The sequence below is a fragment of the Pollicipes pollicipes genome, unplaced genomic scaffold (genome assembly GCF_011947565.3).
Source record: "Pollicipes pollicipes isolate AB1234 unplaced genomic scaffold, Ppol_2.1 Scaffold_56;HRSCAF=61_pilon_pilon_pilon, whole genome shotgun sequence".
NCBI lineage: Eukaryota > Metazoa > Arthropoda > Thecostraca > Pollicipedomorpha > Pollicipedidae > Pollicipes > Pollicipes pollicipes.
Genome location: NW_023596737.1, coordinates 30,530 through 163,961, shown reverse-complemented (window position 1 = coordinate 163,961; position 133,432 = coordinate 30,530). Strand labels below are relative to the sequence as shown.

The following is a 133,432-nucleotide window of genomic DNA, read 5'->3' as shown; positions in this document are numbered from 1 at the left end:
CAGCCACGACAGCGCAGCCGGCACCGACATACTCGGCGGCGCGGGCTCAGTTTCTCTATCACTGGAAGCGACGGCCGAGCGGGCGAAGAAAAGGACCTGACCCACCCGTCCTGTCGGCCTTCAGGACGGGGAGGCCTTATCATCTTATCCTGTCCTGTCGGTGCCATGGACGGGGAGGCTTATCATCTTATCCTGTCCTGTCGGTGCCATGGACGGGGAGGCTTACCATCCTATCTCATCCTGTTGGCGCCATGGACGGGGACGGCTTACCATCCTATCTCATACTGTCGGCGCCATGGACGGGGACGGCTTATCATCCTATCTCATCCTGTCGGCGCCATGGACGGGGAGGCTTATCATCCTATCTCATCCTGTCGGCGCCATGGACGGGGAGGCTTATCATCCTTATATCATCCTGTCGGTGCCATGACGGGGACGGCTTATCCTATCTCATCCGCTGTCGGCGCCATGGACGGGGAGGCTTATCATCCTATCTCATCCTGTCGGCGCCATGGACGGGGAGGCTTATCATTCTATCTCATCCTGTCGGCGCCATGGACGGGGAGGCTTATCATCCTACGCTATCCTGTCGGCGCCATAGAGGGGGGGGGGGGGGAGCTTACCATCCTATCCCGTTCTGTCAGCGCCAGTGACGGGAGGCGACCGATTCTCATCTTCTGTCCCATCGATGTCAGACGGGGAAGCGCGGGTCCAGCCCTCCTCAGTCACCTGTCCTGCACCTCACCTGTCCTGCCTCCTGTCCTCTGTCAACTGTCGCGCACCGACAGGAGTCAGGAAAACGGCACGGGGGAGCGCGGGTCCAGCCCTCCTGAGTCACCTGTCTCGCACCGACAGGAGTCAGGAAAGCGGCGCATCCAGCTCATCAGATGGTCTCGCCCGGCACATCACATATCGTGCATTTAAGGGGAAAGTTATGATGTAGAGATGCCGGCAGCACCCACGCCAACTTAAATCTAACGTTTGCAGGATGTTTGTCCCAGGAGCTTTACCGCACCATTTTTTGTGTGCTTATTTTCGGGCTCGCACCGCATTGGCTGTACTGAAGGAGCTCGGCCTTTTGACCCAGATGGGATATCGCGTGGCACCGGTTCACGTGCCGTCCTATAGACGGAAGGCGTTGCAGTCGCAGTCCTCATCAGCGTCCGCTAGCCAGCGGGGTGTCACGTTCTACCAAGCAACAGCGCATGACGGTGCCGAAACGGTGCTGTCTTTCCCGTGATGTAGGCGCGTATTGGCCTCGATGCCGATAAGTATGTAAAGCTGCGGAACTGACAGAACATGGGCATGCGTGTCGGTGGCAGCCGCCAATCCTGAATGGTGGGGCAGATTAATGACGTAGGCAACCGCGTTCAAGTGAATGCGCATACCCTACCAGTTGAGTTGTCATAGCACGGACGTCTCGTAGAACATCTGGCGTGCAGTTCGTATAGGTCCTATCGGCACGGCCCGGAGTGAGTTGAAATAATGCAGAGCTATACATGGGCGTATGTGTCAGCTGAAAAGAGAAGTGTACCGCGGGCAGCTGCATTGCATTTCGCACGATACAGCCCTTGATTAATCATGTTGTATTGGCGGCTCAGCATCTCCCGGCCTGACACGAAAAGTGAGATTCTACTAACGTTTAGCCCCTCACATTCGAAGACATCGCGGGAACATTTGGGGCGAGGAGCGCCTGCCCGGATGACGCGCCACGTCTGACGGAACAACCCCAGGCGGGTGCGGTCCACAACTGTCGCATTATGCTCCCATGAATTCCACCCCACAGTCGCCGGGCGAGATCATGCCATGCTGTCTTCAGTGCGTCTCCGAGACCGTTCAGCCCCTGTGAAGAGCTCTTCTGAGGCAAGTCGCAAAAAGCAGCCTCTCTCCAGTTGTTCATGCAAAAATCGAGCGCACTGGTCTTTTCAGCGCGGCATTGCGCCCAACTGAAAGCGGAACTGAAGGAAAGTGATTTGATTATTTCCGGCTTCCTAAGCACTAGGATTTCAGCATTCGTGGCCGCTGCGGTAGAGCAGCGTGGAAACTCGCTCGCAGGGGCCGGCCGGGTCGACTGGTCTTCCTCAACTAACTATTGCTGTAATGAAACGAGGAACAGCATGTGATGAAAGGAAATGAAATCAGATTTAGTTCTTTAGCTCTTATTAGTTCAATATTATCTTTAGTTCAATATTATATCAATATTTGCTAAAAAGCCAATGTTATTTATGCACATATGGTTTTTATGCTGATGGATGAATGCCATCAGTCCTTTTTAAAAGCCCGGCCCTTCTCAACCTTGCAGGAAGAGCTGCACGCTAATGAGTCTGCCAACGGTGATTCCCGGCCAGCGCTCGCCACCCGACGGCCAGTGCACGGCGAAAGTCGTCACGATGCATGGAAACAGTGACAGGAAGAGAACAAGCCGCTATCGGGGCGTACCGCGACGGACGCTCCGTGCAAGCCGTGAGATAGCGTCCCAGTCGGCGTCTCGCCCCGCGCCTGAACCGGATGTTGGACATTCAGGCCAGCCGCCAATGTGCTGCATAGATAACGCCTGGTCAACGGCCGGCAACGGAAAACTGTGGCAGATGCTGCAACAGTCCAGTGAGAACGGCAGCAGGTACTGCATCAGTCCAGTGAGAACCGCGGCAGATACTGCAACAATCAAGTTCTGCTCCCAGCCTGTCTGCGCCTAATGGTGCATATGCGCGTTTTTAGTTAATTGACTTGCGCGTCTCCGAGAGTCCTCTGATTCGAAAGGCCCTCTTGGTTTAACTCGCGCCCGGGTGGCCGGTTGGAAAACCTTTCGCTCGGGTAGGGTTCAGTTTGTCCCCCCCCCCCTGAGGTTTCAGGAACTATTAGAGCCAGAGCCACCAAATTCCCAGGGTGTCTTAGCCTGAACGTAAACTCACTAAAATCAAAGTTTGAGGCTCTTAGGTCATGAATTTCAGGGCAAATAAAGTCAAAGAAGGTCAGACTCCAGGTTGGTCTCCCAATTGCTACCAGAACCTAAATAACGGTTGCAAGCAAGAGGTCTTATGCTCATCTAAGTTCGGTGACCTTGTTTGACCTTTTGAAGGTCATGGTGACAAAACTATGCGAGACTGCTTTGAGTTTTGCATTTCAATAAGCAGCGACAAAGAATACGCTAGGCAGTATGTTCCCAAAAACAAAATGTTGACCTGGGTTACTCTACGTCAGTAACCTGTCTTGACCTTTAAGAAGTCCATGGAATATGTATAATGCGGTTCCTATTATCAAGTTATTCGAAATGAGGGCCAGAAACTACCCCATACACCAAGCCTCAGAGTAATAAAACAGGTTGGTTTTGATCTTGGTCTGACTTCCATACCTGACCTTAGGTCAATGGATTTACCTATTCAATTGCTGTGTTGCTAAAGAAAGTATCTCAGATATCCATGGCTTTGTCTAACACTCCGTTGTTGCATCAGATTGAACGATTCCCAAGAAATTGACTTGTCTGAGTCCATGGCCTAACTTTGACGTGCCGTAGGTCAACTATCTTTCAAGGTATATCTAAATTTGTATGCCAAAGATGCGCCATGTAATCGCTTACATCTCTGCAAAATTTGGCGTGGCTGCGCTGCGCCATTCGGAAGTCATTCTAGAAAAAAACCTTCGGGGAGGGGGGGGGGAGCAATTTGACCCCACCAGCGCGTGTTAACCGGCTGAAATATTCGTGAGTGGTATGATAATCTGAAAATATACTTATCATCGCAGCCACGTTTTCGTTGTCGTGTTGATATTCTTCTTCCAGTGACAACTTGACCTTTCCGACCATCGAGACCAACAGAAACCATAATTGTGGGGTAAAGTCGCAACTCATCGGTCTCCTTATTTGAACCAAGTAATGGACAGCACGAATGGGGCGGCCCGTTTCCCTCCAATCAAAGTTGAAACAAGCAAAAAAGTGATGCGATGAAGTTGTAGAAAACCTCTAAGTACATGGCATATAACTGAAAAAGTAACTCATTCCAAAATTTCTGTCGCACTGTTTGCAGCAAAAGCCGAACGCAGAGTTTCATGACCAGCAAGTTCTGCAGTAAATGCGTAGTTATTTGACTGGGCTAAGAAAAAGATAACTTAGCTACGGCCTACTAATCGGCATTTCAACGTAGGCCATCGCTGCTAGCACTCATCTCGACACAAATAATGAAACGTGAGCGCGCCGAACGAGAAACATGGGATTTGTCTGCACAACAGTGATTTACGCACGCGATTGTCTGTGATCTGGATCGATTCATGGCGGGGGTGAATTACGATCAGCAGGGAGCACATAACTGAAACGCCAGCCTCCTTTACCTCAATCATTACGCGTAATGGGCACCTTTCAAATTTATCGCTATTTACCTCGAAAACCAAGCGTAAACGCGCCGGCAGCAAAACAAACAGCACTCGCACTCAATGACAGTGCATTTTTTTCACAATGCTCGCGAGTCACAGACCGACAATGGAGAACCGACCGACATTTTTTTTTGCCGATGGCTCTTCCCCTTCCGAGCGGCAGTGGCCGGCGGCCGCCCTTGACCTCCGGTCGGTGACCGGCGCTCCCTCGCCAGCGAGGCGCCGCTCGGGGGCGGGGTCCGTTTCACCGGCGAGCCACGCTGTCTGGCGCGGTTTCGCGGCGTCTCGCGGCGCGCGCCGAAAGTTTCACGACTCCCATCTCGACATCCGGGAGTGTGTAGCCCTTGCGTCATCCGCCGGCAGAGCCGGGCGGCTCGTCTGGCCGGTGCACACTTTCACTGGCGGCTGGGGTGCCATGGCGAGCCCTTGAGGGTCGGCCGAGCCTGGCTGACCACTGGAGCTGCTGGACGGCGGGAGTAGGGCCTGGGATGACCACCGGAGCCGCTGACAACAGTGGCCGGGCTTGGCTGACCACTGGGGCCGCTGGACGGCGGGAGCAGGGCCTGGGATGACCACCGGAGCCGCTGACAACGGCGGCCGGGCTTGGCTGACCACTGGAGCCGCTGACAACAGCGGCAGGACCTGGGATGGCTACCGGAGCTGTGGACGGTGGGAGCAGGGTCTAAACTGTCCGGCGCAGTTGCTTCATGGGGCAGACTCGGACACACCAGAGCTGCTTCATGGGACATACCTTGACCCAACGAGGTTGCTTCATCCGACAGACTCGAACCCACTGGGGCTGCTTCATTAGGCGGACCCGAGCCCGCTGGAACTGCTTCATGGGACAGGCACGGACCCACTGCGGCTGCTTCATAGGGAATATCGTGACCCACCGGAGCCGCTTCATATGAAATATATTGACCCATTGGAGCCGCTCCATTTAATATATCTTCGTCCATAGGAGCTGTTTCATGGGGCAGGCCCGAATCCATTGAAGCTGCTTCGTGAGACAGACCCAAACCCAGCGGAGCTGCTGCATCGGACAGACCTGTGCAGACCAGAGCTGCTTCATGGGACACCGGACCCACCGGAGCTGCTTCATGGGACACCAGACCCATCGGAGCTGCTTTTTCGGACAGACCCGGACCCACCGGAGGTACCGGTGCCTGAGCCCGAAGCTTGGCTACCGGGGAGCAGCAATAGGCACTGGAGCAGGGCGTTACACACCAGAAGAGACACTAACCAGGTCCCTAGCATCCGCAGCTCACTGGAATACAGTTGCCGATGTACCGTACCAGCGGGTTGCACGCGATGCCACATTTGAGCCTGAGCTACAGACACCGCAAGACGAGCTACATACATCGAGAGCCAAGCCTCGGTAACGTCACGTTCGCTGTCTTCACGCACGAAGATGATAGCGATGCGCTGTGAAAATTATGATAACACGGGAACGCGTGATTCTTCAAACTTTGTTCGATAGACACGGATTTTTAATGACTCTTGCCGTAACGTCACAGCTCTGTCTGTATCTGTCAGACCGATCGATGCCGGTGGCCCGATCGAAATACACAGGAATGGATCTTGTTAGCGGCGAAGTCTCCGAGTAATGTCACGAGCAAGGGCTGTAAAACAAGCCGCACAAGACGCCACCTTTTACTTATGCGAAAAATATGTCGCTCCAATATCAGTCTAAAAGAACTTGCACCGACGTTCCCATGTTTTCACGCAATAATTCGGAGGCCTGAGAGCCTAGGTGTTAACTTCGCGGACACATGTCCCGTCTGCTTTGCGTGTGCCCGTCCCGCACTGGCCTCCCCACAAGCGCGGCCCACGGTAAGTAAACCAGGCTAGGCGCCCGAGCGTTCACTTTATTTGTATCCTGTTTAGCTGCGTGTCTCGGTCGTCCTGGGGCAGGTCTGCGGCAGTTGCGTCAGGTTCCGGCTTTCACTTTTGTCGGGCTGTGAGCAAGTGCGCCTGCTGGCGGCGAGGGGAGAGGAAACGCACAGTGCGTCCGCATACCAGCCGGATGAGTACGCGCTGGCCCCGGCCCCGCAGGGCCCTCCGCGTGGCGGCGACCAATCCCAAGCCGCCGCGAAACGGCAGGCGTCCACGACACGGATGACTGGGGATATTGGTGCATGTCACTGAAACGCGATGATGTAGGACATGGGAAAACGTGTTCCCGTTTGGTGAATGCTACGCTCGCTGGTCAGCTATCAACACTTACTTGATCTGATACTTAGACTCATTCCACGCACTGAAAAAGGTCAGAACAACGGACGTTGCAACAAGAGGAGTGGGAGAACAGCCGTTGAGACTATTTTGTAGCCTCATCGTATTGAATTTTCTCTAAAGTTTATTTTCTGATCTCTTGTAATGAATAGCAGAAATAAAAGTTGAATTACCTTAATTCAAGCTTCTTTTCTTGCGACGCGGAAGCTTCCGGCTTTCCCTCGCTAAGTACCCGAGCAATGCTTTGCTCCGAAATATAGCCGCACGTATTATTGCTCAAAGGCAGACACTCAATAACGGCCTGCGCCTTATTTACTCATTATCAATTTACTAAAATAGTGAAGTGACTTCCGGAAATCTTTGAGGAATTTTGCATCTTAGTTTGTCAATTCTGGCCCTCTCTTTACAAATCGGCCATCAAAACCGCTTACAACGCATCGGAACTGGCTCCGATCGGTTCACAAAGCGGCATCCGGCTGAAGCGGCTTATGATTGGTCTGACGTCACGAAGGCTCCAGCCGCCGGCCGGCGCCAACGAGAGTCCGCGACCTCACATAGGAAGAGTGTTCTGGGGCTGCCTGTAGAGACAGGCTGCCTGCCCGTCTCTGCCTGATGTTGCTGAACGGTTTGAGATTGGGTCTTGAAACTTTGAGGCTGCTTGTTCTTCTCAAAGATGCTTGTACAAACGCAGGCTCCGATGTGATCATGGGTGGCTTCAGTGAGTGATAAAGGGAAGATGCTGCCTCTTCCGCGCTGCCGCAGTGGCCATTTTCAGACATCGCCGGCGAGCCGCTCACCCGTGTGGGGGCCGAGGAACTAGTACGGGCCGGCACTGAACGCGTAAAGGAGAGCTGGTTGAGAGAGGATGTCAGGTTCCTTCTCATGCGAAGGCCACCTGATCCTTATCCTCATGATATTTTTCCAATGCCGGGACTGGTGGACTGGCGACCCCGGTCATCTGCCTACCCTGCAGACCGCCGGCTTTAGGCTCCCCAATGGCGACAACAGGTCGCTTCTTTTTATTGGCTACAAGGGCATGAGCCCTTGGCCCGTCAGAACCTTGAGATTAAAGATCATCGTAACCTTGGATGTGTAGCTCATCATAACTTTGAGCCCATTGAAATTGTAGCCATCATATCAAGCTGCGTCGGTCATCCTAACCAGCATACCAAACTGTACGGATAATCGTAACCATCGTATTAAGCTGCACATGGTCATCAAACTATGATTTCAAACTGCATTGACCATCCTGACCAGCATGCCGATCTGCGTGAGTAATCATAACCATCATACTAAGCTGAATGGGTCATCGTAACCTTCCGGCTAAGCCGTCTGTGTTTGGCGCAGCCCCTAGTATACTACAGTGAATCGGATGTCAGGATGTGAGAGCTCGAATGATTGATTGTATTGCTATCTTTTAAGTGGCAGTGCCCGCAGAGGGATATATTTCTAGCATTTCCTGTATTCACTGTTAATCAATAGCAGACCTTCCCTGGGATTACGCATCTTCATAATTACTATACCATACACTCTTGCCTGCAGTCTCACACTCGAAGAAATGCAAGGAACAAACCGCAAAGTTCACCGTCTTTCGACAGACATGCCCTCTTCAGGCGGGTTTTGAAAAAAAGGCTTACGGAACCCAGCCCGAGCGGCCAGGCATGCTGCTGAGCGGGGCGCCAGTTAATTGATGACCAGAAAACTGAAAACTGCATGAAAGGAAAACCACTAGCAAGCGTCTCCGACCGCTCAGTCACTTTAAATAATTAGGCACGTATAAGAGCTATGATCGATAAACCACCGCTGACCGTTTACAACTTACGGCAAAGCGATGCAATGGGCATTCATGGCTTGGAGCCAAAATCTAGACCATGATCGTACCGCCACCGATCTCCAGATGGCGACTAAGAATACACCTGCGTCACCGCATGTGTGCCTTTGGTGATTCATAAGTGAAATAGGTAATGATGGGATGCACAAATGGGATGATGATGACGATGGGATGGTTCATGTACAAATGTCCCTGTTCACAAAGTTTGAAATTTCAGGGTCATAGATGGCTTCCGTGAACCACAAGACCCCAAATCCAACATTTTGCACTCGCACGCAGGTCTTATCTTGACCTGATCACCTTATTATTGGTATGTACCAGAAGCTTCCTTGTCAGATAGCTGCTTTTAGAGATTTGGTTCAAACCTTTTGATTAGACGCATTTCTGGGATCACCGCCGACGCTAAGCAGCGGTCGTTATCGCTGCATTAGCCCTGACCCTCACCATCGATTGTGAAATTCCTGGCAAACGGCAACAACTTTGCGTGGGTGCCTTACGAACCACAATGCTTGGCACAGTGCGTTCATTTCTCTGACGTCACCTGACCTTAAGCGCGGTCGGTACAACAGACCACAAGCCACCACAATCAAGCGGAAATAGTGAGCGTCTGGAGCGACTCGGGCCCGTCCTCGCATAGTGAGGCGAATCGAAAGGAAGGCGCTTTAATCAACCAATATTCATAAATCAATCAACAGGAATTATGAAGTATTGAGCGTGTAGTTAAATACCACCATTTCAGAGGCCTCCAAGGGAGGTAGCGCAACACAACACTAGCGTCCTTTACATCGTAGCTTGAAGTTGTAGGGTCACAAAACAAAGCTGTTTTGTTTTGTGTTTTGAGTCAATGAGCAGCGCTATTAATTGGCTGGCATGTGTAAGAATCCCGCCTGCAATGTAGGTTAATGACAACAGACGGTTGTCAATATTTGGCCACGTGTCATCGTAAAATACATCATTTTTGCTGAAGTCCACATCCCTGTTCAGCGTCATTTTTTACATCAGGGACGGGGGTTTGAACAAGAACAGGGAATTTCTCTGAAACTCAACACAAAAAGTAACTCTAAAAATCTCATATACATTTCCATCATAAAGACTTTTACAAACCGGCTTTTCGTTGCTTAGTCGCCCAGTTTTAGAGATATCTCTAAGTTTGACAATGATCAGACAGAGCACGAGACAGTCCTTGTGCGTGCTATATTCATGTTTGTAAATATGTTCTTCCCTCTCACATTTTCGATTAAACGTCTCAGTTCGGCAACATTTTTGTTTTCCTTCTCCTTACATGGTTTTTGAGGCATGGTTCGGCTCCCTTCCGCCAATTTTATAAATTCAAACACTAAAGGACGCCCCTTGCTATGCCACAGAGCATGGATTTCTTTGTAATCATTTCATTATCATAGTTAGTTTGTAATAACCAAATAAGATAGTGCCCAAAAACATTTGTTAAGCTCATTTGAGCTAACTTGAAGCCTTTATAACTTTCTTAGGAATGAAACGGAACTGACCGCTGTTTGGTCACTCAATTGACCAAGCTGGTAAGCTTGGTATATAATAAAAACATGCGCGTCCTATTCGTGAGCAATATGATTTGCGAGGGCATTCACAGTACCTGTACGACAAGACAACATGCCGTCAATATCAGCCATGATGCGATACCTCTTAGATCCTGCGACTTTTTGGTGCTCGTATTAACCTGGACAACACAGATTCAACGTAGTCACTTAAAAGCTTTGCCGGACACGCAGAATCTTTATCCGTTAGCTGATCGTGGTAAGATAGAAACGTCGCGACGGGCTCAATTCTAAAAAGCCGCTTTGCGTGCGCAGAGCCGACTGCGGGGGTGAAAAGATGTGCTATCGTTACAAACGGAGTGTTGCAGTTTCCAACGCTAGAGGCACGCGTAGTACGTACAAACGTAAATGCTAGTGTCTCGCTCGCGTAGCTACTGTCACGAAAGTTGCAAATATGTGAACAGAAAACGTGTGGCGCTGCGAGCACGTCCAGCAACTATTCCATGTGACGTCAAGTAGAATACAGCATTCTTGGTGCGCCGCGAATACAGCCATGGTCCCTCGATTTAGAAATATGACAAAATAAGCTCCGTGCCAGACATTCAGACATGCGACCAAAAAATCTTTGGGTTCCCCTCTCCAAAAAAATATCCAGCGTGGTCATACGGGGAGTGGGAAAAGAACGCAGATCATGTATGCAGAGGCAATAGATCCCTGATAGCATGATGCTTTTAGACACACTGCATTCAGCAAGAATGTGATGGACCCGATGTGCAGTTTTATAGCCTGAGCGTGAGTATAAAACACCCATGTGAACAGACCGGAAAATTCCATGTCAAATCACGCCTCAGCTCTGGTGTGCATTTCAAATGGCGTGGGACGAGCAAGCTCGTGCGACCGTTTAATTGCGCCGCTCACTAAATGCACCATAAAATGACCGAAATGTGTGATTGCATTAACCATGCCCTGTAATTATCATGTGTTCAAAGAACTCAAACGTGCGCGAAAAACGACCCTGCTTTGTGTTGGCCGCATAAATAGGGACTACAATAAGTGCTTACGTTGGTATCTACGTTCCAATATTGTTCATCAAAATGCGTCACTTTTACAAAGCGCGGCATAAGTCGAACACTTTTGCGTTACTAAAACAGCTAACAGTCATTAAAAAGCTTATATCAGCTTAAGCTTAAAAATCTTAAGTTATCCCCCACTCCCTGTACATTGGAGCATTCGCATAAGCAGTTGGGTAATAACTCGAACTCGATTTTATTGCTTAAAAACACAGTAAATCAAACGAGAGCAACTGGTCCATAAGACCACCTAACACAGGGATTCAGGCTCAGCGTGTGCGGCGCGATAACACGACGTCGTTGCTGGCCCACCCATTCCCTAAACAAACGCGCACAGCGCTCGATTTGCTAAAAGAGGCAAGTGGTAATTACACTGAGCATGTTTAGAATATTGTCCATACAAGGATCGGAACTGGCTGCATAGGTTGGCAGAAGTGGGTTTTTATCCTCAATCACTGTTTTTTTCTCGATTCGATTGCAAATCACGTCGCAAATTTGACTTTATCACACCTGAATTGACGCCAGCAACCAAGTGCAAAGAGGACGCTGAAGAATTCCGTCGGTCTGAATTGAGCGGTATGCTTAATGCCATAGGGAAAAAGTCAAAGAGATACCATGATAATTCGTTGACCTTGAGTGATATTAGCCTCATATGTGTACACTTTCTACTGAGGTACTGTTTCAAGCCCTCATAGCATTAACTGCCGAACATTTTAACCAATTAACACATCACAAACATTGCATACCACTGAAGTTGGGCAAGCAAAGAAAATGACAGGTGTTACTTCCTTGGTGGTCGACAGGAACTCCAATGACATTTCTCCCGTCGGAGCGCAAACTTCAGACTGGATTTCTGAGGCCTTGGTAAGAATTAAAAAAAAAACTGGCATTACTGGCCAAACCGGACTTGTCTGATCTAAGTATTGGCGAAAACCACAAAACGGGATACTCTACTCAAATCGCGCACTGTGTGTGGTGCGTGGCACCGCCGTCTTGTTGTCAATAACTTAATTCCTTAACACGCGCCCGGGTGGCCGGTTGAACATCCTGCGCTCGGGCGGGGAGTCAGTTTGACCCCTGAAATCTAAAAACTAAGATAGGCAGGGACATTGAAGCCGTAGGGTGGGTTGGGCTGTTTGTGAACTCATTCATGTTAAAACAATATTTTCCTAGGTTATGGCCTTGGGGTAAAAAAGTTCAAAAAGGTCAAACTTAAGATAAGAATCTTAAGTATCCCAGACCTCCACATGTATCCACCGTGAACCTGGATATCTGTGTTAATCAAAAGGTCAATGATATTCGCTCAATGTAAGTGACCTTGCTTGATTTTTGGAAGGTCAAGAAGACCAAAACCTACGAGATTGCTGCTATTTTTTCATTCAAACAATTGTTGGGGATTACGCTTGACGGTATGTTCATAAAAATAATATATTGACCTGAGCCATTCAAGGTAATGGACTGCTCTGACTCTCAAAAAGGCAACGGAGCATGTCTGTTGCGGTTGCAGTTATTATTACATTCGAAATAAGCACCAGAAACTACCCTTCAGAGCAGGCTCTCGAGTAAAAAGCAGGTTAGTTGGGGCCTAGGCCCGACATTCATACCCGACCCGAGGGCACTGGAATTGTTGTAATTCTAAATTAAATTGGTGTATTGTCTACAAAACAACCTCAGACATATGTGGCTTCGTCCAACACTCAGCTGTCTCATCAGATTGAGCGATTCCCTAGAAATGACCTTCGCTGACAGCTGTGGCCTGACTGACCTTCCATAGGTCAGTGAACTTACAAGTTACATTTTGTATAGCAAAAGATCCGCTCTTTATTTGCCTACGGCTTTGAAAAATTTGAGACGGCTACGTTGCGCCGTTAGGGAACCAACTCAGGACAAAAATCAGGGGATCAGCCTGACCCCCACCCGAGCGCGTGTTGCATGGGGACAAGCGGGAAAATGCATCGTGAGGGCTCTGAACTTCATGTTCATTCTGTTCAGTGCATTAGCGATTTTGCGCGCAAGCAATTTTGAAATCACTTTGTTATTGTTTCGATAATGGCATGTTGCCGAAATACCAACCCAACTATATTTTCATTCTCCTGGTTTTTCTCAGAGGAATAAGGCTAATACTTCTGTCTTGTCCTTGTCGAAATATCGACCATGCTGAGTGGCATGTCTTGCAATAGAAACACGTGCCAATTTAGTACATATCTTTATTTCGGGAACCCACTGCTCCCAGTTACCACCCTCCTTTGTTTCATTGCCTGCCTGGAGGTGGTGAAATGCCTGGAGAAGCAATGGCAAAGCCAGACGGGAGCATGGATCGCATTCAACGACACTGTACAACGTGAATACTCAATGGTAACCCTTTTTGCTTGATTTCAATCTTTTTAAGCTTAAGATGTTCAAAGTTATTATCTTTTATACGCATATTTTTATGGATTGAAACTCTTTGGTTCCTTCGATTTCTGGGATCAGCGCTCTCGCTAAGCGGTACTTGTTGCGTGAGCGCCGACCTCACCATCCAGTCTTGAATTCCAGGTCAACGGCAGAATTAAGCAGCGAAAGCTTGACGTGCCGCAATGCTTGGCACGGTTCGTCCTGCCCTCTAACGTCCTCTGACCGTTACCGTGGCCGCTGCCACTAGCCGCAGGCCATCCTCGTCAGAGCAAATAGCGAACAACTTAAGTGGTTGAAACCCACCTCACCACGAGTAGATGAATCGGAAACCAGGCACTCCAAGCAACTGAGCTATAAGTGAGCGCTGGTATGTGGTTTTAATGACTTTGTTCGGTTTTGACATTGCAATGGTCTTTTACTTTCTTATGCTGCTAATAAAAACCGTCTAGGGTTATCATACGCAATGCTGTCAATTATAACAGAGCAGAGCTGTCTGCTGAGCTCGGCAAGTAACAGCTGCATGCATTGTTTTCGCCACGCATTATTTTCGGTGGATTAATTTGTAACCAGCCAAAAATTGGTATTTGGTTATAAAATTGTGAAACTCTGGCGTAAAACGCCTACATCAGCCGTTAAGTTCCACGAACAAGGGTTGCAAAAGAAAGCCTTGTTGCTACATTGGGGTAAGCAATTCTGGGAAGATATATAAAGAAAAACGAGCGACATTATAACGGTTCTGAGCCGTGGTAAGTGTGGCATTTGTTGTATTTATTTTTGGGTTCTGTCCGGCTGGGTTGCATATTCGTGCTGTAAATTCCCTATCACAACAGCTTGCAAGAAATACCTTATCCATGTGGGGGGAAATGGAGCGACAGCCAGAACAGTAAGATATTAAGATTAGTTTAGTTGGGTCATGCATCTTCACATCGGTGTACGTAGGGTTCTGGCAACTGTGCGCTGTTCCGGCGAGAGTTGAGGGCGTGCCAACATCACCCAGCGTATAATCCCTTCCCTCCAAAATTTTTGATGTACGCAGTGGACACTAACAGGCGGAGCTGCTCGACTCAGTAGTGAGAAAAACGTGGTGTGCTAGGTTCTGAACCGATTAAGTAAATTCATACTTAGTTGATACAAAGTGCATTGATTGGATATGTCAGGTGTTTTTAGCCACCCCGATGTGTTTGTACACGCAGTGTAATTTGAGGGCAGGAACAACGGCACACCGCGAGCATTGCTCCCCATTCGTGCGGTCGAATGGAAGAATGCCGGGCCCACAATTCAAAGGTGCTGGGCGTTAACCCCGCAATAGGCGCACTGTTCTCTCCGACTGTATTACATATGTATATATATATATATATATATATATATATATATATATATATATATACATATGTATATATATATACATATATATCCCTTCTGAATCTATTCTAATATATACGTATATGTATATATATATATATATATATATATATAATAAAGGGAACGGCATTTGCACAACGGCATGATGGCAGCGGCACCATCAAAAACCTTAAAAAAACACTTTATCCGTAACATCTTATGCCGTAAATCTATGAATTCAAGTTAAAAATCGACGAGAAGGCATTGCAAACTTAAGTGCCCAAAACTGAGACAGTGGTAGACGGGAACATGCTTCGGTCGCAGATATTTTACAGAATCGTAAAACTAGAGATCCTTTATTAAAAAAAACAACAAAGACAGAGATGTTGAAGGGCACCAAGGTAGTTCTTGCCCCAACGAAGATTACAGGCTTCGTTCCGCATCCTTCATTAGTGAAGCAACAATATCTCAGTCCCAACGCCTCGAAATGCACCTCACGGAAGGGGCACCAAGAGATCACACGCAGTACGACCGCAGTACTCGTCCCACGCGCCAAATGCTCACACACAAAACACTGAAATTTCAGCACCCGCAAACGACAAAAGAAAGCCCAACATTCTAGATCTCACTCATTCATGACCACACGCCAGTCCTACGTAGACAAATTCATCAGACTTTTGATTTATCTCCTTGGAGCAGCGTCCCAATAAATCACACAGACCAGAAACATGACGCCGATAAACCACGAGGGCATTGAGCCATCGGCATGCGGTATTGTGAGTTGTTATGTTGGTTGTGTAGATCACAGTGAGGGATGTTAATGGTGCCTTCTGCACGGCTGGTGAATGGTCTGTTTTTGCCCGGCCAAAACGGCAATGAGGGCTATTCCATGAGACGTTCATGGTAGTCTGACTGCTCATGTTTTCTGTCCTGATTTGAAACGTGTCAGTTGCCAACACGAGATGAAAAGCTCAAGCTGGCTGCGAAAGCTCAAGGCTATATAAATAGCACCTAACTATTGAGCATTGGGCAGCTTTACACCAATGAGTATTGCTTTCCAGCATTGATAGAGCATATGTCAGAAACGTTGGGCACGGATGGTGTCATAAGATGACACATGTATTTAGGTGAGCTACCTTTTAATCTAATCGACAATATTAAAGCAACGCTTGAAAGATCAAAAATATTAACCGGAAGCTATCCAGAGCACAAGATATCATTCTTCTCAAAGGTCTAATATATATATATATATATATATATATATATATATATATATGAAACGAATGCTGGCAGTCGACCAAACGGGGCCAGCTTGGTGCGCTCTGTCGTGCTGGGGTTTTGACTGACTAACGGAGGAAAGTGTGCAGACAGCTGAACAAACTGGGTCAACCTGATACGTGCGGCCTTTTTGGAATATACTATACAGCACATACAGCTCTCCGCAGTCCTGTCCGGCAGCAAGAGCGCAGGAAAACTATTTGATAGGCCGGATCGACTTGCCAAAGGTAGTAGGCACCAACAAACGCGCGACAAGCTCTGCATAGCAAGTGCAATGAGCAGGAAACCATCCATGCATAGTATCAAATACCACACATATATTTTGTAATCTGGGAGGGTGGACCAGCGGGGGGGGGGGAGGAGGCGCGGGCCGTCCTACGGGTCATGGGCAGCCAGCGCCCTCTGGCAAGTTCACTACAGAATCATCCAATCACAGCGTGCTACGCCGTAGTCTGGTGGGCTGGCAGCACTTTTTCTCGGTGCACTTAAGCGTCGGTTCTCCAAAAGTGATGTTGTTTTTGTAATCGGTATTAACAAAGTCTGGAAATCAATTTAAAAAAGCTCCGAGATGACCATCTTATGCACAAAAGCCTCCCCCAAAAACAGGAGCATTCCTTCATTCATGCTGTTACTCTTGCAACACAAAGTTGTAACCGAAATCAATGATGTCGGTATCAACAAGGAAGTACTGAAGTACCTACGTTGTGATTCCAGAACAGACACGATTTTTACATTTCCTACAATCGAATAAAGATAAACTGGGTCTGGTCATGGTCATGACCACAATGCTTGGCGAATTGTTCAAAACCGTACCATCAGGGTTGCCTAGAAAACACAAAAGCAGGCTATAATCATAGCCAACTGGCTAGTTCAATCACAATTGATGTGTTCTGTGTGTCAGTAAAACATTCAGAGGGCAAAACAGGCTTCCATATCGTCGTCCTCTCGCTCAGAAAGTGCGAGATCGGAAGGAATCCACAGGAAGCGTCGTCGAACGTCGCGATGGTTTTTGAAGTTAAAAGCGTTGTACGATCTAGCGAGGGTTGAGGATATCTTAAGTTAATTCCACTCTCACCAGCATCCATTTGCCATGGTAGGGCTGTCGTATCGCAAAATTAATTGGAGGAGGGCGTGCTGGACAGAAAATCTGCCTCAATATTCCTCCAATATGGCCCAAAACGGGCTTATTATCTCCGGACTCAGCCCACTATTTCTCTAAATTGGGGGGGGGGGGGGACAGCTGAAATCCCGAACAAACAGGAAGCAACGCTCCTGCACTCTGCTCCTCTGACTGAAGATGGTATCCGCATCTGTACAGCGGCTTGCTAGAGCTTTGAAGAGTCGCGACATCACTTGAGGCATCACTGAAGCAAAAATTACCTCAACTGTTTTGCACAGGTTGAGATAAACCCTGTCAGAAAAACCTAGTCACGGAATCAAAGAAGTTCTCCAACCCAGACATGGATATCTAACCCGTGTACAAAGCTAGTGAGGGTAGACATCACTGTTGTCCCCACTGGTGAGTAGGTATCGCATCGGGCTGTCACTTTCGATGACTTGGCGCGTCGGAGCCGGTGTGTGGTGCTGACCTGCTGCACTGCGCCTCCTGCCCTCCGTCTGCAGGGAATTCCAGTTCCACTGCGGCTTATCTGACCTTTCCGGCTTTGAAAACAGAATAGCATTACGTAGCAGCTGGTTTTTATTGAGGCAGGCCGCAGACAGGTCCGACAGGCAGCATGCAGGTGGCATTCAACAATGGCAACCAGCTTTAGGTGATGGGCTGTTACGATATCGAAGGCCCATTTTATAAACTGTCATATTCGGACTTGATGACATGAATACGCACGCCAGCATAATGCTCCCAGAGTGGAGAATGAATGTAAAGGAGTTCTAAAATGCTGAGAGCTTAACGTCATGACGCACGCGTGAGACCGATCACGGAATAATACACTCAGCTCAGGCCACATCTTAATGTTCATAACGTTGAATACGCCAGGATTGTGATTGTTATCGCCTATGTGCAGGACTAAGTAACCACCAGAAATGAATCTGACGCACATCACCACTTCTGCCAAGTCAAAGCACATTTTCAACGAAGACGGACGGAAGCGCGCTTACATGCCAACGTGATCTCCACTGGCACTGCGCATGAACACGTTCAACTAAGAACGTGACGAAGACTGAGCCCGTGTGTCGGTGGACTCATCACCAGCCCATCACCTCACCTTCATCCACCGCCCGCGCACTGTCACCACGCTCGCCACACCCGCCTGCTCTGCGCCGTTCAGCGCCGCGGCCGCGTCGCATCTGCCGCCGCGCCGAGCCTCCGCCGGCCGGCGCGATTGTAGGTTAGCGGCGCCACCGCCGCGGCCGGCGCGCGGTGAATAGGGCCAGCCGCGCCTCTTATAAAACGGCCCGCGCCGACCGAAGAGGCAGAGTGCCGCACAAGCAGCCCTACGATACACATCCAGTAGCCTAGGCCACCCAGGTACGTGGCTGCCGGTGTGTGAGCGTGTCTGTGAGAGCGAGGAGCCGCGATCCGAGACGGAGTCGGAGTCGGAGTCGGTCCAGTGCGCGGACGTGGGACGGCGCGGCCTGCAGTGACTCGGACCAAAGCCGCACCGTCTACCACCGCGTCTGGTGTGCGCCGTGTTGACCAGTGACGCCTCAGCCAAGCTGCCTTCCCTTCCCCTCTTCATTCGCCCGGTCAAACCCCTGGTTGTGCAGATGCCTCGAAAACTGTACATTTATCGGTAGACGTTATTATTCAGACTCGCTCCGAACTATTGCTTCCTCATCTCCCCAATTTTGGTTAATTGGCTGTTGAAGCGCTCAAAGCTTATCAAATTTAATGATTTGCCATGACCTCTACGAATCGTTTGCTTGTCCGTGCAGAGTCCGAAAGAATAGAGCCTTTAGTCTTATACGCCTAAGCGACACATGCATCGAATTTCAAACGTCCAGACATTAGCATATGGGTTCCAAAAATGCTCAGGCATCTTTGCGAACGGACTCAAAGCCAAGGATACTAAATTTACAAACTCATGATGCTAGTTCCGTGGCCTTTCAGTCATAACCGGCTTTCGCAGTTGCATCATCGGTATAGCCGGACACCGGTTGAACTTGACAGTGGTTGTTACCGGTCTGAGCCTGCTGTCACTACGTGTGGCTAGTTCTTATGCCGCGACCGCTTCTCAGCACGTGCGCCCCTTCCCCCCCGCGGCAGAGGTCGTTGCGTCGCTTCGGTCCAGGACGTAACTGGCGCGGTGGTATGCGCCGCGACTCCGACCGAGCAGGCGTGGTCAGATCACTGCTGGCTCCTACCGGGCACGGTGGGACCGGGACCCCTCCAAGGGACACCGGGACCGGGACCACTCCGAGTGGGACTGGACTGGGAACACTCAGAGCGAGACCAGGATCGGGACCACTCCGAGTGAGACCAGGACTGGAACCACTCAGAGCGAGACCAGGATCGGGACCACTCCCAGTGGGACCAGGACCGGGACCGCTTCGAGTGGGACCCAGACCGGGACCAGTACCACTCCGAGCGAGACTGGGACCGGATTCCCTAGGAATGTGCCTGGGATCAGTGGAGGTTTGGGTGCTGTCCTATGAGTCTGGTGTGTGACCTGTCATATAGGAACCTTCGGCTGAATCGTAAATTGTCGTCTTTCGTGTCAAGAGTATCCTGGTCATTGTTTTTTTTTTCTGAAATCATCATTGTAGAACATGAACTGATCCGGTAATTCATAGAAAATATCACGTCACCCATGTTAAACATTGGATGTTTACTTCGGATTATTACGAGACAGTCCTTGCCACTTGAGCTGAAGTAAAAACATTTCCTTTGTTGCCGTGGATCTATTTCTAGCGTGCCGTTTTCTATGCGTGTGATGTGACCGTGCACTGCTGTACAAAGCTGTACATACACCATCACCCGGCCGGCGCGATGGCGGCTCATTTGACGGCGAGGCCCCCGGACCCGCCCGTCCCGCCCGGCTGCGTCCCTTCAGGCCAGGCGGAGTGTGCCAGTGCACTTTCGCGCTGGCGTACGGGCCCCGCCACCACCGGCCGCTCGCCTCCGCCCGGCCGCCGTGTCCTCACGACACACTGACCGGGCGGGGGCAAGGAGTCAGTGGGTGGCGGCCGCGGCCGTGGGCGAAGGTTGCGGCGGGTTCGGTGACCGGTGCGGCGCAGTCCCGTTACCGGCCGCCAGCCCACTGGCCCGGTAACGGGCTGACCCCAGCCCAATGAGCCGCCGCCGCGCCGCCTCTAACATCGGCTCGTGCGTGCGCGTGGCGCACAGACCTGCACATAGCGCCTCAACCGTATCTTGTGCACTTGCAGGACCGTTCAGAATGAACCGTACTCTGTGCGCGCTCGTGGTGTTGCTCGTTGCGGCCACCGCACACGCCAACGAGCTTAGCAATGTTTACGACGAGGCTGAGCCCGATCCCCGCTTCTTCTTTATCAACTCCAACTCCACCTCGCTGTCCGTATCCTTCACCTCGCTGATCTACGGCCTGTTCGCCCTGCTGGCCCTGGGCCTGCTGGCCGCCCTGCTGGCCTTCTTCCTGTTCGGCTCGGGCGGGGGCGCCGACACCGGCTACTCGGGCTCCTCGTACAGCTCCTACGGCTCGGCCAGGGCTGCCGCGTACGTATACACCCAGCCGCCGACCGGCGGCGTAACAGGGAGGTGGCGGGGACATGGACCGGGCGGCGGGCGGCACCGCACGCTGCTGCCCGCCCCCCTACGCCTACAGACTAAACAACACCATATCGACAGGTAAGGCGGCGAGCGAACAGCGCCCCACACTCCAACAACAGGGTGATGGCAGGACGCCCTCATGGAGATGCCGGCACCGATGGAGGGTGCGAATTCGGCTCTCGCTACGACTTGGCATGCAGTCAGCCGGAGGGTGCATCGCAATTCTCCGCGACATTACATCGGTGTAGGATCACATCGACATCGACATCGACGATCACAGCATCACATCGACATCGACTCACAGGACCATCAGCGGAAGATTGCTTTGGTCTCACGGCTTCACTCGACCCACGGTCGACAACATTTCCGCATCAAACACTATCCCGCTCAGCCCTCGGGTTAGCTCCCTCGCCTTGCCGGGAGGCAGGGACGTGCAGCCAGCACGCGCCGCCGGCAGTGCCTGTCCGGCCTCGGCGGCGGCCTCGTCCAGCTCTGGCAGCCTTCCGTCGGCCAGCCAGCAGCCCACACAACTGCTCGCTGTTCACAGGAAGCTAAGCCATGTTGCAGCACATCCTCCTCGCAGCCCTGTGCGCCTCGGCGCTGGCCCAGGGGGCCGTTGAGCCCGCCGACCAAGACCTCGCGGCCGACCCGCGCATTTTTTTCAACAACAACAACACGAACCTGACTATCGGTCTGAACTCGTTGATCGCGGGCGCGCTGGCGGTTCTGGCCGGGCTGGCCCTGCTCGCCGGCCTCGCCTACCTCGCTTACCTGTTGTTGGGCAACTCGGGGACCGGGTACAGCGACTATAGCGGGTATGCCGACTCCGGCACCAGCGGCTACAGTGCCCGCTCCTCTGACGCGTACGTACCGGCCTGACCTCTCCCGCATGTGTGCCGCTGTTGCAGATAACAGCATGTACGCTCATTTGTGGCTGTGTGCGCTTGTGGCTGCCGCCGCGGCGCAGGGTGCTACCACGCAGAGCCCGACAGGCGTCGAGCCCCGCTTTTTCTTCCTGGGCAACACGACGGGTGTGACGATTAGTCTGACGTCGCTGTACGCTTCCATCCTGGCTGGCGTGGCTGGTCTGCTGCTGCTCGCCGGCCTGGCCTACCTGGTCTTCCTCTTGAGCGGGGACACCGGGGAGACGGGCTACTCCGGCGGCGGCAGCGGCCACTCGGGCTACTCAGCCCGCTCCGCGTACGTACACGGCTGCCGCGGAGGGTGCCCCAGCCAGCGCAGTCAGCCGCCCGCCCGCCCGCAGCCCCGGGACCGGGAGGGAGGGAGGGAGAGGCGCAGCAGCAGGAGAGAGGTAAGTCGTGGCCGATCTGCATCAGCTCGGAGGCGCCTCCTGAGACCCGCTCCACCCCGCATGCCTCGGGCCGCCAGCCTGGCGTTCTCTAACATTCATCGTGTCTCACTAACAGCTGTGACGTGGCGTGCGCGTGGCGACCGACCTGCCCGAGCGCGTGACTGACCTCCAGCCGTCACATACTAACATGCTCCCGATCTCCACTCCTTACAGACTAACAACACACCATGAGGAGAGTGAATGCGCTAACCGCCGCCCTCAGCGGCCTTGCCCACACAGCGGCCGACCTCTCCGCGCCGGCCGCTGTCCTCTCGACCTCGACTGGCCGCCAGTCGACGTCAGTCCTCACTAACGTCTCCATTGACGTCCTGTCTCTGGGCTTCGCTCTGACCGGCTTGGCGACCCTGCTGCTCTTCATACCGCCCCTCATCTCCTTCCTCTCCGAGCTGTTCCGACGGATAAAAGGCGGCGGCGGCGGTGCCGGGTACGATAAGCTTGACACGTCGGGGTACTCGTATGACTACGACGACTCGGGCTACCGACAGCGCAGGTGAGTGCTCTCGCTGGTGCGGGGCGCGCTTGGCTCCCGCTGCCGTGCGGCATGTTCGGATATGTGTCGTGTGTGCTGAGGCTGACCTGAGGCTGACCTGAGGCTGACCTCCCTGTACATATCCCCTCCTTGGCGCCAGCCCGGCACCCGATTTTCACGCAGTCTTCATTTCCAGGCGTCATGTCCCAGTCGTTGACCCTCGTCCTCCTTTGCGCGGCGACCGCGAGCGCCTTCGAGGTCGCTGACCCTCTGCAGGAAGAGCTCGATCCCCGCTTCCTCTTCTTCAACTCCACCGGCGCGCTGATCCCCATCGATGCCACGGCCCTTTTGGCCGGGATCGGCTTCCTGGTGATCCTCACCCTACTCGGCATCGGCATCTGGCTGCTCGTCTCCTCCCTGGCGCCTAAACTGGCGGTCGGGGGTGGCGGCTATGGCGGCTACCACTCCGGCGGGTACGGCGCCGGACATAGCGGCGGCTCCTCCTACTCCGGATATCAGGCCAGGTACAGACCGAGCTGTACATACGCCCTCCATCTGTACATAGCGCGAGCGCGCGACAACCGCTAACGTCACGGCTGCGCACCCGTTGACGCACTGATGACGCGACCAAAAGCCCCGGCGCCGACGCGCTAATCGCCTCCTTCTTTTCGTAGCATGTACAGGCAGCTGCGCGCCGGACTCCTTGTACAGCTGCTGTGGGCAGCGTGCGCGGCGCGCGGCACGTGGTCGGCCGCCGAGCTCGGCAGCTCCGCGGTAGAGTCGGCCGTCGCCAGCCCCGTGTCGCGGGCCGACCTGTCCGCGCTCGGCCCGGCCGCCTCCGGGTCGTACGTGGCCGAGCTGCCGGCCGGCGCCGAGCAGACCGCCTTCCCTGACTACGCCGCCTACCCGCCCTACTCCGCCTTCCCGCCCTACCCGTACCCGTACCCCTACAGCGCCTACCCGGCGTCGGTCAGCGCCCCGTCGGCGTCCGACGGCGACACCTCTCGCCTGTTCGGCTCCATCGGCAGCGCGCTGAACCCCGCCAACCTGTTCTCCTGCCCCGGCGGCGACACGGGTTGCGTCGTGCAAAAGATCGCCGCCGGCGTCTTTATTCTGGCAGCCATCGGGCTGGCCGTGTACTTGGTATACGCGCTGGTAAACGGCCAGTTGGGCTCGTTCAATCTGGGCAGGTAAGCCTCAGCCTGCGTGTTGCTCGTGTCGACTGACTCAGCACGCCTGTCGAGGCCGTAGCACAGTTGTCACGGCTAACCAAACGTACGAGAAGAGCGCGCGCTGGCCGGCCAGGGGTGGGGAGGGAGGAGGGGACCGAGCGGAAAGCGCCACTAATCTAGAACCACGATGTACAGTGTACATAGCCGCTGCGTCGATACGGCCGCGTCCGCCTCGCGCCGCCTCAGGGCGTGACCCGCGTCCTCCGGCCAACCCTGTACAGCGCCACCGCCACCGGCGCGGTCCGCCTCACCTGGCCTGGTCCCGGCCGCGTCTGTACAGCCTGCCCCGCCCGTCTGCGACCAGGTCGCCTTCGGCACGGGCGACGCATATTCTAACACGCCTCTGATCTGCAGCCGGGACGGGCCCGTGCCAGCGGCAGGTAGAGTGTCCCGCTGACTGGGTGGAGGGGCGCATGGCCGCAAACTAGCAGCTGTGGTAGCGGCGCAGCCGGCGCCACGGCCGGGTACCGCTCTGTAGAATAGCGCTTTCAGTGTTGTGGCAGTAACACTGAGTAACTCGCTGCTTACTGGCTGCTTAATACTGCTTCGTGTGCGCTTTATTCTGTGTCGTTTTTTTTTGTTACTTGTCGGCATATTTTCTGCAAACTTACAGATTTTTTTGTTTGTTACATAGAGCATCGCTTTCAAGCCCAAGTTCTCCGATCCAACTTTTACACTTGTTTTCATAGTCAAATTAAGAAGACAAGCTTTTCCACTTGCACATCTGAATGTTGATTTCGAGCTTCACAGTAACGTACCTCGCTCAAGTACGACGGAGCGTGCCGTTCCTCCCAGCATTGTGACGCCACGCTGTGACCTCAGGTCTGCTGACCCGTACTCCGCCATCTGGGACAAGATGTCCGTGCTCGACTGGATCGCCATGATGGAGGAGGTGGGTTCCAGTTTTGGCGTGTCGCCCTTCGCACGCCTCCCGTTGTTCCCGCCCACTGTCAAGGTTACAATCGCTTCGTGCCGCGCCGCGCGTGCGTGACGTCCGCGCCGGAGCAGCAGGCCCGCCGGCGCCGTTTTTTGCCGCACTGAACCCGGCTCTGACGTGACGCCGCCGCACGCAGGTGTACCGGAAGTTCGACGCCACCAGCCTGGAGTGCCAGCAGCGCCTGGTGTGCGAGCTGCACCAGAACGAGAACTCCTGGGGCACCACCGCGCGCAAGATGAACGACGCCTTCAGGTGAGCCGTGCACCATGCTGCAAGGCATGCCGCTGAAAATCCTCCGCGCCTCGCGGCTCTTGCGTTCTTCGGGCGGCCCATTCCCTATTTTGCTAGCCTCAAAGAGTGGGGCGGGAAAATGCGTTCGATGTCTATCCGGCTCAGGTAGCGGCTAATTAGTCCGGAACGGGCTCACGGGTGCGGCTGGTTTACCGCCGGCGCCCGGCGGTCACGGGGCTGAACGAACGTAACGCTTTCGCGCCGGTGTGACCCGGCGCCGGTCCACTTCTGAGCCGGGGCCGGGTACGAGCCTCCATCTGGGTCAGGTGTCCAGCCGGCGCGTCACCCCGGCGCCCATCGGCGCCCCAGCTGGCCCGCTGCCGGCGACCGTTACACCGCCTCGCGAGCGACGGCGCCATCTGACGCCGGCCGACGGCGGAGCCATCTGCCGGCGGCGCGTGACACTGACCGGCACCTCCCGTCGGCAGCTACCTGCAGTACATGGAGCTGCTCAACCTGCCCTCTGAGCTGCGCATGCTGCTGGATGAGTACCTGGACGCCGCCAACAAGGGCCGGACAAGCGAGAAGAGCTGCGCCGACCACTTCGCCGGCTGCGAGTTCAGCATGAAGACCCTCATCAGCAAGTACAACGGCTCAAACGCTCTCTGAACGTCGGCTCCCCGGTCCGCTGCTTGTTAACGATCCCGTTGTTAACTTATTAATAGTTATTTATTGACGCGTGTGACGAATACGACGCCAGTGACAGAATGCCAAATGGACGAAGACAGTGTGTGCTTGTACTGACCGACTGAGACGCACGTGCACAGGCAGGACGGGTGACGCATGACATAGGGTAGTCCTCCATTCGAATCTTCATACCCATCCCGCGTGTTACGCGGTAGAGACACTAGTAGTTGCGCCACGCAGCATTCATGCATTCGTAACGAGTAGTGTCAGTAGCTACTGCGGTTAGTCGAACACATGACTACGGCCGTTGCGCGACTCAGAGACGTCGTGGGGGAGGGGGGATTCGGTGTGAGCAACCCTCGACTGGCGGCGCCGGGCCTCCGGACCCTCCCGCCACTCAACGCTAGACTGTGACTTGTTTGTTGACCAGTACTTGTTGATTCTTGCTCATGCCTCTGACAGGGATTGTTTGTTGTTACCCGCTGCCTCCCCAGACGTGACGCCTCGGATATTACTGTGTTATTTATTGCATCTGCTCGACCACAATTGACGTGATAAACCGCAATGCGACGGGAAGTATGGCAATAAAATTCCTCTTCATATATACGACGGACAATGCTTTTATTACTCTGATCGAGTATGACGCGCGAACGACTAGAAGAGCGCCGTCCGAACACCGGGGCAGAGCGCGCAGTCTTACGATAGTGATCGGTGCGAGAGGACGCGTTCGACACTGGCGAGGTTGCGCCACCCTGGCTCGACTGGAGAGAGTGTGGGGAGGGGAAGGGGGGAGGGTAGGCGTCATGGGAGCGGCGGCCGCCCACCGAGACCTTCTCCGTCATGGGCCTGGCGCTGATCGATCGGGCCAGCAGTTCCGGGTTTCTCCCCTTACCGCGTCAACTTTCGCCGCCGACTAGGGCGCGGTTTCCTCCCATCCGGGCTTGGCAGAAGAGCCTCGGAGCCTGGCTTGCCGCGGTCCCCCAGGTGCCCCCCCCCCCCCGGCGGCGGGTCTGCTGCGGTCTCTCGGGTCTCCCCGGCAGTGGCCTCCTGAGGAGGAAAACTGTCCACGACAGTCTGGGCCCTGGGGGTCCGTGCCTGTATCCAGGACGGATCTGGTGTGACGTGGTCTGGCCCGGATTGGTCCAGTGCCGGGCCCCGATGAGCCAGTGACGTCGGTCTCTGTGACGTACCTCACCATCGAGGCTTTTCTCCACGTCGGCAGCGGCCTGTGCGCTTCCCCGTAATTGCACCCAAGCTAGCCCAATTACATGACGCAACCCGAACTGGATCGCAGATCTCGGAGCTACGGGCGGGGTTCTGGCTCCTGCTCTTGGCGGCACCACGTGTTTCACTGAGGTTCACACGAGCGGGCGCGAGAGAACTTTCTAACCTATGCCAACCTGAGGCTTTTACCGTGGGCAAGTTTCGGTCCACATTATGATGCAGACAGTCGGTAGGCGTCACGCCGTTCCCCCCCCCCCCCCTCCCCCACCCGTCGGCGGTCCGCGAACCCGGCACCACCCACGCAGACGGTGGCCTGAGGTGTATGGTCAGAGTCGCAGCCAGGTGCGTCTTGCCAGAGCCAGCGGGCTCTCTGCGCCAATAGTCGGATGGCTGTGCTAAGTCGGAATATAAGTTCGGGCTCGCTGCATGCCGGTCTGGTCTGGAGCCGTCTACGCACAGTCTGACCAGTGCTGGGTGCAGCCATCGGTCTGTCTGTGCACAGCCAGGTGAGCGGATAGTTCGAACGCAGTCAGAAAGCTGCTTGGCTGTCGTTAGGGAAAGCCCACCTGAACACAGCCGGACCATCGAGGTGCAGTCGGCTATCCGGCTGGACACGGTGGAGGCTAGCTCGACATTGTATGCAGCCAGGGAGCCAACTGGAGCGCGGCTCATTACGAGCGGACGTGCCCGGATCGCCGTCAGCCGGCGCAGTCTCACGCCGCTGGCGGCGTCGGCTTTCTATTTTTGAGCCAGAGAAATGCTGACCCGAAAGCTGCCAGCCGCGGGGGCCCGGCTCCATTAGAAATTCCCGGCCGGCGACACGCTTCCACTGGTGGTCGGACGGCGGCGACCGCCGGCCGGCCGGGCCAGATGGCTGCTCCGGACCGAGACGGTGCTCCGGGGAGGCTGAGGAGCCCCGCTGGACACAGCCGCTGTCCGGGCGAGAGGCGAGGGATGACTCGGCACTCACGTCAGCGAGCTCCCTCCCCCCCCCCTCCCTTCCCCGCCCCAGACGCGGCTCAGCCGGATTTGTGAAGCGTTTGGACGTTCTCCCAGCCTGTTAGAGGATGATGCGGAGAAGAAGAAGAAGAAACTTTTGGAGATGCGGGTGAACTCAGGCCGTGCATTAAGCGCCCTTTACAAGTATTTGATTTCCCCCTCTATGTAAAGTTTTACACCCAACCTCTTATCACCGACACTCATTACCACCCAGCCCGTGGTTTCAAACACCACGGGAGGGGGGGGGGGGGGGACACTAGCTGACTCGAACCATTATCTAGTCCTCTACTCCGTCGTGACATACATGATCGGTAGCATTTACTTCCGCACGCACGTGTCTGGTGTGCTATCTGGCTCACATCAACTCCGCCGTCTTGAAGGACTCGTCGACCTGGCTGAACACTCCAAGTCCCCTGAACTACCATTATCACTCGGCCCATTCATTGGTTTCCCACCTTTAAAAGTCCCAGAACTCTGACTGCAATGATTCTCTTGCTGTTTCGATGCTCCGTTGACTGGTGGGTCTTTCCTGACGGTCTTGCAGGGTCTACCTTATCGGGTCTTGCGCTGATGGATCCTTGACTCAGGTGGTGTCTCACCGAACGCACCATGCTTGCGGCGCTCCATGGAAGGTCGGGGCTAAGTTCCCTGCTTAAAAATCCCCTTCGTTAAAGCCGTTCACACTTTATGCCGCGACATTCTGCAGAGCTTTGTCGTCGATATGGGTGTTATGAGAGGAAGATACGTGAAGTAGCATTGCGGCGCAGTATTCCTGGCACGACGTACACAATAAGCCGAAGTCATGATGGAGAAGTAATGTTGCCACAGTTCTAGGTTTGCTGGTGCAGAATATGCTTATCAAACTGCGATTTTCTGCGCGTCCCAGAAATCACAACGTTCGCGAGTTTTTTTGTGGGCCCCGATCCTTTTGGGAACCAGCCCAATTAATTCAGTCTCTCTAGGCGAAAGCCGGCCCAGCCCTGGCCGGGCCTGGTGCCGCGGTACCTCAAAGCAGTCAACTTCCTTCATCGGAACGACTAGAGCGGGATGCGCCATCTGTGATAGCCTCCCCAACTGCTCCGCGGCGCCAGCTGGGGCAACCGATCAGACCGCCACGCGCGGACCGCCACGCGCGAGCCGCCACGCTCGGGCCGCCACGCTCGGGCCGCCACGCGCGAGCCGCCACGCGCGGGCCGCCACGCGCGGGCCGGACCGGTCGGTTCACATGTCACGAATGGATTTAATGAATTAGGTTCATTGGATTGGATTGTTAGATTCGATGGATTTACGATTCGCGATGATCGACCGTTCTGAATGCCTAACCCAAGCTGCCTGACGCTGATTTTCGTAGCAGGAATCACTTCACGTTTTAAGTTCGTTTCGAATCACTTCGTTTTCAACGTCAGAATGAAAATAACACTATTCCCCAGTACCTGTATGACTTGTGCTAACTCACAATGCAATCCTGTCCAATCAGAGCAAATCAGAGGACGTCCAAGGAATTATAGCATAGTACTAATTGTGTAGCTTCAGGGACATTCAATGCCAGCATTTAATCAACTCCCGTTGATAGTTTACTCTCGGTATACAGTCGTCCTAAGCCGCTGTCCTTCTCCATCAACACTCGCATCAAGAGCAGCTATTGCGTTTGCAAACGTTGCTGCCTTGTGACGTAATTTCCAGATCTTTAATCTTCAATCTTTTGCACACCGGGTTGGATTTTTCATTAGCAGTGTACAGATTTTTCAAACGTGGGAGTGAGCGAGGGAAGTGAGTGAACGAAGGTGCTGGTGTTACAGGTGTTACAGCCATAGCTGCATGTACACTTACATTGGATCACAAAATGCAATCATTCGCGCATCGCTCACGTGTTGCGGATACACAAAGGCCTTTCACAATGAATGAATGTCGTGAGAAAGGCGAGGAACGGATACCAGTGAAAAGGAAGAGGAAGACATGCTGAATCAGAGTCTAAGTTGGGGTAAAGTTTGGGAAGGACAAGGGTGGGTAAGGATGGCGCGCTCTACTCCTAGCATCGCACCCGTCTCGCGGGTGTTCAACGGCGCTGAGTGCCGCATTAGGCGAATGGCGGAAATGATCCAGTAAATTCACCATTTTACTCCGGGAGTAACATTGTCTGCATATAAGCAAAGAGCTGTTCTTTGTGATGGCGGGAGAATGTTTCACATTTACAGATATTGAAGCAAGCATCAAATATGACGAAACAAGATCACTCACAACTATTGGTATACTTTTCAAGTGGAAAAGGATGCTTTAGACAGCACGATTCTCTGTTTAGTAAATATGCTTCTCAATACGTCATGGTTGAATTACATCATCGCACCTTGCACAAAATTGATTGAGAGCCAATTGGTGGGCGTTATATGTGGAAATCGCGCTCACGAACGCCAGATATGAATGCCACAACCATGACATATTTTGGCTTGATCCCCGCATGGCTTATGAAAGGGCAGGATTTGAATGACGTTATAATGACGTTACGAATGCCAAGGGGACTTTGAAATACTCTCCCGGTAAACCTTTTCCCGTTTTCGCGGCTGTGTAGCTCAGAAACTAGAGTGGCCTAGGTCTTAAGGAGGGAAGGATTTTGAACAGCATCGAAAGTTGCCCGAGATGACGATTTCAGTTCGAAACCCCATATAAATGTGGAACATTCGCTTCAACAGACTCTGCCTTGAGGCTCACTCGGCGTGCATCAAAAGGTGTTTTGTTGCTGGCCGACCTGCATAGCTGTCCTGGCAATTGGAAAGCTCGAGCAACTCAACGAAAGAACATCACAGAGTACAGATGCTGATCCTGATTCTAAAACATGCACAGGCCCATAGACATGAGTCACGTGACACCCCACGACTGTCGTCAGCCAGACGTCACCGGCACGGCTCGGGACAAAAGAGAGCCGGGAGCCACGACCCCCGGCTGCCCACACCACTACGAGACAGTTCCCTCCTCGGGTCCGCGACCCCTGGCTGCCCACACCACTGCGAGACGGCTGACCCATCCCCGGCTCAGCGCCCAAACCACTAGTTGCCATGGACCTCAGAGAGAACTCTCGCTTAGAATCTCTGGACCTCTAACACCACGAAATCGTGAGCCTTAACCCACCGGTCCGAATCTCCGCAGGCGAGCGTTCCGCGCTCGAGACAAAGGTACACAATCCCGTGTGTTTATTGAAAGCTTTAACGCCCAAGGCATGACGGGGATGGCATTTTGGCGAAAGCGTAAGCTTGCGCTGCTTTCCAGTTGTCGAGCAAATACACACGTGCCTAACGCAAATACCCCAGCCACTCGCCACCTCCATCTTAACGTGGCGTTTGTGGCATAATGAATCGTTGTGGACCTGTAACGTAACGGAACCGTGTACATGGTGGGGTAAAAACATGGTCTTTCATCTGGCTTATTTTTATTAAAGGCCAACTTTTGGGATCATCTCAACCCCTTCCTCAGCCTCGGTTCACTAATAACATAAACTCAAATTATAACACGCCCAGACATACACACACGCGCGCACACGCACACAAAACGACAGAGCAAAAGACCGGAATAATTTCCTCTAGAACATCATTGTGGAATGGTCTATGTGAGACAAACACGCAGAGGTTTAAAGATCCAGGAAGAAATTAGATTTAAAAGATTTGAGCGCATCGAAAGGCGCTCTAGACACGAAGCATTGCATCGCGTGCGAGGAGGAGGAAACCTCACATTATGAGGCAAACTGAACAAAAAAGGAACATTGGGGGGGCGTCTCCCTTTCTAGGACGGCCGCTAACAAGCTTTTCGATGCAAACTGGTGCGGCGATAGCGGGTGTAATTGCCATGTTGAGATCGTTAGGGCCAGAGCAGATCAAAACCGGGGTGGCCGGGTGCCCGGCGGTTAGGTGTCAACCTGGCCACGCTGGCAGGTTTGGGACTTGGCCGTATCATTACGAAACGGCCCGACGGTGGGAAGTGGCGAATTACGCGTTAACTTCAACGTTCATGCGTTACGTTTACTTTACCCCACTTCATGCGTATGTGCTTCATCTTTTTCTTTTTTCAATATGCAGTTCGTGCGTGAATGATACGGATGTGAAAGAGTGGTACAAGGCTCCACTTGTGTCACATAGATATTCACTTCAACAGTTATCAAACCGATGTCAGCAAAAGTGTAAAAAAGGAGAAATGTTGTTGCGTCATGTGCGCACCATAGATGTTCTGACGAGGGTTGTATTTCTCGCAGCTACATAACATTTTCCAGAACGGGAGTGTGTGTTTAGTAGGGCCGGTGTTTTTTACTGTCATGCAAGTGACGCGGTCAGTGACGGCACACTGTGCCAGGTCCAGTAACAGCACGTCCACGCGAATCACTTTCAAGCGTATTTCTTGGGAAAGAGGATAATTTTCTACATCCGATGTAATGTTTTGCGCAAGTAAATAACTTGGCTTAAACGACACATTATTTTGCTTCATTTTCTGTTTCATGATATTGTAGATATAATAAGTAACTACTGATTTCCGAAGCAATTTCAATTGCGTTGGTTGCCACGCTTGTTATTCGTTTGTTGCTAGACATAAAACGGAACGAAACATTTGTGCGCATGACGACCTTTTATGGAAAAATGCGAATCGAGAAGCGTCGAGTAGCACCCAATCGTCCCACTGTCCCATATCTTCCCGATCGTGCCCATCCCGGCATCAGGCTACAGGTCACAGGTCAATACGGTCGCGACCCGAGTGTTTGGGGGCATCAATTGCTCCAGATTTCAAAACCAAGTCGGACTTGTAGTTTTACTGTAATTTGATCGGCTAATGGGCATTAGGCCGAGCTGTTTAACATTAAAACTTATATGAGCCGTGAGTAGTATAACTGGGTTATGGTATTCGAAAGCATCCATAGATATAACTAGACTCTGAGCAGGACTGATAACATTACCCGTTACCACCCCGAGTTTCTAAAGGTTTTTCATGCAATCGTTGAAGCAGATTGGTCGGCGCTTCGGGTGTGATGACCCGGGGGGGGGGGGAGGGGGAGTACAGATGCTCGCTTGTCGGCGAGGGATGGGAGTGGAAGTCAGCGTCGCTGGTCTCGTGCGGAATTTGCGGAAGGGCTTCAAATGGAGTCATCTGGTGCCACTCCGGTGTCGTCGGCGGCGCGTGTAAGCGGGGTGGGTACTGAAAGAGCTTGGGGCGATCATGCTGCACCACGGCGGGTGACGGGTGTCGTCAGGGACGCGCCTGATCGGGGACTGGCTGCACCGCGGCGGGTGACGGGTGTCGTCAGGGACGCGCCTGATCGGGGACTGGCTGGACCGACGGCGGGTGACGGGTGTCGTCAGGGAAGCGCCTGATCGGGGACTGGCTGGACCGCGGCGGGTGACGGATGTCGTCAGGGACGCGCCTGATCGGGGGCTGGCTGGACCGACAGCCGGTGACGCGTGTCGTCAGGGACGCGCCTGATCGGGGGCTGGCTGGACCGACGGCCGGTGACGGGTGTCGTCAGGGACGCGCCTGATCGGGGACTGGCTGGACCGACGGCCGGTGACGGGTGTCGTCAGGGACGCGCCTGATCGGGACTGGCTGGACCGCGGCGGGTGACGGGTGTCGTCAGGGACGCGCCTGATCGGGGACTGGCTGGACCGACGGCGCGGCATCATGGGGTCGGGAGTCAGCTGAGAGGTGGGGAAGATGGCCGATGACTTGGCAGCCGGTCGGTCGGTAGATGGGAGACACGTACGGAGGCTGCAGAAGATGTCGAGGCACGGTGGAGGCTGCCGCACCGAGACGTGCTTGCGAAAGAACCGGGGGCTCCGCAGGGGTCATCCTGTCGAAGCCACCGACTCGTATCACGTATTGGTCGAATTGCCTGACCTCGATGACCGAGCCGGTTTTGTTCACTTGTTTGGAAATGCGCCAACTTGATTCCGCATGCGAACGAGATCTCCCTCTTGCAGTGGTGGTAGGCGTCGCGTATCTTCGGACCAGCGTTCCACGCTCTTCTGATGCCTGTTGCGGAGGGCATCTCCGCGAGACGCCAGTGAGCTGCGCCACGTCTCATGCGAGTGGTACCGTCAGGGGGGGGGGGGGGGGGGGGGGGGGCGACATCGGGACGAATCCCGGATGGGGCAGCCGAAGCGAGTCATTGTCGGAGACATCTTGGTAACCCGATCAGGCCTGTTTCGGTACTGAAGAACGGCACGCTGGAAGGCGTCGGTGTCGAGGCCGCCGTCCTGAGCGGTGTCGTCAGTGATGAGGCCTTTCATCGTCTTGACACCGATTTCTGTGCGACAGCTGCTGTGGGCGAACGGCACCGGCCACACTCTGTGGTGGACTCCCCAGATAGGAAAAACTGACGAGTGGTGGTCGACGCGAGTGCTAGGCCGTCATCCGAAGCCAACTCGTCGGGTATGCCGAATGTGACGAAGGTGCGGCAGAGGCAGCCGATGAGATCGATGAGACCAGTCTTGCCGAGGCTCAGCTGTTTCCACAATTGGCAGGCTGGAATACCGATCCGCGATCACCAGGCGTTGACACCCTCGATGGCGGAAGAAATCAGCGCACACGCACTGGAAGGGTTAGGCGGGAGATTCCAGAGGAAAGGGCGGTGCAGACAATTGATACTGGGGCCATCCTGTTGCGGTGGAGACACACAGCGCGTGTTGAGGCGATGTCGCCGGCAAGCCCGGGCCAGAAGTCAGAGGCTTCAGCTCGAGACATGGACGTGACGCCTCGGTGGACGGACCGTGGGGCCGATAATACGTCTAACCGGAGGGATGAAGGGATGACAACTCTGTTTGACACCGGGAATATGTATGATGTTGAAGCGGTGGCGCAGGTTTTTCTCCCGAAGGCTGTGGAGTCGCTTGCTTGGTGTGTCCTCCAGGGGCCGGTCACCGAATATTTTTATCAGCGGCATATGATTGGCAGCGATAATCAGGTTACTGTAGCCTAGAACGAAACACAGCGCCTTGGCCAGGGCGACAGCCGCCGCCACAGCGTTGTTCTTGACTGATGCGTACCGGGATCGGGTAGGGTGGGTAAACCTGCTGCTCACAAGAGTGGTTTTCCAACCGTCATGGTAGCAGAATGGAACAGGCTGAGTGCACACACATTGCTTTTGGAGGGGTCAGAAGTCCACGCCCGTCTTCGACCAGTCTGTTGCGAGGAATGTCGTCCGAGGTGAGTCGAAGATTCTCACACCCTCCTCAATCTCGCTGATGGTGACTGACAAGGAGTCTTCTGGGAGTCTTCGAAGAGGGTGTCGAGCTGGGGCTCCCAGTAGAATGAGGTCTTAGATTTCAGGAGCTCGCGGAAGGCCGCATTTTCTCTGCCATCCTGAAGGTGTAGGATACCAGGTTTACTAGGAGCGGATGTCGGTGATGTCCCTCGGCGACGGGAAGTCCCGGATGGCCTGAGTGAAGCGGTCACATGGTCGTACGCTCTCCAGGGTGACGTTGAACCCCGCGGACTCCATACCGTCTTGAGCGAGGGCGAGTTTGGTGGGGTTTAGGGCGATCCGGTTACGACCACATAAGTCTAACCACTTGACGGTCTGCCTGAAACACTCTTCTATGGAGCCTGACCGGAGAAGGACATCGCCGATGCAGTTGGTCTTCCTGGGCAGGTTGGCGACAATCTCGTCATATATCTGTGTGTATGCATTTCCAGATGCAGTGCAGCCTTGCGGGCGGCCCAATACCGATGTTGTAAACGGCCCCACGGTGTTATAAAGGTGGTGGGCTGGCGGTCTTCGCGTCGCAGGAGTGCACTTTGGTAACCGTTCCGACAGCCTAGGACTGTTTTCTTCATGCTAACGGGGACTGACCTGGCTTGGTGGAATGGTGATTGGGTGTGGTGGGCCTCCCGAGTGGCATGTTAGTTCAGGTCTTGGAGATCCACGGTCCTTCGAGGTGTGCCATCTATCTTGGCAGTAACTACCACGCAGTGACACCAGGTGGCAGGCCCACCGATTGGGACAGGCTCGAGTGCCCCTAGCTAGACGTCGCCGTCGAATCTGACCTTTCCTCTGCCTGCCAATACCGGAGCACCGGGAGGTGTGTGGTGCGCGACGGGAGTCGAGTCAGGGTCTACCATCAGTGCCAACAGAGGGGCTGGCATGGTGGCTAAGGGCTGGTGGGGATATACGTTGAAAATACTCGCTGTGTGGGTATCTTTGAGGTCCTGCTCCAGTTTTTTACGAGTGGCGTCAGTGGAAGCCATGGGTGGCGTCTGCGGAGGGGGCCGAGGGCGCTCACGGCAAGGGCAGCCGCACGGCGCGTTCGATGTTTCGCTCGTGGCGAGGATGTCCGGTGCTGTGGCGTCGCGAGATGTCGCGAGTGTGGATGAACCGCGGTGCTTCTCGCCTCAAGACTGGAAGTCCTGGGAGATGATGGCGAGGGCGGAGCACGCCTCTCTGCTGAGGAGGAACTTGTCTGATTCGTTTGTGACCTCCTGCCTGGTGCAATGGGGCGACTCTGTTGGCTCGTGTCGGACAGCCTCAGAAGGACGGCTCCCAAGAGCAGGACTGTCTTGTTGTTTACCGCGGTTAGCAGTTGACGTGGATCAGGCCTTTGTGGGTGATGCCGAATGTCCTAGAGAGCGCTGGGGCCAGTCACCGCAGCTTTGGCAGCCAGTGTCGGCGCACTGCGAGTATGCGAGACTTACTGTTGCGCGGTGTGGGGTCGACGCCAGCGCCGGTAGTCCTCACTCGCCGTCTCGGCTGCAGTGTCTGCGGTGGGTTGAGGCATGGAACGGCGAGACATACACTTTCGGCCATGTCGCCGTAAACGTGATGCCCGATAACGATCAAGTTCAGCCCTTCAAATGACTTATAGGTAGTCGAACAGGTGGCCGTTGAAGATGGCGCCAGTGTCGTTTTCCAGTCCGTTGGACTGATTGGGGTGAGGCGGGGGCGGGGGCGGCGTTTGAGTCCGCCTTTTGACCCGGCATACGCACTCGGTGTAGTGGTCCTCGCCACAGTGACGGCATGTCTGCCCGTACGCTGGACACTCCCGCTGCCGTGGCCTCAGGACGGGGGGGGGGGGGAAGGGGGCGTGTTAACCGTAGCCGAGGTTGCCGCAGTATCCACAGGGTTCTGACAGCTGGTGCTGAGGTCCTGGAGGTTTTGGTGACAGTTGGACCTTCGTCTTTCCTTCTTCTGTCTGCGGCAACTGCTAACGGACGCCAGAGTGGTGGCTTGGCAGTCGCGTAGCTGAAAGGCGGAACGTTTGCCTGATTACTCCGCCTCGGCGAGGCGGAACACGTCTCCCAGGGGCCTCCACTGATTTTCTGCGCCCAGGATGTCCCATCGCATGTCGGGATCGGCGATGCCACGAGTGAGGGTGTCTCGGATCGCATCGCCGGTGCAGTCAACGTCCGGACGGCAGTTGGAGCGCTGGACTGAAAACCGACAGACGCCTGCTTGTCCTCTCAGATGGGCGCCGAGCCCACGAACCAGCTCGCCGCGGTCCTGTCGCATGTTTGATAGGGCGACTCGGGCGACCGTTGCGTTCTCCTCCCTCACAGTCAGCTGTTTGAAAGCAGCGAGTGCTTCCCCTCGGGCTGTGAGGCCAGGCTCCCGCCAGCAGCTCGTGTGAGGTCTGCGCAGTGCGGCCTTACAGTATTGCCGAAGATAAATGGAGACGTCGGTGCACGCCAGTCCAGCAGCGTCGCGGTATTGCTCACATCGGGTGATGAAATACCTCCAGTCAGTGCAGCTGCTTCCTGCAGGGATGACAGGTCTCTGGAGCTTGCGAGTGCCTGGCTTGGGGGCGCCCGATGACTGCTGTTGTGACTGGTGAGGAACGCAGTCAAGGTCGTCGACGTATCGACACCCATCGATCGCGCTCTTGACGGCTTCCATCTCTCTCGGGAGCCTTGCAAGTTATGGACGCCAACACAGATCAGCGAACACTCTGATCAGCTTTTCATTTATTCAGCACACAATGTTGGAGCACATCTGAGAAGAGACAACCATCAGCAAGGCACTATCAAACAAGCAGCAGAGGGGGCTGAGAACATTATTCTGCAATAAAGACGTGACGTAACATGGCCTGGATGGGTCACTACCTATCTTCAAAAATGCAATATAACGGTCGGGTCAGAAACGGTCCTTTATTTAGACACGGCCATACACTCACAAGCGCATACCAAAATGCACACGGACGCACACTCATGTACACGTGCATATATGCAAACGTACGCACACGCGCAGATACACATCAATAATTGCCATCATGAAACGTCCCAACCACAAGGGCGGTGCAAGTAAGTAGCAAGGCAAGCATTCCTGCTATGCACTGGTGTTTACCCGCCAAACGCCAAACGCCGAAACGCCAAAAAGCATTAAAGTGGTTTTATTGCAGTGCTTTGAGTTCCCTGGATTTTGGCATACACTCACCAGATATACCCATGATTTTTTATGAAACGGACTAAGAGACGGAACTTACCCTTTGCTGGCCACCTGACCCAAAGAGTGTTCCTTGTAATCGCTTTACTGAGCATCCAGCGCGAAATCAGGCGCGATAACGAGCTCCAACATAATTACACACTGCTCGATAGCTAAACTGCGCTGAGCTGCGGTGCAGAAGTGAATTATTTGCGTTAGAGTACGTCAAATGAAATTTTTAAAAATTAAACTAACCCTCTTTTTAGCTGTTTCAGTAGCTGTGAAAGTGTATTGCAATTTCTAGCCGTGTATTTGACTGACATCCTATTTCACCGTATTTGATGGTCGATCACCAAATGGTCTGTCTACAATTCTGCCGCACTTTGTTTGTTTGGCTTTCCTGCATGGTGTGCGGACCTGGGTCTGCAGAACGTATGCGAGCTGAGAGTGGGTGGGAGCGAAGGTTCGAGGTAGGGGTCGTCATAGCATCCGTGTATGAGGTGTGCATAAACTTGCCAGTTGATCAGAGATGGTATGCCATGTTTCAGAAGCCTTTTGCACGAAGTATAGTTCCATGGGGTACAAGGACATTGACAAGAGTGACGATAGTCAGAATCAGTGATATACTTCCCAAACTGAAAAACTAAAATTCATGCGTAAGTTGGCATCTACTGACGTAGTTATGGAGGCCTTTGGATTTTGTTGTAAATGTGACTTAAGTCTCCCTTAGGTCAGTATTATGCAAATTACACAAACAGTGTGTAGTATGCTTTGCAAGCAATATTGCTCATTTCTTTTTGAAATTGGGCCCCAATAGGCAGCAGGCAACACCTCACCTGGCCAGTCCAGCGTCCTATTAAGCTTAAAGAGTTTTTGTGAACAGTTAAACATGTATAATTTTGTCATTTTTAATGATGAGACATTGCACCAGCTGTGATACCTCAGGTAAAATGCTAATAATATGCATCATGCAAGATGTATTGGGTGTAGCAGTGGCACTGCAGCAACAATCTCAGTGTATTTACATTGTAAATGTGAAGGTTTAGAGTTCTTTGATCTCACCAGTCTCATCACTCCAAATTGGTTGACACCAATCTCAGCACATGGTGTGATTGTGTTTCAAGTAATAGTAATCTGCTAAGCTAGCATCAGGAAAGAAACAGTCCCAAAATATTTGCAATTTAGAGATGGTGTGGGAATCCAGGGTGGCCTGGCCGGAGTTGGGTGCATATGAGTGCAAGGTTTAGTGCACTTATATAGTGTAAATATCTGGCCATGTGGACTGATTGTTGCAGGATGGCCTTGATGGTAATTAGTGTTTTAGGGCATGCTGACAAGGCAGGCTGCCTTTAAGGAGTCACTCATCTTGTTTTTTGCTGTTAATTGTGCTAAGTTCTGTATTATACCTACGGAAGAAGCATGGCAAAAGAATGATAAAGGAACAATATGCATGTGACATGTCTAGAGTGCTAAATTGCATAGGTCCCTGCCCTCTCTACCACTGATTACCTATAGAAATATTCATATACATATATTTATTAAAATGTAAAATAGGTGGTTTTGATAGAAAAGAACTCAATCTGGTTGCATCGTAAACTTGTTAGCAATTAGCAAATATCAATACAAATTCTGTTTTTTTAGAATTCCACATCATTAATTCCATTATTATTCCATTATTCCATACCAGCATTTGATACCATGCTATTCCATATATTGGTGCTGAATATTCTGCATTTTCTGTCACATTAATGGTAGTATTGCTATTGTGCACTAATGCTGATATACCTTCAGCCTAAAGTTGTGCTCTCTTTTATTTTCTATTTTATTACATGGAAACATTCCACACTCTTTCATGAAAATTGTATATTGCAGGTGCATGGAACTCCAAACACATTGCTGCACCAGCACCTGCACTAAAGATAACACCTTTTTGAAAAATATGTTGCATGTGGAGGATTTGTAAAAATTGCACATATGGTTAGGTACTTAAGAATATTTTCCAGTCATCAAACTGCAATACTTCTCATAAAAAGCAATGTTATATAACAATATTTAGATGAGGCATTAACAACTTTAGTACATAATAAATTACATTGTCACCTGTCTGTTTGGGCTAAAAAATTAGCTAAATCACCTGCTGCCTGTTTGTTTAAGAAAACACAGTTGTATCATTTCAATCTGCATGTAATGAAAGCTGACCTGATTCACAGGACTAGTATGTTCAGATACTCTGCATTCCAGCATAGTCATGAGGGATTTTGACATTCTGTTAAGATTAGAGGCATCACTTTTAAGAGCATTGTAATACATTAAGGCAGACAAGTTATCTTCCAGTTAATGATAAACTGTGACAAGCTTTCCTGATTCATTTGACATCTCATTTTGTGCCTGAACAAACCTGTCCAAATCACAGTAATGATAACAAATTGAGAAATTAGTGTGGGTGCTTTGAGAGGAGAGGATAGTCATAGTGCTTTCATTCATGACATTGTTTTGGTCTATGGTGGTGAAACATTTGGCAAGGCATGCAAGTGTCAGTATTTCACTTGTTCAAAATTGGTGATGATGGAAACATTCATTGGAATCAAAATATCCATTTGTTCTGGGACCAACATGATTTAGAGACTAGTACATCCAAGTCTTGAAAAGTTAAGCAGGTGCATTGTCATGTATGGTGTTGATAAAATTGGCATTGATTGGTTTGTGTATGTTTTGTTTTTGTTTAGTGAATTGTTGAATATGCACACAATGAAATCATTTCATTGAAATATTCTGCACTGGTTCCAGATCAGTCAGTCAACTGCAATCATGGAGAACATCATGACATTGTCGGCAGAAGACCTAGCAAATGCTAACACTTTTCAGATTAATGGTAAGTACACTTTATTTCCATCTTGCTTTCAGAATATTGCATGGTCCCAACTCCTTTTTGGAAGTGCCTACATCAGTATAAGTGCTCCAAGGATGTCAGGACCCAGAGAACCCCCTTAGACACCCTGGGTGGGGCTGGCCCCAGCATTATCTGATGTCAGTATAAGGTGTGTCATTATGCATGGTAAGTGAGCCCAAACAGTCCAAATTATTATCTGGATTTTTCAGTCATGAGGACATTGATGCCCCAGCATGATATTTTGTTAGTTTAGTATGTTCATAGACGCCCCCATGTTCTGGGTCCCCTAACTGCCTCAAGCAGATAATATCTCAGCCATTTATGACATGTTTGCCACATGCATAATGAGCATCTATGTGATTTAGATAAACATGTTTGCACCCTACTTCCAAACAGCAGTGTTTGGATGGCTGTTGGAGGGATTATATGTGTACATATATATATATATATATATATATATATATATATATATATATATATATACATATTGAAGGCTTTGGAAATATGTTGTCATATTGCTCTGTAAAAGATGGTGTAGTTCATCCTTGTAACATTATCTATGCAATTGGCAGTGAATGATGATGGAACTGCATCAGCTGTGGGAATGCCAATCAGTGTGGTGCCAGCAGAGGGCAGCTATGTCCTCAAACAGCTGGAAGATGGCTCTACAGTACTACTGGATGCCGTAAGTCACAGCTGAAAGATCCAGCAATGTTTTGAATGTGGCATGTGTTGACAGGTTGTTGCATGCCACTGGGAAGTAGGTGGCAAATAGTCCTGTGGTTATGAGTTCTCACTCCCTTTTGTGACCAGATTTGATCAGTGCCAGTGTTGTTGCACATGTCAGGTTTGTGCTGGGATATTGCTTTTTTCTTCACTTTCTGTGAATTATCACCCATGTACATAAATGTTGACCTGTTTAGATGCACAGGCATACCTGATGATATCTGGGATAATAATTGTGGAGCCTGCATGCACTCAGGGGAGCCCCCACTATGTTTCGCTCCGACAACTCTTCCAAACATGATGCTTTAATCCCTTGTTTTTGCACTCTGGTAGCAGTTAGCCAGCGGGCTGGCGAACGCCCGCCCTCACGCAGCGTTTCTCCCCGCCGCCCACAGATGGCCTTCCTGAACCAGATGGGTGGCCAGGTAGTGCTCTCCAGCGGCGGCGCGCTCGGGCCCGACATCATGGCGCACGGCATCTTCTCGGCCGACCCGGAGGCCGAGCACGATGGCCAGCCAGCGCCCATACAGGTGAGGAGGCTGCTGCCGGCGGGCGGCGGCGTCTCGTCCTCCCTCTCCCTCCTCCTGGTGATGCGGCCGGCTGGGGCGCGCTCGCGGCGGCTCCGCTCGCGTTGACGGGTCCGCGGCAGGGCTCTCACACACGCGTGATGGGGTCTGGTGCGGCACCATGTGGGTGTGGCCGAGCAGTGCGTTGCTGCTTCGCCGCGTGTTGGGGCTGGGTTGGTTCGGCGCCGATGACTGGCCAGCGCCGAAGCTGGTGTAGTCTGCTTTGCTGTAGTGTCAGACACTGAGCTGCTACTTGTATTGCTACTGGTTCGACTATTGCAGCGGGAGTTAGAGCTGGCGCTGTCACCCGGTCTGCTGTTCTGTCAGGTGCTGGAGCAGGTGCCCGAGTCGCTGGAGCCGGTGTCGGCGGCGCTGGGGCCGGTCTCGGAGGCGCTGGTGTCGGAGGCGCGGGCCGGTGTCGGCGGCACTGGAGCCGGTCTCGGAGGCGCTGCCGTCGGTGGAGTCACTGCTGGCAGACACGCCCGGCCTGGGGCAGGAGCAGAGCCCGCCGCCGCCGGCGCGCGCCCGGCGCCGCGTGCCGCGACTCTTCCCCTTCGAGCCGGACCCGGAGCCGCCTGGACCGGTACGGAGCGCCGGCCGCCTCTAGTGCCCACGGCCGGCGACGCCGCTGGGACCGCCCGCCCCGGCACGACGGGCTCGGCCAGTGTGGCGGGAACACCGCGTGGTGGGGGGGGGCCCGCACTGCAGTCCTGTAAAGTATTTGGCGTCATGGCCATGCTCCCACCCGATACGTCTCGGATACTTTTTTACGGAGTTTATGGGTATCCGTACTGCCCGTATATGTTATTCCGCGTCGGCCCCTGACTCGGGCAGTGGTAGCATCCTGCTACATTAGTTGTCCCGGCGCACGTCTGCGCTACCACATCGCCCACGGAGGCTGGGAGTCGCGCCATCTGTTGGGATGCCGAGTGGTATGTTGGTATGAGTGTGTCGAGGCCGACGGACTGGGTCAGCTGGGCAGTGTGCCTGCCGACAGCTGGAGCACACCAGCGGCTGACATCTGTGTTATCACTTGGCAACATTGTACACCAGTTAAGTGCCAAGGATGGGGATTCTGTATGGCCATCAGGTAATGCCTTGCATTTTTGAGGGTGATGGCATTTTGCATTTTTGTACCATATTGACAGTGTGTTTACTCGATTGTATGACAACGTGTGCAGCCATTTGTGGTATACTGCAGAGGTCTTGACAGCAACCCGCACCGTTTCAGGCCCCTTGGCGCTGTCAGAAGTGCGGAAAAACGCTCAATATCTGGAAACGCTACCTCAACCACATCAAGTCCCACGACTATGAGAAACCATTCAAGTGTGATAAATGTCCAGAGGCTTTCAACTTCCAGGTCAGTGCGGCCGTTCCCCCTCGTGCCACTTACACGTTTGGCTGTTCGAACCCCATCTGATGTTGTGTGCACCTGTGGATGTAATTGGGCATATTCGTGACATGCGCCTGAAGTCGACATCTTCGTAGATGAACACCAGGGTAAAGTAGGTCACCTGCCTGCGGTTTGTTCACCTAAAACGGCGAGGCCCTCCCGAAGTCTGTGACGCCGTGGTCGTCGGACGTCGCGAGCGTCGTGCCTGACACACCGCCCCGACACGCCGCCCCTGACACGCTGCCCCTGACACGCTGCCCCTGACACGCCGCCCCTGATGCGCTGCCCTGGCACGCCGTCCCTGACACGTCGCCCCTGACGCGCCGCCCCTGACACGCCGCCTTTGACGCGCCGCTGCCGCCCGGTGCCCCGCAGAAGAACTGGGAGCTGCACGCCGTGAGCCACGCGGCCGACCCAACGCCCTGCCCGGACTGCGGCCGGGCCTTCCGGCGCGTGGCCTCGCTGCGCGCCCACCTGGCCCTGCACGAGGTGGACGAGGCGATTGTCTGCCCGCAGTGCCAGCACGAGTTCCCCACTCAGGTCTGTCGGCGGCGGCGCTACCGTGTGCGGTGTTTTGACCGAAGTGGAAGCCTGCCGGTCGGCACGGGGTTGTTGGCGTCGCGTATCACTTGCCACTTCTACGAGGGGCGGGGATGGGGGTGGAGGATGTAACTAGCGTTGCGATTAGCGATTAGGTTAGCGATTGCCAGGTTGGGCTTTGAGATGGCCAGATGATTTCATTGCACTTTCGGTTTGGCCCGCTGTTCTTGGAAGAGGTTAGAAGATTGTTTGGTAGAATGGGGACGGGCTACTGGGGTAGCAGAATGACTGATGTTTTTCTTGTCGTGTCGATCAGCGCGGAGGGCACTCTGTGCCAACCTGAGAGGATCATCTGTTCGATGTTGTGGCTGCTTGTTAGCATCGCTCAACCTATCAGTTCGTGCCCGTGGGGTTTCTAAGCTTATGCCTTCAGTGAAGAGTTGAGAATCACCTGATGTCCTCCAGTTCTTCGTCGAGAGTAGTGACAACAGTTCATCCGCGGCGGCAGTAGTGATAACGGGTCAACTCTTAGGAGTGATGAGTACAGGTCATCTGTGTTGGAAGTGATGACAGTGGGTCGTCTGTGTTTGGGAGTACTGGCTACAGCTCACCTGCCTTGGGAGTGAGCTCTGCAGGACACGTGTGTTGGGCGTGATGACCCTGGGTCGCCGGTGTTGAGACTGTGACAGCGGGCCGTAGCGGTCGTGGTGGCAACAGCGGGCCCTCCATGTGGGGGGCGATGCCGGCCGTCACGCGCCGCGAGGTCGCCAGCGGCGCACAGCTGACCCGCCGGCCGGATGTCCGCCGCAGGTACTGCTGGACAAACACCTGCCAGTGCACACGGCGCCGGCCGCCGTGAACCTGGAGCTGGTCGTCACGGCGCCCCGCCGCGAGGCCGGCCACGCGGCCGAGTCGGGCCCCGGCACCGTCGCCGACGCCGACGCCGACGCCGAGCTCGGCGCCGACCCGGCCGGCGGCGACAACGTGCTGAAGCCGTCCAACATCAAGCGCACGTGCACACAGTGCAAGCTGGTGTTCGCCACGAACAGGGAGCTGCTGGACCACCACAAGGAGCATCAGACGGTCAGTGGTGGCTGCTGGCAGCCCGGTCGGGTCCGGCCGCTGACGACCGGGCGTGGCCCGCGTGACTCGGAAGGACGGTGACTGCCTCGCGGTGGCTGTGGGGTAAAGCAGACGCGGGATAGTATACGTTGTCGTATGCTTCCACGCGGCAGGCATGGCGGCGTCCGGAAACGGCGTCGGAAGTGCAGTCACTGTCGTCCCTGTGATGGACGACGTTTGTGGCGTGGGCCGGGCTGCCGCGCCCCGGCGGTGCCTGGTTTACACACGTGACATAGCTCCTGACCCCTGCCCAGCGCACGCCGTGTTTCTGTGTTCTCTGCTATGATCGGCGTGAGAGATGGTGACTATGGCTAACGACTAAAGCATGGCCTGCGTCCTGAAATCAACCGAACACGCTGCCGAAGTGAGAACTTTGACCAGCTGTCGTCCAATGCTGCCCTACATCGGTAGCGCGGTCCCGGGGGCTGTACGTGGACCGGCGGTGTGTGACGGCCGGCTGGCGCCCTCCCGCAGATCCGGTCCATACTGAAGCTGCAGCAGCAGCGGCGACGGACTAAGCCGAGCTCGCGGCCCAGCACGCGCTGCCAGATCTGCCAGAAGTCGTTCGCCAAGCCGGGCCTGCTGCGCCGCCACCAGCTGATCCACACCGGCGAGAAGCCGTTCAAGGTGAGAGACGGCTCTCTGGGCTGCGATTGGCTGGCCTCGGGTGGAAGCACTGGCGTAGCAAGGCAGCTTCGCGGAGCGCTCGAGCAGCCGGCAACGCCATCCGCACCACCTCACAAGGTCTTCATTGGTGACCAGACGTACAGCTGGCGTCCAAAACATACGTGTTTTTCGTTTGGCATCGACTGGCTTGTCCAGGCTCAGTTGCAGGGAGCGCTACTCTAGGTCCAGGCTCATTTGAAGGGCGCTACTCTAACGTGCCCCCTACACTCCCCTCCCCAGTAACACGTCCCCGCCGCACCCCCCAGTGCGAAATCTGCGACCGCGCCTTCAACCAGAAGAGTGCGCTCAAGATCCACCGCGAGTCGAAGCACGGCAAGATCCGGCCCTACCAGTGCACCATCTGCAAGATGTTCTTCGCGCAGCGCGGCAACCTGCGCAACCACGTGCGCCGCGTACACAACCTGAGCGAGGCGCGCGAGCGGATCTTCAAGTGCGAGCACTGCGGCTGCGGCTTCGCCACCAGCGGCGTGCTCGGCAGTCACATCAGCAAGATGCACGATCCGCCGAGCAACACCGGGATGAGCGCCGACGCGCTGCGCGACCTGGTCCGCCAGCTGCTCGACTACTCGGCCGGCAACGCTGCGGCGCGCGACCGCATCCAGGCGCAGATCCAGGAGATCGCGCGCTCCGGCGTCGTGCCCGACTGCGTGCTGCCGGCGGCCGAGGGTGCGGGCGAGGCGGCGGCGGCCGCGGACGGCGGCGCGCCGCCCGACAGCGCCGTGCAGGCGGCGCCAGGCCCGAAGGCGGCGGCTCCGCAGCGCACCGACCCGCCGCCGCCGCCGCCACCGCCGCCGCTGCCGCCGGTACCGCCGCCGGTGCCGCCGCCGCGCGCCGGAGAGCCCACACGCGACAAGCGACCGGCAATCATCACCGTCGTGGACAAGATGGTGCAGGGCCGCGAGCGCAAGCATCTGGTGCGTGTGCGCTACGAGGGCCGGCTGCGCTGGTTCCAGTGTCTGTTCTGCGCCAAGGAGTTCCGCAAGCCGTACGACTTGGTGCGCCACCTGCGCATCCACACCAAGGACAAGCCGTTCCGGGTGAGTGTCAGCCGACTGAGTTCTTGCTGAGGATTATGCGGCAGCTGTTGCGGTCTTTGGTGTTCTGAGTGACGTTAGATGCATCCCCGGCGGCGCCCATTGTTTGATTGGAATTTAACGCATTTAGGTCATGACCAGTAACTTGCTTCTGTTTCCCTCAACTGTGCGCGTGGACCGAGCCAAGTCCTCCCCGTGGTTGCCCGTCCCCACGTCCCCACGGGTGACCAATTGGTGACCGAGTCCCCGACGGACGGTTGTATGTGGCGCTGGCGCCGGGCCGGGCGGCGTGCCGGGCCGGCGGCGTCCCCGAGATTGACTGACGCCTCGTGGCCGGCCGGCAGTGTCCGCAGTGCTTCCGCCAGTTCACTGTCCGCTCCGGTCTGGAGTCGCACCTGCGTGCCCACCGCGGAATCAAGCTGGCCAGCTGCCCCATCTGCCACAAAAAGTTCTCCACCGCCGGCGTGCTCAAGGTCCACCTGAGGTCAGTGATAGCAGCTGCCCTGGAGTCACCCCTGGCTAGTGCTGGGTCCAGCTCCACCTCGTCATTATTGATATCTGGTCTGGTGGAGGTCGATCAAAAGGCTGTCGTGGCCGGTCCAGTTTGCTGGCAAAGGGGGCCAGAGGTCTCCCGCAGTTCAGCGGGGTTTTTGTCACTTCGGTTCGGCGGAGAGCGGGCTGTGTACCACACCACTGGGAGCGCTATTGGTGGCCATCGCAGTGAGTTGGGGTGTCGCTCTAGGCCGTCGGCCACACGGACCCAGTCATAGCGTGGCAGACGGCACGGGTCGACGTGTCAGCTGTCTGAGCAGGTGGCTCCTGACCATCAGCTGCAGTGCTTGTGTCGCCGGCCGGCCGGGTCCGTTCCGACCGCGCGGCAGCGGGCCGGCGGGCGGTGGTGTCGCGGCGCCGGCGTCTGACGGCCGGCCGTTGCAGGCTGCACACGGGCGCCAAGCCGTACCACTGCCAGTACTGTGAGAAGCAGTGCCGCACGCTGGGCCAGATTCAGGCGCACGAGGCGGCCCACCGGCGGACCCGCACCGACGCTACACGTGAGCGAGGGGGGGGGGGAAGCCGGCCGCGCCGCTGCACCGGCTGATGGTGCCTGGCTCAGGGTTACCAGACGTGCCACATCTCGCGATACGACGGCTTTGTCGGCTTAGTTGGGACAGTGGGTACACGGCAAATGTATGGGTGGCTAGCAGTTAAAATAGTACGTCGAAGCGGATAGTTAATTTTGGCTGGATGCAGCGAAAGCTTGGGCATACAACACCGTTTTTGTTCACTGTGCTGCAGTGTGTCTTTTTGAATTATTGCGATGGTACCCAGATGAAGTCTATCGGCATTGTGCCGCGCGCCGGGATGTCTTGCAGGCTTGACCCTCACAACCGTGCATTGAAAGAGGGCTACTAGAGCCTGGCTACCGGTGTGCGTAGCGTTTGGTCGCTGGCTCTGTCCATCGAGCAGCCACTCAGCGACCTATGTGACGTCACCCGCGCGAGCGGCGGCGTCGGTGCTGACGGTCCTCGTGCGGCAGGTGACGACGGTGACGACGCTGACGAGAGGAAGAGGGCGTCGCCGGACAGTGGGCCGGAGGTGCGACTACAGCCGCCCATCCTCATCACCAGCAGCGGTGAGGCAGCTGGCGCCGGCGGCTGGCGGCCGGCGGCGCGCGCCGGTCTCGGCGTCAGCTCCGGAGTCTAGCCGGCGCTCGGGGGCCGCGTAGAGAGCTTCCACACTCTCAGCCAAAACGGGACAGATGCCTGGTTTGCGTGCGGCGGTGACGCGTGTGTGCAACATACACGACACGTGGTGCGCGATACCGATACCGTTGATTTAGCCTGGTGGTGAGCCGTTCAGCAACCGTGCAACCGTTCAGCTCCATTGCCCTCCGCGGCTGCTATTGCAAGAAACGCCGTGCGTGGGCCGTGTGGTGGCTCTGCGCCGCTCCGCCTGTTCCTAACAGCCCCGTACGGTGTGTGTTGGTCAGGTATGGTGCAGGTGGACCGTCCGCGACGTATTGAGATCCCCGAGGGCGACGAGGCGCCGGACCGGCCGCACCGCTGCACCCAGTGTCGCGCCGCCTTCAAGAAGGTCTCCCACCTGAAGCAGCACATGCGCTGGCACACGGGCGAGAAACCGCACCACTGCCCCATGTGCAACAAGTCAGTGACGCTCCGACGACCCCGACCGACCCGACTCCTGTCCCCTGGGTCGTTGGCGGATCGTTAGTCAGAATCACTCCTGCTGACCCAGGGTTTCACTCGGACTGAGCTCTGTTGGTGCTCAGTGACGTCTCCCGTGAAATTGGCATTTTAATGCATATGCGGCTGCAGGTCAGCTGTTGACAACTGTTTTCTAGCTGACAGGATGTTAAGTTGCCTATACGCTGCCTTAGGCACTTAACAACTGTGGGGCGAAATGACTATCGCAGTCGGCGCAGCCTAAAATCCCAAGCATCATCATCACAGTGGGATGCCGTTTAGACGTGTATTCCGCACACAAGACGGGCGGTAAGCTGCACCTGCTACGTACACTGCTACGTAATCGCCGCGGGGCGCCTGATCTGCCCGTGCGCTTCTGACCCGACCCGTCCGCTGGCTGCCGGGCGGCGCCGTGTTGACGTGCGCCAACGGCTCTGTCGACAGGAGCTTCATGACGTCCAGCGTGCTGGCCACACATTTGCGGACGCATACTGGCGCGCGCCTCTTCAAGTGCCCCATCTGCTCGCACGCCTTCACCACCAAGAGCAGCATGACCCGACACATGACCACCCATACCCAGGTAAAGTAGGGCCGCCCCCGCCCGCGGCTCACGCCCTCTGGCCGACACAGGATATGTGTGCGCGTTGCGTAAGAGTATGTATGATTGATAGAATGACAACTACATATGCAAGGAAATCGAGGAGTAAGAGGTAGGATGCAGAGTGAGCGGAATAGTCGCTGCATATTGTTACGGGTAGGGCGAATGTAGTTGTTTGTAGTGATGACATGCATATTCGGCAGAATAGTAATTGTATGGAGTTTAGGAACCACATCGTTTTCCTTGCGGGCGTAAATTCTCAACGTATTCTTGTGCAGGTCTTGAAGACTAGAAGTTGCGGGAGTCTCGTTCAGGTTGACACCATTGGTAGCCCCACTTCGCGATCTCCCAATGCTCTCAACAGATTGTTTCACGAGTGGCCGCGTCGCAAACAGATCGCAAGTTTTGCTCTGGGGACGGTTTGAAAAATTATCGGTCATCATGACGCTTGCGAGACAAATGAGAGGCGGCTACGGATCGTATTGAGGACTTACCATACATCTAGTTGTGTGAAGGGATGCTGGGTTCACATAACCGATTCCTTCCGACCGGCTAGCACGAAAACACGCGCCCTGATCGTGTGGTCTCGTGCGCAGGAGCGGCCGTACATGTGCCCGTACTGCCAGCGCCGCTTCAAGACCCGCATGATCTGCAAGAAGCACACGCGCTGTCACAAGTTCGAGATAGCCAACAGCAACGTTCTGGTGAGCCCTCGGCGGGGGACGGCGGCAGGGCGCGGGCGCCGCGCTTCAAGGCGCCCCTGTCCGCCAGCTTTGAAGACGTGTTTCAGGGTGGCGGTCTGTGCGTGGAATATTCGGTTGTGCGGGAAAGTGAGTCTCGTAACCTGAAGGTCGTAGATCGTCGTTCGGCTGTCATTGGCTGTGATAGTTTAGTTATCAGCATCAGATAAAGTTGTTAAATGGTCAACAATAGGTAGGGGTGATTGTTCGGCATTGATATGCAAGTACGGGAGGTATTTACCCTATCACCGACATACACGGCTGTCGCTCAGCGGCCGCAGTCAGTGACTAGGCTGTCCGCGCGCCTGCACCAGGTAAAGTTACCAACGGCCATTACCTAGCGAGGAGGCCCTCTCGTCATTAGCAGCCAAGCTTCCCATCCCTCACTGACAGATCGGGTGGCTGCAACAGCGGGGCCTTGTCTGGCCATCAGCTGTGCTGGATTGCTCGACTGCGGATAGATTGTCCGTCTGTGTCGGTGGCGGCGCGCTCAGGCCGGCTCATCGCCTTTGTCTGCAGCAAAACCAGCTGTCGGGCGGCCTGTTCACGGACCTGATGACGCCTGAGGAGGAGCCGCTGCTGTCGGACGCCGCCTACACCACGCGCGCGCAGAACGTCAGCGTCATCCTGGACGAGCATGGCCAGATGGTGCAATGTGAGTGGCCGCCGCCGCCGGCGCCGCGCGCCACGCCTGGTGGGCCGGCAGCCATCGGCCTGCGGCGGGCGTGCCGTACACCCTCCTTCCGCCGCGCCGTGCTCGCCGCCTCCCGCTGCTGTGTGTGTGTGTTGTGTGTGTGTCTCATGAATGTCGTGAGGTACTGCGAGCTATCCCGACAAGCCATGTCGCCGTGCTGTCGGCTGTTTGGGCGTCCCCGTGAGTGACGCGCGGCCCTGTGACCGGCGATCTCCTCACCGGTCCGGCGCCGCTGCGTACGCCACCTGCGTTGTCGCGCTGTCCCTGTGGTGACGCGTCGGCGCGCGGCCGCAGGCGAGCTGGCGGCTCCGGAGCTGCCCCCGCTGACGGCGGACGCCTCGGGCACCGTCACCATCGGCGGCGACCACGGCACCCGGCCCGTCTCACAGGTCTGGACTGGGACTGTGACTGGGACTGGAACTGAGACTGGACTGACCGCCGACCGCCGGCGGATCCGATGCGCCCATTGACGTGTGGTCAATGGCGTTGTTTCAACCGGTGTTCGTCGGCATCTGTTGTTTGCACGCGAGATGAGCGGCTCGTAAATCTAAATCTATCAGTGTGGCGTCGCAGAGTGTAGTCCCAGGTCAACTGTCTATCGCCCGAACGCTGGGGCAGCTTGGTTCGTTCGGCGTGTCAACTATATGACCGATGCAGTCGCTGGCGCTTCACACAAGGGGCGTGGAAAACAGCTGCCAGCCAGTGCGTAGTTGGACGTGAGAGCGTGTGCGGTGCACTGACGGCCGGCGGCGGTGCTCACGCGCGCAGGACGGCCTGGCTCAGCTGGAGACGGCGCTGAAGCAGCAGCTGTTCCCTGCCTCGGAACTGGCGGCCGGCCTGTCGCAGGTCAAGGCCGACATGTCGGCGGAGCACCGACTGATGCTGGCCAACATCGCCGCCATCGCCGCCGACGAGTCACCAGGTACCGCGCGCCGCGTCGCGCCGAGCCGCTCTGGTCGGACCGGCCGCGCGCGGGGTGGGGCCGTGTTAGACTGCGCGCAGGTGGGCCGGTTTGGGAGAAAGCGTCACAGACGCTGGCGATGAGCGACTGCTTCAAGTGGAAGGGGAAAGCTGGTAACGCTCGTTAAACCAGACATAGGATAATTTGATTATAATAGGGAGAGCAAATCGGTCGTTAGCGCTGGTACAACCTTCACATCACTGTGCGGGAAGCAGTTGTCGCCTCGCCACTGAGGGCGTGACCACTGGGCGCGGGCGACCCTCCGCCACCCCCGCCAACCACGAGGGTTAAGGAGTGTGACTGTGAACTATGCAATACTCTTCGCCTCTGCGAGCGCGCGCCGGCTGAAGACAGCGTGAGCGCTGGGTGACGTCACTTGAGCACCGTGTGACGTCACCTGAGCGCCGCTCTGCCCTGCAGCGCTAGGTGCGGAGGAGCGCGGGCTGCCGGGCGGCCGTGGACCGGGCGGCGGCCACCGCTGTCGAGGAGCCGAGCCGACTCCGAAGACGAGGTGCTGCGCCTGCGCAACGAGCAGGACGGCCAGATGATCCTCGAGATGGGACTCCGACAACGTGCTGCTGCAGGTGCGGGCGGGCTCTCCGCCGCTGGGCTCGGCCGGCCGGCGCCGGGCGTGGGTGGGCCGGCCGGCGGCCTGCCGCGATATATTAGACGGAGTGAGGTGTCCGGACCAACCGTGCGTGTGGTTCGGGTGAGGTCCGCTCATCGTAACTGGCGCAGCACCAACATAAACACAAGCGCTGATAGAGCAGTCGTGACTCTGACGTCACTGCGAGCGGGCATGGCATACGTGTATGCCACATCATTGACAAACACCGCTCGTGTCCAGGTGATGTTGGTCAACTTTGGAACGGCCGGCGTGCGCTGCCGGGTAGCAGCGCATGTCGGCATACACGTGTGGTGGGTGTTGCCGTACAGCCTCCTGTGAAGGAACGCGTGCAGCTGGCGCCGCCGCGGCCGCCTGACGCGTCGCTCCGTTTCAGGACCCGTCGCTCTCACAGCCGCTGATCCACCGCTGCCGCGTCTGCAAGCAGCTGTTCACCACGCAGCTGGCACTGGCGGTGGAGCGCGGGTTGGACGGTGGTCTCCAGAGCGCGCCGGGCGCCGGGAGTGTTGCCCGCATCGGCCCCCGGGCCCGCAGGCGTGGCGTTCTGGCCGGGCGGAATATGGCTGATGTGTAATTGGCGTCCGACGGGCGCGACTGGCTGCTTGGAGTAAGCGCGATGTGGTGGACGGGTGCCCGTGTGGGTTTGGGGCAACGCGGAATCAAGGCGGTCTGGAGAGCCCGACCAGCATTGCCGGGACACGTGCAGGAATCCGAGCGGGCGACGGTCGTGGAATGCCGTGGGGTGGGTGGACCCTCGCATTTGGTGACCTTGGTACGCGCGAATGTCCCGCGGTTAATGAGCTACGCCCTGGAGACGGGCTCCATCCCTGGACGGTGCGTTCTATGCTCTATTGAGCGCGCCCCTGCCGACCCGGGCCCGGCCCCATCTCGATCGTACCGGACCGGCGTGAACCTGACCCGTCCGTGTCCGGCAGGACGCATGAGGCGAGCCACGCCGGTGGAGTTCCAGCCGGCGTCCGCCGCGGCCCACCTCTGCGACCGCTGTCTGATCGTGTTCAGCACGGCCGAGCAGCTGGCCGAGCACAGTGTCACGCACGATCCGCCGCCGCCACCGCCTCCTCCTCCCCCGCCGCCGCCACCGCCGCCTCCCCCCGCCGCCGCCACCCTCGCCGCCGCCCCCCCCTCCACCACCTCACGCGCACGCAGCCGGAGACGGGCGTCAGTCACGCCGCCAGCGTGCAGCAGTCGCTTCCTCACGCCGACGGCGCTGCGGAAGCACGTGGCGCGCGAGCACGGCCGCGGCAAGAGCAAGGCCAAGGTGAGTGGGTCGCCCGCTGGAGAGAGGAACCGTCGGCTGGGTGTACCGGCGGTTTGTCTGCACCCCCCCGCATCCGGCTACAGAACGTGGTCCTCTGTACACTGCCCGGGTGGTGTGTGATTTCTCCAATGCTTCGGTCGGCGATCGGACCGGTACCATGTGACTTCCTGCCGTAACCGTGTCCTGTGACTGCTGCACAGTGTTCGATCGGCGAGGCCCGGCCCTGTGTCCGTCCGTCGGCCGGTGGCCGGGCTCGTCGGCGGCGGCGCCTCGGAGGACGGCGGCTGACGACGCGCGCGCCGTTGCAGTCGGTGATCCGGCTGAGTGACAAGGTGGACGGCGCGGCTGGCCGAGCAGCCGCTGACGGCCGGCCGCTCACACTCGGAGACCTGCCTCATCCAGTCGGCCGTCGAGAAGATGCAGAACGGGCCGACCCAGGTGAGTCTGGCGGGGGCGCGCTGACGAGGCCGGCTGATGGCTGACGAGGACCGGGCGCCGCCCCGGCCGACGGAGGCACGACGGCGGCGCAGCGATGCTGGGGGCAACAGCTGATCGGGACAGCTGCTGAGCGCACGCCGCTGAACAGTTGTTTCATCACGTCAGCTCAGCGGCTGCTGCTGAGCTTTTGGCACGATGGGCGTTTTCTGAGGTTGACTTGGATAAGCCCGTCCACTAGACTTACGGAAAATGAACGGGGAAGTTTCTCAGAATCAACGGGATATGCTCAGTATGTTGCCGACATTTCATTCGCTGTCATTTAACAAAGCAATGAATTTGCGTGGACTTCAATAGCAGTCCAAGACGCGGGATCTCCATAGCAAAGATTCGCGCGATGCAAATTTGTTATGTGTCGCCTGGACTTCATACCGTGCCACGGGCTGTGAGAACGCAGCGGGATTATGCATTTTGAACATTACATCGATTTGGGCAACGAGTGATTAATTAATAGTGAATTGCGTGCGAATGAGGGCCTACGTTTTCCAATCCCTAAGTGCGATGGTGCAGTCGATCTGTAGAACGGTCGACCTGCTAGGATATCAGAGGAACGTCGGGCAGCGATCATGCCGCACTTTGCACGCTGCCGCGTGTCGGTGGTGCCCGGCACTCTCTCGCGCTGACCCTGGGCCTGACGCGGTGCGCGCGGTCCCAGCGCTCGGAGCCGGAGAGCACGGAGGGCCTGAAGCACAGCTGCGAGACCTGCAGCAAGACGTTCCGCAAGCCCCTCCGACCTGGTGCGCCACATGCGCATCCACAACCGGCGAGAAGCCCTACCTGTGGCGAGCTGTGCTTCAAACGGTGAGAGAGCTTGAGCGGCGCAGCGGGCCGGCAGCGGCTCCGGCGCCTCCGCCCTGGCCACGGACGGGGCTGGTTGGCACGGGCTCCGCCGTCGGCGACTGCTGACCGATGTGTTCGACGGCAATCTGGAAAGCCCTGGCTAACGAGGCCGCTCTTAACATGCGTTGGCAGGTAGCAAAATACTGCCACTGCCGGACTGCGCCCCGTTTGACTGGCCAGGCGTTGCTTGTCGCGAGCGCAGAGGAGGTGTCAGGTCCGCGGGACACCTCTTTGGGACAGACGTCACCGCCGGTTCCGACGTGCGCCCTCGCCCCGCTCCCCGCCCCGCCCCGCCACGCCCCCGCCCCGCCCCCGCCCCGTTGTCGGCTACCGACCCCGCCCCTGACCCCCGGCTCCCCGACTGCGGCAGCTTCACCGTCAAGTCGACCCTGCTCGGACACCTGAAGACGCACACGGGCGAGCGCAACTTCGAGTGTCTGGTGTGCAAGGCGCGCTTCGCCACCAAGTGCTCGCTGAAGGTGCACTCGCGCCTGCACACGGACACGCGGCCGTACCAGTGCGAGGTGTGCCGCCGCTGGTTCCGCACCTCCGTCACCGGCGCATCCACATGGCTGTCCACGAGCGGCCCGGTCGCGGCGGGACTGCCGCCTCGGTCGCCGCCGCCTCCGCCGCTGCTGCTACGCTCCCGCCCCGCCGCCCCGCCGCCGCCGCCGCCGCCGCCGCCGCCTACCGTCCCCGCACCGTCCGCCGACCCTCTTAAGCTTCAACTGCAGGTGAGGCGGTCTGACCTGTCGGACGCACAGATCTGGGCGACCATCGCAGCTGGGCGGTGCCGCGGGTTAAACAGGGTCGGCGTGGATGTGTTCCTTTGTGAACCCTGGGAGGATTTTTTAAGGATATGACGGGTTTTGGACACTGTCGATTTGCCGAGTTCTATGTATTTGCCATGTTGGTGTGGAACAGCGAAAAAGTTTTGCGTGTGGTGCTTCAGTTTTCTTGTACCCTGGTGTTGTTATCTCCCGTGGTCTTCGTCCGTCCTTGTGGCCCTGTGCCACTAGTGTGCCACTTGTGGCCCTTCGGTGGCCATCTTCAGCCGTGCCATGGTGTGTTGCAGGGTATGCTAAAGGAGCTGGAGGCCGGCGATGGTGACGTGCTGGCGGCGGCCGAGCCGCAGCTGCCGCCACCGGCCGACGGCGGCGCGGCGCTGCAGCTGGAGCCGGCGCTGGCGCAGCAGCTGCAGCTGGTACTGTCGGCGCCCGGCGACCAGGCGCCGTCCGGCGACACCGAGCTGCGTGTCCAGCTGCAGATCGACGCCGAAGGTCGCATTGTCGGCGTAGAGGCGCTGCAGCCGGGCGCCGGGGCTGCCTTCGAGGCACCGGCGCCGCCCCGCCACCTCCCCCTCCGCCGCCTCCGCCGCCGCCGCCGCCCCCGCCGCAGCCTCCGGCGGTGAGCGGACGACAGAGCACGCGCCAGCTGCAGGCGGTGGTGGCGGACGCGCTGGTCGAGGGCGAGTTCACCTGCTCCGAGTGTCCGCGCTCGTTCCGACGTGAGAAGCAGCTGGCGCGCCACCTGCGCACGCACGGTCTGCAGCCGGCGGCCGGCAGCGGCGCGCACGCCTGCTTCGCCTGCCCGGCCGTGTTCAGCAAGCCGTCGTGCTGGCGCGCCACGTGCGCACGCACACCGGCGAGCGTCCCTTCCAGTGCACCCACTGCGACCGCCGCTTCACACGCAGAACGCGCTGGTGGCGCACCGGCGCACGCACGAGGGCGACCGGCCGTTCGACTGTCCGTTCTGCGAGCACCGGTTCGCGCAACGCGGCAACATGCGCACGCACATCCGGCGCGCGCACCTGAAGAGGGCGCTGGACGTGCTGGAGGAGGACGCGGCGGACGCGGACGCGCCGGACGGCGTCGCGTAGAGCCAAAGACGCGCGCCGTGCAACGGGGACCCCGGAAAGCCGGTGCCGCAGAGCCGTCGCGCGGGGCGGGGCGTAAGAAGGCGGGGTCGGGCCTGTGGGCCGGTGGGTACTGGGGGCAGCGGGGCGGTCGCTCGAGGGCAACGTCCGCGGGACAGCGCGATTGAGCCAAGGTGTCGCCGTGTTGAGCCGGCGGAAAGTGCGCGCGTGGTTGCAAGGAACGGTTGTACCGACGCTGCTGCCTAGGTTTGGAACTTTGCGACATTGTATGAGGCTGGTTAAGGGAGAGTGACTTGCGTTTTTTTTTATGTCAATTTGCATTGCTGACATGTATGTCCGCTCCTAGGTCGCTAGCCCCCACTGTCGTAGTGCTTCATTAGTATTTTTTTTTCTGGCGCGTCGGTGTAGTTCTGGCACGAACGCATCGATGACATGCTGCGCTAAATGATGTATATCGAACGATCTAATACCATGTAAAATAATGCCAGTGATTTTAGACACACAGTCGGTTTGGTCGCGCGATGTTGCAATCCAAACTTCAACGCGCGCAAATTCGCAACCCATCTCCAGGTTGGTCGTGTGGTGCGGGGCAACACCTCGAGGCCGACCACGCCCAGCTAGCGTGGCGGGGTGGGCGGCGCGCGTTCGGCACGTTCCATGTATGGCGCCGTTCAAGCACGGATCGCGTGGCTACCGGCGATGCATGCAATGGTCCCCGGCGCTGGGAGTCAGCCCAGGACAAGCCTGGACCAGTTGGAAATCGGTCACGGTAGTGTTCCATTTTTACGTGATTTTTAAGACTTAGGAATGCAGGCTATGACTGCTTGAATCCATGTATGCAAACAAATTCTGGGTGAATCGCAGATATGAGAAGGCGGAAGTGGGTCATGTTTGAATGCCGTGAACGCTGAAGATATTTAAGTGCCATGAACGCTGAAGAATAGCCCGAATGTGTTTGTGAATCATTGGAGTACTTCTTGGGTAGACCAGCATGTCACCATCGTTCACACGTCTAAAGCAGCAACAAAGCGATGAAATCTCAATGCTGCTGACGCTTCTCTCGTCATCAGAAGTGCTGGTGGATGTTTTCCCTCGCGATTAAGACGTTGCTAGTTTATTGCTAGTTATTCGCAACTGGCGTACGCTTTTGTCTGCAAGAATTCATGTTTCCAAGTCGGGCCCACATATTTCGAAGCGTGTCAGCGTCTCGCTTTCCTGAAAGGCTGGATCATGTAGGACACGGATAAGATATCCACATATCCGGATAGCCTGTATCAATGAGCGACCTCCCACAACCTCGCTGAAACGATTCGAGCCCACCGCCTGCCGCCTAGGCTGTTCGAGAGAAGTTGCCGGCATGCCCAAGTCATTCGCATGCCGGCCGCCGCCGGAGCGGGACGGCGCGTGGTTCGGAGACCGCTTCTATACCACTCCTGCTTGCTGCCACTACGAGACGACGGTGCAGGCGCTGCACGAGAGCGGCCTGGGGCAGGCCCACTACACGCCACCGCGCCAGTTCCGCCAGTTTGAGGGGTTGCGCTCCGAGGAGCTGCAGTTCCCGTTCACAATGCACGACAACCGCTACCAGCATGAGGACGACGGTGAGAACCTGCGTGGTACGTACCGGCGGCGGCGACCCTGCTGCGGTGCCGTCGGCTGCACTCCGACAGCGACCCCAGGCTTTCACCGACCAGGCGGACACTCCGACCAGCGCCGACCGCCTCCAGACCATCGCCAGGTCAGTCCGAACACACACAGCCCGGTCCAGATTCAGCAGACCACTGCCGGAAGGAGGGAGGGGCGGGGGGGGGGGGCGGAGGGAAGCCAAATGAGCTAAGCCTGCCCCAAAGCTGATCCGAAATCACCGTGTTTAACGTCCCTTACATCCAAAAGCAGGCACTGTCCCCGTGCGTATGGGCAGAGGGGGGGGGGGGGGAGGCAAGTTAAGCCGAGGAGTACGAGGGGTGGAGTTTAGCCATGACTTACGAATAAGATAAACTTGCCCCTCCTTCCGTCTTCCTGCCACTCATGGGCTCTCCCCACAGACAGGATGGCATTCGCTGGGTCCCTGAAGTCAATTCTCCAACCTCGCTGTACCCGCAGGGAGTCGTACGCGGTGGCGCCGGCGGCGGCGTGGCGCGCCTCGGTCTCGGACTCGGCCGGCGGCGGCCGGCGCCGGTTCCGGCACGAGCCGCGCTGCCCGTTCCTGGACGGCAGCTGCCAGCACCAGCCGGCGGCGCCGCGCCGCAGCGAGCCCGTCAGCACGGCGCCCGTGGCCGAGCACCACTAGCCGGGCGGCGGCGGGCGACGGCTACCCTGCGGCAGGTGGTCCAGAGGGGATCACCGGCAGCAGGCCTGTGCCTCCGGCCGGCCCCTCGGCGGACCGCGACCTTGATAGTGACGTCCGTCGATGGTGCGGAGACAGCAGCGGCTTCATCTGGCCCGGTCCCCTGACGTGTAGAGATCAGGAGCCGCAGCCCTCCAGGGATTGCCGATGTCCTTGACATTTTGCTGTTGCAGAACGGTGCACACCGGTGGTGGGGCTGCAAACACTGCGGCGAGATGCACTTTCAAACTAATACCTGCAGAGTCCGAGCACATTTGTCGTATTAACGAACAGTGCTGCCCAATGAAACGAACCTGTGGTCCTAATGTTCAAATGTTATATGGCAGTATTGTCTACGTCTACTGTGTGACGGATCGCTGGAACTAGTTGGTTATGCTGGGCATCTCGCGCAGCACACCAAAACAAATCGTGTGCATTAAAGAGATGTGCTTATGACAGTCATTCTGATCCGAGCCAAGTTTTACGTAAACACTCCCAAATCCTCACTGTGCCCATTACATGCTGTCTGGAAGCGCCAATACACATTTGCAAATGCTCTAAAAAAAAACATGTGCACATGAGACGCTCAGACTAATACTTGTCCACTCAACACGGGTTTCGAGGCCGGGCGGGCGCCGATTCTTCGCCAGCGGACCACACGCGTGGACGGCGTCGGATTACATGACATCACATACCACCATAGGCCACAGCCGGAGAAAGCGTATAACCGAGCAGACGGGCCGCGCGTGCCCCGGTGAGAATGCGGCAGCGTTTTAGGTTTGTAATCGGTAAAGGTTTGTAATCGTACGCAGACAAAGCGACCGCGCGCGTTTGACAGCGCTGTCGGAGGTATGTCGGCTGGCACCGAAACATCGTGCTCAGCCCACCGCACCTTTGCTGTTCTGACCCGCCGACGGCGTATTACTGAATGCTGGCAGCCGGGCGGAGCGTAGAGGCGAAGACGTGGTCGATATCTCTTGACTGGCCGACGGCACGTAATAACATATATGACGGCATCATCTGTCAGTGCAATACTGAGGGCAGCCAAGCGGCCGGAGCGTCAAGACAACTACGACAGAGCTTTATAGGTATTTGCCATCGCATGGGGAGAGTAGGATTGTGCGCGTTTCGTGGCCGACGACCAACAACACCTATTTGTTGGATGCACTTGGCAGTGTATTACACAGCGCTGGTGGTTGGCCAGAGAGTGGAGACGAAGTCGTAACATGATACTCGGGTGGATAAACCTGCTTGCTTCATGTCACACCCGACAGTTGCTGAATTCTGGTCACAGAGCATGGAGACAAAAACACGTTAGCGTTTAGCAAATATCTATAATCGCGTGAGAGAGAAGCGACTGTGTACATTTCATAGCCCTACCGGAGGGCTAACGAACGGCACCGTCACGTTGCTCTCTGTCGATGGCACCGGTTAGTACGGGTTTCTCCCGGATTTAGCCCACGCTCGTTTACAAGTTGGGCGAGGGGGGGGGGGGCTGAAGTTCAGGAGCCCCCTCAATTAAACATGGAACCACGCCCCTGGACGGGGTAGCTGCCTCCTTGCTCCTTAGCATTGCCGGCCTTACTCACGGATTGACGGCATGTCTCGCAAGCTACTGGCGCGAGGTTCGTTTGTGTTTTAGTACTATTTAATATGGTTGAGACATAAAATGAGTGCGCTGCTTTTGAAAGTATTGCAGTCTTCCTTAACGTCAATCCACCGCGCCCAGCAGTGGTAACGACCATGCGCGCGTTGAGAGTCGTTTCCATGCCGCGCCTTTGATCTCCCGCATTTTTTATCCATTTATATGAGCCGTGTTGGATGCAGGGCGTGTACTTAGAGGGCATTACGAGGTCATCTGAGTGATGTCACCGATGATAACATAAGAAACCCGGCTTCTTATGACAGACAGACAGGCTGTCTGTAATGGCATGTCACGGGCTGCTAAGTTGATTAAATAAAACAGCAAACAACTGGGCAAAACAACAAATGTGTCATCTTGGCAGCCCAGAAGCTGTCAGCAGGCTACTAAAAACAATTCCTTAGATGTCAAAAATAGAACTGATAGTGTTTTCGGCGCACAAGAGTCATGGAATGGCGCTCTTGATGTGCTGCGGTGAGTGGGAGGGTTACTCGGGAGATCCGGATGACCATATAAAGGATAGGGGTGGGAGGGTGCTGGTGAGTTACAAGTGTGTGGGTGCAAACTGTGTGGAAATGTCTGTTTACTTTTTGATGTGTGTTGTGTGGTTCCTGGAGTCAGAACTTGCCCCAGATTAACCCTCTGCTTGTCTGATTTACGCATTACCGAACAGCTGAAGGGGCGGTTCAGGCCGGGACTACAGGCTGCACCACCTGGGCCCCGCCCCGCCCTGCCGATTATTGCTTTTGCATTATTGCTGCTATTAATAAGTCATGCTTAACTTGAGGCTGGGATTGCCTACGTTTCTGGCATACTTTAATTATAAATGCCTAATAGTTGCTAGTCCGGTTGAGTGCTGTAAATTTTACAGAAATGTGTGACAGAAAAAGCAAATGAATTGAAGTTTGTCATGTCTCCTATGAGGACTGAAATTTTCAGAAGCTCTAAATTGTACAAACCTTGATTCTCTGCAGAAAAAATTACCTTTTAAAATCTGGTTTGCTCATCTGGTGCACATCCTAAAAATTTAGCCAGACATAACATGATTATTATTTTCCAACTCTTGCATGGTCATGAGTCTTTGAAATGTTTATTTCAGAGTCCATGATGAGCATGACTAAGGCTTCATTTTCCACTGTTATGGGTGCCAACCTGCCTGCACCATAAATTTAGAATAGAACTGCATATTTGAGATTGGTCATATCTGATTGCTGTGTGCAAACATGGTGAGACCAGTATCTTGGGACCATAAGCACCAATCAAGTAAATTGTATGCATGGAATCAAGACAGGTGTTAGGTTTGTATTCATGTTTAAAAAGTGTTTTGTACAAACACCGTGTATTGCAGCTTAAGCAAAGCTATACTAGCACTTAGTAGGATGTATATGTCCACTTAGGTAGGATTGGGATAATAAAGCTTGGGGGTGCAGATGCCCTGTCAAGGGGATGCATATTTCCAGCCATTGTCCATGGGTGCAAACACTCTTTAATGTTGCAGTGTGCAACAAACCATTTATGCTTTTTGATGCAATTTAGTCATAGCTTCTAGATATACTACAACTCTCCTGCTGTCAGATATACTAGAAAACACTAGTTCTTATTGCTTTCTTATTGCTTGCCATGTAAACTGATGCTAGTGTTAAATGTCTTACCTGTTCCCCAGCATGCTTTGTTATTTATGTGTGCAAAATTTATCCAGTGAAAACAGGGTGATAGGAGCCTGGGGTGCCCCCATACCACCACACCAGGAAGTTACCCAGAAAGCAGATTGAGCCACTCAAATCTGAGTGCACCTTAGCAACATGTAGGCTGTGGAATCATATGTGTGTCATCAAAAAACCTTTAAACACACAGAATGAATTAGGATGTAGTTTATCATCAGTAGTTGGGGCATGCCTTTAATTGCAATAATTTCTGTGAATCTAGGTGACTTCCAAAGAACTTCAAAAATATTTTATGAGGTCTGTGTTTTGTCTGAATTACTTATGTTGCCATAGGCATTTGGTGTTGGTTGGAAACATATTCTGTCAAGAGGAATGGTCAAGATGTATGTTGAGGCCTTTGGTCAGTCTAAAATAATACCATCCCTCTGCCCTGGACCAAAAGGCTCACACAGCCCTTCAGTGCAAAGCTGCTGCTGCCAGGCAACACAGTGTGCTCAGCCTCACTATAGATCCTGTGCTCTACCCCAGTTCACTGTGTGGTGCCCAGCTGGCAGCAATGGAGCGCAAGTTCACCAAGGTGCTGAGCCGGCCGGGCATGGCTGCACAGCTCCGAGAGAATGTCAGCCAAGCCGTCAAGGAGACCACCATACAGGTGGGTGTCTGGCGGGACCTTTCCCCCATTACGGGAACCTGTCACGGGCCTGACCTGCCTGGCTGTCAGTTTGTTCATGGGCATGGAAGTGTATTTTTACGCATGTGGTGGGGATGCCCTCAACAGGTCGCATTGAGGTCAAGTCATGCTGAGCAGAGCTTGTCACTGGCACCTTGAGCCCACCACCTGCATAATACCGCTTTGCTTTAGTGGTTAAGCCTGCCATCACCCTTTTTGCCAGATAAGTCCACAGGAAATAGTTTGTTTGTGCCATACAGTGGTATGCCCTCAGTCACTCTGTGCGAGGTTGACCCATGTGTTCAGGCACCAGCCAACTGCCATGCATGTATTCGGACCGAGCCGATCACTCCTTATGTGACCCGGACTGGGGGGGGGGGGGGGGGGGGCGGGTGGATCACCAGTCTGCCTCACCATCCCCTCGGACACAGGGATGACAGTATTTAGGGAGCTGTATCCCACCGCTGGTTATGGTATTGTCGTGTAAGTTGGCCGGCACTGAATGGATTCTGGAGCAATGCGTTGCGTCTGGCCGAATTTTCCACACTTTTTGAGCCAGACCCTTCGGCCGGCAGTGGACCCGAAAGACTCTCAGGAGATTGATCGAAGCGGCATGGATCCTCACTGTCATTCCATAACTTATATGGTGGTGACGGCACCCAGGGAAAGCTATGAGGGGGGGGGGGACAAAGACAGAGGGAAGTCCGTGTTGCAGTACATTTAGTTGTAGTCATGGGCCTGCAAGACCTGGTACATTGATACCTCGGTTACCATCGGCGTCATCGGAAGGTCGCGCATTTGGTGTACAGTTGATATATGACACAGGTGAGCAAATGTCTCAGTCGGGAGACAGAACACGAACGGAATTACACCAGGCATGATATCCCAGCCGGAAAAAACCCAGCCGTCGTCTGGACGCGCCGAAAGCTTTCTTTGTGGCCCTTATGGTCTGGTGAAGTTTGCTTCAGCGCGTCACAGTTCCTGGCACGCCCGACTCGTGCGTACTAATTCGTTTGTTTAGTACACACTCCCGGGCTGAGTTGACGCTCGTGTCGGTCCTTGACGTGCCCGAGCTCTACTGCGTAGATGCTCAGTTGACTTGTGCGGAGGCCTACGCTATGTCTGACCTTCGCTCGCTCGGTGACCAGTGCGGTTGACACGTGCTGGGGGCTTTACGGGCCCAACGTCCGTTTAACGTGTGACACGTTGTAAACCGGACTGTCAGCAGTGTTTTGCAATGACCCGTCGTCGCCCTACAGACCCAGAGGCACATCACGGAGCCGCTGGACTACGAGACCTACGTCTCCAAGAACATGACCATCCTGCGGAACGACCCGCATCGGGAGCTGCTGCTCTTCCCGCTGGACGATGTCGAGGTAGGGGGCGGCGCTGTACGGTATTGAGGTGAGAGAGGTGCCACTGGACGATGTTGAGGTGGTCACGGCCACCGCCGACAGGCTGAGATCCATGGGCTCATCGGGCGGGCTCATCTTTGGTGCGTTTGGTACATATGGTACATTGCCACCAGAAAGTCGCCGGAATGCCAAATGGTGTAACTAGGTGTCACCGTAATACCAAATGGTTAAACTAGCTGTCACCATAATACCAAATGGTTGAGCTAGTTGTCACCATAATAGCAAATGGTCGAACCAGTTTCATCATAATACCAGATGGTTGAACTAGCAGTCACCAGAATACCAAAATTATGAAGTAGTTGTCATCAGAATACGGTTTGGTATTCTGGTGACTTGCTGCCTAACACTTTTTTTCCAATCATTTGACGTTAACGTGTGATTGGAAAAACGGCAGACAATCTCCCAGTCCGTTATCTTTATGCGGGGTAAACATACGATGCAGTCGAATTGTGTCGTATGGGCCCGAATACGTGAAGGTTAAGAGCCAATTTTAACTCATGTGAATTATGAACCATTCACTCAAATGGAAGCGTGGTTTTCCCTTTCATTTCACCAAGAAGTGGCGTGCCTTTTTCGCACCATTGTCGCCTAGTACGAGTGTGCTCGTATTGAGGCACCTTGAATAGCCATTTGTGAGCTCGTAAATTTCAGAAGTTATTGATGTTTCCCTAGTAATCCCGCATCTCACATCTTGCATCGCGTAGGGCGACAAACCCCGGGACCCACTGTCGGAAGACAAACCCCGGAACCTTCTGCCGAGCGGCAAACCCGGGACGCACCGTCAGGCGACAAACCCCGGGATCCACCGTCAGGCAACAAGCCCGGGGATCCACCGCCGGGCACTAAACCCCGGGACCCACCGTCAGGCGACAAAGCCGAGGATCCACCGCCGAGCACTTAACCCCGGGACCCACCCTCGGGCGACCAACCCCGGGACGCACTGCCGGATGACGGACCCCGGGACCCACCGCCGGGCGAAAACCCGGGACCCACCGCCGGATGACGGACCCCGGGACCCACCGCCGGGCGACAAACCCGGGACCCACCGCCGGATGACGGACCCCGGGACCCACTGCCGGGCGACAAACCCGGGACCCACCGTCAGGCGACAAAGCCGGGTATCCACCGCCGGGCACTAAACCCCGGGACCCACCGTCGGGCGACCAAGCCCCGGACCCACTGCCGATGACGGACTCTGGGACCCACCGCCGGGTGACAAACCCGGGACCCACCGTCAGGCGACAAACCCGGGGATCCACCACCGGGCACTAAACCCCGGGACCCACATTCAGGCGACCAACCCCAGGACCCACTGCCGGATGACGGACCCCGGGACCCACCGCCTGGCGACACACCCGGGACCCACCGCCGGGCGACAAACCCTGGGACCCACCGGCGGGCGACGAAGCCTACGATGTCTGTCCGTCGCTCGGCAGCAACACTCGCGTGAGCAGCACAGCGCGGCGCTGGGGACCTCGCTGGAGCAGCAGGCGCTGGAGCGGGCCGAGCGGCTGGTGATTCGGCAGTGCCTCGAGACCTACACCGCCCGGCTGGTCTCCGTCAAGTACAAGTACGACGCCTACGCCGGCACCTACCTGCAGCTGCCCAGGTGAGTGGTGCTTGCCCACAACCTCTCGCGTGTGTGCTGGAGCGCTGATGATGGGCTGGAATAGTGCTGATGGCTGCCTGCATATGGTCTAACCATATATGATAGGGTTATGAAGCATGATATGCCCAATCGACATCTGAAAGCGTCTGACAAAGTTTCATCCCCGAATGTGTGTCACTGCTTTTTTGGTAGCCCAAGCTGCTTGTTATCCAGCGTGCTATGCCATCCAGCGTGCTCTAAGGAATACGGCCATAAGTCAGCGGCGTCACTGACGCGACGCGGCGTCCCGTACCTGTCTCCGCGGCTCGACGCCCCTCGCTCCGAGCGTGTGCCCCCGCCCGCAGGTTCCCCCGGGCGCCGACGCTGGCGCCGTACGTGTGCGAGGCCGACCTGGACGTGGACTGCACCGACTCGCTGGAGGTGCAGGCCGTCTCCAAGTCGGGCTTCCTGCTGCGCGGCACCGACGGCGCCGGGGACAAGCTGTTCGCCAAGTCGTTCAAGCGCCGCTTCGCACGTCTCAGGTGGGTGCTGCGTGACCGAGCACGACGGACGCCCGCTGACCGCCGTCAGCTGTAGCCGGTCCGGCCTGTGACTGCTGGAGACTGTGGTGGTCCCTGCGTGGGGTGGTCCCGGTCTGTGACGGCTGCGGTCTGTGGTGGTCCCTGCATAGAGTGGTCCCGGCCTGTGACGGCTGCGGTCTGTGACTGCTGGGGACTGTGGTGGTCCCTGCGTGGGGTGGTTCCGGTCTGTGACGACTGCGGTCTGTGGTGGTCCCTGTATAGAGTGGTCCCGGTCTGTGACGGCTGCGGTCTGTGGTGGTCCCTGCGTGGAATGGTCCCGGTCTGCGACGGCTGAGGTCTGTTGCGGTCCCTGCGTAGGGTGGTCCCGGTCTGTGACGGCTGAGGTCTGTTGCGGTCCCTGCGTAGGGTGGTCCCGGTCTGTGACGGCTGAGGTCTGTGGTGGTCCCTGCGTGGAGTGGTCCCGGTCTGTGACGGCTGCGGTCCGTGACTGCTGGGGACTGTGGTGGTTCCTGCGTGGGGTGGTCCCGGTCTGTGACGGCTGCGGTCTGTGGCTGATGGTTGCGTCGTGCGATAGCATCTTCCCCAGCCCTTGATAGTGGTCTCGTCTGGTGGTGAAGGCCGTGACAGGGATGACTATGACCCGTGACGGCGACACCTGCGCCCTGCAGCTCAGCACCAGAGTTTAGAGGTGGCGTCATTCAGCACAGTCATATGTGTCCTCGAACTCGCGCTTGCCAAGATCATGCTGAACCCAGTCATGGCCGCTGCCTTCGTAGCAGTGCCGGAAGGCGACCCGGGTTACGTTTTGTCAGAATGGCTTATTTGTATTAAGTCGCAGTGCATGGACTGTGATCCATGTGGCTGATGTGATGGGGCGTCATTTATCGTCGTAATACACTGTTCACGTCACCTAGATGGTCTTCGCACACCAGACGTAATATAAGCTGCGGTATTATTCAACCCAAAATTATGCTGTAACGGGCGTGAGATGCACCCAACATTGTGTGTCCACCGCCGACAGGCAGGGCGCTGACGGCAGCTACGTGCTGGAGTTTTACAAGGATTCCAAGTCGTCTGAGAGCAAGGGTGCCATACCTCTGGACCTGGTGGCCGAGGTGGTCAAGGTGCGTTCGGCAGCATGTGATACGTGTAGGGCAGCCAGTCGAGCCTGCGGAAGATAAGAGTTGTTCTTACAGTGTGGTCCTGTCAGACTGGCCAACGCATGATTTGAATTATAGTTTTTGATATTTGAGAGACAACCTTATACGTATGTGCACACAAACGCAAACACACAAATGGGCGCTCATGACCCACAGCGGTCGATGCGCCCTAAAACCCCAAATCATCGTCATCATCATCACCAAACGCTAACGCACGGGTTTAGGATAGTGCACGGAGAACCCCGCAAGTACAAAGGGACAGCAGCCGTCAACGGTCATAAGCATGCGAGTGACGTCAATACTGTCAAACCACTTTTCCCTGCCCATTGTCTAACCACTCCCTCCGCGCCGCAGCACCAGAAGCGTGGGAAGCACAGTTTCGAGCTGCGGACGACAGACGGCGGCAAGGCATACCTGCTCACGACGGAGACTGAGGCTGAGCTGCTGGAGTGGGTCCAGACGGTGGGCCGCGCCGTGGCCCTCACCAAGGACGACCGACTGAGCGTCGCCTCAGACGTGTCGGCCACTGACAGCTCGGGTGGGTGTGGCTTTCGGTGCGACCTCGGGTTGTGCTGATCGGCCGAGCGTCGCCTCAGACGTGTCGGCCAATGACAGCTCGGGTGGTTGTGGTTTTGGGTGCGGCCTTGGCTTGTACTGATCGGCTGAGCGTCGCCTCAGACGTGTCGGTCAATGACAGCTTGGGTGGGTGTGGCTTTGGGTGTGACCTCGAGTTGTACTGATTGGTTGAGCGTCGCCTCAGACGTGTCGGCCAATGACAGCTGGGATGGATGTGACCTCTGCACAAAAACGTCTGTCGTGTGAACGTCTGTCTGTCACTGACGCTTTGATTGCTGTCTGACGGAGGGAGCTTGACCGACGCCGGCTGGCCGAGCCAGACCAGAGTCGGCGGGCGTCAGGCGGGGGACGTGCCGCATATGCAGCGCTCCCCTGGGTTGGCCGAGAGGAGCGACAGGGAAGACCGCCGCCCGTGGCCCGGTGGGGCGCCTGAGAGCATCACCGTGCCGCATGACCGGGCGCGTGGCCCGCACCCTCCGCTGACCCGCTCCCCGGCCGGGCGCGCAGGCTCTACGCTGCCGGCCAGCTCGGACGAGCGGTTCGGCACGCTGCGCGGCCTGGACCAGAGCCTCAACCCGCAGCTGAACCGGTACGCGCACGAGACCGACTACATGATCGGCCAGGCGCGCGGCGAGGGGCGGCTGCCCGTCTTCCAGCTCTACCCGGACATCCAGGTGGGCGGCGGGCCGAGGGAGTCGTGGCCAGCGGGCAGGCCGGAGACCGCGCCACAACACCGGTGTCGTCGCACTCGGCGTGGGCCGGCCGGTGTTCATAGACAGCTTCAGGGAGCGAACCAGAATGCGAGCACAGTACGCCTGCTTGGGATGAGTCGACCCCCTGGGAAACAGACGTCACCTGGCTGCTGAGCTTTGACTGGGCGGGCCAGGCTGCTTGGTCTGTAGGCTGTCTCAGTTGTGCCTGCTGCGCCGGTGTTCAGACCGCAGCTGGCGGCCCGGAGCGGCCCGTCATCTCGGTGCCGCAGCGGCGTGTCGTTCTGGGTGGCTTGACACAGTGTGTCCTGCCTTTGGTTTGTTTGGTGCCGCTCCCAGTCAGCTGCGTCCCATGACACCCTCTGCCCCCCCCCCCCCCCCCCCGCCTCTGGATGACCTGGCGCCGCCCCCAGTCAGCTGCGCTCCATAACGCCCTCTGTCCCCTCGCCTCGCAGTCGACGCCGCTCTCGACGGCCTCCTGCGCCGACCACCTGCGGACGGAGCCGTTCTCAGAGGTGCACGGCGTCACAGTGCTGGTGCGCTGCGAGAGCCTGCAGTTCCGGCTCCAGATGCCCGTGGACGACACTGCCGAAAACCTCAGCCAGGTCAGACGGAGAACCTCTCCCAGATTAGGCGGAGAACCTCTCCCAGGTCAGATGGAGAACCTGCAGTCTGGCCGCACGGAAGGCCTTCCCGAGTCAGACGTGGAATTCGAACTGTTTGGGCTGAGAACCGGGACGAGCGAGATGGATTGGTAACCCTTGACAGGACAGACGTGGATGCCGGACTTAGAACCTAGCTCGGGTCATTTTAAGCCTGGAATTGCAGCTGAGGCTGGGATGATAACCAGACTGATAGGTATCTCTTATCTTGGTTATGCATCGGGTGTTGGTTTCTGATACACATCAGTGAGTTTAGGATCCAGTGATGTTTATATATGTATGGGATGTCTCATCTGCGTTTCTATTTTGTCGTTTTTGTTTTGCTTGCTTATGCGATGCCTTGTGGTCGCATTTCACGAAACGTGTGCTCTATTCCCTGTGAAATTTATTCTTTGTTAAGCTGTTGCATATGAAATGAATGGCACATGCCGATGTCTGTTTTCCACTGATTGTGCACGGTATTTACCGACACATGAGCCGCGTGTTTGTGTCGTCTCTCCGCCGGGTTCGACGCAGATCGAGCCGTACTTCACCTCCCTCTGCCTGTACGACGCCAAGCAAGGCCGCAAGATCTCCGAGGAGTTCTTCTTCGACGTCAACGATCCGTACATCCGCAACCTGCTGCCGAAGGCGGTGTCCAAGCACAAGGAGACGGGGACCACGCTGCTGCCGGACCTCATCCACGCCCCGCTCGAGTGGCTCTCCTACCCCCGACAGGTCAGCCGGGGCCGCTGCTCATGGGTCGCCCTCCTACGTCGGATCGGCGCCCGGTATCGGGCTCGCGCGAGGTCTTTGCTGTTGCTCGAATGGTTCTCGAAGTTGTGTGTGTCGGCTGGTCTGGTGAGGTAGTGGGACATAGCGCACGACAGTCTTTGATCACCCCTGTCTTGGACACGCCAACCCAGCGTAGCCGATTTCGGCTTCATCGCGAGCGCATCGCCGCGCTCACAAGCCGCGGTACAGAGGCAGGACGCGCCGGCTGACCCCGGCGGTGGGCCGCTCCGAGCCGGTCGGGTCGGTCCGGTCGGGCGGGGCGTCGGAGCCGTGTCCGAGCCGGCCCGCTTAGCCGCGCCCTCCGGCAGGCGCTGTTCACGGTCCAGCAGCCACACAGCGAGATCTTCCTGGTGGTGCGCGTGGAGAAGGTGCTGCAGGGCTCGGTGGCCGTCTCCTGCGACCAGTACAGCCGGCCGGCCGACGCCAAGCACCTGGCCAAGATGCACTGCCAGATTCGCCAGTCGTGCGACAGGTGCGTGCGCGGCGCGCCGGCCCGCTGCGGCGGCCCCCGGCCGGCCGCCGCTGCTACTGTCACCGACAGACGCCCGACGATGTGGCGCATGTCATGTTGCGTCATATATTTACTACGAATCGCTCTATATGCATGGTTTAATGTTTGATTCGGGTCGATGGGTTACAAATTACACGAGAAAAATGAAGATGTGATGACTCATCAAGAGTTTGAAAAAAGCCTACACAGTCAAACAAAACCCCCGTTTTCACATTGGTGAGGTTTCGATGTGGGCGCAGCACGGCTCCGGGAGGGCATAACGACTGGAGCGCATTGGCCTTGCGTGTGCGGAGTCCTAGACGATGCACTGGCGGTGATGTGAGTGTGTGTGGAGGCTGTCGCGTGGTTCCGCGGCGCCGGTGCGCGCGGCCGCCTGTCTGAGCGGTGGCCCGTGCCAACAGGTTGGGCGGCTACCGCATGCCGTTCGCGTGGTCGGCGCGGCCTCTGTTCCGCTCGACGGCCGATCTGGACCCGGCAGACTTCGCCGCTCTCTACCGGCACGAGCCCAACAGGATGACCGACGAGGACATCCTCAAGCTGCTGCAGGACTGGCGCAAGTAAGGCGCGCGGCCCCGGCGCGAGCTCGGATTATACAGCCCCGACCGCATGCCCGCGGCGCCGACCGCACCGCCCGGGTGATGGCTGCTCATGGGCGGGTGACGCGCTTATCCCCAGAGCTGATCGTTAGTTTGGTAACGAGTGGTGTGACTGGATGAAATGTGTGGAGGTGCTTGAAAATCTCGGAAAGCTTTCAGTGATACGCTACACCAATAGCGTCTCGGGGCTGCTGTTGGAAATCGCAGGGCTGCGATCACTGCGGCGGCTCGCTCAAGTGCTGCGCTGCGCGGGGACTGGACAGCACGTGGTCGGCGGTTTGTTCCCTCAGCCTGTCATCAGCTGCTCAGTGGGCCGCTGTGAGGGTGCAGCCCGGCCGGGCGCCAAGCCCAGCTGAGCCCGGTCCGCCCGGCGGTGCCGCGACTGAGCCGCGCCCTGGCCGTGGCCGTGCGGTCTGTGACGCGACCGGCGGTGCTGTTTCAGGCCGGACAAGCTGAGCCGGCTGTCGGTGATCCCCGGTTCTCTGAAGGTCTCCGTCCAGCTGCACGGCGGCCAGCCGCTGGAGAGTGAGTGCTGCCGCTGCAGTGCGGTCGGGTCACAGTGCAGAGGTGTGGCCTCACGGCAGACTTCGTCACAGGGTCCGACTGTGGCTCCCGACCGTCCACTGCGTGCCGCCGTCTCTGGCCCGCGATCTCTTCCGAAGGTTGTCTGTGCCACCCTTCTCCCCGTCGCAGGGCCACGGTCTGACCTCAGTCAAACCGCGCGTTGCTTGTGTGACATTCCAGCGCTGGCGCTGCGTGAGCGTACCTCTCGCACTGTCCCGGTGCGACCGTGTCCCGCACCGCCGGCAGACTGCCTGTCGTCGTCGCTGGTGCCGCTGCGGCCGTTCGGCGCTGGCGCTGCGTGAGCGTACCCCTCGTACTGGCCCGGTGCGACCGTGTCCCGTGCCGCCGGCAGATTGCCTGTCGCCGTCGCTGGTGCCGCTGCGGCCGTTCGCGGTGCCGCCGTCATCGCCGCCCACGCTGTGGCTGCAGACGCTGCCGGCGCCGGCGCCCGAGCTGGCCTCGCCTCACACCGGCTACACCAACCTGCTCTACGTCTACCCGCGCCGCCTCAAGTACGACGCGCAGAAGACGTTCAAGGCGCGCAACATCGCCTGCCGCGTGGAGCTGCGCCAGGGCGACGACGAGGCGTCCGCGCCGCTCCAGGTCGGTTCCTCTCCGGCGCCGGGCTGTCGGCGTTCGCTGATCGGTACGGGACGCGTCAGATGCCTCCCAGATTCTGCCTGTCTACGGATCTGCCGTGCGTTCGGTCAGTTATTCTGGATCGCTGAGTATTCTAGAGGCGAACACGCCGTGATTTTTCTTGCGGAGGCTGAGTTGATGCTCAACTGATGTTGCAGTTTCAAGCACCCGGACTGGTTCGGGGAGGGTTTTTCTGGTTATGTATGCTTCCGCCGGACGTGCAGTCATTCTGCCGACTTCAGAGGGCGCTGAGCCGCCATCGGCCCCGTTGGTGACCTTGTCTCTCACCGGCAGTGCTTCTACGCGCGGCCGGGCCAGGGCGCGAGCTACGTGACCAGCCAGATGACGTCGGTGCTGCACCACGAGACGAACCCCAGCTGGGGCGCCGAGATCAAGCTGGGCCTGCCGCTGGCCATCGACGAGCGGCACCACCTGCTCTTCACCTTCTACCACGTCAGCTGCCAGCCCAAGACGGCCAAGCGAGGACAGGAGGCGCCAGACACGCCCGTCGGATACAGCTGGATACCCCTGCTCAGCAAGGGCAGGTGAGGCTGGACACTGCTGATCAGCAAGGGAGGGTGGGTCAGGGTACCATTGATCAGCAAGGGAGGATGGGTCAGAGTACCCTTGATCAGCAAGGGTAGGGAGGCCGGCGTTTTACGGCTGCCCAGCAATGGGAGGAAGTGTGTTCATTTGTTCCTGTCACTGGGCCAAGGCAGGACCACTCGTGAACACCTGAAAGGCTAATGCCTCGCAGCAGTAAGCCAGGTTATGCAGAAATGAGGGGCTGGTGGCTTCTTGTATCTTTGACCTTCGTCTTTCGTCTGCTGACAACAGGTAAAGCATTCTACTGAGGCTCAATCAGAGGAAGCCCTTTTTCCAACTGGCAGGGCGCAGCTGGATTGCTTTTTCCATGTGTTCTTCTCTTCATTCAATGGTCCAATTGTTTCATTATATCATCTCCTTGCCACGACATCGTCAATTGATTTTTGGTTGGCTGTCGTCGCGCGTCAGGTGCTTGCCGCGGTATCATGTGTTCGTGAACGGCCGCTGCTGACCCTGACCTGTGACCTCATCACCTTGACCTGTGACCTCACTCTGATCTGTGACCCCTCACAATGACCTGCGACCTCCTCACCACGTGTGACCACACCATGTGCCCTCACTCTGACCTGTGACCCCCTCGCAATGACCTGTGACCTCACCATGACCTGTGACCTCACCATGACCTATGACCTCCTCACCATGACGTGTGACCTTACCATGTGACCTCACTCTGACCTGTGACCTCCTCACCGTGACCTGTGACTCGGGCAGGCTGAACCTGGACACGCAGACGGTGGCCGTGGCCTCCTACCTGCCAGCTGGCTACCTGGCTGTGGAGCCGCTCGGGCTGGGCAAGGGGGTGAGTGACGCCGACGGCGGGGAGCCAACACTCCGGCACCGGCCGGACCGGCCGGACCGGCGCGCCGCGCAACCGCCACCGGCGCCGCTGGAGCCGAGCTGTGGCGGCGATACCTCCCACTTAGCGAGGAGTCTGAGACTCCGCCGTGGTATCATTATCGGCTGGCACCAACCGTGACCCGGGCAAACGGGTCTGCGTGGGCGTCACCGCTCTGCTCCAAGCTTCCTGATCTTCAGACGTTAGAATATGTGTTTGTTTATAGGAAATCAGAAGTTCATTTTCAGCACGACGCCACGCGCATGGGGTCGAACTAGTGTAAAATGAGGGACGTCACTTAGGTTTGTATGTGTGGTCATTTGTCATGTTTGGCGTTAGCCCAAGGGCGCCAAATGACCGTAGATGTCGGCGCTTCGCAAAACCTCAGTTGCCATCATGACACTAGCTCGAATGCTGAAGGTGTAGCTCACTTCTTTACTTCCGTCCCGCGATGATTCATTTGTTCGTGGAAAAATAGTTGTACCTATGTTTGCTTTATCTGTGATAAGGCTAAGAGCACAGCAACTTCACTTCCTGTAACTTGGCTTTGCACAGAAGGTCTAAATATTGTGTTAAGGCAAAGGGCACGGAACATGCACTCCTGTAATAAAAGGCTTTGTACAGAAGGTCGGAAGTCGTCAAAACACCTCCAAGTCGCTAACAAACGTGGATGCCGATACTAACGCATGTGTTTCAGCACGTCGTCCCGTGTTGTCTGTGCATGCTCCCGCGAAGACACCGCGGCTTGCGGCCTCAGTGTAACAATGTATCGAGGACCGAGCCAGGCCCCACCCCCCGTGAGGCGGTGCGTGCACGTGAGCTCGAGCGATGTCTTGTCGGTGCCCGCAGTACGCCGGGCCCGGCATCCACTGGGTGGACGGCCAGAAGCCGCTGTTCAAGGTCACGTTCCGGCTCGTCTCCACCGTCTACACCACCGACCAGCACCTGCACAACTTCTTCCTGCACGCGCACCGACTGCGCGAGACGCGCATGCCCACCGTGCACGCGTCCGACAACGAGACCACCAAGCAGGTCAAGGTCCGTGCCGACCGGCGCCCCGGTCCGCCTCGCCCACCGGCGTTCGGCGGCGCCGGCCGAGGCCGCCCGTCGTCCTCCGTGTGCCGTGTATTGTATAAACCGTCGCCGCCGACTAAGTCGACTAACGTCCGTCGCGGAGGGTGCTGTCATTAAGCGGCCTCTGTGTTCTAGGTGGTGCACCATCTGCCTAAAATACTCAAGGTTCGGTCAGTCGGTTCGTGTTGCTGTTTGTGTCGGTGCGCCCTTTACGTGGCTTGGCTTCCCGGGCGCTGGCTGGGTGGGCACCGCGTCGTTGCTGCTTCAGCCCTCCCGCGTGGTTCCGTCCCATCGCTGCACGCCGCCGGCACCTAAGCTCACCGTCACTGCACGCTGCACTGGTCACTGTCTGTCTTGCCGGTATCGACCACTGCACGCATGCCTGTCCTGCCGTTAGTGGCCACTGCACGCGTGTCTGTCCTGCCGGTATGGGTCACTGCACGCGTGTCTGTCCAACCGATATTGGTCGCTGCATGCATGTCTGCCCCGCCAGTATAAGTCACGTTGCGCGTGTCTGTTCTGCCGGTATCGACCACCGCACGCATGTCTGTCCTGCCGTTAGTGGTCACTGCACGCGTGTCTGTCCTGCCGGTATTGGTCACTGCACGGGTGCCTGTTGTGTTGGTATTGGTCTCTGCACGCGTGTCTGTCCTGCCGGTATTGGTCACTGCACGCGTGTCTGTCCTGCCGGTATTGGCCACTGCACGCCTGTCTGTCCTGCCGGTATTGGCCACTTCACGCGTGTCTGTCCTGCCGGTATTGGTCACTGCACGCGTGTCTGTCCTGTCGGTATTGGTCACTGCACGTGAGTCTGTCCTGTCGGTATTGGTCATTGCACGTGAGTCTGTCCTGTCGGTATTGGCCACGCACGCGTGTCTATCCTGCCGGTATTGGCACTGCACGCGTGTCTGTCCTGCCGGTATTGGTACTGCACGCGTGCCTGCACATGCAGTCAGGATCCTGTTTTGGCATGTTCTGCTGCTGGTAGATATGTTAGAGCTAGAGCCCCAACGTGGCTGAACAGGACGATGGTCTGAGCCCACGCTGCCCACTCTGCCGATGGTCTGAGTCCGCGCTGGTGCTTGCGCGCCTACTATCCCATTTGAAAAGGACCTGTGTGTATCCTCGTGAGGTCGTGAAAGAGAAAATGCCAAGTTCACTCCCACAGTTTTTTTAAATGCCGTGATCTGAATGCGGAAAATTCAAGTTTTGAAGTTAACGAATATGACCAGTGGCTCTGGACTGTTGTCGTTTAATCTGAACCCTGGAAGTATGCGTGCAGCTCCCCGTTTGCCATTCGCCGTTCTTTCTGTTGGCCTTTAGGCTTAAGGGAGCAAAAGCTTGTCTGATTGGAGGCTTTTGTTACCATCATGGACTGCACTAGCCGACATATTTATGTCTAACATGCCTCTTGAACTGACTCGGATTTTATGAATGTTCAGTGAAACTGCCGCTGTTCTCTTTATGGCCGTCCCGGTTCTGGAGATGCTCTTTACATGGATATATAGGTCACGATGCATATGTTGGATTTAAGTAAGACGTAGTTAACCATACAAAGCTGATCTGTATATGGACGCTGGTTCAAGTAATTGTAGTTCGGATGCAGTTTTTTTTAGCATAATTAAAGTGAATGTGCAGTGTAGTAAATAGTCTTTGCTCATGTTATAGACGAAGGGCCTAAACTCAGAGTCAATATATTTCGCCTTTCACATCCTTAAGGGTAAAAAAAAACTGCAAGAATGAATAAGCAGTCCTGAAGAAGCGAAAAACGGAATAAAACGACTCTGTTTTTAGCCATTGGCTGCGATATGAGCAAAGCTATAGGCTATTCACACCCATATGAACGGCCGGTTATTTGCGCGGAGCACTACACTGGAGCGCGGCGCCGCCCCGGGCATGGGAAGCACGCGTGTGTCATGGGAGATTAGAGATGAGGTGTAATGTAGCTTTCCCTGCATTTTGACAGCCACCAACGCTTCCTTAGCTTTTGCGAATGCATACGTGGCCCTCTTCCAATGTTTCCGAGGTGCGCTGGTACGGTTGCTTGGTCGACTTTTATGTGTTTTTGCATGTGTTTTTTAAGGTGCTTGCTGTTTGTCAGACCAGCTGGCGCCCTGTGTGATGTTCAGTTGTGTGTGTTTTCCCTGCTTTTCATCCGGTGTCAGGCATCATTTTTGCTCGGCGGACTGAGTGTTCTATTCGCCGGTCTTTAGCCGCTTTTTTCTGTCTCTTCTGGTGTGCGGTCGGTACTACACTTCTGTCGCGATGTTTGGAGGTCGTGCGAACGTAGCAGTCTGCCTAATCAGAGATCGTCTAACAGCCTGTATTTATATGTACCTCTGATCGTCACGACACCGCTGCTGTGTGTGCACGACTCGGGTTTGACTGGTGAGGGGGGGGGGGGCGTGTCTGGCTCCGCCCTCGCCGCCCACTGACGCGGAGGGCGAGACCAGACACGGGCGCGTCCCGCGGCGCGCGCAGTGCGTGGGACGCGCGCCGCGGGCGCGCAGGCCGGGTGACGCGCGTGTGACCCCGCCGGACGCGTCTGCAGGCGCTGCACGCCATCGACGTGGCCACGCTGATCCGCTTCCTGCCGACGCTGCTGAACCAGCTGCTGCGCATCCTGGTCAGCAGCGACTCAGACGACGTAGTGCAGAACACGCTGCGGGTGCTGACGCACGTCATCACCACCCTGCATCAGGTCGGCCGGCAGCGGCTGGTCGACATCTACACCCGGGTGAGACCCCGCCGCCGGCGCGCGCCCTTTCCGGAGACCCCGCCGGCTGCCGCGGCCCGTTACGCCCTAGGGGGTGTGTCTGAATAGTCCGGCGGTGTCGCCGGTGGATGGGCGGGACGCGTGTCCAGTTGGCAGCCTGTGCCTGTCCGCTTGTAACCATGGGCGGTCTATGTCACCTCCTGAGCCGACGCCCGCAAAGCCCAGTCTGTGTTTCCCGTCCTATATGCGCTGCTCCGTTGCCCCCTATCTTCCAAGGTGTGGCCGTCGCCGACCTGAGCCTCCTGCCCCGACCCTCTGACTCGCGTTCTCGCCGCCAGCACGTGCTGGCCGAGTGGCGTCTGCCGCCAAGCGGCCAGACCTGCGTGCACGAGGCGCTGTGCCGCGGCCTGTGCCAGCTCCTGCAGCCCAGCAACATGGACTTCCTGCTGGTGCACAAGCTGCTGCGCCACTCCAGCTCGCTGTTCGACATCATCATGAAGTCGATGGCGCTGCATCTGCTCAACTCAGGCCGCATCAAGGTGGGGGTTCTGGCCGCGGCCGACGGGGGCGCGGTCGGCGCCGGCGGCGGCCCCGGCTGTTCATGGGGCGACCGCCTGTGCCCGCTCAGCCACGGGTGGCGTTCCTTTGCTCGCGCCTGGCGCCACTCGCTTTTGTCACCGTGCGCGCCGGCTATTCACAGGTCTCTCCGCTCTGTGTAGACGTAGTGTGTCTCGACTTTCGCCTCGTTGTCTGGCTGCTCGCCGCGTGTATGGCAGCCGCACTATAACGGGGGGGGGGGGGGGGCTTGGTCACGCATCCCGCCACCAGTCGCAGTCGGCGAGAGCACCCGCGCGGCCTCAGTGTCCTGCCCCGCCCGGTCCCCGCGCCCTCTCCTGCGCACTGCGGCTGGCCGTGTCGGAGGCGGCCTCTCCCGGGCGCCGGCTCGGCGGCGGCTCCACGCCCGTGCAGCCGCCGCCGCCGCCGCCGCCGACCTCACCGCGCTCCCGGGCGGTCGGCGCGCGGTCTCAGTGTCGTTCTGTCGACCCCGCAGGTGGACGCCGCCGATCCGAGTAGTGACGTGAGTTAGCTTGCGAGCCGCGGACCGGCCGCCGCCAGTCACCCCGCGCGCCGCGCCCCTTTCACAGACGCCAGCTTAGCCCGCAGCGTTTGGCCGCTGCTCTCCGCGCATGGTCTTACGTTTGGTTTTTCTAGCGCCCGCTGATGCGTGTTTTAGCGCGGTGGCGTATTTTTGGCGTCGCAGCGTCGCTTTTGAATCATCGCATGCCCTACACCCGTGTCATGTCTGCGATACCCCGCCGTTTACTCACGGTTGGGTGCTGTGTGACAACGGTTGATATTATGTCATGTTCGATGAAGCGAACAAGTCGTATGTTGCATTATTATTGGGACGTTCGTCGAAGTTACTCAGGCGTCAGGGGAGATGTTTCCATTTTGTTGCCTCGTAATTTTGGTTGCCTCAAGGGCATCTTAGCTTTACTTGCTTTCTGATGCGCTGGTCGTAGGTTTGCATTATTCGGTACATGTACTTTAAGATGCAGTATGCGTATCTACCTACACGTCACACACGGTCGTAGCACCCGGTTTTTTCTGCCGTTTTTGCTCTGGCTTAACGTGTGCTTGGACCTGTTTGATATTCTCTTAAGCGTAACACAAGACTTTGGCAAAGCCGTCTGTTCTATTTTAATAGGCAGATAGTTTAAAAAAATGTTATGACAACATACGCTAAGCAGCCTACAGCACTCATATTATTGTGGCTTTGCTGTGTATGATTTCTGCTTCGTTTGAGAAAACACAACTTAGCATTTATTTAAACCATTTGTAATTAACTGGGCGTCGTTTGGTGTGATCACTAGGTTTAATCGATAACGCTCTCGAAGTTCTCGGAGATTGCAAATCATGGCACCAGTGAGTCGGGAAGAAGTGCAAGAGTGTTGTCATGTCTCCTACTTTGATAAAATCGTTGTTGGTCATCACCTTATCATCTATTATGGCAATACGCCGAAGTATTGACGGTTACGAGTACCGTTTAGCCGTCTCGTCTGAATTGGCACTGTTTGCGCACCAGAGGTGCTGTCCGGTGCTAACGGCAATGCCAGCGTCGCCGCGGTGTTGTTAAAAGCCCGACGTTCCCGTGCCTCACCGCCGCCGTTGTCAGCCCCGAGCCGCGAGGCCCGGCCGGCGAGACACACCTGTGACGTCACCGCGACGTCACTGTTACACAGATGCAGCGCCACGAGCGGTTCACGGCCAGCTTCAACAAGCAGCTGGAGACGATGCTGGAGTCGTTCTACCCGTACATACTGCAGAAGTACAAGGAGCTGCCGCTGGAGACGCGCGAGGCCAACCGCAGCATGGCCGCTCTGCTGAAGGTGCGGTGGACGGCGGCCGGGCCCGGCTGGCTGTCCCGCCGGCTGCCCAGCCACCCCTCCGTGCGAGCCCGCGGGCTGCCCCAGACGTGCGTGGACTGAGCTCCTTTCGTCTGCGAGCTGTTTCTATCGTTGAACGTCTACACATGACGTAGTTTTCCGCTAGAGCGGCGCGCGGTAGCGTTGGACTGTATGGGCGGCTGGGAAGGTGGTTGTGATCGCCCGAGGCATCTGTCCTGACACGTGTGGAGCGCTCCGGCGTGGTGCGCGCGTGACGCTGCGCCCGCTCCCCGCAGCGCTGCCTGAGCCTGATGGACCGCGGCTTCGTGTTCCGCCTCATCACCTCGTACCTGGAGAAGTTCAGCCTGGCCGACCCGCGCCTCCTCTGGGAGTACAAGTTCGAGTTCCTGCAGATGGTGTGCGCCCATGAGCACTACATCCAGCTGAACCTGCCCATCTTCAACCCGGCGCGCACCAGCATCCGCTCGCTGCACGGTGAGGCCCGGGCGACGCGGCGCTGCTGGCGCGGGCCGGCTGCCGCTGCCCGCAGATATACCGCCACTCCGCGGGGACGGCGTTCACATGCTGAGGCAGACGTCGTGAAACAGTGGGAACGAAAATGCGCTTGACTGTTTCATGTTTTGAAATCACCGATTCCAGATTTTGAATCACAAAGTGTGATTCCAAATTTTGTGCTGTGGCCCTATCTCGGATTTGGCTGCTTGGTCAGCTGGCTGATGAACTTATGAGCCGGCTGGCCGCGATCCGTTGGTTTCTAATCACATGACGGTCGTCTTTGAATGCTGTTGTCATCAGCTGACCTGACCTGCATGTTCTCGCCCTCCTGACCGCGTGATGTCTGTGTGTGTGTCAGACTTCCAGCAGGAGTACTTCATGTCCGAGTCGTTCAGCGCCAAGCACTACCTGACCGGCCTGATGCTGCACGAGCTGCGGCTGGCACTCAGCCAAATCCCCGACGTGCGCCGCATGGCCATCCACGCCGTCCGTGACCTGGTCGTCAAGCACGCCTACGACGACCGCTACCAGACCAAGGTGCGCCGGCCGGGACCGCGCGCCGCTCGCCAGCCCCCCGGTGACGTGTTCGGGACCCCGGACATCTGTCTGGGTTCGCGGGACGGGGTGGCTCTGTCTGGAAGTTTTCAGCAGGTTCCGCGGGTGGCGCGCAGGAGCGTGGAGCGTAAGACCGGCGAGGCGGGTGACCAAGTCCGACGGACGGGCTCGTTCGCTGTCGCTTGGTCGCGGCTGCTCTGTTAACGTCACGGACGCCACACCGTGTCTGCCTCACGCCGTGTCCGCGTCCAGGGCGGTCGGCGCCGACTTGACCTGACCTGTGTGCTGCTCGCGTCGACAGGGCCAGAAGGCGCGCATCGCCACGCTGTACTTCCCGCTGGTGGGCATCCTGCTGGAGCACCTGCACCGGCTGGAGGCGGCCGTGCCGGCGGCGCCGGCGACGGCGGCGGGGACGGGGTCAGCCGTCAGCCGCGCCGCGTCCCATCGCTCCACGGCCACCTGGCAGACGAGCTACTCCTGGGCGGCCGCCGACGGCACCTCATCGCTGGGAAACCGCAACAGGTCAGCACAGGTCGCCGGGCTACTGCGCCCGGTCAGCACAGGTCACCGGACCACTGTATCAGGTCAGCACAAGTCACCGGGCCACTGTATCAGGTCAGCACAAGTCACCAGGCCACTGCCACCAGGTCAGCACTGGTCGCCGGGCTACTGCGCCAGGTGGGCACAGGTCACCGGGCCGCTGCACCAGGTCAGCACAGCCCACCGGGCTACTGTGTCAGTTAGCAGGTCAGCAACAGGTCATCGAACCACTGTATCAGGTCAGCGCAGGTCACCGGGCCACTGCACCAGGTCAGCACAGATCGCCGGGCCACTGCACCAGGTCAGCACTGATACCGGGCTATTGCACCAGGTCAGCACAGGCCACCAGGCCATTGCACCAGGTCAGCGAAGTGTCCGTTCACTGGGGCACTGTCTCGCAGCCGATCGAGATTGGCTGTCCTCGCATGGGACAGGTCAGCTCAGGTCACCGCAACATGTCAGCCGGCGACAGCGCCGCTCCATTTGCGCACGATGTGCAGACGCAGACGACTGACCGTATTCAGAAGGGCAGCTCGCTGAGTGCCCAGAGCCGCACCACCTGGACGCCGAACGCCGCCGGGATTGTTGGCTGCCAGGAGTCCATGTTATCGTCCAGCTTTTTAAGCGGGATTCGGGCGCTCCTTGTTGTCACTGGGTGCGTCTGTGTCAGTGTTGGCCGGGTCCTGGTGCTCCTGGTCGTCGCTGGGTGCTTTTGGTCGTCACTGGGTGCTCGTGGCCGTCACTGGTTGCGCCTGTGCCAGTGCTGGCCGGGCCCGGGTACCGCTGGTGGTGACCGCCAGGGCGCGCCTGGCCTACAGGTTCGCCCCAAACATGGACCTGGCGTCGCACGCCAGGGTGGCGCAGCGCGAGTCCACCTACCTGGCCTACATCGCCGGACAGAGTACGTAGCGCCGCCACCGACGGCCGGCACCGGCCGCTGTTAAGTGAAGTGTCCACTGTTCCGGTGCGATGAAACCCAACGTTTGGCGCTTTTGATCGCACATCTAGGAATCGGTTAGTTTCCGACGTTTTATAAAAGCTTTGCCGGATATTTGGCACAACACAGAAGGTTGCCAGTGTCATGTGATCGTATGCAAATTAAATGACATCAGATCAGATGTTAGAACCCATCTATCCGCGACCACCCGTGATGCCGCTCCAGCTCCAGCTCCAGCTCCAGCTCCAGCTCCAGCCGTCTCTCACCCCGCATGCTCCGCAGGTCAGCAGGCGTCGGAGAGCAGCGCCGCCTCCACCATCAGCCTGGCGTCCACGGCCTCCTCCCAGACGGACACGACGGTCGAGTCGGCCGTGCACGCCGAGAACGGCGACGCCTCGTCGCAGCGCGCCCTCGAGCTCGGCGACACGGACAGCCAGCCGGGCGGCAAGCGCTCCACGCACAATAGGTGACGCTGCTGCTGGCTGCGGTGCGAGGCGACGCACGCTAGCTGCCACCCGCAGTGATGGTGCTTAAGGCAATGCGGAGGGTATTTTTACCGTGGTGGAGCACTGTTTTGGGCTATAAGAGATATCTGAAGCAAGTGTTTGGTCGTAGTCTTGTTGCAGTGAGATTGAAGCCCCTTGACTCGAACTTTTTATTTTTTTTGTTTTCAAAATCATTACCGATTTTGAGCGGTATTCAGTCGTGGCGAGCTCCGAGTGCGGCGCGCGCCAACACTGTGCCCCGGCGCGCGGACAGGACGCTGAGCACAGCGCACGACCCCGGCGCGCTGTACCGGTACGACAAGCTGCTGCCGGGCGAGGCGCGCGACCTGCTCGTCTGCTTCCTGCACGTGGTGCGTCACGTGCCCGACGAGCTGCTCGTCACGTGGTGGAAGTACGCCGCCGAGGACGACGTGGTCAACTTCTTCACACTCGTCCAGTGAGTGGCGGACGGGCTGCGGCCTCCGGACCTGGATGAGAGACCTCAGCCCCGACGCGCTGAGCGGTGACACCCGCTTGGGTGACAGACTGCACGGAGGTCTCTTGGGCTCGCGGCTCATCGTGCCTTTCAGGTGCGACTGTTGCCAAATGGACGGGGATACTCGGTTAGAGCTGATCTGAATGCACGTGATGTGAGTTGCTTGAGGCCTTGGGCATTCGCTGGCGCCCAGCGCCGCCACGGTGCAGTTCAACGTCAGGCTACTCTGTCGACGGGCTGGATGTGACACACAGCCAGCCTGCTGACCAGCCACCGCCGGGGGACCGGCTGACGTCGCGTGCCTCTCCGCGTGCCAGGATGTGCCTGTGCCAGTTCCGGTACTCGGGCGGCCTCATACGCGCCCACCCGCGCGTCAGCGAGGTCAAGAAGGCGTTCACGCTGCCTGCCCGCATGGACCCGGCGGCGGCGGCGGCCGGCGGCGGCGCTCCCAGCGAGCCGGTTCTTCCGGAGCCGGCCGGCGGCGGTGAGCGTCACAGGAATGGCCGGCGGGAGTGTGACATGTGGCCCAACGGGCTGGGGTGCAACATGTGACCCAGGGGGCTCTGGTGTGACATGTGTCCTGACGTATAGGCGCGGACCGGCATTATTTGTCCATACCGAACGCAGGCCTTTGAACTGAATAATATCGGTGCTGGATGTTCATCAAGCACATCAGATCAATCCTGATCAGATCCAGGTCAATCCCGACGCTTTATTGGATCGCATTTACCGTCGCCCACGCTTGGCATAACCGCTCCGAGCGTGCAGCGAGTTGTAGACAGCCTTCACTGAGGCCGGACCGGCGTGGAGGCCGGTGCCGCCGGCCCACAGTGACGGTCGGACCCTCACCCCGTCAGGCGGAGGCGCCTCGGCGGTCGGTGCCACGCCGCCGCACCTGGCCAGCGAGGTGGCGCTGGTGGCGCTGGACCTGGCCTGCCTCTACTCGGCCCACTTCTCGGAGCGGGTGGCGCAGCGCGGCGGTCAGAACGCCCAGATGGCGCTGCTCACCGACGTCTACCTGGGCCTGCTGCACCCGGGCCAGTCCGAGGCCGTGCTGCGGCACGCCTTCGCCGCGCTCCGCATGTTCGTCCAGCACTACAGCGCCGCCCTGTATCACGGTACGCTCGCATGTTTGTCCAGCACTACAGCGCTGCCCTGTATCACGGTACGCCCGCATGTTCGTGTAGCACTACAGTGCTGCCCTGTATCACGGTACGCTCGCATGTTCGTCCAGCACTACAGCGCTGCCCTGTATCACGGTACGCTCGCATGTTCGTGTAGCACTACAGTGCTGCCCTGTATCACGGCACGCTCGCATGTTCGTCCAGCACTACAGCGCTGCCCTGTATCACGGTACGCTCGCATGTTCGTGTAGCACTACAGCGCTGCCCTGTATCACGGTACGCTCGCATGTTCGTCCAGCACTACAGCGCTGCCCTGTATCACGGTACGCTCGCATGTTCGTCCAGCACTACAGCGCTGCCCTGTATCATGGTACGCTCGCATGTTCGTCCAGCACTACAGCGCTGCCCTGCATCACGGTACGCTCGCATGTTCGTCCAGCACTACAGCGTGGAGACGTATGGTGGCGTGTGGTACTTGAAGGTCATGTAAGGTTTTCCGATTGTTTTGGTTTAATTATTGGTGATGTTCTTCTATAAACACAATTGTATTTGTTTTGCGAGAACTCCCTACCTTGTCCACCCCTTTCACCTGGTGACTTTGTCTGAGATACACCTTATTACTGAGCTTATGGCGGAATCCGACCGGTGAGAATGGTCTGTTACTCCCGCCCCGTGTGCGCCCTCAGGCCCTGCCGAGCTGTGCGGCCGCCTGTGCTACGACCTGCTGCGCTGCTGCAACAGTCCGCTGGCCAGCACGCGCCACGAGGCCTGCGCCCTGCTCTACCTGCTGATGCGCGGCAACTTCGAGTTCACCAACCGCAAGGCCTTCACGCGGGTCCACCTGCAAGTGGGTTTGGTTTGGATCTGAGGATGGCCTTGCAGGCGTCCCCAGTCGTGGCCGAATGCGGTATAGACTGGCTCCTTGTGTTTACTGTCACATTTGAGGTGGGAGTTGAGTCGCGAGATGCATAGTTCAGATTTGATGTGGCGAAATACTCGTGGGGACTATACTGAGATCGGGATGCCGCAGAAACAACTCCAACCGCTGTGATCCGGAAAAGAATATAATGAGCTCTCGGACTGGCCAGCTGTGCGATGTCTGTACAGCGGCGTCAGGAGGTAACGTGGCGGGCGATCGAGGTCAGTAATTCCGTGTGATAATCAGCAGCGCTTAGTGTGTCCGCTGATGTGTCATCCTGTCAGCTGATGTCATTCGTCAGCTGATGTGTCACCCTGTGATCGCAGGTGATCATCAAGGTGTCCCAGCTGCTGGGTGAGTCGGTGGTGCTGGACTCGTCCCAGTTCTACGAGAGTCTCTCGCTCATCAACAGCTACGCCAACAGCGACAAAGTCATGACCCGGACCGGTGAGTGCCGGCGCCTTCACGCCCTCGCGTCCTGGACTGCAGCGCCCCAGACGGCGGTCGCGTCGCTGTGGGGTGCAGGGGCTGAGAATATCTGTTTGGTCATTCTTTGGCTCTACATTTGGTCTGGCCCATCCCTGACCCAGGCCTCACGCGAGGAATCTGGTGGAATAACACGGAACAAGAAGACGTGACCACATACATCGGCTGAGACTCGAAGCGGCAGGAGTCTCAGAATGTCGCCAGCTTTGGTCGGTTTGAGGTCGGATAACTCGAATCATCTTTGGAGAAGTTCATTTAACTTCATAGCGGGAATTATGTGCAAGCATTGTTTGGAATGTTTTTAGTCAAACGTTTGGCAATATTCCGTGTGTGTTGGGATTAAGAACCTTGACCGCTCCATGTAAACCATCGAACACGCACACGTTGCAGTTGCCCACATGTACACCAATCTAATGATTGGTCATTGCTTCTGCACGCGCCCCCTACGTCAGAAGGAAAATTGACTTGTCCGCCTTCCAGTTTGATTCTTGCAGCATTGGGACAGTACTGGCCTGTTTTTACTGGCTCTCACATCTGTCAGTAAGATCTCTTACCGGCCAGAACATTTGTCTTGAGTCCCCTCTGTCGCGCTCAGTCACGTTGTTTCTGAGATCGCGGCTGGGCGCGTGCCGCCGTCAGGTTTCGTGTCGGACGTGAAGGACCCTGACGAAGCGCGTGCGGACCGTGCTGATGGCGACGGCGCAGCTTAAGGAACACGAGAACGACCCGGCCGTGCTGGTCGACCTGCAGCACAGCCTGGCCAACAGCTACGCCAGCACTCCGCAGCTGCGCGAGACGTGGCTGCGCAGCATGGCCAAGTGCCACGTGCGCGACGGTAACCTCTCCGAGGTAGGCGGGGGAGACGGTAACCTGTCCAAGGTAGGCGGGAGGGACGGTAACCTGCCCAAGGTAGGCGGGAGGGACGGTAACCTGTCCGAGGTAGGCGGGAGGGACGGTAACCTCTCCGAGGTAGGCGGGAGGGACGGTAACCTGTCCGAGGTAGGCGGGAGGGACGGTAACCTCTCCGAGGTAGGCGGGAGGAACGGTAACCTGTCCGAGGTAGGCGGGAGGAACGGTAACCTATCCGAGGTAGGCGGGAGAGTTCACGGGCCCAGGGTGCGTATATTCTCATATCGGCACACACCTTCGCTCAGTGGCCGGTCTCGACGGCGGGTGCCTGACTGGCGTTCGTCGGGTGGAGCGGGGGCGCGTCGGTGGCGTACCATGGTGCCCGCTGTCACAAAACTGATCCTGCGTGAGGCTGGACTGGGCAACAGACGTGACACCCGCCCGTGTACCGCCGTGTTACTGGGGTCAGGCGCCAGACCGTGTGACGGGGAGATATCACGTCCCCTGACGGTTGGCGGGTGTTCGTGGCCGTGCCGCAGGCGGCCATGTGCCAGGTACACATCGCGGCGCTGATGGCCGAGTACCTGCTGCAGCGGGGCGAGCACGAACTCGGCTGCCAGGCGTTCCACGCCGTCTCCGCCAACGTGGTGCGCGACGAGAACAACCTCAAGTTCGATCTCGGTCAGTGGCTGCGCTGGCACCGCGCTTCGTGTCGCGCGGACAGGGATAGGACACTTAGCCGTCGTGGCCGATGAGCTTTGGCCGCTCCTTCAAAAAATAAAACAGGTTTTGAAAGAATTGTATGCTTGTATTTGATGTCCAACACGTTACCATGCTAAAGCATCAACCAGATTCCAAGCCTCGGTGTCGCGCTTTAGACCATCACAAAGGACTGAATGGCGACATGACTAATGAGCGGATACGTGACGCACATTGGCTTTTACATTGACAAAGTTCTGTGCATGAAATGCAGGTGCATATCAAGCCCTTTCGAAAATTGTCTGCTATTTCTCAGAGAGGGGCCAGAACGTACCGCGCGCAACCGGGAGTTAATGCTCACCACACAGACGCTAACACGGGTAACCAGTCATGCACTCATTTCGGGTAAATGATACTATCAAGAACAATGAAGCCTTTCATATGGGCTCCATTGGACCAAGGCAATGTGCCGGCGAACTTGTCCGTCAGCTCCCGGCGCTGCCTGCGTAATGGCCAGAAGGTGACTCGTAAGTGCCGATCCTCACACTGTGGTCCCGATTTGCGGTAGTATGACCAGTCGGCCAGCCGGACGCACTTTCCGGCGGCGTGTGCCGCCCCTCCCTGACGCCCCCCCCCCCCCCGCGCGTCAGGCATCGGTGACCTCTGCTACACGGAGGAGTCGCTGGTGGCGCAGCTGAAGGTGTGCGCCGAGGCCATGGAGCTGTGCGAGCGGCAGGAGCTGCTGCCCAACGTGTACGACATCCTGGTGCCCATCTACCGCAGGCGGCGCAGGTACGTGCCGTCCGCTGGGGTGCCCCGCCCCCCCCCCCCCCTCCGCTGACTTCTGTCAGCGGGTGTGGGAACTCCGGCTCAGTGGGAGTCGGCTGGCTTAGTCAGTGCGGCGCGATTTGCTGCGCATGGGATTTGGCGTTCGAGATAAGTGATTTAATAGCAACTGCACAACATAGTGCCTATGGACGCCATATGACTGGGGCAGTCGGCGCGCCACTAAGGCTTAGTTATTATCTTCGCCTCAAATTTTCCCGAGGAAACGTCGATGACGTGAGGTTTCTGGACACTGTTATCTTTTGGCCACTTCATGAGCTCCGCGCCATCGCCATCCACTACATATCGAACCTAAACACTATGTGTCACCGGAATGTGGCAGGGCGGGAATGACTGACTTGGTGCCGTGTAGTCGGCTCTCCGTTTCATGCTAGAATGCACCTTGCTCTGTGTGTGGAATATGGAAGCTGTTAAGTGTTTTGGCTGTCCGTTAGTCGTACGTGTTGTTTGTTGCGTGACCTGCTGTGGCGGCGCAGTTACGGTGAGCTGGCGGAGGCGCACCATCACATGCACCGCTGCTACAATCGGATCGTGCAGCTGAACATCTCCGGCCGCCGCCTGCTCGGCACCTACTTCCGGGTCATCTGTCTGGGTCAGGTCAGTCAGGTCAGCCGGAAGGCCGGAGTGTCGTCTGCGGATGTCTAATACGCGTGCCACGCATCGTGTCGCTTCTGTTCGTTTTGTGTGTGTGTGGGGGGGGGGGGGGGGGCTGGTCATTGTGGCTGCAGACTCTGGAGCTATTTAGCTGCTTTGATAGCTCGTCCGTTGCACTGTGGACTCCTCGCCATGAGGAGACGGGTGCTGACCTGGCCGAGACCGTGCCCTGTGCGATGATGTGCTGGTGTCACGAGCGCCGGCAGCGGATCTGCGGACCTACGCCCCGCGCCGCGTCAACTCCCCGCGCCCCTGCCGCCAGAACTACTTCGACAAGGACCACGACCGCGAGTACGTGTACAAGGAGCCCAAGGTCACCTGCCTGGCGGAGGTCAGCGACAAGCTATACCACCTGCACTGCCACAAGTTCGGCAAGGAAAACGTGCGCATCATCAAGGACTCGGCCCCGGTACGGACTGGACCGGGCCGCGGCCTGCGTCCGGCGGCGCGGCGGCAGCGCTCCCCTCACTCGGCCAACGGCGCGTGCTCGCCGAGTCCGTGCCGTGGCGGAGCACAGTTGCACCTGGGGCTGGCTTTCACTGACTGGTTATGGAGGTGTTTCGCCGAGCGTGAATGTGTGGATTTGTTAGAGTGGTCCCTGGTTGCGTTTCCATCCACCGTTGGATTTTGTTAGTCATGCACGGGGGACTTTGGTGTGTGTGGTATGCCAGCTATGGTCACGAGCGCGGGCTGAGGGCGATGCTCGATACCTGTGGCGACGTCTCCAGCCTGGCGCTGTCCGTGGTTGCACTCAGCTGATTTGGAGGAGGCTGGCCGGTGTGTGGCCCACGGCGACGGTCGGTGGTCTTGCCTGACCCCCTGTGACCGGCGGTGACCTCAGGTGGTAATGGCCGACCTGGACCCGCGGCTGGCCTACATCCAGGTGACGCACCTCACGCCCCACTGGGACGACGTCGACCTCGACGCGCGGCCCACGGAGTTCGAGCGCAACAACAACATCAAACAGGTGGGACGGTCGGCTCACGGCGCCGGCCTGGGAGGCGTCACCGCCTCCTGCGCCCGCGGCGACCGCTGGCGGAGGAGTGCGACGGCGACCGTTTGGGATATAGCGGCTCCAAAGTTTCGTCTTCCTTTGATGAACCCCACTCGCAGAGCTTAACGCGACGGCAGTGACGTCTGAATGGCTATGTCTTGTTTATCATTGAGCCGCTTCTGTACGCGCCAAAACTACGTATTATACCACTTCACATGCTTACCAAGTGCTCTGACTTCAAACGCCCTCGGATTTGGGCCGTGTGGTTCGATTATGTGTGCCATGCAGTGCGCAGTATTTCGGCGCCATCATCGCTTACAAACGCAACGATTTTGGGTACTGGCAGTGTCCTAGCAGTCTGCAGCCCAAGTTTTCTTTGGAATAGTCATTAAGTGTGGTATGTGCACAGTTCAGCGAGTTTTTCATCAGCTGACAATGATGATGGAAGTTTTGAGGCGTGCTCTAGGATAGAGATCTTGTCCTCGTTTCACGTCTTGCACTGCTATATAACCAGCATATGAACACTTCAAACGTCGAAATCAAACGGGCTCAAGTCTCAAGTGAAAGTGTGTCGGATCCAAACCCGTTCCCATTCCACTCTGTTCTGCAAACCCGTCCCATCAAATCAGAACGGCTGTGCGTCGCTGGACAGTGCAGTGGACGCCTCGCTCGTGGAAGACGACTGCTGCGTTCAGTTGCATCTACAGACTCGAGTGTGGCCGTTTCAGTTCATGTACGAGACGCCGTTCACGCGCGGCGGCGGTCCACGCGGCCCCGTGGAACAGCAGTGGCGCCGGCGCACTGTGCTCACCACCGACTACTGCTTCCCCTACGTGCGGACGCGGATACCGGTCATCCGGCGCCAGGTGTGTGTGCGGTGACTCCGTCAGTCTGATGCACAGCTGGGCCTGGGAGCCGTCGCGTCTCGCAGAAATACAGCACATTGTGGTGTGTTGACTGGTGTGTGGACGCATGCGGACTAGGCGGGTAGCAACGGCGGGGCACGGGCGTCAGTGTCGACGCCTGTCGATAGAGCAGCGGCCGCTGCTGAGCGGCGGTGGCCGGTGATCCCGGCCGCCGTGTCGCGTCCGGCCACGCCGACCGACCCTCGTGCGCTGCTGACCTGTGGCGGGCGCGCGCGGCAGGAGTACGAGCTGTCGCCGATCGAGGTGGCCATAGACGAGATGACGCGGCGGTCCAGGGAGCTGGTCGAGGTGGTGGAGCGCCAGCCGACCGACGTCAAGAAGCTACAGCTGCGGCTGCAGGTGAGGCAGGGCGGCGCCGGCCCGGTCGTCAGCTGGCAGGCCCGCCGCTGCTGACCATGGTGTCCCGATGACAGCCCCTCTTACAGGCAGCCGGCTTGGAGTTGCCATTGGGTACTTGCGTTTGTGGCCGCCGTGCTGTTGGCCGGTCTGCGATGGCTTACTAACGCTGCATTTCAGTTCAGCCAGCTGGCGACCGATGGCAATCAGTGTTGCCAGTGTTTGGCGATATTCGGATAATCACTGGTCCGTAGCCCGTCGGCAGGAGAGTGGTGACTATCACTCCGAACAGTCGGCCCCTGGCAGCCGTGTTGCCGCCGAGGCAGCGTCAGCTGTCGGTTTTCACACTGGATGACTGGTGGGCAGCGCGCGCGTGCGTGCGTAGCATCGTGCCGGTGACTGTGCGTGCCCATGTGGCCTTCAGGACAGTGCGTCTGCGACTGTATGTGTCCGTGTCGCCTAGGGCATCGCTACGGTGGCTGTGTGTGCCCGTGTCACCCCCAGGTCAGCGTATCGGTGGCTGTGTGCGCCCGTGTCGCCCCTAGGGCGGCGGGTCGGTGACTGCGCGTGCCTCCAGGACAGCGCATCGGTGACTGTGTGCCCGTGTCGCCCCCAGGGCAGCGTGTCGGTGGCTGTGTGCGCCCGTGTCGCCCCTAGGGCGGCGGGTCGGTGACTGCGCGTGCCTCCAGGACAGCGCATCAGTGACTGTGTGCCCGTGTCGCCCCCAGGGCAGCGTGTCAGTGACTGTGTGTGCCCGTGTCGCCCTCAGGGCAGCGTGAGCGTCCAGGTGAACGCCGGCCCACTGGCGTACGCGTCCGCCTTCCTCGAGGAGAGCGTGCGCGCCTCCTTCCCGGGCGACAAGCTGTACCAGCTGAAGCAGGCGTTCCGCGAGTTCGTGGACGCGTGCCAGCGGGCGCTGTCACTGAACGCGCAGCTGCGGGCCGACGACCAGGCCGACTACCATGGCTCGCTAGAGGCCGGCTTCCAGGACCTGGTGGCCGCGCTCGGGCTCATCGTCGGCGAGAGCTTCCCGGTCAAGACGGAGCTGGCGCGGCACTCGCAGCATCTCAGCGGCCTCTTCCTGCTGAGCAGCATGACCGGCTCCAGCTCGGTCTGAGCTCAGCTCAGCTCCAGCTCCAGCTCCGACTCAGCCTCAGCTTCGACGTCGTGCCAGCTCCAGCCCCAGCAGCGTATCTCAGCTCCAGCTTCGTCTCGACTCGGCGACTTCGGTGTCAGCGCCAGCTCCGTGGGAGCAGCAGCTTCGGGCTCGGCTCGGCTCGGCTCGGCTCGGCGCAACTCGGCGTCAGCCGCGGCTCCAGTTCCGGGCGCCAGTGGGCCGCTAAGTGTGGTGTTGGGGCGGTCGCCGGGCGGGCTGGCGGCCTGTGCTGTCACCCGCTGAGAGAGGCGACGCACTGTTGACAACGCACGCCCCCCCCCCCCCCGCTCGAAGGGATGCGCTTCCTGTGTGCCTGCCGTTACTTTCGGCAAAGAGCTACGGTCTTGTGCTTGTCCTTGCTCTTGTTGCGTTTTGCGAACTGGTGCCAGAAATAATCGTGCAATTGTTGGTCAGCAAGCGCATGTGCCTGTTCGTCTATGCGTGCGGTTTTGTGATAATGGCTTATAGCATCCATTTCACCAGGGCTCTTTGCCCAATAATTCGCTGGTGTATGTAACTTTGATGAGAGTGATGGTGTAATGTATCTGCCATTTGCGTATTTATTTTAGTCTACCATGGTGACACTATTTAACTCGGTAACTCATTCAGTCTCGTGTTTCTTGTTACCGCGGGCCCCTTTTGGCTTTTACTTAACGGACTGGCCACGTTCCGGTGATGTGATGCGCCGTATCGGGGTACCACACCCAGCCGACGCAGCTCGTGGACGGAGCGCTCCGGCGGGCCGCCTGCTGTCGTCAGGCGCCCCACCCCCTGTCCGTGGAGTGTGGGCCCCTGGTGGCACGCGCCGCCGCCGCCCAACGGAATACAGCGGCAGGAGGGACTCAGTGTTTGTCGAGGACTTGGAAATGGAGTGGAGTTGGTTGGTGGCACACTAGTTATGGTCCCCCAGATCTGCAGCCACGAGGCAGGAGGCTGCACCAAGTGCCATCCATAAATTACGTTCACATTTTTTACCCCGTTTCTCGTGGTTGCGCTCTGGTTGCGCTGGGCGGAAACTACTCACCTGGGTTAGGAATTATGTCATAAAAACATTAAGTTCTTTTGGCACCTTATTGAGCTGGATGTACGAAACTCAGGTGGGCGTGCTGCTTATGATAACCGGTTTCCGGCGGCGAGGCTAGTCTATGTGATCAGCTGAAGCTGATGGCTTATGACTAATGCAGAGTTTTTGATTTGACTGTAATGAGGAAGTGCAAAACGCCCCAGCATTCGCAATGTGTTAAGAGAGTAGTGTACAATTAAATCAGTGTCAAAAATTCAATAGCCAACGGAAGCGACATCGGCCAGCAAGTCTTTTAGGCATGTGCATGTACAATTGCATCAGAGCATACCCAGCTGTTGCTCTGTGCTGCGCTGACGCTCACAAGTACACGTGGGGCTTCCGCTAACAGGCCTCCTTGATTTCACCAGCAGAACCCAAAACCAATGAGGGCCCTGGAGCAAGCAAGAGTGCTCCAGCCGCGTAACATTTAGGTCCCTGTCAACAGCCGATTTTAGGTCTGATGAAATGGGAACACCCAAGGCGAGGAGACGACATCTCGTGAGTGACCCAGTGATCGCGGTTGCAATAGTAGGTCCCCAAAGAGGCTCCCGTTAACAGTGTAGGGTCTTCCGAGCAAGCCAGAATAATTTAGGACCAAAGTGGTGCGCCCCTGAACGACTGGGAATTCCCTGGCAGTTTTAAGCAGAAATATCCGAGCAAACGGGAAGAACTGCCAAGGCCAGTGCACATGCATCAGTGCTCCTGATCGATCAAAGGCGCCTTGAAAGATGAAGGTACAGTGCTCCCGACAATAGCATAGAACCCTCCGAGCAGATGGGAAGCGTCCAGGGCCAATGTGGCGGACTCCTGTACGATCATGGGTGCCCGGGCAGGTTAACGGAAAAATCCCCGAAAAGAGAATAGTGTCCTCGCAAATGAGGTCAAATGAAAAGAACCCTAAGCTATTGTAGATAATTTCAAGCATCGAGTGCCTCGGTAATTTACCTTGCATGCCCCCCCCCCCCCCCCCCCGTAACAGCGCATGGTCCTCCGAACCCGAGACCAATGTGAACGACCCCTGAGCAATCGAGAGTACCACGGCACGCTGAACGGGTGAGCCTAATATAATAGCAACAAGTACGGTGGATACATGACTGGGCCGTGTTTGGATGTGTTTTAGCGTTGAGCTACTGGTCGCATTACTGCTCACGAGCTAGCATGGTCCTAAACTTAACAGCTTCCGTAAAAGTTGCATTTTCTGAGCTCAGGCAGACGATTAGGCTGGCCGACTTCGCGCAATTTTGAGATCTCGCTGGCAAAATGCCGCGCTAGTTTCAGTCATGGCGCACGATATTCTTTAATGATGAGCGGCAGGCTCCTAGCGAGGGCTCCTGGCCCTACTCACTGACAGTTCAAGACCATTAGGGAAGGCGGCGTGGGTGTGAATCCACAACAAGACGCGGACGTACCTAACCTTTGAAGGCAGGTTTAGCGTGTCATTTATATACCTTCGGATCATTTGCTTCAACATAGCAGCAGGATGCAGGATTGCCTTGGATCCAGGTTTGTGCTCTTGTACAGGTTGGGATGTGATGGCTTAGACACTTGTGATCTGAAAACAAATATCACTATCTTCCTCTTGTGTCAGGTATCTGGTTAATGGTATTGCATGTCTTATTGGTGTCAGTAAAAAATTGGGAAATGGCCAATAGTTGTGTTACCTTGTGTGTTGTTCGGTCTAAAACTATGCTTGTGCAATATCTAGAAATCTAAAATTGGTCTCAAATACAGCTGTTCAGGCTTGGCTCTAGATTTTCTTGATCCATGTAAATTTTTCAATTAATACCACATTGTGCAATGCAGTAATACATTTGATTAAAGGTTCTGTTGGTATTGATAAACATGTGAATATTGTTGAGCAAGTCTGGTCCCGCAAAATATGATCGGCCCTGAAATAATTTATTTTGTGGCATTCATTATCACTTCATATAGTCAGGTGGCTGAATGCAATTTATAAAGCCAGCTATTGGCCTGGGATTCATTTCACCAAGCTGGGTATCTGTGTGGCCCATCCATAAACATGATAATTAGCATGGCAACCTGCTAGAAATGGTCAACTTAATGCAGGCACCTGTTTCATAGCATGCTGCATTGATAAGTGCAACATATATCTATCTTCACCTGGCTGGATGGTGGGTTGAATATAAAGTTACCAGCTGTGCATGACATGTGGGCTGAGCTCAATACTGTCTTTATGTTTGGAAAACATGTCTTTAGTAACAAAATTGCATTTATTTATCTCACTTCACATAAGACACCTTTGATAATATGTTGTTCTAAATGTTGTGCATGCTATCTTTTCTAGGTCAATTCAGAATGTTGACATCATTGCTGAGAAGGCAAAGCTGCAAGTTGCAGAACTTTTGCCCAAGGCACAGACCCTGTATTTTGCTAAGGGCTGCCTTTCAAATGCATCACAGATGACATTGGTTGAAGCTGACAACCACATCTTGGAACATGTTGTACAAGGAGGCAGGTGAGTGGTGATTTGTGTGAATCATGCCAACCACACCACAGCTTCACTGTTATTGTGGCATAAGCCAGCTGGTGAGGTGAAATCTTCTTCATTGAATACATTGTTTTTTTTGGCACCTAACCTCAAGCATGCTATGCAATCTGACCATATGCAACCATAAGTGTAGGGTCCATGATGTGGCCAGATAATGCAATACCATCAGGGGAGGACTCTGCATGGAAATAATGTCAGGAGCTGTATGGACCTCCAGCCAGCTTGCATCTCATGATGATTTTTGGGGAGTTCCTTTGGCCCACCTATCCTGTGAGCCTGCCTGGGCCCTGGTCCACCCTGGGGGCCAGCCGGCACTTCAGCCTATCTCTTCTCCATGGCCTGAGCTCTGCTCTGGCACATGTCCATCATGTGTGCCAGCCCCAGCTCTGACCCATCCATACCCTGTGTGCCAGCCCCCTGCTCCTGCCCATCTGTATGCTGTGTGCTGGCCCTCTACTCCAGCTCATCTGTACTTTGTGTGCCAGCTCCCCGCTCATGCCTGTCTGTACCTTGTGTGCTGGCCCTCTACTCTGGCTCATCTATACCTTGTGTGCCACCCCCCTGCCCCTGCCTGTCTGTATCCTGTGTGCCAGCCCCCTGCTCCTGTCTGTCTGTACCCTGTGTGGTGGCACCACTCCATCAGTCTGTACCTTGTGTGCGGGTGCTGTTCCATCAGTCTGTATCTTGTGTGCTGGTGCTGCTCCATCAGTCTGTACTGTGTTCTGGTGCTGTTCCATCAGTCTGTACCCTGTGTGCTGGTGCAGCTCAGTCAGTCTGTACCCTGTGTGCCAGCCAGCCCCTGCTCCTGCTTATCTGTACCCTGTAGAGATCACCCTGTATGCCAGAGATCACCCTGTGTGTCAGAGCCACACCATCAGTTTGTACCCTGTGTGCTGGCGCCGCTCCATCAGTCTGTACCCTGTGTGCCAGCGCCGCTCCATCAGTCTACATTGTGTGCCAGAGCTGCTACATCAGTTTGTACCTTGTGTTCTGGCCCTCTGCTCCAACCCATCTGTACCCTGTGTGGTGGCACCATTCCATCAGCTTTACACCGTGTGCCGGCGGCGCTCCATCAGTCTGTACCCTGCGTGCCAGTGCCGCTCCATCAGTGTGCAGGCTGTGTGTGTGTGTCGGCACTGCTCCATCAGTCCGTACCCTGTGTGGCAGAGCCGCTACATCAGTTTGTACCCTGTGTGCTGGCCCTCTGCTCCAGCCCATCCATACCCTGTGTGCCGGCGCCACTCCATCAGTCTGCACGCTGTGTGCCGGCGCCACTCCATCAGTCTACACTCTGTGTGCTGGCGCCGCTCCATCAGTCTGCACTCTGTGTGCCGGCGCCACTCCATCAGTCTGCACTCTGTGTGCTGGCGCCGCTCCATCAGTCTGCACTCTGTGTGCCGGCGCCGCTCCATCAGTCTACACTCTGTGTGCTGGCGCTGCTCCATCAGTCTACACTCTGTGTGCTGGCGCTGCTCCATCAGTCTGCACTCTGTGTGCTGGCGCCGCTCCATCAGTCTGCACTCTGTGCTGGCGCTGCTCCATCAGTCTGCACTCTGTTTGCCGGCGCCGCTCCATCAGTCTGCACTCTGTGTGCTGGCTCCGCTCCATCAGTCTACACTCTGTGTACCGGCGCTGCTCTGTCAGTCTGTACCCTGTGTGGCGGCACCACTCCATCAGTCTGTACCCTGTGTGCCAGCGCCGCTCCATCAGTCTGCACTCTGTGTGCCGGCGCCACTCCATCAGTCTGCACTCTGTGTGCTGGCGCCGCTCCATCAGTCTGCACTCTGTGTGCCGGCGCCGCTCCATCAGTCTACACTCTGTGTGCTGGCGCTGCTCCATCAGTCTACACTCTGTGTGCTGGCGCTGCTCCATCAGTCTGCACTCTGTGTGCTGGCGCCGCTCCATCAGTCTGCACTCTGTGCTGGCGCTGCTCCATCAGTCTGCACTCTGTTTGCCGGCGCCGCTCCATCAGTCTGCACTCTGTGTGCTGGCTCCGCTCCATCAGTCTACACTCTGTGTACCGGCGCTGCTCTGTCAGTCTGTACCCTGTGTGGCGGCACCACTCCATCAGTCTGTACCCTGTGTGCCAGCGCCGCTCCCTCAGTCTGCACTCTGTGTGCCGGCGCCGCTCCATCAGTCTGTACCCTGTGTACCGGCCCCCTGCTACGGCCCGTCTGTACCCTGTGTACCGAGCCTCTGCTCCGGCCTGTCTGTACCCTGTGTGCTGGCCCCACTCCGTCAGTCTGGTGATCCGCGGCGAGCCGTCGGACGCGGCCGTCATCTGCACCGGCCAGCGGACGTACGAGGTGCGGGAGGCCGAGACGTCCAACGCGCTGCTGCTGCTGGACACGCTCAGCTGGCCGGAGGAGGTGGCCGCCGACCAGCCGCGACACGTCACCGACCGGCAGGTGGGACATGGCCGCTCATCATGGCCGCCATCACGGACCAGCAGGCCGGAAATGGCGGTCCGACAGGTGTGATGGGCGAACAGGTGGGACTTGATACATTGTCAGTAGATGAGTGGAACGCGCCACCTCAACGGCCTGTTACGTCAATGTGGTTATCAAGGCCGACCGCAAACGTCGACGTTTGACGCCTGGTATACGTGCACCGCACCCACCGCTGGCGCCTCGCCTGCTGACGGGAGCCGCGGTGGCGGGCGGCGTCCTGAGTCTGCCCGCCCCCCGACAGGTGCAGGGCACGTTCGGCACGTACCTGGAGCTGCGCGAGTGTCGCGCGCGGCTGCGGCGGCTGCGGCGGCTGCTGGCGGCCGAGCCGTACGCCGGCCGGCTGCAGCCGGGCCGCGGCTTCACGGCCGCGCAGCTGGCGCACACGGTCCAGGCCAGCGACGCCGAGCTGGAGGCGGCGCTCCGGCAATGCCACGCCCTGCTGATGGACGGTACGCCCGGCGGCCGCGCGGCCGGCTCGACACGCTCCACTCCACTCCGGTCTCGGTGCTGCGGTCAGAGGGGACAATGCTGCTTTTGCAGCAAACCGATGCGGTCCTAGGTCAAGATAGATGTGGTCGTCGTCTCGTCCGATACCATGCACCAAGCCATCGCACGCCGGTTTTGTCGCGCCTGTCTGCATACGTATCGACACAAAGGCGGATTTTGGCGCACATCCCCTCTGTGAGTTTAGCTGGCTTGAGAACGTAGTTCAATGACGAGACATCACGTGGTTTTGACTACTGAAGAGGTGATCTGTAGGTGGCATCTGATCGGTGTTCCAAGATTGCTTTCATTGATTTTTTTCAGTAAGTTCATGTAAACTGCATGTTTTATACATATTGCTGTGCATATTGAACACAGTCTGGAAACGCTACGCAGACGTGATCAGCACGTGGATGTCTATGAAGTATCTCCCCCCCCCCCCCCCTTCGGCAGTCACAATGATTGTTCGCCATTCTGAGTCGCCCTTTAATTCGACCAGGCCTGGGTGGTTTCCTGTGGTGTATTATGCATGTTCCAAAAACTGTCGGCCTGCCTCGGACTTGTGTGACGACACACCCCAGCGTCACGTACAGGGGCTGTCTTAACTGTTCTTGTATCTGACCATCCAGCTGCCTCTGACCATCCGACCGCGTCTGACCGGCGCGTGTGACGTCACAGGCCAGTACCGACAGCTGGAGTGCGAGTACGAGTTCCACGTGTTCAGCCTGGTCATGAAGTTCATCGACGAGAACTCGTGGTCGGCCGACGCGGTGCGGCGGCCGCCGACGCTGGAGACGCTCTCAGAGCTGGAGCCGGAGGCCGTGGTGACCGCCTGCTTCGACCGCTACCTGCGGCCCGTCACCGAGCCGGCGGAGCAGCCAGGTGCGCAGCCAGCCCCTGCTCTGACCTGACCTGACCTGCCCTGGCCTGACCTGACCTGGACTCGAGGACTGAGCCAGTTTGGGGACGTTTGAGCGCTGCCCAACAGCTTTTATCTCGCTCGAAAGCGTTGCCCCAGCTGCCGATGCTCACGTCTAAGTCGCTCTAACGTGCGGAACTGTCCATCGAGAAACGTAGCATATAGCGACGCTAGCGCCCTCAGATAAACTCAGTTGGCGGCGTGTTGGCACCTTTTTTCCGGCTCCGTTAGGCACGCTGTAGCAGCCTGTTCTCTGCCGTCGCTGCTGCAGCCTGCGGTGTGTGCACAGCTGCCTTACACTCCGCCGTGCGTCGCGCGGTATGCCGTCGGTGTCTGAGTATCGGCTGACACGTCAGATACTGCTGTCGGCCCGGGGAACACTGTACCAGTGTCGTCAAACACGGTGCCGCCTGTCGCCGCCTGCCAGGTGAGCAGCTGTTCACACTCCACGAGGACGAGGTGGCCCGGCTGTTCGCCCGGCTGCTTCTGCACACCATGAAGACGTTCAACCTGGCCGACTTCACCGCCTCCTGGCGGCAGAGCGTGCCCGAGGGTGAGTAGGGTGAACAGTCAGGACTACACCGCCCCCTGACTTCAGAGTGTGCCCGAGGGTGAGTCGGGTGAACAGGTGGGACTACACCCCTTCCCGACGCCACAGCGCGCCCGAGGGTGAGTCGGGTGAACAGGCGGGACTACACCCCTTCCCGACGCCAGAGCGTGCCCGAGGGCGAATCATCTCGGTCGCCTGCCCCCCTGGGGGCACGCCGAGACGGGCTCGGTCTGGTCTGGGTATGAGGACTCAGCCACAATGGATTCCAACCAAACGGGGAATGTTCGGTAGTGGCGTCTTGTGGCGGGATCTGAAAGTGGTCTGCCGCCACGCATAGCACTCGCGTTCTCAGATGCATTGAAGACAGTTCCTGGCCGGTTATTTGGGCGCTCTCGAGCTGATTTATAAGGGCGTCTTGTTCGCGGTCTGGTTGGGTATGCTGTGGGGATCATGGCTGCGGTCGGGCTGGGTACGCTCTGGGGATTATGGCTGTGGTCGGGCTGGGTACGCTCTGGGGATTATGGCTGTGGTCGGGCTGGGTACGCTCTGGGGATTATGGCTGCGGTCGGGCTAGTTACGCTCTGGGGATTATGGCTGTGGTCGGGCTGGGTACGCTCTGGAGATTATGGCTGTGGTCGGGCTGGGTACGCTCTGGGGATTATGGCTGTGGTCGGGCTGGGTACGCTCTGGGGATTATGGCTGTGGTCGGGCTAGTTACGCTCTGGGGATTATGGCTGTGGTCGGGCTGGGTACGCTCTGGGGATTATGGCTGCGGTCGGGCTGGGTACGCTCTGGGGATTATGGCTGCGGTCGGGCTGGGTGCGCTCTGGGGATTATGGCTGTGGTCGGGCTGGGTACGCTCTGGGGATTATGGCTGTGGTCGGGCTGGGTACGCTCTGGGGATTATGGCTGTGGTCGGGCTGGGTACGCTCTGGGGATTATGGCTGTGGTCGGGCTGGGTACGCTCTGGGGATTATGGCTGCGGTCGGGCTGGGTACGCTCTGGGGATTATGGCTGTGGTCGGGCTGGGTACGCTCTGGGGATTATGGCTGTGGTCGGGCTGGGTGCGCTCTGGGGATTATGGCTGCGGTCGGGCCGGGTACGCTCTGGGGATTATGGCTGTGGTCGGGCTGGGTACGCTCTGGGGATTATGGTTGCGGCCGGGCTGGGTACGCTCTGGGGATTATGGCTGCGGTCGGGCTAGTTACGCTCTGGGGATTATGGCTGCGGTCGGGCCAGTTACGCTCTGGGGATTATGGCTGCGGTCGGGCTGGGTACGCTCTGGGGATTATGGTTGCGGTCGGGCTGGGTACGCTCTGGGGATTATGGCTGCGGTCGGGCTAGTTACGCTCTGGGGATTATGGCTGCGGTCGGGCTGGGTATGCTCTAGGGATTATGGCTGCGGGCCGGCTAGTTACGCTCTGGGGATTATGGCTGCGGTCGGGCTGGGTACGCTCTGGGGATTATGGTTGCGGTCGGGCTGGGTACGCTCTGGGGATTATGGCTGCGGTCCGGCTAGTTACGCTCTGGGGATTACAGCTGCCAGCGCGCGGCTTTGTCGGCGTGCCATGCGGTGTCCGCGTTATCAACTTCAGATTCTCGTCGAGTATGTTTGGTCAGCACACACTACCATATGGCGACGCGTGTTCATGCTGATGCCAATGTTAAAGTGGTTCGAACCCGCACAACCGATTGATAATGGGGAGGTAACTCGATTTTATTAGCGGCGAACTAGCACGAGCGGTCGTGTTGGACGCTGTTGAGCCCTGACGGCGGCCTGACGCGCTGCTGCAGGAGTGACCACCGACCTGGAGCAGCTGCGGGGTCTGGCCGTGGTCAACAGAGAGGTCAGCCCCGAGCTAGTGGTGCGGCTGCAGGCGACCGACCTGCCGGAGGAGGCGGCCGGCCGCTTCCAGGCCCTGTTCGCGATCAAACAGCTGTGGACCGGCGACGAGCTGCTGCCTTATGTCGAGTGAGTGTCGCCCTCTGGCTGAGGGCCTCTGCCGCCGTGGTCGGAAACGCCAGGGCGATGAAAAAAGTGATCGATGCTTCTCTTCATGAAGGGCATCGGCCAGATTATAAAAATTGCTGTTTGAAGTGGAATAACGATTTGTTGTACCTAGGTACCATGTTGATTTTCTGCTGGAGGTTATTCTGGAGTAAAAGGTTTTAACTTGTTATGCTTGTGCGACCGGTAACGTTGAAATGGACCCAGCATGTAGAGCGTTGTAGTAGTCCGTAACAACACCGTGGCCTGTCATTCAAATGCTTAAATACGCTGTCCTGGTTATCCAGATACCAAGTCTATCCTGGGCCGGTTCTGAACTGTAACGGACCGCCGCGCAGACCGCCCGGTTATACGTGACTTGCCGTGGCCGTGTGTGGCTGCGACTGGGGCGCGGCGTGGCTGCGACTGGAGCGCGGCGTGGCTGGCTGACGCGGGCCGTCTGGCGTGGGCCGGTGTTCCAGGGACCTGACGTCGCCCACTCTGAAGCTGGGCTCGCTGCTGGCCAAGCACTGCCGCATGACGGCGCGACGCGGCGTCAAGATGTACGGCCCCAAGCACGGCCACTGACACCGCTTGGCCGACGGGCAGGGGGCTGTCACTGGCACTGCTCCCCGTGCGCGGCCTACCGCCCTGGCCGGCCGGCGGCGCCGGACCAGCCAGCGGACCGAGTCTGTCTAGCGTACCGCCGCGGGTCTGTCGGACCGCGCCGGGCCGTAGCCGGTGGCGGCCGCTGTGGAGCGGCGCGGGTGGCTCCGGCCGGACGGGGCGCCGGGGGACCATCGCTGTGATGCGGTCGGCGCTGTGTGGCGGTCGGCGCCGGGCGGTGCTACGGCACGGCACGGCCGCCGGCGACCGGTCGGCGGGCCCTGCCGGCTTGCGCTCCGTCGTCGGTGTCTGGTGTGGAGCTGTGTCAGACGCCGGTGTGAGGCGAGGGGCTCCGTCGTCAGTGTCGGGTGTGGAGCAGTGTCAGACGCCGGTGTCAGGTGTGAAGCTCCCTCGTTAGTGCGTGATGTGGATCTGTGTGAGACACCGGCGTCAGGTGCTGAGTTCCGTCGTCAGCATCTGGGCTGGTGCTCAGTCAGACGCCGGTGTCAGTTGTGAAGCTCCCCCGTTAGTGCGTGATGTGGATCTGTGTGAGACGCCGGTGTCGGGTTTGGAGTTCCGTCGTCAGCGTCTGGGCTGGAGCTCAGCCAGACGCCAGCGCTGGGTGTGCGGCCGTGTCGGACACGGCCGCCACTTGTGGAGCTGCTGGTCGGGGAGGTTGTGGCGCCGAGGCCCTGTGCGCCGTGGTCGGCCGTCGCCTCGCTGGTGAGCAGCGCTCTCTAGCATCAGTCAGAGCCTGCCGTCACTGAGATGTCGGCTGCCTGCAGTGTGTGCGTTCAATCAGCTCTGACCTCAGTGGACGGAGGCTCGTTATTTGGAGCGTAGACGCTCTTTGTAGGATACTAGGAGACATTTGTCGACATTTTGATGAACTTGATGATGTCCACAACGATGTTGTTGGAGTTTGTTCGGCCCTCATTCTTTTTGCGTTTGGCATTAATGCTCAAAGATGTAGCGAGGCGTGTGAAACGTCAGCTGCTGCATGTGATCCTTGGGAACAAATAAACGACTAGCTGCGTGTGATGTGTGGTGTTTACGTCGTGGCATGTCGTGATGGACTTCCGCGGAACGGTGTCAGCTTCAAACGACAACAAAGCACTGACATACTGAGGCTCATCCACTAACGCTTCATCGAAGGTACGACACATGTAGGCGTCATCAGCCGGGGTTCGGACAGCACGGGTTGTAAAGGCGCTGCGCTTTCGCGATTCTTCCCGCTGTTGCGCCACGTTTGGCCGGGGACCCCGAGCATGCCGGCGTTGAGTGCTCGCGCATGGTGAAGCAAGAGGGAGCGGTCGCACCTCGCGCCTGTAGCAGCTGACGCTGAGTCAGTTTGTCGGGACACGCTGTCGTTCAGGGTCAGGCGGGCACGGGCAGCGGCGCCGCCAGCGCCCGGGCCGCGGGCCAGGGCGGCGCCGCCGGCTGGCGCGGGCGCGCGCCGGCCGCCGCCGCCGCTGTTGACGGACAGGCAGGTGCGGCACCACCTGCGCCGGCCCGAGAGTGGCCGTGACGGACGACTGAGGGAGCTGCGCAGTGGGGGCGCCGGAGGCACGGCGGAGGGGCACTGGAGATGTTTAGCAGATCGGCGTTGCCGCGCCGGACGCGTGGACCCGGCGGACGACGTGGCGAAGACGCGAGCCGCGTCCTTGCGTACGTGTAGCAGCATTGTGCGATTGAACGGAGCTGGCGTGGCTGGCGCCGTGCGTCAAACAAACCGGGTCGGCCCGGCTGACGGTCCATGATCATGTGGAAGGCCTCCAGCCTCCCGCGCGAGGAGGTGGACCAGCGGCCGGCCAGCCGCGGTCGCCGGCCGCTGCTCTCCACCTCGCTGCTGAGCCTGCACCGCCGGCCGAACCGCAGCGCTCGACTGGCCACCAGCCTGGCGAGCCTGGCTCGCAACGTGGTGGACCTGCGCTCGGACGAGCTCGAGCCTGCGCCCCGCAGAGCGGCCAACGCCGTCGCCGCCGCCGCCACCTGGCACCAGAAGGTGTACCGCTCGCTGAAGCCGAGGAAGGCGGCGAAGGGCGGCGAGACGCTGGCCTGCTTCCTCTGCGCCAGGAGCACGTGCAACACCGGCTTCGTGGTCGTGCATGGGGTCCGTCTGCACATCAACTGTCTGCGCTGCGCCAGGTGAGAAGGCCGTCCCATGTATCCAAGCTGTCGTCATGTCCTGAAGTCCTTATCACGAGACGAGACGGTACAGACCATCGGCACTGCGCCAAGCAAGATATGCGCGGTACTCAGGCAGGTCAGAGATACCATGCAGCGCCAGGTGGGAGACATTCTGTATGGTAATACATCCGTGTTAGATTTAGAAACATTACACGAGACATTATCTTAGGAACAATATGTACAATTTGATTTGGAACATTATATGCAACGGTGCAAGGGGCAATACGAATGGTTAGGACAATAACACGTATTCCGAGTCTACGTATGCATCGCAACATCAAACATCCATAGTACGGCATAGTACGGCACGACACATTCATCGCGAGCGATGATGCCTTTTACGTTATAATCTACGGGAAAACACAACGTTGTTCTGGCGTCGTATGCAATGTAGCTATTTATGTCATGTATAATTCATGATTTTTCTTAAGGTATAACGTAATTTCCGTCAGCTCAATGCAATGCAAAGATGCGGTTTCTCCGCGGCGTAGAGGAAAGCTGCTGGACTCGCAACCCAGTGTCCCAGAGTGCGAGTCCTAGAGCAGAGCTGGTGCATTGTTTGACCCGACTGAAATGGAAAGGTCGGCTGGCAACTGGCCAACGAGGGTCAACGCAGGCTCGGGTCTGTTATACTGCAGCATTGTGCGGCTCCTAAAAGCCCCGCATTCCTGTCTGGCGAAAGAGTGAAAGCAAAATTATCCGTTGGACAGGACGGCGCAACCTGGGTGGTGACGTTCGGGGAACACGTTACAAACTATGCTTAACATTTTCTCCTTACCCAAAACCACCCATGCAAAATACTTGTAATCAATTTACTTTAAAAAAGCTTAGCGTGAAGACAATTATTTGGAGCGCCTTATGATGGCAACGCAGGAAGATGCACAATTAAATGCAAATGCCTTTCAGCTGCTAAACGCACACGACATACGGAGCTCAGCATAACACTCGATTTTATCGTAACGCTTGACCACTTCAAAGGCCCGAGCAGTGCCAAACCTGCTAACGGACACCGGACGGCTGGCGCACGCTCTGGGGCTCTCGCCGCATCTCCCGGTGGCCGCCCTCCGCGCGCTGTCGGCAGAGTCGGTCCGAGCCGGCGGCGGCCGCTCGGCTGCGGCCGACAACAGGACGCGGGGGAGGGCAGACCGGATGCCCAGCTCCGGCCGATAGAATGCTGCGCCGTCCGGCCGCGCCCCAGCGGTCGCGGTGGCGCGGCCACAGTGTGGTGAGGTCACCCGACGGTGGCAGAGCGCCGACCGGGCCGACGCCGAGCTGCCATCTGTGCCGAAAATCGATCGTGAACTCGGTCCGGAGGGTGCTTGCCGGCCGCGGGTTAGCACGCGAGCGGACGGCGCCGCTGAGTGCTCGTAGTGATCTCTCGGTCGGCGTGGTCTTCTGCGGACGCCGGCCGTGCGCAGCCAGTGACCCCGATGGAGGGTCGGAGGTCGCGGAGGGCGGTGGAGCGGGGCCGCCCGCCGCGGCCGGTCAGCGTGGACGGCCGAAGCCACAACAGCCTGGTGCGTCGCGCGTGCCTAAATAGCGCCCGCTTCTCCCTCGACCTGCCCCCGGCCGAGCCGGTCAGCGCTCCGCTCACCAATTTCGAGCGTCAGCTGGACGAACCGCGCGCGCCGGCCGGTGTGCTGCGCCGCTCCAGCTCGGTCCCGCGCTCGCTCAGCGTGCTGGACAGCGCCGGTGGCGGCGCGCCGCGGCCGGCCGGCGAACCAGGCGCCGCCTACCGGAGCCACTTTCTGCTGCGCGAGGACCGCCGGGCGCTGCTGCGGCCGGCTCAGGAGCGAATGCAGAGGCAGCGCAGCCGCCTGCTGGAGACGCTGCCGGACATGCTGGCGGTGGGCGGCGGCTGGGCCGGCCGGCGGGCCCCCGAGGCCTTGGTGGAGGCGGACGGCGGTGTGCGACTCCGCTCCATGGTACGCCCGATGGACTGGGACGGCCTGCCCTTGACTGCCAGTGGGGCTGCACAAGAACGGGCGGCGACCAGGTCCCTGGAGGTACCCTCCACAGTCCGATCCAGCTCCCTGGAGGCGACTGATGGTAACGCGCAGACAACACAGCCGCAGTAAGTGTACGGGTGCTGGGACGTTGGCGCCGTTCTGGGCGCGATGTTCGGCTATATGTAGCATGCGACGCAGAGAAGGCCCAGCACTTCTTAAGGCTGCATCAGTGGCATTGTTCTCACACACCGGCACAACAGCCTTAGTGGACATTTTTAAGAGTCATTGTAAACTTCTGAACACTCTAACTGGGTGGCCTGACACCTTGGCAGTAAAAGAAACGAACCATCCTAGAGACATCTGAAGGCATCAACGGCGTAACACGTTGTGAGGTGATTAAAACGGGCATAAAGCCAAAAGCAAGTGGCAGCTTAAGACAACACTGCAAGACAATGTGTTCATTGTCCCACAGAGGACAATGAACGGGGGAACGCCGCCGGTTAGAGGCGAGCCCTGGCGTGGCTCTGTAGAGACAGCGAAGCTCGTCCCGGGCCGGTGCGGCAGCTCGACGAGGCGAAGCGGGCCCGCCCGCCGGTGGAAGGCCGCGGTGGGGAGGGCTGGCCGCTGAGGGCCGTTGATTGGCGACTCTGCGACTGCCATTCTACCACAAGCTCCTGAACTCGGCCTCATTGCCACGGCTGAGTGTCCCTCATGCGGGCAACACCAGTGTTGGGCTGGTGTCCCGGGTGCTGCCCAATCATGATCTGCCGGCTCTGCTGCCCTCTTCTGATGAACTCAGCCTCATTGCCACAGCTGAGTGTCCCTCATGTGGGCGACACCAGTGTTGGGCTGGTGTCCTGGATGCTGCCCAATCATGAGCCACCGGTTCTGGTGTCCTCTGCTGATGAACTCAGCCTCATTGCCACATCTGAGTGTCCCTCATGTGGGCGACACCAGTGTCGGGCTGGTGTCCCGGGTGCGGCCCAATCGTGAGCTACCGGTTCTGGTGCCGTCTGGTGGCGCATTGCGTGCCCAAGTGTGTTCTGCGTCGTGGGCTTCAGTATCTTTACTAGGATGTCATTATTTTGGTACAATCCGTATGCGTGACGAAGGCATCTCATGTAAAATTATCAAGGGCGTAGCTCCGCCAGATCGTAGAATGGACAATGATGATATCGAACATCGCTGGCCATCCGCCTATGAATACCGATTTGGCCACTGGCCCTAATTCTCGAATCGGAATCGATGAAGTAATAGAGCTCCACCGTGGCAAGAGTGTCTAAAGCTCATTGCTGCCCATATAGTGTAGACAGCACTATGTACCATGTTCCGTCACTCGTGTGTTAGTGAACGGACCCCCGGGGAATATGCACTCGTGAATGATAGCGCACATTGTTTTCGTCTTTTCCGTTCCTCCAGCGAGCTTCGCGCATCAACAATATGGGTTCATCCGATTCAGGAGAAGAGCTGCGCTGTAGAAAGAGCACGCTCCGGCGGTGCTGGCCCCGCTACCACGGCCCGGGCAGCGGGCCCTCTGTCCCGCTGACAGTGCCTGGCAATACGCGGGACGGGCTTGTGGGGCACGGAACACCCGCCAGCACACACGGCCCGGGCAGGGGCCCTCTGTCCTCCTGGCCGGCGCACAGGTCACACGCGGGACGGGCTTGTCGGGCACGGAACACACTCCAGCACCACGGCCCCGGGCAGCGGGCTCTCTGCCCTCCTGGCGGCCGCCAGGTCACACGCGCGGACGGGCTCGTGGTGGCACGCACACACGACGCCAGCACCACGGCCCGGGCAGCGGGCCCTCTGTCCTCCTGGGGCGCCAGGTCACACGCGGGACGGGCTTGTGGGGCACGCAACACACGCCACCACCACGGCCCGGGCAGGCGGGCCCTCTGCCCCCCTGGCGGCGCCAGGTCACACGCGGGGCGGGCTTGTGGGGCATGTAACACATGACAACGGATTTGCGTGGCTACATCTCATGACTTACTTTAATCATATTTTCTTGCGATCATATTTTTGATTTACCGTTGTCTGCATCAAGCTAACGCTAACCTGTCAGGCCGATGGAGGCACGGATTGCTTCGGCTTGGTGTTCATCTGTCATCTGTCGAATACGCGGACGGTTATGTTGTCCAGACTTCGCACGTAGACAGAGCGCTGCATTACTGCGACTCGGTCCTGACGGAAGTCCAATGTCTGAGCCTGTGTCGTTCCCTTTCCCTATTGTTTTACTTGCAAGCCGTTTGACCTCGGTCTAGTTTAAATATGTTGCATTACTTCTCCAGAACACCTCCGGTTTGGCCGTGCTGCGACAAGCCGTCCCATCCAAACACTATCCTGTATGTTGGTCTATTTTGTCTTTACTGGCATCGTTCACACGTCAAAGGTACATAACGCACAGTTGAAGGCATTCCGTAAAACGTGGAACACGCAAATAAAACACGGCAGTCACATAAAGAGTAAGCAACTGAACACTACACGTAGTGTGCGCTATAAAGATAAGGTAGTTTGAAGACTTGGTCTAAAAGTGCTTTACTACCATCAGGAAAGCTGTTTACAGTAGCACGGCAAGCTTTAAAGGCATTTTGGACATTTGGTGGTTACAAAGAACAAATCAGCCAGAACCCTGTTTGCTCTCCCTCGTGGCGTGACAGCCAATGCAGTTGATTTAGGTTATTCAGTGTCCATAACTAGGGCAACCAGTCTGTAAGAATGTCCTTAGGGTACGCCCTTTGGGTAGGCACACGTAAATGGCGGCATTAGGGCAAAGGGAGTCTAGTTGTTCTTAAACAACGTTTCGCACAAACAAATGCAAAAATAAAATAAAAAGCCGATCATCGAAACCCAAGACCGGTTATCAAAATCCAAAATAAATTACGAAATCCAAAACCAAAGCGAATGAAAATGCTGTCCCAACATTGGTCAAAGCACAGGCTAAATAAGCAGCCAGAAATATCCCTCGGTTTGCTTCGGACCGGTTGGAGCTGACTTGAAAGCACTTGTATGATGATACCTACTACCCGATTGATGCGAGTGGTCGTGCTGAAAATTGGGCAGCAAAGGCAATTTTTGAGTTCGTATGTGGAGGGGGGGGGGGGGGGGAGGAGAGAGCACCCAACTCGTGGTTTCTCGCACGACTTTACTGTTTGGTTTGCACTGACTGATAATACTTGACCTGGACGTGGCCACGCATGATGCTCATGCCGAGCGGGCTGTATCCTATTAAGCGTGGAGTTTGAAAAACAAAGTAAAGCTAAAGTGAAGGCCTCTGGTGGACCAGATCAGATGGCCGGCCTGATGGCCAGGGGATGGTCGCCTTTTGCCGGATCACGCAGTCAAGCACTGAAGACGTCCTGTCGCGGCCGCGGGCGGTCGCATGGGAAGATAAAGTTAAATGGAAACCGTTGACATAATCGGCGTGCGGAGGCAGCAGGCCTCAATGGTTTATAGGAAGACGTTAACAAACAGCGAAAATGGTGCTTAAGCCTGAAGCAATGTTTCCGGGAAATCGGAATCCACCGATTTCGGTCGGAAGTTTTCGAGGCTGATCGTCTCTTGATCTTTCCCCAATGCCGTTACTGTGAGTCTAGTACGCGGCCACACTATCTCGGCTGCTATCCGTCATGCTATGTCGGGTATTGCCTGCTTCGAGACGTCTTACGACATTGGCTGTGCTTCTTGGCATTCTACCTAAGTGCACATCGGTCTCAGCAAAATGCTGAATGGCGGGGCTAGCCCGATGGCTGACCCCTGACCTGGCCGGCTGGCAGTGCTGATGCGCCGACGGTCTGGGCAACGACGCGGCTTGATGCGTTCCCGAGCATCTTAAGTTGCGTTGGGGGACCTAAGTGACAGAGCATTAGAACATCACTTCTTTGGACCGATGACTGGGATTGACGTCGCTTCCTTTTCAGGTGCCAGATTCTGCTCGAGGTCGGGGACTGCCAGATCAGGTCAGTCCAGTGGGCTCAGCAGAGCCCAGGGGTGCAGCTGGGTCGGAGCGGGGCAAAGCCAGAGGTGTCATAACCGGGCGGGCGGGAGGAAAGGGAACAAAGCCTCGCAAGTTGTAGTTGTGTGGAACGATGGAGACGAACGGTTGATATCACGGATGGAATAAGTTGCGGACTATCACGTCTGACGTGAAGAACGTAGGCAACGCTTCGGCCAGACAATTAACCGGCCGTCATGGAATGTTACTGAACGGTGAGAAGGATTTGATGACGTTTGCTTTGAGGCACGTGTAACAACCCAAATCCTCCCATTGGAATGGCTAGGATTCGAGCCGGCGTCTGATGATGACGAGTCTCGGGCTGTTCCTTCTGGGCCTACGGGAAAGGATAGTCCATTGGCGTCAGAGCTCGGTGCCATTTATCTCCTGGATGTTTGGTTGTTTTTTCCGCAGAATTGGGCTGGTGTCTACGCTTGACTTGCTGATGGACTTGTTAGCTAATGCCATGTGTGCTGCCTCTGAGCTACGGCACAAACGGACGGAACTAAGGCGTTACGTAGTTCGCAATGTGCCCAAGACGGCAGGAGACGCATTCTTATCACGTCGCCCCACTTTTGTCGAGTTTCTGCGCTCCGGAGCATACTAAGCACATTAGCTGATCCGCAGCGGCAGTTTTAAGTGCGGATGATTGTGCACGCTGCTCGCGAAGCGTTCTCGGCTGGTCGACACCTGCAGCACAAGCCTTGCACGCTGAGAAGAGCCATTCGTGTCAAGGTACTTACAAGGATATTAGCTCGAAGGAAGCAAACGCACAAGATCGGGCAGGACGGAGTTAGGAACTGCGTAAGTCTGCAGTTCATTGTGATTCAGCGGAATTTATTTCCACCCGACGCACGCTGCATGGTGATTATTCTGTGTCGGACTCCGGGCAGTGCAGTCACGTTAGTCTACCCCGACCACCCCGAACGAAGGGAGAGACCCATTTCCTGACTCGATTCTGATGGAGTCTGTTCCTGTGACAGCGGCCTAAAAGATAAACTATCATATGAGCTTCCAAATGCAGACAAATGCTATTAAGGCTTGCGTATTTATTTCGTTAACAACTGATGGCAACGTCATTCGATCTGGTGGGCATGCAAGATGTCAAGCTATTATCGCTATCTGTAACCTGTAACCTGTTGTTGGCATGTCTCGTTCAGTTAATAACCATAATTTGGTTGATTCCTCTACACTCTGACTAAAATTATGTTGAACCCAATCAATTTCAGCCTGGCTCCACAAAGACAGGTTTGACTCCTGAGTCAGTCTTAACAGGAAGAGAAGTCAAGTGCAGGCTTCGGGCCAAGCGGAGTGAAGTGCAGGCTTGGGGCCAAGCTGAGTGAAGCGCAGGCTTGAGGCCAAGCTGTCACTTCTTTGCGGCTGATTTTTTACACGGTCCGCGATACGCTCTCTGTCGGTGGCTAGCTGCAATGCAGTTCTTGCACGGAGGATGGGTGCGGCAGTAGGAAGTATTGAATGCACGTGCTACCATCCGTCACTGTCTCCAAGGTCACGGATCTTTTTGAGTGCCCACGTTTCCACTGATGCTCAAATTAAATTAGATGTTCTGCTAGCATATAACTTTTGTGAAAAAAGTCGCAAGTCATTTTATTCCGGATAACAGGCAGTCTTTGCCCTCTCCGGTACCCTCCTTACAAGAATAACAGCACTCTGGTCCCAAAGGCAACTACGCGTGTAAAATCGGTGCCAAAGGACATACTGCGAATTTGGCATTCCGAAACAGGCCTTGAAATCGTTGACCGAGAATGTGTTATGCAGCAGCACGCGCGGTAACAGCGGGGCACCGCCTCTACCAGCGTCGCACCGAGTCGGTCTGCACGCACATTTATGCGTCGGTATGACCCACATTCGCCGCGCACCCTCGCCCTCTCGGCCCGATCGATCTCAGTATGGAAAATCTGACACTGGTGCAGCATCCAGCAAGGTCGCGCTCCGGCGTCACGCAGGCGGCTGTCGGGCGATTTTGGCTCTTGTGGATGGCGCACCCAAGGCCCAGTGCATCGATTCGGTGGCGGGCGGCGGGCCAGGAACAGCTGTGCGCTACTGCCCTTCCAGTCGAGGCGGTGCCGTCGGGGGGCAGGTGAGTGCCCTGGGGGCGATCGAGGCAACCGAATGAATGAGCTGTGACTTTCGGATGTAGGGCGAGGGTTGGGAGGGCGCTGGAGCGAAAGCTCGGGTGGAGGGGTAAGGGATCTGTGCTACCGTTGTTAATATTTGTGTTGCGATGCTTGTTTTTCGACAGTGGGGTCCGCTGTGTGGTGTGAACAGCGCTGTACTCATAGGTATCTGGGGGTCTGTCGTGCGCACGGTGATGCTAATGCATTGCTGTGCTTTATTGTTTTGCTCTTCATTCTCAAACAAGTCGAGCTCCATCTATGTCATGTTTTCATTTTCCCTGACATTTGCTTTTTGGTCCTTTGCCAAAATCGGACTTGAAAATGTATCAAAGGCCGTAAAGGACCGCGTTTTGGCAGGCACGCTACTTTATTTTGATGTCACTTGAATGTTTTGCGCTTCTCGCGCATATCCGATTATTTTAAATTGCATCCTTCAAGAACCGGTGTTAACCAACAAGTCTGTACGCAGCGCATTCCTTGACATATTGTTTTTTTATGACAATTCTTTAGAAATTGGGAGTCAGTCTTCCAAGTGTATTCGAATGTAAGCGCAATGATCACGTTTGGGTATTCCTGCTACATCGCAGTGTATTCTCAGATTCACAAACCTTACTCAACGAACCTAGGAGCGAAAATTGGCTCCACAAAATAATAAACAAAACAAAATAAAATAATAACAAAACCAAACAAAATAAGCATAAGAGCGCATTATGGTATGTGCACAGACGTGAGCCGGCGTTTTCGGCATGCCACTCGCACTGAAGCGCTAACTAATAGATCTACTGGTTTGCTGTTGCTTTTTTTGTCTTCTCAGCATTCACGCCAGACTTCGGCTACTAGAGCATATCAGGACTTGAGGGTAACTGTGTGGTGTAGGTGAACGTGCCGTAAACGCTGTAAAAAAATGGCTGACTACAACGCGATCAACAAAGTCCTGAAAAATGCAAACCTTGCGTACGTTCTAAAATATCGTCACCTTTCTAAGCCCAAACCAGGAAGTGCCCTGTTATCCAAGCCGTAACGAACTATGCCCCGACGTCCGACAAATTAAACACAAACCCCGGGGTGGCCAGTCACCACGTGGTCGGAGCTGGTGGCTGAAGCTGCAGCGTGAGTGTGTCGAACGGCCGAGCACACCGCGACAAACTCCGGACTGAGCATAGATGTATCGCCCAGCTCAGCTGCATGCTGCCTATGCTGAGTCAATACAAAAGGTTGGCATACTCAGCGGACCACAACAATCACGTTTAGTGTTGATGTCTGTGAACTGTCGCTAGTGGGGACTATATCTGAATTGTTGTATGCAAGTCGTTTGGAAAGTAAACGGTGCTGACGGAGTTCGTGTTAAAAGCTACGGTTTGATGCAACAGATGCCAGAATCAAGGCTGCCTGATGATACATGGGTAGATAGAAGCTTTGAAATTTTTCAAAACATGCGTTTATTTTGTTTACGTTTGTAAAATTGTGTTCGCTGCACACAATTTGTAAGTGGATGACAGGACAGCCGGATGCGGGCTGCAAAAAAAAACCAGCATGATTATCCTGCAGAATTGGTGGCCTTTGCAAACGATACGCACTAGGCTGACAATCAATTCCTCATCACCCAATCACGCTTTTCATCTTCTGATAGTTTTGTTGTTGCCTGGTCCTCCGGGGCTTGTCTTCTTCACCGATGACCTCTCCTGCGACGATGTGTCCTGTTCCTGCCGTGGACGTACGTCAGCGAAGGTACGAAGGTGTAATTAGATACAAGTTCCTTGTCAATTCGATCAGTTGCGTCCAAACAATCGAAGACCGTTACACAGCCACTTCACTTTGCGCCGCACGCCACCAAACACGTGCGGATTGCTGCAACGGCATACGTTCGAGCGCTATACAACGGCGCACGTCCACGAGTAGCGTGCGGGGCCTCGTGCGTGTGAGCTTAATGAGCGCGGTGCCAAGGTTTGTGTCGTGTCATTTGGGCCTTTACGACACACTCAGCTGCTCAGGCTTTATGGCGTCGCCTGCCTCTCACCCTGGCAGGAAGAGCGTGTACGTGCGGGAAATGAAACGGCATAGCTCTGGTTTTTTAGACGTTAACGCAGACGCGTTAACTTTTAACTATTGGCACCCTACACCCTACACTATGGGCACCAAGGTTTGTCAAATCATTGGATGCGTATTGAAACATCTATTGTTCATGACGTCAAACGGTCAAAATGTAAGAAATCGCTACATACAGCGGTCATAGCATACACAAATCGTCCTATGGCTGTGGACAAGGGAGAATGGCAATACCCAAGCTCGCAACATCCAAAATCGCAGTTTCAAAGCTCATAACATCCAGCGTATATGACGTTCAAAAATTGGAGAACAGTGTCAATCAAAACTTATCAGCTGGACATCGTGATCACTGGATGTTGTGAACATTGGATGTTTTGACATTGGACGCTGCACGCTTGAATGCTACAAACTCAGGCAATGAGGACGGTTTAGACGCATTTGGGATGCTATGAATGCTGGGGTTTAAATATGAGAACTGGATACCACCATCTTCGATGCTTTAAATTATCGTAATGACGGACGCTAAAACATTGCAGAAAAGGGCCTCAGCATAAACCCGTTCCTTGGCGCAAAACCTTGCAAAGTGAACGAACTAAGTACTGCTGCAAACACAGGTTCTCTTTCCTATCAGCTAAACCAAAACAAACCAGCTTAATACGCATCCGGGCGGTCGGTAGCATTCCCTTCGCTCGAGTGGGAGGGGGTCAATTTGACTTCTGAGATCTTGGAAACTAAGAGACCTAAAGGCACCAAGTTCACAGGGTGTGTTGGTTTGTACGTAAGCTCTCATATGCCAAAATTTTCAGTTCCAAGGTCATGATTTTTGGGTCATCTTACGTCACACAAGGTCAAACTCCAGATTGATGTCCAGAGTGACCCCAAACCTTGTCATGCAGGCACCGTGAACCTGGATGCATTTTATAAGCAAAAGCTCACTGGTGTTTATTTAAGGTCAGTAACCTTAAGAACGTAATGGTAAACAAAATCATACAAGACTGCACGGATTTTGGCATTTTAATAAACGCCAAGAATCACGATAGGTGGTATGTTCTTAAAACTATATGTTGACCTGGGCCAGCTAAGGCCTGTCTAATCTTTAAAAAAGTCAATGGAAGACGTATAATGTTCCTATCATCCATAAATGCAAAATGAGCACCAGAAGCTACTCCACACAGCGAAACTCTAGAGTAAAAAAACAGACTGGTTTTGACCTTGATTTGACCTTAATGCGTGCAACAAGGCCAATGGAATTTGTTAATCCAATCGTTGTGTTTCCTGAGAAACTATCTCAGAGTTATTTGGTTTCATCTAACTTTCGGCTGTTTCATTACATAAAATGGTACCCTATAAAACGTCTTCGCTGCATCCATGGCCTGAATTTGACTTGCTGTAAGTCACGAACCTTACAAATGGACGCCTAAATTTTGCATACCAAAAGATTCACTACTCAGTTATCTACCACATGCCAAATTTGGCGCGCCTACACCACGCCGTTCGGAAATTATTACGAAAAAACGTTCGGCGGTGAAATTACCCCATTCGTGTGCGTGTAAATGTAAGCTAAGTGTAAACTTAGAGCCCTTATAGTCTGTATATCGATGCAGCCAAATCGAGGTCAATCTTAGGGAAAATATTTTTCTGCATACAGTTCACCGAGGTACTCAACGCTGGCTATCACATACGATTACTAGTAATTAACAGGTAATTGGTCAAATCGACGCTGTTTCAGAGCTCAGAGATAGCTGACGGCGTCCTGTTAGGTTCTGAAAGCATCTTTTTGTCGATAATATGAATCACTGTCATCGTCTGGTTCGTCCCACGTGAAGCAAAGCCTTTTGCCGCTGGAGCGTTGTATTAAGTTACCAACCTTATGTTTTTGGTTCAATTTTACTATTGTATCTCATATTTGACAGTGTAGGGTTTCGACTGCAGGTCTGTTCCGTAAATTGCAAAGTTAATGGAAAGACCACAACGGAAATGCCTTCTTAAAGTATATTTTGAAATGAGGTCCCTCTCGCTAGTAAAGTTTGAACCCGAGCACAGTTCCGAAACAACAACAAAAAAAAAACAGCACGAAAAACACGCAATCCACGGCCGGGATAGACTTTTGCACCAGGTGGAACTAACTGCGTAAAAAAATTATGTTGAAATTCTCCAGATTTCAGTCATGCGCACGTGCACTCAGTAGTAATTTGGGGACTCTGATCATACATGAGACTTCTTGACGTTATATGGCGTCACATAACGTGTGCCGGGCTTCGCAGCCGGACTAGAGAGTGAAAGTGACGTCATGTCACATAGCCGCGGCTGCTGCTGGCTCAGGCCGCCAGCTACGCCCGTTGGGTGTCAGGCTTGGCTCGATAAGCACAAACAGCTGCCACTGCCCTCCATACCAATCTGCTGATAACCAGCACTGTCATGCGATAGCGCAAATATTGGCTCCGTTCCGTGCCCGTACGGTGGCGAAACCGAGAGAAAAGATATCCCCAGCTGCGTACCAATGTCATGCAATCGCTGACTCCATGGTCATTTTCTCCTGGAAGTTGCTTGTTAATAGTTTACATGTGGACCTAGCACGCTGTTTTATCTGGCCAGTTTCCTGTCCGCCAGCTTTGCGTGTCGTGTTTCAGGTGCGCGCGAGTGCAGCGCCACCTGCAATTTAGCTTTATCACCTGCCACCAGGGGCTCTTGCCACCTCACTTTTCTCTAAAGGTCTCCGCGCTTGGGGGTCCGCCTCGTTGCTAGACCCGACAATCTCGCTGTGAAGGGGCAAGAGAGGCAGCTTCCTCCCATGACCAATCCTCAGCGAACTCCAGTACCCCTGGCCGTTTCTTCACCACAGGAGGCCACTGCCACACGCTCAATTTGTCTGTCACAGCGCCCCGTTCTGAAAACTGAAACATGGGGATCGGTCCACATCCGTCCAATACCGAGGCGACGACAGGAATAACAGGCTTTCGTTCTAGGCCTGGCATAAGACATCAGGCATTAGGAGAATGTCATATCATGCAATTAAACTCTTTTTCGTGCAAAATAAACATTATGAATGAGTGTTGACGGCGTGCCGTCGCCACCGCTGAGCTCTGACCTCTGACCGCAGCGGAGCATCGCCGGCAACACTGCGCCGGTCATGGTTCGACCGCAGATGAGGACGAAGGGGGCGCCGGCGGCGGCCAGCCCGACGCGATGGCGGCCGGCGGCCGGGCCGCTGCCGCTGCCGCGTCGTCACCGGCTGCCCGGCGCCGCGGTGGCCTCCCTCTGCGGCATGGTGGACGGCCTCCTAGTCGGGTTCTGCTAGACGGCAGCCTGCGCCGGCCGGCGGACGGAGTCGGCGGCGGCAGCACGGATGGACCGGGGCGGCGAGCCGCGTCGACCGATGTCGCTCGCTAGAGGCCTATCCGCGGACTCGGCCGCCGCAAGGGTCGCCCAGTTAGCGGTCCAGAGATACGCCAGTTGGGCGCGTAGAACGGATAGGCAATTAATAGCTCCAGATATCTAGCTTTAACGAGGAATAACCGCTGCATAGGGGTCCAGGTGCGGTTGGTTGGTGTGGCTGGCTGCTGGGGTAGCGGTACTAATGTTTGCCATAAGCATGCCTACGGTTCACACCTGCACCTATATAAACCATTCAGTCAGATCCCGCATGCAAAGACGAAGTCGAAGGATTTTGGGATGACGTTAGACGCTTTCATGAGAGGTGTGGGAGACGACAAGGACTGCCAGACTTTGCGGTCGATTCATTCTTTGGTGACATTCTCACAGCTCCTGCCAAAAAGGGAATTATTTGATGATCCGACATGACGGCGCTGCTTTTAACTTATACAAGCTATTTTCAACAATCATGGATACGCGATTGGCAGGCTTAAAGATTGGACGTACCTACATTTCATGCTGTAGCATGCGCTCTGCACCGTTAATATTCTCCCCTGTCGTTCAGATCTACTCACCAAACCTTTGACGGCTGCGGCTAACGCCCGCCATCTTGTTTTCCGGCATGTTGCGAGAACAGCCGCTGCTGACTGGCGCATGCAGATTGTTTTGTAAGAAATACATGGCCATGGCGTCAATGGTATTTGCATTGCCGCTACGCCTGAAATCAACGTTATCGTTTTCAAGTCCTACACAATTGTTGTACGATGATAATTTATCATTAATATTGAGCATGAAGTTCTGGTTGTCGATTTCTGCTTCAAAATGTGAAAAACATCGTCATCATTTTTTTGTGCGCATCAATTTGTCAGATGCCCGGGACCTGCACAATGCACATTCGATCGTTCCTTGCAAGCCTTGAGCGTATTGTGAGTGCGTATTCGGTCGCAGTGCGCGGCCATCTGTCGCGGACGTTGCTACTCGGTTACATTCCGAACGCTGGCAACTAGTCAGACAGCCCAAGAAGCACACGAATGTTCGGTGATTGCAAACGGGAATGTGAGTCGTGTTGTAATGGCCATCCTCTTGGCAGTGTCCAATATTGCTGAAATAAACTCCATCGCCCAGCTTGATTAAAACGTGCCTGATACAACGAACGCTCTCCTGTGCTCGCTAGTCACGCGATAGCACGCGGTCCTGGGTGAAATGAACTGTTACGTTGGAGTATGTCGCGTGCTCGGGTGTTACTGGCTGACCGCTGTGCGCAAATACGATGCGAGGGCTGTGCGTGTGTTTTACTGGAATCACAAACAATATATCGATTAGCCTGATCGAGTGCTGTGTTGAACGTCGTGACCATTAATTGACTTGATTGGGTCTCTTGGGTCGCCAGTCGTAGCCGCTTTTCACACCGGCTGTCTACTGCATACATGAGAGACTTGCCACAATTACGTCATCACATCCACATCAAGTGACACCAGTGCCGTGGGAAGGAGATAAATTCCATGAATATGACATGCCGGGAGCTCCTCTGCTTAAATGAATGTGCTTGGACTGCAGTGCCCGAGGCTGCTTACTGGTTCTCTGACAGCTTGTTTCGCTATGCCGCCTGCTTACTATTCAGTGGAGAGTGGAGTCGCATGCGCTCACAGGGCCGTCACGCGATGATCTGCATATTTACGAGTGCAGATCTGGCCGTGCTGGCAATAGAGGCCGGAATACCGGAAGGGACCTCCCGAAGTGTTGAAATCCCGCGGGAAAGCGAGCTTTTTTCCGCCCGCGACAGACGAAGGTGATAATGTGGGTTTGGTAAGCAGTCTGTCATCATTCGAGCTATAGAAGAAATAAATGAACTTCAGCTGGCAGTAGCAAACGGTTGGTAACTGAATGGCTCAAAATGCCGTCTCTCATTTCTTCAAGCCAGGCTAGCTGCTGAGTTTCCAGATGAGGTCCCCTTGCTCAGCGGCAGGTCGTAAAACACATTTTCTTAGCGCAGCAACACATAGCATTTTATGGCAAAATGGAACTCCCAGAACGGTACTAAGTGCAGCAGGTGGTTTAGAACCAGCATGTGGGTTGAAATCGTCAGTGAATGCATGCGTCATGTGATATGAATGCGTGCGAATGCGTCAGTGATAACGCATGTATAAACTATGTCAATTACCACCGATCATGTGCGATGTGTAGCAGGACACGCAACGCAAAACACTATTGCGCCAAGAAACATTAACAAGACCAGCTGGTCACGGCGGTCTGATGAACCTGAAGTCGAGCCGTGCGGCATTCAGGAGGCATCAGGGAGCATAAACATAGCATTCATGTCGATAGGGAGCAAAGCATCTTCTACACCACGTCTTGATCAGTCGAAATGTCGTTTGAATTGTGTGCTTGAGGGGGATTTGACGGCCTGAAAACTTGGAATGTGTCCCACTTGTTCCGTGTTTCTGAGGCTCAAACGGGCCACCGGAACATGAGTTTTTTTTTTGGCATATAAAACGTTCCAAAATGCCGCCAATGTGGCATTCAGGTTAGGCTGGCAAGACGGTTACTAACCGCCTTGTCGGGTCGAGGAGTAGAGTATAGTTTCATGCTATTATACTGGCATGTTTGCGCGTAGCTTTTTATGGCTGCATTCCAAGTTTGGCTTCTACTTTATCACTGGCCAGCCGATACCACTTACATTAATCGGCGATCCTAAACTGATTCAATTCCCAGACATGAACACAGATAAATTGGCCACCTGCCCAGCGGGGATCGATGGAACGTGACAGAAGTTACCCAACTCGCCAGCCATTTACGGCTACTATCAGAGAGAAAAAGAAATTAGCTTTCTGAGGTCGAGCGCGTCACGCCAAAACTATTCGCCGCATATCTCGGCACATCGGCGCAGATTGGCCATAGTGGCAAATTAGCAGATCGGCCCAATCTTGCGTTTCTGAGCAGGCTGGCTGGTGCCCCAGCAAGCCAGGCCCTCGCCCCCCCCCCCCCCCGCTCCCTCCTTCGGCGTCCATCGACCGTGTGTGGCGCCGCGGCGATCTGCGGCCCTGCCCGGACAAGCCGTGCCGACGCAGCGGCATCTCTCAACGTCAAGGGCACGCGCAGCCATCGGTCACGGGCGGCCAGCGGGCCACGGCGGCTGGCCGGCGTCCAATCGCGCCTTACACAACAGAGTGGGCGTCATCAGACGGCGGCGACGGCGGCGGCGGAGGCCTGCGCGCCCCACCATCGATTAAAGCTGGCCGGCGGCCGGCGGCGGTCAACCCGCGCCCTCCCTCCGCCCCCCGCGCCCTCCGCGGCCGCCGCCGTCGCGTATCAGAGCACATTTCCCGGCGGTATTATTCATGGCTTCGGCGGCGAAAGTGATGCGTTGGGCTGAGGTGCGTGGTGCGACACCGCGCCGCCGTGTGCCTCCAGCCCTGACACGGGGTCAGGGGTCAGTCGCGGCGGCCTGGCGCCGCAGCAGACGTCAAAGCCTGACACCAGAGCAGACGTCAGCCGCGGCCTGGCGCCGGAGCAGACGTCAGCCGCCGCGGCCTGGCGACAGAGCAGACGTCAGCCACCGAGGCCTGGCGCCGGAGCAGACGTCAGCCGCCGCGGTCTGGCGCTGGAGTAGGGGTCAGCCGCCGCGGCCTAGCGCCGGAGCAGACGTCAGCCGCCGCGGCCTGGCGCTGGAGTAGGGGTCAGCCGCCGCGGCCTGTTGCCGGAGCAGACGTCAGCCGCCACGGCCTAGCGCCGGAACAGACGTCAGCCGCCGCGGCCTGGCGCCGGAGCAGACGTCAGCCGCCGCGGCCTGGCGCCGGAGCAGACGTCAGCCGCCGCGGCCTGGCGCCGGAGCAGACGTCAGCCGCCGCGGCCTGGTGGAGCAGACGTCAGCCGCCGCGGTCTGGCGCTGGAGTAGGGGTCAGCCGCCGCGGCCTGGCGCCGGAGCAGACGTCAGCCGCCGCGGCTTGGCGCCGGAGCAGACGTCAGCCGCCGCGGCCTGGCGCCGGAGCAGACGTCAGCCGCCGCGGCCTGGCGCCGGAGCAGACGTCAGCCGCCGCGGCCTGGCGTCGGAGCAGACGTCAGCCGCCGCGGCCTGGCGATAGAGCAGACGTCAGCCGCCGCGGCCTGGCGCCGGAGCAGACGTCAGCCGCCGCGGCCTGGCGCTGGAGTAGACGTCAGCCGCGGCACAAGTCGATCAGAGGCGAGACGTTGACATTCAGCAAGAGAGCCGAAATAGTCCTGCGAACGATGCGTGAGAACGAAAGTCTCCGGAGGTCGTAAATCCACAAAAGTGCAACTATTGACGCCAACAATATAACGTTGTGCACCTAATTTACACTTAACTGGTGGTAACACTGCGTTTTAAGACCATAGAAACTGGCATGTTTTAAGACCGTAGAAAATTACCATAATGCGTACCTATTCTCGCGCGCGTCACTGTAGTGAGCGATGAACGATGCTGATGTGTCTCGGAGCTGACTAACGGGATGGATGACTTTGTTTACCCACGCTTCCCTCCCCATCCAAGTACACCATTCGAGCTGATTCTCGCATGACGCTCTTGGACTATCCGACCCTCCGCAATCATTTTTCTGCAGCCGTGCGTGATCTCATCCATTATGTTCACTCTGCATAACTTGCCCCTCAGCCTCCGCCCAGAGAGCGCCAATGATAGCGTGTCGACACTCGTGGCGCACCCCCCGCGGCGGCAGACGATCGCACCGCAAGGCCGAAAGGAAAAGTTCCAGATCGAAATCCGACCGAGGTTCGGCCGCGTAATTGCGGAGAGAATATATCTCCGCCCGGGTCGACGCAGGCCGCCACCAACTCGGAGGACGAGAAAGCGTTGAGTGCTGGCGATTAACTTGATGCTGCGAGTGCTATTGGACGCCGGTCGAGTGACAGGGTAACCTTATGTCGGGAGCGGAGCTGGTCGCGTGGGGGGAGCGTTTTTGTCTGCTGCGGGCCAAGTTCTCTCGTGCGATATTGCCGCACGTGAAGATGTTTGTTCAGTTGAATAAGATAAGGAACGAATGCAAATTAATGATGATGAATGTAGATGAATAGAAAGGATTTTGATGATTATGTGGCTAAGAACTGCAAAACAGAAGCACCGTTTAACGTCATTCGTGCGCGGATAGTCACCATACCCAGCATATCTCTAACATTATTGCGCTGCTCGTACGGAAGTGTTAACGTACTAGAGTGGTCACTGAACCGTACAGCTGATCGTTTGAACATTTAGTTCGACAAAGAACATGCGTTGATCAGTAAGTGATAAATCTTGATTGCGTTTTTGCACTATGGTGTTAGATGCTCACAAACAGACATCGAGTCAGGCGTTCATCTTCTGACGCGGTACTGCGCGTGCGGGGATAGTCACCATACCCAGCATATCTCTAACATTGGGACATCTAACATCTAACACTGGGATGAACACTAGATCCGGGGTCACACTCCGGGTTTATATGAGCGATCTGGATATGTGCATACGGTAGAAACGCATACCCTCATCAACTCATCACGTCACTGCTAGAGTGGTCAGTGACTCTCGCCTGTCCCTCTGTCGACAACCTAAAAAACCCACGTCGTGTGCACCCTTACTACCGAAGTACGAGCTCTCGTCGCCGCTCAGGTGCTCGGCCTCTGCACATGACCTTGATGCGGCCCGTGTTGGAAGACCGTCGTTATCACGGCGCGATCCCGGCTAATCCCGTCCTGCTTGGCCACGCTGTCGAGCTATCGCGCTACCCGGCTATCGGGGCGGCGAAATGACTCGGTCACGTGTCTCGGGGACCGCTAATCGGCCATGGACCGACTGACGCAAACAAAAACGGATCAGCCGTCGCCGCGATCCGCTGAAATGGCCCTCACGGTGATGGATTTACGAAGGCGTCATTTGTGATAGACCCGCGGCGACAGATCGCGCCCGAGGAGCCCGACACGAAGCCGGTGTGAAAACTTGGCACCTGAAGCTCGTTCCACTGGCTATAAGCTGTTGACCGTGGGCGAGCCCCGGAGCTGCTCGCGCTCGGAAGTGCTGTCACAAGCTGTTCTGCTGGCGCCCAGCAACGCTCTTTGATTGGTTCGTGTTTTGAAGGTCATCGGCAAACAGCTCGCTTTCAATTGCACCGCTCCAAGTCTGGTTATAACTACCCGGGACAGAAAAACATGTGGCAATCAAGGGGGGATATCTGCTTTTTGAGCGGAGTGCGAATGTCAACAACGTTCTTCAAGTGAGCGATGATATATCGGCGGGACAGCTGTTATACGACACAAGAGTCGGGTGTCCTTAAACCAGTACCATCACTCCCCGTCCCAATAACACACGATGTTTGTTCAGTTTTGCAATCGTTGTGAGTCGGCTCGCTTGTTCGAGGACCGGATATTGATGTGGAGGAGGGATATTGATGTCGAGAGCAAAGGGAAGTGTCGAAAGAGCAATCAAGTATGCGGTGAATTGCATGACATGGCTGACAGGTGGTTAATCTCGCCGAGTGAAATCGATACAAACAGGGGCGCAGCTAGGGACTTGGAAAGGAGGGGGGGGGGGGGGGGAGGGGGACACAGGGCTAAATAGGCTTGTTGGCCTTCCCTGTTGATGAAAGCCCTTCCCAAAAAAGAAAAAAGGAAATTCGCATGTCGTCGGATTTGGCTCACTTGATTTATAGACAACACGACTTTCTAAGTTTATTGCTATTGTGTACTTCTTAAACTGGAACAAGAAGCCGGGGAAAATACCGGCAGATGCAATTCTGTTTATTTTTTGAAAATAGATAATCTGAAGCAAGCGGGCGTTAAATGGCCGCATGGAATAAATCACCCGCACTATTCATTTTACTGCGATTAAGTGAACTTGTTCTAAACTCGCAAACTGGAAGAGGAAGCCCGATAATCGACGGCACACAGCGGCTTTGCCAGTTTTTTTTTCTGGTTTGTACAGACATATTGACGACCCCGTAAACGTTGGCAGTAGATCGAATTGGGAACACAAATTTGTATTTACGCAGCCAAGCCATGTTCGTGAGGAAACTCTTTAATGTGGAAAGGTTCTGTTGGGATTGGTTGACGAAAAAGGACGAAAAAGCATAGTTTTGAACATTGCACGCTCACACGCCTCAGAGCTAAAAAAACCAAACGCTCGGCATTGCAGTCTCCGTGGGCCGCTCGGCGTCGGTCATGCGGCTGAGGTTAGGTGACGGCTGACAAACGGGCAATGATAATGGCGTGTCTCAAAAAGTACATTCGCACGCTTAAAACAATCATTTATACGTCTAGAAGGCAGTCCAGGTGGATATTTCATCAGTGTGATTTTTAGATTGATAATTGGAACGGATCAGCGTTCACGACAACGCAAACTGGTGTTGGAGTCTGGTGGTGGATCTGGAAGCAATAGTAGAATATCTGTTAATTTATTCAAAGGACAATCTCAAATATATGATAATGAGTTATATGCCGAGTTCAATCGGTACGAAATGATTTTGAAAGGCCTTTTGGAAGCATGCTTTCGCGTTGGTCGTTCTCGCGCCATCCACCCGCCGCCTGGTGTCATCCGCAGCAACCAACGACGTTTGGTTTTATGGAAACTGCAACACCTGCCATAGCTGTTCTTGATTCTGAGATTGCGAGCGCGCGGGCTTAACCCTTTTCATGTACTTGTTTCACTGTCGATTCTGCAAGAGGATGGACGTTCTCAGGCAAACGTGAGCTGAACTTTTCTTTATTTTTGATCTCATTTTGATCCTCTCCATTGAACACTTTTGAGACCTCTTCCCACTTTCCGGGCAAAGGTCAACACTAAGGGGCACATTACCCTTCCCAACCAAAGGGTGAAGGGTCATTTCGTGCCAACGCGGCGTGCCTACCGGCTGTCATTCTCGTGACACGGGAGTGAGGTCGATCTTGAGGTGCTCAGAGGAATACATTGTACTGGCCCCATCCTTGCCGCGGGCTAATCCCTCCGAGAAAGGGACCATCACACGCGCTAGAGATGTGCCCACACTGAGCCAGCAGCTTGTCGCGATATGGGCTTTACAAATTATAAATGTAAGGATGGCGTTTCTGTTAGAAGTGGAACGTCAGCGAGCGACAATACGCAGTATCTGAAAATATACGCACGACCTGAGTAGTTTGTCTGCCGCCGGGAATGACAAGCCCCTGGATGGTTTCCCTATCATCTCAAGATGACCTTGGCACTTTCACATACGTTAACCTGAGTCGGCTCCAAATCAAGCGCCACTCCCACTTAAATACAGGTGGTGGATTTAGGGCGGGCTTCGAAACGCCCAAGACGTTCTGAAGCTAGGCTCCGATGCCGTCCTTCGAAACCAAGGGCAGAAACATCGATAATTTTATGCATTCATGGATGCGTCAAGCTATCGGAAACAAAACGTATCAACATTTGATCAGCACTCGCGGGAGGCGTGTTTCTAGCCGTCTGCAGCGCGATTATGTGCAAAGCGTCTCGAGGTGCCCCATTAGAAGAGCGTGTGGGAGTTGAGCTCGCTGGAGGCAGCCCCACCCAGCGCCGGCGTTCGCCCGGCTGGTCTTTTGGCTCTCCGATGAGCTCATTTATTTCTGATCTAAATCCCATTAGTGCGAGGTGTCGGCCGGCGGCCGGCAGCGGCGTCCGACCTCGTGCCGTCCCCAGGACGGTGGCGGCCCGCCCTGGCCCGGCCGGCGAGCTGACCTGGCCGACCTGGCGCTTTCACCCTCCCTCAAATCAGCGGCAGGGGCGGCAGGACTGGCTTTGGAGAGCAAATTGCACTGTCCGTAGCACTTCACTTTCGCCTTCCTCGAGATCGGCAGAGGAAAGGCAGGGCTTGGGGAAGGGGATTGATGCTGGTTGATGACGTATGAAGGATCATATAGCGATCCGCAGGGTGCGTTAGGCACGTCTTAGACCAAGTGAGATAAGAGCTTGTCTTGGTTCATAGGCACTCCAATATGTGTGAAGAAGGAGAGCCCAACAGAAGATGATATCATATCATGCATTTAAGCCGTCGCTGCGGATTTACCTCTTAGCTTACCTACATAACCCCAAGATGTTTCCAGTTTCATAAATTTGCTTCTGAACTACGCATGCATTTTCTTTCTCTTCTCCATTTCACACATTTCGCCGTCTCACGCCGTGAGGCGCCATCTCATCCCTCACGTCTCACACGAGCGATTTCACGTCTCGCGCAGGCGATGCCGCCCGCGTCACACGCAGCGCACAGTCATCCACCGCCCACGCCGTGCAGCGTCCTCCACGTCTCACGAGAATACCACCATTCGCATGTCAAGTGCTGCATTAACCTCTGGGGATCTCACGCAGGGCACTGACGTCTGCGTCTCACGCAACGCAGAGCCCTCCGCATGCCATGCGGCACAAGGGGCACGATGAATATTTCACACGGTGTGCGATAATCCACACCTTATGCCATGCAGAGCCTATCGTTCACATCTCACGCTTTGTACACATCCCGCTCTTTCAACACGATGATAGCGATAACGGAAAACAGCAATGCATTACGATACAAATCTGGCGCGGTATCGGTCGGCCGACGGGCCTCACGCTGCGCGGCGCGATCCGGATCTCGCGCGGCGAAGCTCGGCCGGCATCCGACCGACGCCGTTGCATCAGGGCCGTGCGCATCACGCCCTGGTCAGCCCGTCAGCACCGATGCCCATCGGGACAAACGAGCGCCCCGGCGCACGGCGGCGCTGCCCGTTTCCTAATCGACCGGGCGCCAGGTCGCGACCCCCGTCGAGCGGCGGCGCCCCCGGCTGACCCCAGGCCACGCGGCGTCGACTCCGCCCGGCGCCGCGCCGGCCGCCGCGGGCGGGACGCGTCGGCGCCGGCCCCCCGCCGGCTCGCGGACGGCGGCGGCGTACCCGGACACCGCCGCCGCCCGGCGCGCGCGCCGGATTCGCGCGGGTTTCGCAAACGGACCCACTCGTGCTGCAATGCGCAGGTCAACTGCGGGGGCGGGGCGTGCTCAGCTCACGCCGCGGCCGGCCGGGGTGGCCGCGTGACGGGCGGGCGTGACCCCCCCCCTCCCCACCCCGGCCGGCCGCCCGCGGGAACGAGCCGACCTCGGCCGAGCCGCCGTTGTCTCGAGCGGCGGCCCCGCCCGTCTGGCGGCTTGCACAGGTCGTGGCACGCAGCTGGGATGCATTCGTCAACCGTCGCTGAACTTTTGGGGGAAACGGTCCGGTTCTCGCATGGTCAACGTGATGCCAGTCGCATGGCTGCAAAAATGCGACAGCTGTTGATCGCTGCAGACGCTGCATGGCTGGTGACGGTCATCATTCTGAGAAGTCCACTATCGAGTCATTTCCGTTGCCGGAGCTTGTTCGAGACCACCGTCCAGTGCGGTGTGACACGAGCCATGCCTCTCTGAGACTCAGTCCACCCGTGACGGACGTAGAGGTCCTCGCAACATGGCACCCGATCCACCCCAGTCTGCCACCTAGCCCAGTTCAGCCTGCCACCTAGTTCATCCCAGACTGCCTTTCAGTCCACCCCATTCTGCCACCCAGTCCAGCCCAGCCTGTAATTCCGTTCATCCCAGCCTGCCGCCAGTCCATCCCAGCCTGCCACTCAGTCCAGCCCAGCCTGCCACCCAGTCCAGCACAGCCTGCCACTCAGTCCATTCCAGCCTGCCCCCAGTCCATCCCAGCCTGCCACCCAGTCCAGCCCAGCCTGCCACCCAGTCCAGCACAGCCCTCCACTCAGTCCAACACAGCCTGCCACCCAGCCCATCCCAGCCTGCCACCAGTCCATCCCAGCCTGCAACCCAGTCCATACCAGCCTGCCACCCAGTCCAGCACAGCCCGCCACTCAGTCCATTCCAGCCTGCCACCCAGCCCATCTCAGCCTGCCACCCAGTCCACCACAGCCCGTCATTCAGTCCAGCCCAGCCTGCCACTCAGTCCATTTCCAGCCTGCCACTCAACATCACTCCGCCCGACGCTCTGTCCGCCCGGCGTGAGGTCCACTTCCTGTCCAACTAAGCTGCGTCCCTCCCCCACACGTGCCTATTCACCACTGTGGCCGCGAAAGTGACGCCGGTCTATAATCGGACCCTTATCCATGATCAATGGTCGAGAGAGAAAACACACACACGCGCGCGCGCTGACTGAGACAATGCGTAAGGCACCCAGCCGTCTGCTGGCCGACAGACAACCACCTCCTTGACGTAATGATGACAGCTATTTTCATATTTCACTCGGGTCCCGGTCTCCGTTCCCTCAAACACGAAATCACCGCGGCTGGAAAGTGAAACGATCACGAGCGGCCATTATAAGCCGCCGGCTCGTTAATTAGTGCGAGGGGCGCGGCGGGGTCAGCGTCGATCGGGTCACGGGTGTGGAGCTCGCCGGCGAGGGGTCGTCGCTCACCGTAAGGTCATGGGCTTAAGTTCGGGCTCGCGGGCCTCGGGGCCTCGGGGGCCCCAGGCCGCGCTCTCGTCCTGTCGGCAGCTGGCCGTCGCTAACCGGTTAGAGCCGCCTTCGGTGCCAGCCCCGGCCGGGGATGACACGCGTGTGGCGGTCGCTCCTGTCACACCCAACCCATCACTGATGGGCGAGATATCAGCCGACAACAGCACGCGACTCGTCACACCTTGGTACACCTCTCGCCTCTCACCCGGAGTGGCTCATCCGGGTGCGGCATCAAGAATTATGTACCTGAACATAAACGATCTGCGATAAATCTGAACATACTGTAGACACTTTGGGTCTTCTTTGTTGTGCAAACGGTTTGATCGAGTGGACTAGATGAACACCAGCTGCAACGTGCACCCGGCTGCGGAAATATTGCAGCAAAACCGTTAAAACTCGCTAACAGCGTCAACTAATCGCATAATCTAAGACAGGACCACGCGTGGGCCAACCACGTTGGTGCTCCACAGTGCTATTTTCAGCCGCACACAGGTGACACGGTCTGACAGAGCTGATGTCAGCCGGGACAGAACTGATGTTGACTGGGCAGTGCTGAGGTTCGATCTGGAAAGATGATGTCAGCCAGAGAGAGAGCTGAGGTCGATCTGACAGAGATGATACCAGCCAGACAGAGCTGACGTCGGTCTGGACAGAGCTGATGTCAGCCAGACGGAGCTGATGTCACCTGCATAGAGCTGATGTCAGCCGGACAGAGCTGAGGTCGGTCTGACAGAGCTGTTGCCGGTCTGACAGTGCTGATGTCAGCCGGACAGAGCTGAGCTCAGTCTATCAGGGCTGATGTCAGCCGGACAGACCTGAGCCGACCGGATGTCTGGGGTCAGGGGAATACAGGGCTTGACGTCTTCCAACAGGACCGATGCCAGCCAGAGCTGAGTCAACCGGATATCTAGGGTCAGCGAATACAGAGCCATCCTGTGCTCCAGCCAAGGAGAAACGACCCAGTATGACGGCCAGCTACCCTCCCGGAAACCGACTGGACAAATAAACGGCGAACGGTTGAAATCTGGTCATGTCTGGTGCCGCAGCGTCACCCCCGCTGGCATATCGGGGAGCACTGAGCCCGACGGCGACTGGCAAGGGTGCGGCGGCAGAACGAGGCGCGGCGCCGAACAGAGCGGTGTCCGCAGCGTGAATACCTGCACACCAGATGGCTTAATGATGCCAGGCAATCAAGGATACGGTGCGAACGCCTGGACAAGCGTAAGCTCGACCCATGCCAAAAGGTCTATGGGCACTCGAGCTCCTTTGCAGCCGGTGCTCGTGTACAAGGACGCTGTGACCGATTACGTTAAGTGGTAGTTATATTCAGTGAGCTTCGACAATTAGGCTCGTCTATATCGGATAACTGTGATGAAACCACACGATTATCTGGGGCACCGAGTACACGACTAAGCAGTAAGCGGCTATAATAGGCCAACGAAAGATAGCAGTAATGTTTCCTTATGATAACAGCCTAGGCCCTATATCATACCCAAATGCGGTGATTTCGAGCGATCGGGCTTTGTAGTGACCTAGCCGGTTTCAGAATCACCCAATTCGCTATTGTCTCTGCTCTGCCGCTATTGTGCTGCAGGACGCAAATGGGTTGAGTGGGGCTTGGCTGGCTGCAGCCTCACGTGAGAACCATGAGGTCGGGCGCGGTCTGCTGGGACAGCGGCCGTTGGCCTGCGCAAGGGCTTAATCGGTGGCTGTCCGGGCTGCGGCTATCATAAGCCCCGCACTGGATGCACGCTCTGCTGGGACAGCGGCCGGTGGCCTGCGCAAGGGCTTAATCGGCGGCTGTCCGGACTGCGGCTATCATAAGCCCCACACTAGATGCACGCTCTGCTGGGACAGCGGCCGCTGGCCTGCGCAAGGGCTTGATCGGTGGCTGTCCGGGCTGTGGCCATCATAAGCCCCGCACTGGATGCACGCTCTGCTGGGACAGCGGCCGTTGGCCTGCGCAAGGGCTTAATCGGGGCTGTCCGGGCTGCGGCTATCATAAGCCCCACTGATGCACGCTCTGCTGGGACAGCGGCCGTTGGCCTGCGCAAGGGCTTAAT

At 56.6% G+C, this 133,432-nt stretch overlaps 5 protein-coding genes across 5 annotated transcripts; all 5 read left to right on the top strand.

Annotated features, from left to right (window-relative positions):
• The first annotated feature begins 18,422 nt into the window (after positions 1 to 18,422).
• On the top strand, positions 18,423 to 26,267 carry LOC119102159 (uncharacterized). The gene is made up of 5 exons (XM_037225509.1): positions 18,423 to 18,510; positions 20,370 to 20,676; positions 24,626 to 24,695; positions 24,877 to 24,992; positions 25,460 to 26,267. Exons 2-5 carry the CDS (start codon positions 20,381 to 20,383, stop codon positions 25,638 to 25,640), a joined length of 663 nt encoding a protein of 220 aa, XP_037081404.1. The 5' UTR covers positions 18,423 to 18,510; positions 20,370 to 20,380; the 3' UTR covers positions 25,641 to 26,267.
• An 8,775-nt stretch (positions 26,268 to 35,042) lies between these two features.
• Positions 35,043 to 61,176, top strand: LOC119102168 (zinc finger protein 236). Its single transcript, XM_037225519.1, has 28 exons — positions 35,043 to 35,054; positions 42,274 to 42,408; positions 42,890 to 43,027; positions 43,676 to 43,804; positions 44,213 to 44,377; positions 45,188 to 45,250; positions 45,296 to 45,460; positions 45,974 to 46,126; positions 46,432 to 46,845; positions 47,002 to 47,223; positions 47,565 to 47,704; positions 48,157 to 48,272; positions 48,758 to 48,853; positions 49,211 to 49,385; positions 49,869 to 50,004; positions 50,619 to 50,726; positions 51,282 to 51,410; positions 52,225 to 52,378; positions 52,838 to 52,941; positions 53,419 to 53,503; positions 53,978 to 54,090; positions 54,679 to 54,759; positions 55,472 to 55,617; positions 56,027 to 56,246; positions 57,097 to 57,163; positions 57,318 to 57,475; positions 58,926 to 59,148; positions 61,133 to 61,176. Exons 1-28 carry the CDS (start codon positions 35,043 to 35,045, stop codon positions 61,174 to 61,176), a joined length of 3,891 nt encoding a protein of 1,296 aa, XP_037081414.1.
• An 825-nt stretch (positions 61,177 to 62,001) lies between these two features.
• Positions 62,002 to 94,548, top strand: LOC119102167 (dedicator of cytokinesis protein 9-like). The gene is given in 41 exon segments (XM_037225518.1): positions 62,002 to 62,039; positions 63,693 to 63,816; positions 65,094 to 65,210; positions 66,686 to 66,858; positions 67,203 to 67,379; positions 68,401 to 68,503; positions 68,894 to 69,077; positions 69,623 to 69,789; positions 70,281 to 70,430; positions 71,004 to 71,204; positions 71,570 to 71,733; positions 72,174 to 72,329; positions 72,811 to 72,893; positions 73,285 to 73,535; positions 73,866 to 74,116; positions 74,889 to 74,976; positions 75,862 to 76,050; positions 76,222 to 76,251; positions 78,638 to 78,823; positions 79,141 to 79,341; positions 81,046 to 81,192; positions 81,486 to 81,684; positions 82,064 to 82,242; positions 82,562 to 82,782; positions 83,619 to 83,701; positions 84,020 to 84,203; positions 84,497 to 84,679; positions 85,036 to 85,202; positions 85,576 to 85,836; positions 86,529 to 86,689; positions 87,088 to 87,208; positions 87,887 to 87,909; positions 87,911 to 88,096; positions 88,636 to 88,777; positions 89,446 to 89,587; positions 90,118 to 90,238; positions 90,558 to 90,704; positions 91,137 to 91,262; positions 92,018 to 92,155; positions 92,435 to 92,554; positions 93,321 to 94,548. Coding segments are annotated over 40 exon segments (6,366 nt in total). The 5' UTR covers positions 62,002 to 62,039; positions 63,693 to 63,720; the 3' UTR covers positions 93,669 to 94,548.
• A 1,657-nt stretch (positions 94,549 to 96,205) lies between these two features.
• LOC119102166 (sister chromatid cohesion protein DCC1) lies at positions 96,206 to 104,256 on the top strand. The gene is made up of 9 exons (XM_037225516.1): positions 96,206 to 96,273; positions 97,076 to 97,246; positions 99,522 to 99,687; positions 99,971 to 100,015; positions 100,109 to 100,178; positions 100,891 to 101,089; positions 101,488 to 101,684; positions 103,476 to 103,653; positions 104,151 to 104,256. Exons 1-9 carry the CDS (start codon positions 96,251 to 96,253, stop codon positions 104,254 to 104,256), a joined length of 1,155 nt encoding a protein of 384 aa, XP_037081411.1. The 5' UTR covers positions 96,206 to 96,250.
• Positions 104,257 to 105,891: 1,635 nt separating this feature from the next.
• LOC119102161 (uncharacterized) lies at positions 105,892 to 112,445 on the top strand. The gene is made up of 2 exons (XM_037225510.1): positions 105,892 to 106,422; positions 112,334 to 112,445. Exons 1-2 carry the CDS (start codon positions 106,031 to 106,033, stop codon positions 112,443 to 112,445), a joined length of 504 nt encoding a protein of 167 aa, XP_037081405.1. The 5' UTR covers positions 105,892 to 106,030.
• The last annotated feature ends 20,987 nt before the right edge of the window (positions 112,446 to 133,432 follow it).

What these genes read in the sequence shown, in the direction of transcription:
- LOC119102159 (XM_037225509.1), top strand. Translation starts at nt 20,381, where the DNA reads ATGAACCGTACTCTGTGCGCGCTCGTGGTGTTGCTCGTTGCGGCCACC. An exon ending in GGATCGCCATGATGGAGGAG is followed by an intron (nt 24,696 to 24,876) that starts GTGGGTTCCAGT and finishes CGCCGCACGCAG; the next exon opens with GTGTACCGGAAGTTCGACGC. An exon ending in AAGATGAACGACGCCTTCAG is followed by an intron (nt 24,993 to 25,459) that starts GTGAGCCGTGCA and finishes TCCCGTCGGCAG; the next exon opens with CTACCTGCAGTACATGGAGC.
- LOC119102168 (XM_037225519.1), top strand. An exon ending in AGCACGAGTTCCCCACTCAG is followed by an intron (nt 44,378 to 45,187) that starts GTCTGTCGGCGG and finishes TGTCCGCCGCAG; the next exon opens with GTACTGCTGGACAAACACCT. An exon ending in TGCAGAACGGGCCGACCCAG is followed by an intron (nt 54,760 to 55,471) that starts GTGAGTCTGGCG and finishes GCGCGGTCCCAG; the next exon opens with CGCTCGGAGCCGGAGAGCAC.
- LOC119102166 (XM_037225516.1), top strand. Translation starts at nt 96,251, where the DNA reads ATGCAGGATTGCCTTGGATCCAG. An exon ending in GACACGTCACCGACCGGCAG is followed by an intron (nt 99,688 to 99,970) that starts GTGGGACATGGC and finishes GCCCCCCGACAG; the next exon opens with GTGCAGGGCACGTTCGGCAC. An exon ending in GAGCTGCTGCCTTATGTCGA is followed by an intron (nt 103,654 to 104,150) that starts GTGAGTGTCGCC and finishes CCGGTGTTCCAG; the next exon opens with GGACCTGACGTCGCCCACTC.
- LOC119102161 (XM_037225510.1), top strand. Translation starts at nt 106,031, where the DNA reads ATGATCATGTGGAAGGCCTCCAGCCTCCCGCGCGAGGAGGTGGACCAG. An exon ending in AACTGTCTGCGCTGCGCCAG is followed by an intron (nt 106,423 to 112,333) that starts GTGAGAAGGCCG and finishes CTTCCTTTTCAG; the next exon opens with GTGCCAGATTCTGCTCGAGG.